Source organism: Hippopotamus amphibius, chromosome 13, assembly GCF_030028045.1.
Source record: "Hippopotamus amphibius kiboko isolate mHipAmp2 chromosome 13, mHipAmp2.hap2, whole genome shotgun sequence".
NCBI classification, from domain to species: domain Eukaryota; kingdom Metazoa; phylum Chordata; class Mammalia; order Artiodactyla; family Hippopotamidae; genus Hippopotamus; species Hippopotamus amphibius.
In genome coordinates, this window is record NC_080198.1 from 86,199,699 (window position 1) to 86,329,251 (window position 129,553).

Here is a 129,553-nt window from a genome sequence, read left to right on the forward strand (position 1 = left end):
AGAGGAGGGAAACGAATTTCACGAAGCGAGCCGTCCTGCGGCCCGCACGTGTGTTCCAGCTCCCACATCCACTCCATCCCGTTCTGGGGATCCCCTTCCAGACGTAACGCCGGCTCCTCCGTGCGGGAGCTCGGGTCCCCGAGGCGGGCTGATGGGGGTTCCCGTCGCGGAGCCCAGCCGTGAGGGCGCGGGGCGCGGCGCTCTCTGGCCCGTGCCGCTCCTCTGAGCCCACCCCGCGTCGCCTCGTTCCGGCCCGCGGACACCCCCGCTTGCCTCCTCTCCCTCTGGGCGCCCTCGGGACGTGCGCCCTCGCCTCCGGGTTGGCCGGCCGAGCCCACAGGTCGTGAGGTGGGAGGTGGCCTCCCTCGCGGGCCGTGGGAGGACCGCGCCCCCCACTCCCTCCGTGAGACGCGGACGCCGAGCGCGGGCGACGCCGCCGGAGGGCACCGTGGGCGGACCCCGCGAGGCTGCGCGGAGCCGCGGGCGACAACGGGCGCCGGCCCCGCGGAAGCCCGGCGTCCGCAGGCGGCCGGATTTGGGAACGACATTTTCACGGTCCCACGAGTTCTCGGTTACCCCGGCGGCTGGGGGGAGTTGAGTTTGTCTTAGGAGGAGGCAAGCAGAGGCGGAAGAACCCCTGGGACACAAACTGCCGTCTCCCTCGCCATCCCCCACCCCTTTCCGAGAAGGCCGTTAAACTGAAGATGCCCACAGCTTTAGTCCCCTGGTGACACTGGGGTGGGAAATCGAGGGTGTCGGAGTTCCGTCCCTGGAATCACATTATTCGTTTTTCCAGTCCTTCAGAGCCTCCGCTTCTCTCCCAGCATTCTCTTCCGTAGGCCCCCGCCACCTACTTCCTCTGGGATCCCACCAAAGTTGTAGCTGGGAGAGAGTCCAGGCCACACAAAGGGGGGAGACCCGGAGCCCGGGCGGGGGCTTAGGGCTGAGGAGGCGGAGAGGGCTCCGAAGGGCACGGCGCTCTTCTCTCTTCCCTGTAATTAACGACTCACTTGAGTGTCCGTAGCTGACTTGACTTGGCAGCAAAATCCCCCCCCCGGGGGGGAGGGGTCTCTGGTGTGGGTGTGGGTTAATCTCCTAGTCCCCCGGTCCGCACCCGCGGGGGGCTGGGCCGCGTTCATCCCGCGGGCTTCGAGAACCGTCTTTGCAGCCCCCCTCTCCTCCGTTCCAGCGCGGGGTGGGCGCCTCGCCCCCCACGTGCAGCGCGGGCGACGGCGCCCGGCACAGAAGGAAGTGTTGATGTAGAACAAGTCACAGTTCGCTCCCAAACGAAACCCCAACCAACCAAAGGCACCAAAAGGGGAAAAACCAACAGCAATCCAGCCAGCCCCTAGCAATTGTTGCAAGGTCGGAATTAAATCACATCAAAACGCCCCCTGAAACCCACATCCTGAAGGAGTGAACTGCGAGAGCTAACCTCCAAGTCGTTCGCTCGAGTTCACACGAACGACCTGCCTCTACATCCGAGGGAAGGGGGCGGCGGGCGGCGGTGTCTCTCCCGCTCCGCACCCACCACATCCCGGACCTTGCGCCCGAAGAGGCGGTTGCATATGCTAATAGCAGCCCCCGCACGAATTAGAAGAGACCTCTCCGTGACAGAAATGCCTTTGCCTGGAACTTCACCGAACCTGTAGGGGGGGGAGGAACATCTGCCCAGGCTTACTTCGCCCCTCCTGCATCCCCCAGCTTTTTCCCCTTGGAGAGACGGACCTCACGTGGAAATGTCAATCTTCCTCCCAGACAAAGCTTAAAAAACAAAACTAAACAAAAAAACAAAACTTGAGTGAATGTTTTCTAGTTAAGCCCCTTTGAAGTGCACCTCATCAGAAGATTTGCGACAATGCTATGGACAGTCAGCCAACACCCCGCACGCCACGCGGAGGGAAAACAGCCACGCAAATAGAGTGAGGCGCTGGGTGATTTCGTTAGAAACAACGTTTCCAATGGAGAGGTTTGCGGTAAAATACAAAACGCAGCCCCTACCCTCGGCGGTTCTAGTAAACAGCTCCCACTAGTTATTGTACCGAAAATTCACATTTTCTCGAGCTCCTAATCTACAGGACACCTGGAGCTGAGCTCCAAATGACTCAGGGAGTCCAGGTAATTAACATGAAGGAGTAAATGGGATTCGAATTAGTTGCAACAGTTTAACTGGGGGGGGGGGATGTAGGAGTCGTCACTTAATCCCTCTTTGGCTTCCAGAAAATACCCTCGGGCCATCCTATGTGCCCCCCCCCCCATCCCTACCCCTTGACAGTTTGATGAAAAGGAAAGTCTACTCTGGCTGCTTTGGTGAAACTGCATTTTCCAGTTCTTTCCCTGTCGGTCAAATTGGCGCATTTATGGGAGTACTTTTTACTTTGTTTTTCCGTATTTCTTTTAGAACAGAGAGTGTAAATGTCTGACATAGCTACACGTTCACATCTCTGAGACATTACACTCACACTGATGCATAACTTCAAGGGAAATTGCATAATGCTACCAACCAAAAATAAAATTGGGTTTTTCCCCATTTTTTTTTTTAGTATTGCCTTACACATTGTAGCAGATTATTCTTTTTTTGTTGTTGTTTTTCTCTAAGGCATAGTACTGTCAGCTATATACAGTGGATTTAATGTTTTACTCTTCCCAACTCCCATCACCAGCCCTTTAATTTTACCCCAACCCCCAGATAGAATATACCGTGACTACTGGCCATGCTCTATGTGACCAATTGAACCCTTTAAATGATAGTTTTAAAAATTGCTTCCTAGTGAATTCCCGTCTTTATCAAGTAATTATTAATAAGTGAGGTTTTGAGTGCTCAGTTAGAGCATTGTTAAGGTCTTTACTTACATGATGTCCAGCAGCATGCAGTTTCCCCCTTAGGAAAAGAAGAGGGATCTTTGCATGACTATTCCTATATAATTCAGCTAAAGTCTGATTCTGTAATGTTTTCCCTATTTTCAATTTAAGGGAGATGGAGACATTTCTTCCTGACCCTTGTTTACTGTTCTGAGGTTTTACAGATGGCTACTGTATTGGGTATAATAATTTTGCCTGGATTTTTAACTGAGGGGGTTTGAGAGCCAAGGAACAAAATGTAATGTGTTTTCAAACTTCAGCTTCGTTTATACTGTAACTTTCACAAAGCATCTCCTTAAAAGTCCTGTCCTTGTATAAAATGCATCAAAGAGACGGTGGAGGCTGGGGAATTTTTGAGGTTGTATTCGGATTTGCATCTTCAAGGGTCCCTTTGAGCCCGCAGTCCGAGGTGCCAGAGACTGCTCTGTCCTCCCTCCTTCTACTGGCTTCACTCTCCTGGGTCCTTTTGCCTTTTCTTCCCCACCTACTTGGGTGGTTTTTTCATTCTTTATGAGGTTCCCACACATTGTGGCATGCATCTTCGAAAATCCACGAGCAACCCAGCATAACTCTCTGTGAGCATCCCGTGGTGACGATATAATGAAAAAGATCTTGCTTAAAAAATAAGATCCAGTCTTCAGGTTTTTCTTCCTTCTCCTATTTTTGTAGGTAAGCCTGGAGATTTTATTTTTGCTAGCATGTGTTCCCTTGTCCTTTTACAATGTATTTAGGAAAGCCACAACTCTTTCTTGTTCTTCTTGCTTCCGTTCTGTCTTATTAGTCGAGCAATGTGTTATGTTTTCCCCTTTTCCTTCTCTGTGTCCCCGATTCCCGCCTCATCCCCTCTGTCAGAGCATCTATCAATGTGGTGTCGATCACAGCTGCGGCGGCTTCTCTTTCATCTTCTTCCCACTGCCAGAGCGAGGGGGAGAGGGAGGCGGAAAGGAGGTGGGGGAGAGACTGGCAGAGGAAGGAGGGGGGTGGGTGGGTGGGAAGGGAACAAGAGAAGAGACACTTAGATGATGAAGTTAAACCGTTGGGGCAGAGTTCTTGCCAATTTCACGCGGGCAAAGCGTGCTTCTCGTGGGTTACAAGAAGCGCCGGGTCCTTCCTTCCCTTGCCAAGTTGCCTGAATCTTTAGGCGCGCGGGCGCGCACACACACACACACACGCACACAAACATCCCCCCCCCCCCCCCCCCCGCCCAAAACCTAGGACTCGTCCTACAGGCTCTGGGGAAGAAAAAAAAAGTCCTCAATCACCTCCTCCTTCTCGCCATCCCCCTCCTCCCCCCACCCCCAAACGGGCAGCCAAGGAGAGCTGGAGGCGGGGGAGGGGAAGGGGAGGAGAAGAGACGCAAGTGGGTAGCTTTTCAGCGCCGGCGAGGCGCGGGAGGAGGAGAAGCGGCGGGGAGGCGCAGCCGCTCACCTGCGGGGCAGGGCGCGGAGGAGGGACCAGGCTGCGCGCTCTCCCGCCGAGAAGCCGCGACGCGCACGCAGCCCCGCAGCCCCGCAACGCGGCCCAGTTCGGGGCGTCCCCCTCCTCCGGGCCAGGCGAACCCGAAGGGTGCAGCTCTTTGCTTTGACAAGCCGTCCGGCGGAGGCGTGGAGAGCGGCTAGCAAAAGAGCGAGCGAGCCAGACTGAGGACACTCGAGCCGGGAACAAAGAGGGGTCGGGTTGTGGGTGTGTGTGTGTGTGTGTGTGCGCGTGTGTGCTCCAGCTCCCGGCAGAATCTTCTGGGTCCGAGGCCCCTGCTGTGACTCCCCGAGACCCAGCCGTGCCCTCCACTGCCGACTCCCTGCGCTCGCCGGCACAAACTTTATTCTTGGCAAACTTCTCTTTCTTTCCCTCCTCCTCCGCCCCCACCTTCTCCTTAGGCAGATTAAATGTGCCTGGAGAAGGAAAACCGAAGCGAAAGCAAAGGAAATAAGAAGATTTAAAACGGACATCTCCAACTCGGGTGGCTCTTTATTATTATTTTTTTTTAACCTCCAGGAAGTGGACATTTGGTTATCTTGATTCTCCTTGCACCGTTTCTACTGGGGCAAACGGAGCCGTTTTGCCCAGCTTTCTTTCCTCTGAAAACAAACTCCCAGATCTGCATCCGGGGAAGCTAAGGTGGAGAGATTTGCGTAGAGACGCGCCGACGGACCCTCCACTGCCCTTTGAAGAGTCGAACCTCCTCCCGAACCGGCGTCCTCCGCGCGCAGACCCCGGAGACGCTGGGGGCGTGCGGCGGCCGCCCGGGCAGCCTAGCCTAACGCGCGCCACGCCGCGCGGCGCAGACGCCCCCAGAGGCGCCGGCTGCGGCGGTCCGCGTAGCCCTGTGTCCTTCGGCCTCGGGGACGGGCGCCGGCGTCGGGCTTCGCGCAGTGGGAAGGCGCGGGCGGCCACCGGGGCTCGGGCGCCGCTGCAGCAGCTCCGGCTGCCGGCCGCCAGCCCGGCTTCCGCCAGCTCTCCTCCCTCACGCATCCTTCCAGTTCTCCTTTTCCTCCTCCCCTTTTTGTTGACTCCTCTTTTTTGCTGTCGCGTGGGCTGCTCCCTCAGCGGAGCGGAGATTACAGAGTGGTCGGGATGCCCCAACTCTCCGGGGCAGGCGGCGGCGGTGGGGGGGACCCGGAACTCTGCGCCACGGACGAGATGATCCCCTTCAAGGACGAGGGCGATCCCCAGAAGGAGAAGATTTTCGCCGAGATCAGTCACCCTGAAGAAGAAGGTGACTTAGCCGACATCAAGTCTTCCTTGGTTAACGAATCCGAAATCATCCCGGCCAGCAACGGACACGAGGTGAGCGGGCCGCTGCCCTGAGCTCCGAGAGGCGTGGCGGGTCCCGGGCAAGAGCGGAGAGCGGAGAAGGGAGGGAAGGCGCTGGATGGCCCCGGCTGCCGGGTCCCGGGCAGGTCTGCGGGGAGCGGGGTGGGGGCGGGTGGCTGGGCTCCTGGTCCGCGTTCTTCGTGTGTGTGTGTGTGTGTGTGTGTGTGTGTGTACGGAAACCTTCCAAGTGGATCAGTGTTGCTGTTCGGTGACTAAACTGTTGGTTTGCGGCCAGGAGAACCTGCCCTTAACCCATAACGTTTGGCCTTAGGACTTTTTTTAGTGGGGTTGAGAGGGTACGAGGCATTAAAGCGAGGATGTCTGAACAACAAACACGCCGAGAAGTTCTTCCGTAGGACGGAAAACAAAGTGCACCCGCTGTCTGTCTCGGTAGATGTCTCTGCAAAAGCGCAGCAAACCACCAAAGGTTTAGGTAAAGACGAGCAGAGCCCCAGGCAGAGAGGAAGGGGAGGCGGGCGTGGGCCGGGCACAGGCGGGGCCGTCCCAACCGCCGCCGAGCGGGGCTGGCGCGGAGCCTGCCGGCCGGCCCAGGGGGCGCGCGCCCGGGCGGCGGGGGCGGTGCGGGACCGGGTCCTCGCGGGCGCCGGGGCCGGCTGCCAGGAGCCGTGGGCGCGCCGAGCCGAGCTGCCCTAGGGGGGCCCTCGCAATACCGCCCGCAACGCAAGTTTTCTCCACCCATCGCCACTTAAAGAAAAAGAGCACGCTTATGTCTGGGGTTAGTTTGGGCCCGAATCAGGCCTTTAAATCTTTGCAGAAGAAGGGCGAGTCGCAGAGATGCAGCGGAAGCCAGGGCACCCACTCAGGGGAGGGTGGAAAGCACGTTATCAGATCTCCTGGCCCGCTGCGGGCGATAGCGTTGGTAACCCGAGTAGAGTAAATAGAGACACGTGGGTGCTGGTGAGAGAAAGCCGCGAGCGGGACCTCGCGGAAGGGCTATTTCAGGCCTTGCCCAGAACTTCAGAAGTTGGGGCGGGGGGGGGGGCGGATGGACCCTGATACCCGACACTCCACTGGCCACCCTTGTTCAGTCACTGGGAAACGCTTTGGAGGAAATCCGGTAGAAATGTCCTGACACTCAAATGATTTCACCAACGCTTTTTCCCTCCAAAGAAATTTGGAGGGTATATTCTTTTTCCTTAAATGGTATCCTTCTGCCCCCAAAAAGAAAGCGTGTGGTTTTGGGGGCGGGGACATTTTGGGTTTTAAACAGCAAGTTTAAGAACACCTCAGAGTTACCTTCTTCATCCCAATGGCAGGGGTGAGTACGCATTTTGGAAGGCCGTGGGTCTGAATTCTAAGGAGAACACGGGTATACTCTATTCCCTGAATCTTTCATCCCAATGGGCCACTTGCGGGGCAACCTGGGGGTGGCCAGGGCACACCTACCTCCACTTAAAAGATTTGTGATTGTGTGTATTGGGGAGAGGAGGTCACTGGGAGGATAGATGTCCGAGGGACCAAATAACATCCCAAACACTCGATGCCAAACTCATATTTGTAGGGCAGCCCTTTAAAATTACTACTGATTTTCTTTGTCCTTTTTCTATAAATAAACTTGCCACCCACTTTACATTTTCTACGTGTTTCTGCTTTGGGGAGAAGGGCGCTGCATTTGAAGCCCAGAACTCAGGTATTAGGGGTCTGTTAATCTTTGCCAGTGGTAAGTGGGCATGGGGCAGACCCAGGGAAGATAGTGAAGGGTGATACCACTGATTTGCACGTGGTTGAGTCTGGGTGGATGGTGGTTACCAGAACTGATATTAGCTGGGTTACCTTTTAGATGTCTATAGCCAGATTCTCAAGTTTTCCTCCCTTTAACCACAGAATAGTTCACTTTTTTCTCTCGTAAGCTTGCACTAGGCCAGGCATAGTAGCTTATGAGGAGTGGAGTTCCTGCTGGGATTGGTTTGGGACAATTGCCCAAGATCTCCATTTGTGGGTGGTGAGCTTGTTTTTGTTTAAAATGTCATTTTCCATTGCAAAATAATACTTCAGTCTGCTTTTAATCAGTTCTGATTGAAGTAAACAGTCGTTGAAGGAGCTATCAAAGTGATAAACCCCCTTAACTCAAATTCCTATCATATTAGGTGTCCAAGTAGCCTTGATGTGTTTTAGTAAAGGGTGATCAGACCAGCATACGGATTGTTCACAAGTTTCTTTCTGTTGTTACTATCATTTATAGTTGGTAGTCTTGGGTAGATAACTTTCAAAAACACATGTTGAAAAGAAAAAGATTTCCCAGCACTCAGCCCTAGCCTATCCTTTTAGATTAATAAAACAGTAGATTGAGTTGTACGTAATCCTCCTGAGTTACCAGTAGATACACGCGTATATCATTATCATCACAAACTCTAAGGTGATTTTCTTTCTTTTGGGGGTGGGGATTCATGCTCTTAGGTGGCCAGACAAGCACAAACCTCTCAGGAGTCCTACCACGACAAGGCCAGAGAACACCCTGATGACGGTAAGACGCTAGTTCTACTTCTCCCAACTTTATCATTTAACATGTGCAAATTGACTTTAGGCACGTTTCGCTATTTTTATTTGCATCCAAGAAACCCAGATATTATGTGATTAGACGGTGCCCACTGTTGTAACAAAGTGGGAGAGAAAACCCAGGAGACTTACTGTTTATCTCTGATGTATGTTTACATAATTTAAAAACTGTCTTTGAAGGATTTAGGGGCCTTTGCATTTCCATTGGCTTCCAGATTCTTTGTGGAAGAGAAATGCCTGTAATTAGTTTTTCTCTTTTCCTCATTTTACCTAAAGTTCGAATTGTTGTAGATCTTTACTGTTTTTTCTTGCGTTGTTGTAAAGAGTGACAGTCTACACCGATTTATTTTCCAACAAGAGTAGTTTCAAATGGGCTTTCATTTGTAAAATTGCTGTTTCTCGTTATAGTGAGAAGGCAGGCACTGTATGAGCAGAATAAATATGGCTCAGTAAAGAAGAATCTAACTTGTAAAAATATAAAACTTTATTCTTAAAATTAAGAACTGCGCATATGGAACATGACAGACTTTTTCCCCATTTCTAATGCTTGCTCAAAACTGTAAATGTTCTACATAATTTTTAAGATTTAAGGAGAATCCCTGTGACTTTAAAAGAATCTGTAGTCTGTAGGGTTCGCTTGTTGAACAGTCTACAATTCTGTTCTCCTTTAATTACTACAGTTGGCCTAACCGGAATCAAGTGTTCACACATAGGGTATGTCAGCCATGGGAAGAAGGGAAGAGAAATGTAATATCAGGCTTCCTTCTGAGATACAAAGCAGTTACACAAATTAAAAAGAAGAAATGTATACATTGAACACACACACATTTCTTTACCAGAGTGATGTAAGTGTAGCACATAACATTAAGTCTCCTGGAATTAATCCTTCCTAAATTTGGGTGGTTGCCCATATGTTATATACAACTTGCTCCCTCAGTAAAATCTAGGAATTTTCCAGAAATCTAGAAGCATAGGTAGAATTTTTGGGTTTACCTATAAGGTGGAGCATAACTTCCAATGTATAAATATATAGGTGTGTATATAGCTGAATGGCCTAGTATATTTATATTGCAGCTTTGTGTGTCTTCTTTCATGTGTCTGTATTTCTTAGTCCAGTTTGTTAGTATTAGAACAAATTAATTTAGATGGATAATGCTTATTTTTGTAAAAACACCAGTAAAAAACCAGTCAGTACTGAAAGTAAATTGAACCACATATTTTTAAAACATCTGGTTCACTGCTAAGCCATTTAAGAGAATAAATACTGCCAATCTAAAATAGAGCATAATAATCCAGTTACAATATTTTGTAAACAAATCTTTTGTGTAAGGTCTGATTTGTAGTAGAACTATTAACTTTTCAATGAAAAATACAGTGATATAAAAAGGAACCCAAAGCATCATTGATTGTTCTTTGCATTCTCTCAGGAAAGCATCCAGGTGGAGGCCTCTACAACAAGGGACCCTCTTACTCGAGTTATTCCGGGTATATAATGATGCCAAATATGAATAATGACCCATACATGTCAAACGGATCTCTTTCTCCACCCATCCCGAGAACGGTGAGTAACATGCTGATATTGCAAATTATTTTCAGAAGTGTAAATTAATTTGTATTTTGGCAAAATGTTTGGTTTTTTTTAAACACACTGGAAATGCTTTCATTATATATGACCAGTTGTTGCTAAACAAGACCTGCTATGAGGAATGGCTGCTTTAAAATATTGCTACTTTTGATGTTTTGCATTTGGAATTTTAGCGTTTGGCTTATTGGTTAAGATTAATAAAAAAAAACAGATCACGAGCTATCATGAAGTCAGTGAATTTAAATCAGCAAATTCATGATTTTATGAGTATTGAGCTTTCTACTCTGAAAGAAATTGATTTAATCTTTCAGTTACCTAAGTGCTGTATGGCTTTCTCTGCCCATAAACTGTGTGGAATCAGAACTCCTTTGGCTCATTTGGAGCTGAACATTGGGAATGTTACTTCAGCTTTTTAAAAGTGTCTCATTTTATTGTGTTAGGTAATGTTTCTTTAAAATCAGTTTGAGGGTGGGGAGGAATGAGTTATTTTACTTTATTATCAATTGTTAAGAAAGTATCACTTGAAGATAACTCTAATGAAAATTGTTCTTTTTTATCACGGGGTTCAGTTAACTTTAAAGTTCTAGAAATGCAGTGGCATTATATAACTGCCTTACACATTATGCATAACATGGAAACCTCATTTATATAGTAAGAAAACATCTAAAGGGTAACTTGTGTAGTACGTGAACGTGAAATGTGCTGGTGATGGAGTTCTCCCTGAGATTCGTCTCTTCGGAGGCAGTGATAGATTTTTACTGATCCGTCAATATATTTACCTTCTTTCTGGCCTCACTCTCCCTCTACAACCCAAACCCCAATGAAAAACATGTACATTTGGGTCTTGGGGATGAGAGTTTCAGTCTAACTGGCCCTCCTACGAGTCAAATCTAGGATTATAAAATGGGACCTATAATCTTTGCCTTATTAGCCCAGTGCTTTCACCACATGGAAAAAAAAATCAGTCACAGACATCTGGGGGCAAGTACTGTCGTTGATACCTCAGTGGACAGAATCTGGGAGCCACGAGATACTCCAAAGTAGGAGAGAGGAGTGGCTCCTCATCAGTTATCAACATCCTCATCAGTTATCAACAAACAAGAGTATTTGTGGTTTCCTTGATTATTTGTGGCCCTCAACTGTTGAAGTGATAGGTCTGTGAAATACAACCACTTTATGTGGGCACTGTGATTCTGAAGTTATAATTTTTTCCCACAAATTTCAAAAAGATATTTGACCTTTTAATTAGGGAATGAGAATTGGATTTTTCTAATTTTCATATAGCAGCTAAAGTGGAGATCTTGGAACTCTTGTGATGATTGTTATAGGAAATAGCAATTTCACATTTTATATTAAAAGGCTTTTCAAATATTTAATGATAGAAATGTGTTTGTGGTACATAAGAATCTTACCTAAAAAGTGAATGACCTGATAAAAGAAAATATAGTTTTTCACATTTACAGACCACCCAAATAATTGCTTCTGAGTTTTAAAATTTGTAGGAGGCTTTATATCTGTTGAATTAAATATGCACACATATCAGATATTTTAAAGTTGGGCTATTTTTCTTTTGTTGGTGTTTTGGAGGGGAGCGGGAGGAGACTGTTTTAGATAAGGAATAATTGAAGATTTCTGCTGAAGGCTTTTTAGAATAACAGTCTTTCAGACAAATCAAATTATAGTCTCTGACTTGGTAACAATAGAAAGTAGCCACTAAAATAATCTTATACTTTTAGGCTGTGTACACAGTTAATGCTTAATAAGTGTTTGTGGAATTTATGCTTTAGTTCAGCCACTTCTCCTTTCAAAACAATGATTTTTAAAAAGTCCGTATAATAAAAATCTATTGATATTTATAAGTTATTCCTAAGAATATTGAAAATTAAGCTTCTCTTCCTCTTTAAACCAGCATTTTCTGCCTTAGGTCTCTTTAGCCTTTTCTCCTGCCCTCTCAGTATGCTAATCATTTTAAATTGATAGAATGGAAAGTATTTATTGTTAGTGTATGTGTTAAAATTTTGAGGTCAGTGAATTGAACAGTCATTCATTGTTTAGGAAAGATTTGTGGCCAGAGTAATTGTTGGTAGGTGTAGAATAGAGGAAAGGGGTGTGGTCAGGAAACAGTTACCTTACCCTCTTTACCTGCTGCTTTACTTTATTCTGTTACATTTTAGAACACATTTGTTTTAGGCACCTTTTGCACAATTCCAGAAGCTTTTCAATTTTAACCACAAGGCAGTGTTCAATCTTTTTCTTTTAGAGTCCGACCAAAATGAGTTGCAATCTTTGGTTTTTAATAATTAACAGCTGTGTTTTTTTTTTCTTACATGGAGTGTATTTTATTATGCTTTTTAATGTCCTATCTGTCCTCCACAGTTTTTTTTTTGGGGGGGGGTACACCAAGTTCAATCGTCTGTTTTTATACACATATCCTCGTATTCCCTCCCTTCCTTGACTCTCCCCCCTCGAGTTAACAGCTGTTTTTAATGCATCTGAGATCTGAAACACTTTAACCGGAAGGCAGCCCCTCCTCTTCACCCCTAACCACACTTCTGCCTCTTGCTCTTCAACTCTGTTCTTAGCAGGACTGAGCGTTTGAGTGATAGGTTGGCATCTAGGGTGTCAGGAGCAGGGTGACCATTTGTGTTTGGGCTTATCATGGGAGCAGTCCCCTGTCAGCCCCGTTACTTGGATTTGCATTACAAACAACTGCTTGTTTACTGTATCTGCTGCCCTCAGGTGCTAGGATTAGCAGAACATCTGGGGGGTTGGGAGGGCCCTGACCACCCCTGCCCCACAGAATCTTCTGTTTATACGTAACTGCAGATAATTCAGAGAATACCAGCTCTGGTCAGCTGGCACGCACAGAAATGTTTCTGCTGGTAGCTCATTTTAACAATTCTATACGTGTTTGCTCTTTTTTAGACAAACACTGACATACGTCTGCTTGCAGTTTCTACCCATGACCTAAATACAGTATTATCTACACAGGAGAACCACCTTTGCCAATCAAGCTTTTTTTTTTTTTTCCATCTGAAGGGAAATTTTAATTGGCTAATTACATCCTTCCAGAACTGGAATTCTTAGAGGTGTGTCGGTACCAGAAATCTTGTGAATGGGTGTCCCGTAGAATTTTAAAGAAGAATTCTTGGTTCAGATACATTGAGCCTAGCAAGAAAGCACCTGTAATGATAACACATTTGGTGTCATCGTGAGTTCTTAAAGCGCAGTAAACCTTGGCTTGAGATGGTTGGCTTCTTCGAGTGTGAGAAGATGCAGAAGCCTTTTAAATATTTCAGAGCAAGGGCCCTGGAGAGTTTATTAAAAGCATACTCCCAAGACTTTCTTTCTCTGAGTCTTATTTATGACAATCCTTGGAGGCCAATGGTAACACGTTAAAAGGAAAAAATAGTTCATTGCCTCCTGCACTGGGTCCTGGCACTTGTATGCCTGAATACCGTGTGACAGTGAGCTTGGCTGGCTTTACATAGTGAAAGTTCCCATTGGCCTCATGCACTGTGGTTATTCATCTTAGGTGTCAAACTTCCATTTGTCCCTCATGCAACCCAAATGTTTAACACCTCTGAAGAGAAAACATCTCCTTTCTCTTCAGCTGCTCGGGGAGGGAAAAGCAACAGACTTAGCGCAGGAAGCGACAGCAAACGTTGCAGCTCGGGCCACACCAACCGCAGTAACACCTGGTCAGGATAGTGCTGCTGACTGCGTTGTTTATTTCTTTGTGATCTTTCTGAGGATGGATTTTTAGGTGGGAAGGGAAGATGTTTGTGTTCGAATTTCATCTTCCTTTCTTTTCTTATTTTTAGTAGACGTTGCTATTAAAATGTTTCAGGGGTTCTTTTTTCATTATTTTGAGCAACTCACTTCTGTTGTATGGTTTTTACCTGAAGGGAATCAACATTTTGATTTTTGATGAGCAGAATTGACCTATTATACCTTTGTCTTAACCTCTCCCTGCCCATGTTAGTATTTGCTTACAGTTAAAATTAGATTTTTGCCATTGTTCACATCTAGAATTAAGGAACTGGGTGAACATGTGTAATCAGTAAGCTTACACTTATTCAGCTGTCCATCACACTGCTGTGTAGCTTTAAAAATAATCACAGAAACAATATCTATAGGGAGATTATGGCTTATATTGTGAGCAGCATTTTTAAGTGTCTTTTTACTGCAAGGAGCTACTTCATTTGGCTTACTAATAAATTATTTAAAATTTTCTAATCTAAGTTGTGTACTTTTTGAGGCTAAGTATATTAAATTTTCCTCTTTACCTCAAGTGCAGGAGAAGTTAAGTTTTAGAAAGTGTCCTCTATGTCAGATTTGAATGTGATCAGGAGAATGTGTGGGGAAATTCCTCAGAGCCCCAAACTCTTGTTTGATTCATCTTTTATTTATTTACTTATTGTTTATTTTTTGCCACGTGGCACGGCATGTGGGATCTTACTTCCCTGACTAGGGATTGAACCTGCACCCCTTGCATTGGGAATGCAGAGTCGTTGAGTCCAGTGGTTAACACTGGACTGCCAGGGAAATCCCTGTTTGATTCATCTTAATTGTATTGCTACGAAGTTGGGGAAGGACCCCAGTCAGAAGAACTGGGACAATTGCCATTCCCCCTTCAGATAATTTAGGTATCTTATGACTGAATGGCATGCTAATTCAAGTGTCCTGGGAGCCATGCTACATGTGACCCTTCAGGAGCTAACAGTGCCCTTGCATGACTGGTACAACAGAAGTGATTCTTAATCAGAAAGGTTTTTGCGAAACAACCCTAGAAATTTCTTGTTCATTCATAAAGACATGAGAACAACCCAGTTTCACTAAAACAAGACCATTAAGCCCACCTGCAGAAAATCTTGCTCTTTGAAATACCCCCTCCTCTGCCCCCATACAGGTCCTGGACTTGCTCTCATCAACCCCATTATTTTGATCCATTTCTCTCTTGCAGACAGACTTGTGTAATTCTAACCGGACAGAGTAAGGGCCGCATAAATGGGTCTATCTGGACTTGAACTTGTTACCTCACAAGTATTCTTCCAAAATATCAGCTGAGAAATTTTTACAACTTTGAGTCTTGTTTTGTTTTTAATCCTGTTAGTTCTTTAGGCAGAACTGTTTTTGGTTTATGTGACTGACATTTTTTTTAAGCAATCAGATCATTCCATTCTTCTCTGACTCCCCTTGTTCCTTGTTTGTGTGTTATAGGCATAATTGGAATTTTATAAAACTGGTTTCCCTGTGATTTCAAGATAAACTTGAAGTTTAAAGAGAAAATATGCCATTACTGTCCATGAGCCAGCAGAAATAGCACTTATATTTTATTCCCAGGCAGAAGTAGAACTCAGCATTATATAGGTGCTGCTCTCCTAGAACTGAAGGTTTTCTAAAAAGAGGATATTCATTTAAAACTTTTATCTTTAAAGTTATTAATTAAGTGATTAAGCCAAACTGAGCTAGTCTGTAGAAAGCTAATACCGTAGCAATCAAGAGACTTAGCACTGATTTGTACTGTCCCAGCAGGTTCTTACTCATTCGAAATAGGCAGCCATTGGACTTTATTTAAATAATTTAAAAAATATATTTTAGATTGATGATCACTTTTTAAATATTAATTGTGACACCATGAAGTTCCTATAGGAACTGTAGACGCTAGTATAAACTTTTAAGTCACTTTAGACATGTAATTATCAGTCTCTAAGACTTGGAGGCACAAAGCCAGAAAATGACCTAGAGACCAACAACAAAGATGAGGAGGGAGAGGAAGTGAATGTACCAAAGCAGGGGAGTCGGCAGTTGAGCAGAGAATGGATAGGGTACAGGGATTGGTAACTCCAAGATTCTGATAATCTAGCCAGTCTAGCTGGGACTATTTGCAGATTATTATTGGAGGCTATTCAAAGAACTATAAAGTCTCTGTAAAACAGTACATTTACACACAATATCCATTCTAGCCAAACCTCTAAACTTGCTGAAGTTATCTACTTGCTCTGTGTAGATCAATGTAAAGTTTACTGAAGAATGTTACTCACATGCCTTCAGTTCGTATGGGGAAAACTGCAAGGGCAATTACAGAGCAAACAAGACTTTAGGTTACCTGTCCTTTTTCTCCCATCTGTAGGAGAAATATGACTGGCCGAGATGTTGCATCACAGAGGATCTAGAAGTGTATTTTATTTTTGCAGCCAACTGGGGACAAGTAGACTCTAAAAAAATCTTTTGATTAGTGACCATTGTTTCTAGCTACACCCACGAATTATATTATATGGAACTTGATGACAGTTCTGCAGAATCAAGTTTTGATCTTCAGCATAGTAATTTATTGTTGATGTTATGTGTACTTTAAAAAAGAAACCTGTTACTACTTTACTCAATATAGAGAAAGATTGAATGAGGGTTGGACAAAGGGAAGGTGCTATAATATAAAAAGAGGAGTGGATCTAGTGTAATTTTAATTTTAATATTGTCAGCTTCTGAATTAAACAGTTACCAAAACTGCTAAAAGCTGACAAAGATCTTTTATAAGTCCTTTTATTTGTATTTTTTAATCCTGAAATTTTTTTCAGTAGACTGTGAATGATGGCTGATCATCTGATCAGTTGATCAGGGACTGCTGATGAATTTTGAGATAGTTATATGTTATGAGTAACCTAGCACAGAATAGACCCTTCAGTAGATTTGCTGAATAAATAATGTACTAGAAATTGTTCATGTACTTTTTTGGGTATTTCCAAAGAGTCTGTTTAACCAAATACTATATGAAAAGCAAAATCTGGAAACGTCTACTAAATAAATTCTTAGTATTTTATTATTTTTACTTTTTCTCTGATTTGTTGCTTCAGTGGAAAAAAAGAGCATTAGACCATTGGTTTTAATGAGGAAGTCAGAGTCATTCCTTACAGAACGTTGTTTCCAAGTAACAGCTGAAAACAGTCAGCTGGAGAGCTCACTGCTAGAGTGAAAACGAATGGTAGTGGGTCCTCATTTGAGGACTAATCATAAGTACTTATCTTTTACTTAGGTCCTAGAGACCTGATTGAAGAAGAAGAGGTGTTAGAAATGCTTTTTTCAGAAGGGTGCTTGAGATGGAAATAAAGAAATAATTAAAAGAAAAAAAGACTGTCTTCAATTATGTTTCAGTATCATACAGTTAATGCTTGTCAATTAATTTTTATTCTTTCCCAGATAGAAAGGACATTTCTTTTTTCAGTAACACTTGAAGTATTTTGAGATATTAAAAATTTTGCATGTTCTTTCTAAATGCATGTGGTAACATCAGTGCTGACTTTTCTAGGCCAGTGTATGTTGTAAATTGATGATGTTCTTCTGCAATGTGGAGAGCAAAATTTTTGAGTCTTTTTTAGGTAGAGGTAGGGAGTCTCCTGTGAAGGCTGAGCCTGTGGAGGAGAGGAGTCCTGGGCAAGATGTCAAACGCTCTGGGGTCTAGTCCCACGTCCATCACAAAGCCTTGGAAATGTATTTAACCTCTATCAGAGTTTGTTTCCTTGTTTATTATGAAGCATGTCAATATCTGGCTTGCCTACCTTATGTGATTGGTGTGCACAAAGCCTGTGAAAGCACTCAGTTTTCTAGCTGTGGGAGCAAAGCACAAGTCTCAGATGGTGTAAGCCCTTGTTCCTACCTGGTAGGAATTCTGTTGCAGGAGGTGCTTGAGTTTATCCAAGGAGCTCTTGAGAAAGGGGAGAAATTTTTGGTTCTTACCATGTTACCATGCAGGCCTGGAAATTGGACACTTGGTAAAGGCCTTACATTAACCTTTAGAAAATATTTGCATAAATAAAAGTTTGGGGAATTGTCATTATGTCCTTTACAGAGTCAGCTTTCTTCTCTTGGGCTCTTTTTCTCTCCCAATTGTGAGGAGAGCACCTGATTTTCTTCTACTAGGGGAATGAGATGTGTGAGGGAACAGATTTCTAAACTTAAGATTTGTTAAAAAAATCTCATATCCTTCTGATATTTGATATGAAAAATTTTCGGATAACTCTTAACTCCTTGGATGGGGGTAATAACTGATTTTTATTTAGGAGACTTTTTCCCCTTAATACTTTAGGAGCTGGATTTCCCCTCCCTACCGCAAACTTTATATAAAGAGGAGATTTAAGAGCCTTGTGAATGTAGAGGACGACAGGCGAGTTGTTTTTTCTGACTTAAGTCTTCGAATTTTCTTCTGACTTAAGTCTTTTGAGCTTTCCTGGCACCTAAAAAATATCAGGTCCAAGGGGATACGTTGGCCAGGTAGTAAGGAGAAATCCATGTTTTTCTAGTCTTGGAAAATTCCAGCTTTCATCCTTTCAAGACTTTTCTTTTTCTCCCAGTAAAACTCAATGAATGTTAAATATTTTCAATGTGAAGTTAGCTTTCTTGGTAGAGAATTCTTCAATTTTCAACATTATATGGTATACCTTGTAATAATTTCGAACACATATCGTCTTGGCACACTAGTTCAGGTGACTTGGACCAAGGGGAAAAGGTATTGTGATCTTATCTCAGGTGTGTTAAACTCTGTCTTAGACTACAACGCTTAGATTTTTTTCAAGTCTGAAACAAAACCAGCAGTACCAAAGTGAAAAATGTTTACTGCTTACTACAATTAGGCTAACCAGTTAAGTATCTGGGAGGGTTAGGAAAAGAATCAAGTCTCCCAGACATTGCTTAAATTAGTTTTTACTCTTTTGGGGGCAGGGAGGTTACGTTAAAAGTTTAAAATTAAAACTCAAGAAATTCTTTTGAAAGGGAAAACGATTAACTTCTTTTTTAACTACTATCATGTACCAGGTACTGTGCTAGGCAGCTTACACGAATGAAAACTGGGGCTGGTGTAGTGATCTCCATGCTGAAGATGAGGGCCCATCCTCAGGGGCAGCGGTAACCTGCTGCAATTTAGTAAATGATGGTTACTACCCTTCCCTTCTTAAGGTCTGAAGATTTGTTTATTTTCATAAAAAATAACAATATTTGCCTTTCAGAACATAAAACACATATTAAATTAATCATAATATTGATTAAAATGTAAAGCAAAAATTATCATTTTAAAGATTTGTGGACAGTTTCTTTTCAGCAATGCTTAGCTATTTTTTATGAAAATAAAAAGAAAATATTTTCATTTAAAAAGCAATACACTAGAAAACTCAAATGAGCAAAAGGAATAACAAATATTAAATTCCTAGGATCCTGCTGTCAGAGATGATCACTCTTAAAACTTGCCATGCAGCCTTTTAGACCTCTTCCTATGCACATTTAGAAATACACATAAACATACATAAATATATGTTATACATTCGTGGCAATGGAAACATAATATACCATTTTGTACTTGCTTTTTTTCCCACCACCATACAGTGGATATCTTTTTTTACTCTTCTGTAACATCATTTTTAATGATGCCTAATTTATTTAATCAATGTTTTTGGTAAGACATTTAGGTAGTGTCACCTTTTCGTCTCTATTTTAAAAAGCAACCTTGTGATGGAATGCATATTTTCTAACTATGTCTTTGCATAAATTCTGTTTCTTTGGAATGAATTGCTAGAAGTAGAATTGTAGAGTCAAAGGCACTGCACCTTTTTAATTTGGGGTTAACCCAACATTGCAATTTAACCTTAAAAAACATTTAATTTGAAGTCAGTATTTAAAAGTATTACTTGATTACATTCACATTTGGTTATGGTTGGTGTTTTGAGGCTGATCACTTTCATGCCTTCTTCCAATCAAGAATCAGTCCAGCAATAGACAAGAAGTTGGACAGATGGGGAGCAGAATATCAGCTTCATTATTATTAAGGCTGGATTGGATGGAGAACGTGGCTTGAACTGTGACATAAATTTTGGACTTCCTTAGACTTCCCCAAATGGAATACACCGCTAAGTCACAGGCCTGCCTTACAGGGCAGGAAACTTACCTCCTGTAGAACTGGAGCCGAGAACAAACCCACGCTCGGGCAAGCTGGCCCCAAGAGAGAGAACAAAGGGTCAGTCCGTCCTTGCTCAGTTCTTTCTCCAAAGCACCAGAGATGAGTCGCTTTCCTTTGTGGAAAGTGAGTGAGGGGGTGGGAGAGACAAAGGCAGAAGCCACTGCCAAGAGAGCAGAAGTTCCTAGTTTATCAACCAGGCTAGGGAGGAGGGGAGAAGGAGAGCATGGTTATCTCCTTAGTCACAATCCCTGATCAGACTGTGGGCCAGGGACGTTAGTGGTGAAATACATGCATACACGTGGTGGAGTTGCAGCAGAGCACTGCTGTTGGAGTCTGAACATCTAGATCTCGGTGTCTGCTATTGACCGGCTGGCTATTTACTCTCTGAACCTTGATTTCTTCACCTGTTACATAGACTGCCACCTCTTCTACTTACAAAAGTATGCAGTACTCTGCATTAGTAGTAGTGTTTGTGGAAGGCAGACCAACTGCATCCAAATTTACTGGTATTCTAGGCTCCTCTGCAAATGTCCTGAACCAGAAGCAGCAGGCAGGTCATATAAGTGCACTTTTAAGCAGGTACTTTAGTGATTCTTACCTAAAGTAAGGTTTGGAAAAAACACTGATCAGGTAGACATTCAATAGTTTAACTGATATTTAGATATCCTACGTGACTCAAACAAGGTCTCACTCCTAGATCAGTCAGGCACTTTGGCCCCAAACTTGCTTTCTCTCCACTCGGCCCTGTTCAGCCCTGTCCCTCGTGGAGACCACTGGCACTCTGTTCACTTCTGGTCAGACCTCAGGGGGTTTCCCTCCTCTGCTGACTACACAATGAAACTCACATTCTTTAGCATTATTTTCAAAGCTTTCTGCAATCTGGAACTATCCACCTTGCAAGCCTTGCCTCCTTACCACCCTACCCTGCAGCCTACGATTCAGCTACATTTCCAGACCTGCATCCTAAACACTTTCCCAAATCCCTGTCTTCAGGTTGTTATAGCTTGGCTCCCTGAAATGCCCTGCTCCCTCTTCCCTGCCAGCACAGCCTTATTCATCCTTAAAGATCCAGGCTAAATGGTACCTACTCTGTGAAGTTGCTCCTGATTCTACCACCAGTTGAGACTAAGTGTTCTCTGCTGTGCATTCCCTCAGACCTTCTTCATAACTGTTACCACATCTTAAAAGCATTGGTTGTCTCCATGTCTGTTTGTCTCACCAGCTGTTAGTTCCTGTGGGATAAGGCGCTTGTCTTATTCATCTCTATTGCTTACCACCTGTTATGCTACCTGACATAGAGCAGGTTACTGCACAGATGTTTGTGGAATAAATAGAGCAGAAAATTTTAAAATTCATTAATATAGGGCAGTAATACCAGATATCAATCTATATTTAAATGGAGACACTTTAATAAAATATAAACTGATACAGAATCACAGACCTGAAATTGAGCTTAGGAATTATCTGAACATTAAGTATAGTCCATGGGCTAGACATCAGCTATAGTTTTGAGTACTTAGTAAGTGCCAGGACCTGTTCTGAGCACTTTATTTAATCCTTCATTTAATCCTCACAATAACCCAGTGATATCCCCAGTACTCCCATTTTACAGATGAGGAGACTGAGGCATAGATAAGGTTGAGAAACAGACAAAGAAGTGGTTAAAGACCACTGTAAAACCAGACCAAGAAATGCTTGGTCAGATAAAGTAGGTAATTTGCCAGGATCACACAGCTAGTAAGTAGTTGGTACCATGCTTGGACCCGGCCTTAACTCTCACTGCAGGGTGCTTTCTGCAACTTCAGTTTTCACTGCCATCACTGCCACTGGCACACAGAAGATGCTAGATGATTATTGAATCAGTGAATTTCTCATCAGGAAGATGTAAATGATCCTTAACCTATACGGGGTTTGTGAGCATACAATAAGATAGTATATGGGATTATAAATGTCTTTAACGTTATGTTTGGTAGTAATAGCTATGGTGCTAATAGAGAACAGAGTTCAAAGGTAACAAGTTAGATGCAGCGAAGGGAGGGGAAATTGGGGAAGATGCAAAAAAGATGGTGCAAGTTCTAGCCTGATGATGAGGGGGCAGTATTAGTGGAAATAGTTAATTTAGAAAGAGGAGCAAGTTTTAGGACAGACATACATAAGTTTGGCTTAAGAACTATCCTGTTTTCTTTTATGTTAAGAAAACAAAAAATTAACCTGTATCTTCAAGCAAACATTTTACGTTGTGGACATCATTTTGGTCCATAATTTATCTAAGTCAGCCACGCCTTACAATATCACTTCACTTACCTGTGAAGCTGCCTGGACCTTGATTAGAAGCCTCTGTGTGATTATGAAAAATATAACCACATATTGCCTGTAGGTGAGGAGAGGAATAATATTAACATACTAGCATGTAATATTTAATGAATTCACTTTACCTGCGTTTTTTGTTAAATACTCACTATAATACTATTAAGTGAATAATACTAGTCTCCCCATCTTTCCATTCAAGAAACTGAGGCACAAATTATATTGATTACTGTGGTCCCAAAGTTTAGTAAGTGGTAGAACTTGGATTCAAAGCCAGATAGCCCTGATTTAGGAGCTGCGACCCATTTTATAAACTAGTTCCTCCCTCTACAGAATAATCCTTAGTCAATGTCAGTAAATTACTTTGAGGATTAAAAGTGTCTGTTATGCATGTGTTTCATTAAATAATGTAAATGGTTCAGCTTTAGTGATGGCTTAAATAACAAGTTCTAAGAATACTTGAAAATTGTCTTCTGGTTCATTCAGCACATAACCATGTAATTGCTCAGTGTGCTCTTGAGAATTCCCAGGAAATATGTTTGTTTCTTGGGTGTATCAGTCTCATTTTGATAAATGTCTAATTTGTATGGGAATTTCTGTTGCTCGCTTCTAGAGTCCCAGTGTCCTGAAGTCTTAAGGAATAAATAGATTAATCTAATAGCTCTGTGGCCAAAGGTTTTGTGGTTCTTAGAATCACTTTGGTGAATGATGTTGCCTCCTTATTCCATAAGAACTGAGTATTTACAGACAAAAATCTGCTGCCAAAGAGTGTTCTTTGCACAATAAGCAATTAAAATGTAGTATGTGCTTCATTTCTAGGAGCTGTTTGTGGTGATTTTTGTGGTGTCATGATGTTAGGTTAAGTAAGAGAAATTAGTTTAGAATTAACTGAAATTGTAACCATTCCTGAGAAGTTGAAACAGTGGGTTTCCTTAAAGAAATGAAGAAACTTTTTTTGTTAAGAAGATAATTATTAAAACAATCCTCTCTTCTTTCTCTCAAAACGAGATGCCTTTTTGTTGTTGTTGTTATAAAGTAATATTTTTTTAAAAGAGTCAGGGGAAAACTCATTAAAGAACAGAAAAAAATAAAAGTACCTGTATTTCTATTACTTAGATATAATGGTTTCATTTATATATTTTTTTCTTAAGATGTTCTTTCTCCAACTGTACCTATAATACAAGTGTTTTTATAAGTTGGCTCATAGGTTATTATTTTATAATTTTTTTGATTAAAAAGATATTGTTGCCCATCTTTCCATGTGAATGAGTAAAGGTCTGTATCATCAGTTGTCATGGCTGGATACCATCCAGTTATAGGAATATTTCAGTTTATTGATTTTATCCTCAGTTATGTGTGTTTTTTTGTTTTGATTTCAGATTAAATGTTTTTACATATTTATGTTTATGTGAATCACTTGATCATATCTTTCTTGATTTATGAGAGCTTTTTATATATAAAGCATATTAACCATTTTGATTACCAGAAAATGCTTTACAGCATTAGCTTGGCTCATTTCTCATAATTTATTTCAGAAGAGAAGATGCTCTTTTGACTCTTGTAGGATGGTACAGTAACCAGAAAAAAACATTTCATTTCACTATCACAAGAAGATACCTGTTGTTGTAGCAGTCTCTGAATTAACCCTAAAGTTTAGAGTTAAACAAGTTTCCTGGTAGAATGAAGACAAACACCAAAGAATGTTTATTTCAGGAATGATTTTTCATGTCATAAGTATTCATTTCGATAAGTACCTTCAGGTACTTATTTTGAAAGGTGCTGTGCTGAGCCCCATTGTTAACACACGTGAATGACAGCGAAGACAGGGTCGCCGCCCTTAAGGAGCTTATGGTTTAGTAAGAGAGAGACACTCGTGCAGACCCCCATGGCCGAGCGCAGAGTGAGCAGGACCCAGAGGAACAGGAGTGGGCAGGTACCATCCTGGAGTGGTGCAGCCTATCATAGCAGTTCCTGAGGTCTGAGTTTTTATATGAGCCAGCCTTTCTTTACCAGCTTTCAGTTCAGTATGGACCATTTGAAGTATGCTAGAGAGTATTTCGTTGACTTGTTTTAAAATGGTTGTGTAGATAGTTGTTTGGGTTGGGCCAGGAAAGTTGTTTTAATAAACGCTTTTTAAAATTGAAAGGTTATGCATAGTAAGTAACCTAAGACTATTTAAGAAGAGAACTCAGAATAATTTATAGAGCATTTTGTTTTATTTATTTATTTTTAACGTAAAGTAAGTTAACACATCCATCACAAAGCATTTTAAATGGGCAAGTTTATCAACATCTCTGCCACGTTAATTAGTGGTTGGTAAGAATGAAGGCAAGGAGTTAGACCCTCCTCTGTTTTGTTGTTGGTGCTATGTCACTTTCATTAGCACCACCACCAGAAACCTTTACTTGTAAGACATTTGCTCTGTGTACTCTTTAACCACATTAAGAGCTTTGTCAGTGAAATATTACTCAGCCATAAAAAGGAATGAACTTGAACAATATGTAGTGAGGTGTATAGACCTAGAGACTGTCATTCAGAGCGAAGTAAGACAGAAAGAGAAAAACAAATACCGTATGCGAACTCATATATATGAAATCTGAAGAAATGGTACTGATAAACCCAGTGACAGGGCAAGAGTGGAGATGCAGACGTAGAGAATGAACTTGAGGACACGGAGCTGGGGTGGGGGGCGAAGGGGAAGCTGGGATGAAGTGAGAGAGTAGCACAGACATAGATATACTACCAAATGTAAAATAGATAGCTAGTGGGAAGTTGCTGTATAACAAAGGAAGATAAACTCGATGATGGGTGATGCCTTAGAGGGCTGGGACAGGGAGGGTGGGAGGGAGTCCCTGGAGGGAGGGGCTATGGGGATATATGTATAAATACAGCTGATTCACTTTGGTGTACCTCAAAAACTGGTACAAGAGGAAAGCAAATATATTCCAGTAAAGAGCTTAAAAAAAAAAAAGAGTTATTGTCAGACTTAACCACAGTTACAATTGGGCAAACAGAATCTCAGGAAGATAGACAAATTTCCATTTGCTTATGTCATGTAGGGCTAAGAACACATGCCCTGGATCTTCAAAGCCTGAGCCCAAATCCAGGATCAGCCATTTGCTAGCGGTCCAATGAGAAAATTACTTTTACCTTTCTGTTTCTGTTTCTTTACTTATAGTTTAAAAATTTTCCTGATAGTTGAAAAACAGCAGGAAAAGACGGCTTTGAAAATGACGTTGCTTAGTTACCACATATAGGAAATATTTGGTCAAAATCCATGGCAGGGAGTCACTACCTGCTTGGAATAGGTATCACGCTAGATCTGTGAATTACAGGCCTGAGGATGTTTGCTTTCATGTCTTCTATACCATTTATTTATTGAATAATTCTAAGCTAAACCCAAATTTAAATAATGTAAGATCATACTAACTAGATTTTCGAGGGGTTCTCATATATCTAATTGGGGAAATTAGAAATTAAATTTTTTAAAAAAGAAATGTTCCTCTCAAGATGGAAAGAGCAAGAGAAATGTGACATTTAGCCTATAATTGAGAAAACAGTTCATAATTCAGGGACATCAGAGGTGTTGGTTGGTTGGTTGTCTAAATAGTTTCTGAATGAATTCAATAATGTGTATGAGATGTGAGTTTGAAAATAGTTGACTGCCTGTGGAAAAATAAATTTTTTTCCTTAGGATCAGAAAAATAAATTTTAAAAGGCTTTTAATTTTTTCTTTTAAGTTCTGTTGCGAATTTCATGGTGGGGAAAAAATACTGACAAGAAGTTAGGTGAGTCATTCATTGGCCACTTGTCTTTGAAGAAGTTCTTAACTTCTTCGAGCCTTGGTTTTCTGGTCTGCCTTGGTTTTCTTGCCTCGAAGTGGTAGCAAGTAGTGGTTGCGTGGATTGTGGGAGGCACAGTCACGTGGCTGTGCTTTCTTTATGTAAAAGCCCCTGGGCTTCTGGGTGTCAGACCTCTGAGTTGCATCAGATTTGCATTTCCCTTGAGTTGTTTTATCAGTACCGAAAGTGTCAGAATTGACCTCAGCGCTTTGGCAAAGGAATTGACGGTATGAGAAGCAAAAAAAATTGACCTGGTACTGCTTTTGCCTGGCTCTGGGAGGGCATCTCGTCGTCCATTAGTAACTTCTGTGGGTACCCCAAGTGCAGACTAACCATACAAGTGAGATCTTGACATCTAATTTGAATAGTTCCATGCAGTTGACTTGCTGACCATTAAAGCAAGAGAATCAACCCGTACCTGTTTTTGCTTTTCCTCCTTTTTTCACACCTGATATATTCCTAGAATTCCTTGCCCACAATTGTCATCCAGATGCTGCATTTTCGCAAGCAAGCATTTTGTTGTTCTAAAGTCACAGGGTAGCCCCTGTGGACAAGGATTAAGTCACACAGTAGTTTGACTCAGGGAGATCATGTCTGGGAGGGTTTTCTCCTCTGCCTTTTTTTTTTTTTTTTTAAGTTGGGGAGAAGGAATTTATTCACTTATTTAGATTTATTCAATGATTACTTATTTTTAAATAGCTTTATTGAGATGTAATTCACGTGCATATGGTTCACCCATTTATTTTTTTATTTTTTTAAATAAATTATTTATTTATTTTATTTATTGGCTGCATTGGGTCTTCCTTGCTGCACACGGGCTTTCTCTAGTTGCTGCGAGCGGGGGCTACTCTTCATTGTGGTGCGCAGGCTCCTCATTGTAGTGACTTCTCTTGTTGTGGAGCACGGGCCCTAGGCACATGAGCTTCAGTAGTTGCGGCACATGGGCTCAGTAGTTGTGGCTCACGGGTTCTAGAGCACAGGCTCAGTAGTTGTGGTGCACAGGCTTAGTTGCTCCGTGGCACGTGGAATCTTCCCAGGGCAGGGCTCGGACCCATGTCCCCTGCATTGGCAGGTGGATTCTTTACCACTGCGCCACCTAGGAAGTCCCACGGTTCACCCATTTAAAGGGTACAGTGTAATGGTTTTTAATGGTGTTCTCAGATGTGTGTAATCATCACCACAGTCTCAGAAAGTAACCCCATACCCTTCAGCTGTCACCCGCCATCTCCCCATTTCCTCACACCCTCCCCCTAGGTCTGAACAACCACAAGTCTATTTTTTAGTCTCAATGGATTTCCCTGTTTGGGACGTTTTGTAAGAGTGGAATCATAATAGGTGGTTCTTCGTGAGTTGCTTCTTTGACTTAGCATAGTATTTTCATGTTGTAGCATGTTATCACTGCTTCATTCCCTTTTCTCTCTGGCTCTTCATGGCTAACTCTCACCTTCCAGAGGTTGGATACTCTCCTTGATGCAGGTATGAGCGTCAGTGCAGTGAGAAAATGAGTTGAGTTCATCTGCTTTTGTAGGGGAAGTTAAAGTCAGTTGATACTTCAGATGCATACAGCAGTGATGAGAGTATTTTTGATTGCAGATCCCCCCCATTAAAACATTTGGCCATTGTGTAATTATTACATTTATCTAATAACTCAGATTAGAGTATGTACACTTAGGGCACTGCTTATGGTCATTCATGGAGGCTGCAAATTCTTTTTTTTTTTTTTTAATTGGCTGCGTTGGGTCTTCGTTGCTGCACATGGGCTTTCTCTAGTTGCTGCGAGCGGGGGCTACTCTTCATTGTGGTGCGCAGGCTCCTCATTGTAGTGGCTTCTCTTGTTGTGGAGCACGGGCCCTAGGCGCATGGGCTTCAGTAGTTGCAGCAGATGGGCTCAGTAGTTGTGGCTCACGGGCTTAGTTGCTCCGTGGCATGTGGAATCTTCCCAGGGCGGGGCTTGAACCCATGTCCATTGCATTGGCAGGCAGATTCTTTACCACCTAGCAAGTCCCTGCAAATTCTTATTTCAAATGAAATAAATAATTTCTAATTATTTTAGTTAGCTTCTTGTCAGATCTCATCAGATTTTAGCTCTAAGGCAGGCTTTTAAAGAGTTGTTAGAAGTAGGATACCTGTTAGTTTTGTCGTTTTCTTGAGTTTACTTGCGCTTTCATTATTAGCATTATCTTCAATCCCTTTGCCCTCTTATCCATCTGACGTACAGAGTAAATGGGGACATTTGCCCTATGACAATCTGTATATTAAAAATATTTTGTAAAGCTTAAATGTTTTAATATAAAAACAAGTATTGGCATTGTAATGTTTTCTTCCTGCACCCCAATGGATGACGCTGTGTACTCTTCCTGTACTATATTGCATCCCACTGCTCTCGATTGATGGGGAGAGTAAAGGAGAGCTATATTCCTATTTGATCCAATAAGGTATTTCTGACAAGCTGGCTGCTGTGTTTCCTGTGAAGGTTTTTTATGAGACCAGCAGATTCTGCAGCACTCGTGAAAATACTCCTGTTTTTGGCTGGTTAGATAGTTTCTTTCTGTGTAGATTACTTGCAGGTGGCTCAGAATCACTGGGGTTTGCTGCACACTGAGCTGTCAGCTGAGGCTGTGTGTGACCCTGCTGTGGCCCAGCTAAGTTACATCATTTGAGGTTGTGCTTCAGGCCGACCTTGCGGTATCTCCTGTTCACCCTTCTTGTGGCCCTGCCCTTCAGCAGCTGTGTGGGAATTCTGCTGCCTTCCTTCCCCTAGATTAGATGTCTGTGCTGGGGTGTTTGCTATTTTAAACCAAAAATGTACAGCGTGTGCAAGTGATGAAACCGCTTGAAAAAACAGCCTTCCGCTATCTGAGACAGTTCTCAGTCCTTCACGAGCACGTTGGAAGTTGGGCACCATCCAAATCTTGACATATTCTCGTGGCTCTCGGTGGCAGAGCGCTCTGCTCGTCCCCAGAGGGACCTGCCCAACAAGAAGCTGGTCATTTGACTTGAACAAGGCAGGAGGTCAGTTTGAAATCATCTCTAAGACTTTCTTCAAAACGAGTTTGTGACCAGCTTTGTTCTTCACTGAAGGAACATCCAAAGAAAATGGGCTTAAGTTGTTGAAAGAATTTAGTTTGGAAGAATTACTTCAGAGGGAGGGATTAATAAACATTAGAATGGTTTATCAAAGGAGAAGCATGGAATCTGATTATTTAAAGGTTTTAAGAATAAATGTTTGTATGAAGCGATTTAAATGCCTCAGCTAGAGGTATCCCAGACCGTGGGCTGTGCCTCTTCCACCCGTGCCTCCCCCACCTCGCTTCCCCACTCTTCACCTCTGGGGCAGTTGTATTTTCTTTTCAGTCAGCAGCATGCAAACCCTCCAGGTCCTCCAAGAGATTATAGTCCTTCCTGAAGGGAAAAATAAATAGGCCAGCATATAGATCATGCTATATAACGAGTCTCCTGTGTGTTATTACAGTGTTGTCACCTCAGTTCTCAATTATGGCAATTTTTGCTGAGGGGCAGTCTTAGGAGTGTGTGAGCCTACAGCTCCTGAGATTCCCTGTGCTTTCAGTGTTTCTCTTAGCCGCTGTGGTGTCGCTCTCAAGGCTGGTGGCTGAGCAAAGGGTGCTGTATCACCTCACATCCTGTTCAGGTGATTAAAATTCTAAAATTCTAAATTCAGCTTTCTCTGAAGAGAGCTCTGAAGAATATTGGACTCACTAGAAAGAGTCTAGGAAAAGTGGGATGCTTGGTTTTGAGTCGGGGCCTGGGTTCAGTTAGCCTATCATGACTGTCTCTCAGGTATGAATGAGAAGTAGGGGATGCTTCCAGTGGCTATTTTGCTTGTTACTTTGCTGGAGAAGGCTAATGATAGAATCATAAAAGAAATGGTTTTTGCCTGATAATGTGAAATTAGATTGGGACCTTGGGGTATGGAAAGTGTGATAAGCTTATTAGGAATGCAACATAGAGAAAATGACTGGAACTTATTTCTGGCAATTTCTGAAAATGGTAAAATTCAGGAAAGACAGCATTTTTCCAAGAGAAAAAGATCTAGACTTTAAAATGTTATTATTCATATTTTCTTGCTGAATTTTGTTGTTGCAATTCTAAGTTCATGTAGTTTGCACTCCTTTTTCCAAAACAAGACAAGACAAAACAAAAAATAAACTCCAAATAAAACAAGCATCAAAACTTTAACCCAGTAAACTAAGGTAGACTTTTCCAGTTCAACAGTTTCAGACAAATTTTTCAGAGAAAATTTACAGTTTGGAGAGGTTACAACCAGGCCTGTTGATTCAAAATCCTGCCAAACACACAAAGGCAGCTTTTGTTCACCAATTACTCGGTGTTTCAGAACTAAGAGATTTTGTACAGAATGAAAGGACACAGTTATTTGATAGTCATTTCTTCGATGTCAGTAAGTTTTAGAACCTCGTAGACTTGGAAAAGTAAAAGACTTGTGGTTCATTGACTAATAGTTACATAAACAATATTAAATCTTTTTGAAACCGGTGCTTTAATGAGATGCATTCAATTTTGTAAGTTCTTAAAAAGTTCTGCTTTTCCACTCTCTCTATCCTAAAGTCTTGTCCTGTATTACATTTGGAGCTTCTTTATAGAGCTACATATATTAATTGGGGCAGATGTTTTCAAAAGTAGACATTTAAGTATTGGAATTGGAATATGAGAGGGTTTTCTGGTGGCTCGGGAGTGGAGATTACCGGACGTACATAGTACTGTATGTAACCCTGGAGGTACAGTATTATGATTTATGGTTGACCTGCTTGTTTTCTGTGTTGATTTTAAATGCAGTAATGGATTATTTACACAGTGTGGTTAATAAAAGGTCCAAAATGCCTTAATTTTTAAAAAAGCAGAAATACCTTCCCTTTTATTTGCCATTTTAGGAAAAAGTAGAATACTGGTATTGATATGTTTTGGTTATTGTATCCTTAAGAATTTTTCTGCTGTTTGGTGGCTTCATGTTTTGATTCAAATGTCAAGGTGTAATCATGGCAGACTGTTGTATGTCTGTGTATCTGGAGCCAGAATTGAAAACCTCCTCTGACTTTTCTGTTTTTCTTTTCTTATTAGTAAGGAATTATGCATTTACAATTTCTCAGGTGAACCTGTGATTTATTACAGATGCAGATTTCAGCTTTTCTTAATAGAAAAGGGAGTGGGGAGAGGGCAGTTCTTGAGCTGCAAGGTTCACCTTGCATCAGGTGTCTGCAAAGTCTTCAGACCCAATGCATGTTAGAGTCTCTTTCCCAATTGGAATCACTTACCCCATCGTTTTCATTTTACCCTTTTAGACTTGAAAAAGTGTGTATTTAGCCATCAGTTCATTTTGTGTGGTCTGAGTTATAAAAATGCCCCTGCTGGTTTTTCCATATGAAAAACATGTTTTTCATTTGTGGAAACTTATATAATTTTTTTTTGGCTGGGCTTTCTTTTGTGCTGCTTTAAATTAAAAGCAAATGTACTTCCCTCCCCTTCACTCTTGATTCCCCACCCCCGTCTTTGCATGTTCCAATTACAGAGTTGTGAAAATAAGTCATCTTTCGGCTTTTGTTACTTTAAAACAGCTATCGGTGATGTCAGAGTCAATACTAAAAGCATTAAGAATGCTGGCAGAATGTAATGCAGCTGCAATCCAACATGATGCTGGAAATGGGGTTGAGAGCATAAAGGCTTTCCATATTCCCAGGGCGCACAACTGCTTGCGGCCTTGGCTTTGATCTCTTCAAAGGCTGCTGCCTCCTCCTAGATGGAGAGACTTGGCTGCCACTCGATTGCATTGAAAAAAGGCAGAGGTCTCTATTCAGGCAGAAATCAATCACTGTGCAGAAACAATTATGTGTAATTCAACCATCATGAAAACAGGACGAGATTACGGGTTTGTTACCTGAGTGACTGTGTGGAGACAGGGAGCAGAGAACACTGGAGTCCTGCTGACATGCCACATCTCGATGACAATTATAGACATATGAATGATGTGGCGGGCGGGGGAGGCACGATGACAAATGCTGGTCACGCTGTCCAGCAGAGCAGAAAATGAGGTTACAATTGGGAGATAATGTTTGCATATGTAACCATATTTCAGCAAGCTGAACAACTTCAGGGAACAGACCCTCAGAAACTCTTGTGCACATTTATATGTATGTATACTAGCATGTGAATGTGATATTAGCTGAATTAAGGCAAAAGTAATCCTAATAATTTGAGAATTAGACTGTAAGAGAGAAAGTGAACTTTGGGTTATTACATTTGCTAATTTGGAGTTTATACTGCTGATACCAAACTCTGAAAACACAAAGTTTCTAACCTAATATATGTGAGTCTGTCTTTAAACATCTTCTGGTTCAAGGGTGACATTTTTGTTTTAAATTTGTTAATCTGCCTCAAAAACGCCTTATGTTTTTTCATCTTAATTTAAGCCCTTTGAGAAAATGATTTTGTCAGTTGTTCTTTCGTCTCTTGTTTTCACATGTTATTTTCTAAAGCAACCTCCTGAAATGCGTTGAAGTTTCCTTTCATTGTGAATAAAAGCAGGGCCTTTTTTCTAGGTAGGAAATAACTTTTTGCTTTAAGTAGAAGTATATTTAATCTCAGAGCTCTGGCACGCAAAGCTGTCGAGGCATTTATTTTTATTTTAACTTGCTCTTGTCACCTAACAAAGGCGTAGGAGTAACCTCACACTTTGCCAGCTAGCCCAGCTAAAGGAGGGGAGGGCGGTGGGAGGCAAAATAAGATGAAAACCTAGATGGCTGATTATAAAATGGTACTGCTGCTGCTCAGCTTGCTACCCAGGCCTGGGTTTACCTTTTATGCTGCTCCAGCTTAGACATCAGAGGCGTGAGAGCTGCTTTGAGTTACAGATCTTCAAACAATAAGTCAAAACAAAAAATCAATCCCCTCCGGTCCCTGGGTGCAGTTATCGAAAGATAAAAGAGAAAAATAAAGTTATGCTAAAGCAGATAGAGGAAAGGAGCAGATATGCCAAGGAAACTCGGAGGACAAGTGCAGAGTTGAAGTGGGCCTCGTGTGAGCCAACATCAATGAATTTTTATCTTATCAAAAAGTTTTAGGGTTGCCAGTTCTTTTCAGACTGGATCCAGTCTGCTCCGGGGCTGCCTGGAGCATTGGCTTTAATAAAGTTGCTCCCCTCCCCCCCCTTTTAAATATAACCACATAAGAATTAGATTGCATTTCACTCAAGGTATAAAACTTGCCACAGAATTTAACAGCAAATTAGGGGTTTCAATAATCCCTTGATATTTTGAATATAAATTGAGGAGAGTTTTTTTTTTTTTAATGTTTGTTGAAAGCCATAGATTTACATGAAAAGTAAGGCAAATCTCTACTGTGTGTATTCTTCCCTCAAGCCAATTTACTAAGGAGAGCTGGAAAGCCCCCATGAATTCTTTCTGAGGTAAGAAATCTTTGTTTTTCCTGTTTCTTGTGGGTCATGTCAGATATTTTTGGAGATTAACGTTAACTATCTATCTGAAGCAGTTTGGCCAGCATTTTGATTTATGAGCCAGTATGTATTTTTGTATGTATTTTTATGAACCCAAGTTCAAGTTTAAAAGGCATATATTTTTAGAAATTCTTATAGAAAAGTGAACCTAGTTGCTCACTAATTTTACAGCTGGAAACATTTCTGAAATTATCCAAGATAGAGTTCCTTCATTAGCTTCCCTAAAGGTCTTTCATAAAACAGCAGCACAGATTATGTTTTTACCTCCCCTTGGCTTCTCTTTATTTTCTTCACTGATAGAGTAGTGTACCTGAGCTTCTGCCCAGGGAGTTGCCCGCATCCATCTTGTGAACAACCGTGGAGCCTGATCTGCCCCTTGCTGGGTAATAAGTCTCCAGATTTTAAGAGACAAAAAAGATAGTTTGGCTTTATAGGACTGAGTGCTCTGCTATTTAAAGAAACTTGTTATATATATATATAAATTGTAGTTAATCACTTGAGTAAAATCATCATAGCTTTCATTTGCATAGTTCAGATAACTCACTGTTTTGAAAATTAAATAAACTCAAATAGAAAACAACCACACACTGCGGGTTGCAACTTTTATTTCCTAGTATAGAGTTAATAAGCAGAAAAATGGCAGAGCCATTTCCACGCATCTAAGGCTTACATTTTTTTTGAACTATTTAATGAATGTACTTTATCATAAACGTTGAAGCTTGCAAGTAGGTACTGTAGGCCTTGAGACAAGAAGTGGAGTGAAGATTCTGTCTAGTTTCTTGTAATGAAGCTATGGTCAAGAATTGCAGTCAGTATTTTTAGGCCTTTGTCCTCTGACTCTCCTTCAGGCTGTGTTTGGCTTGCATTTCTACTCCATCTCTCTCTTCCATTTCCTATCCTTAATCCCATTTTGTCATCCTTCCAGGCTACTTAGTGGATGTTGTTATAAGTGTCCTCACATTTACATGCAAGGAAGGAAAGAAGTCAGAGGAGGAAAACGGGGCAGGGTTGTACATGCAGCACATAGGTACCATGCCCTAGCAAGCTCTGCTCTGGCGCAGGTGGAAGAACCTTTACATTCCTGAAATCCCAGCCCTAAATTCTGAGCTCAGAGCTTTTACTCTCACGCAGGCAGCAGCAGCTCCAAGGGGTTGAGGGGTGGGGTTTGGGGATGGGCTAGCCTCCATAATCTCCAGCAATATCCTCAACCGCCCCAAATAAGCACCTATGCCAGGTAAAAGCATTCTTCAAGATAGAACCTGTAATCCCTTCTTCCAACTAGATTGCTGTCCCTAAGCCCCTTTTACATAGAAATGTACATGCTAGGTGAATTGTCAGGCATATTCCCCTGTGTGTGTGTGTGTATGTGTGTGTGTATACATATGTACATGTACATATAATGCAGGGTTTCAAGCTGATGAATTAGATTGCCTGTACTTGAGTCCCAGCTCCATCACTAAATGGCTGTGGAACCTTAAGCAAGCTACTTTAAGTATTTTAATCCTCCATTTCCTTATCAGTATATTGGGAGTAATAGTAGTAGCTACTGTGGGGACTCTGTGTAAAGGTGTAATGCAAAGCATAGGTGACATTTAGGTACTAATGTTAGCTGCTCCTGGGTTCATGTTAGAAAAGAACACATCTGTTCTGCACTCAATTAAAACATTATTTGCATTTTGCTATGAATTTTTTGAGATGTATCTGTTTATACATTTTTGATATTTGAATTTCTTCATGACCAGAGTAGAGCCCAGGCTGCGGAAAGAAAGGTTGAGTCCAGCATGCCTTATCTAAGCCTGAATGTCTATTGAAGATGCAGTAAGGGGTGTTGTTGTAATGATCCTCAGGGCTCCATAATCATGGGAGAAAATACATGGTTAATAATTTGTTCAATTCCTGGGTTTCGTAATTTGAAATTGAGGGAAACAACCATAATTCACATTTTTTTCTAGGCTTTTTAATATACTAAAGAAAATAGCTTCTCTTTCAAAGGAAAACATTTTAATTACACGAATGTATGTTTGCATATTATATTTGTTAGTTGGATATATTTCATAGGGCAATATTAAGTTCTTCTATGGAGTCTATCCCTTTGTAATTCACTAGCGTTTGGAATGGTGAGAAGGAGAGCCATGTTCAAATATTTTGAGTTGCAAATAAAAAATGGGTTAAGGATCTAAAGATTTGGTGGGTGAGACAAACAACATTCAGGTTACTGGATTATTATAAATCCTCCAAGATAAAAGCAGACTCTGGGCAGCACTGGAACGAGTATCTGTCCTCCCCGCGTTCAGACTGCTCCTCTTGCCTGCCAGCACACGCGGCCTCTCACCATCGTGCTGACAGCCGTTGGTGCTGCTGTACCTTCCTCTTCTCAGGCCTTTGAGGGCAGTTTTATCACATGTGAACTCCAGAGTTTAAAATCTGAGTTGCAGTGTGAAGATAACCATGTGATTTTTAAAATGTTACTTGGACTTTGTTTTAATAGGAAATCTCCAATTTTGGTGATTTGTGTTGTTTTTGTAAAAACTGTTGAAGGTAACTTATTTAACAGTTTTATTCCTTTTAAATTCAAAATTCTGTACTGTTTGAAGAATAATTATTTAGGAAAGGGGCACCAAAGTATGTTTTAATTGATGTTAATTAACATCAATTTTAAAATATTTAAAATAAAACCTAAATTTTTGACACGCCAAAAGAAACTTAGTCTGAGTAAGTAGCTTTATCTTTAATAGAAAGGACAAGACAATCTCTCAGATTTTTTTCCAACTTTTTTGAGGTATAATTGACAAATAAAAATTGTATATACTAAAGATTTACAAAAATGGCATTTTGATGAACTTCGCAGAATTTTAAAGGAACACTCGGAGCTCTTAATTGTAGCTATTTAATTTTCAGTGATTACATACCTATATAGTAACTTCATGGACGTTACTGGCCAGTGTCTCCCATTTTACTCTTGGCTATTTGGAGTTAGAAGATTCTTTCAAAATCTTATAAGCATAACAGGGTTGAACAATCACAAACATTTATGCTTCTGGAAGAAAAATGCAAATCTTATTGGAGGGCACATGACCCTAAATGGTTTTATTTGACTCTTCAGGCACACTAAGAATTAAATAGCATGCTTTGTAAAACGTAAATCTTGCCTCTAGCTCTGCATTATGAGACTCCTAAAAGGCAAACTTCTGGCATTTGATCCTGTGTGTTACTTTTCAGATTTGAGTGGGTTTTCCAAACCTGGAATGTTACTATGCCAGCATAAGCATCTAAAGTTTAAAAAAAAAAGGAAATTAAGGAGATGTATATTATTTCATTAGAAGTGTTTGAACTGGCAGTTTAGCACACACATATTTCTATCAAGATTAATGCTTTGATTTTGGAATATTTGGTTGAATAACCAGTACAACCGAAGTATTAAAGGTTTGGGGGAATATATATAGTAGAAGGACAAAGCAGACATGATAGAAAGATAAAAATTGTATAAAATGCTCAACCAACACCACATAGAAATTTTAAAGGTTGAGTTTCTTCGTAGAATTCAAACACATAGTGTTTGCTTGTGTCTTAGAAAAGATGAACTATGTCTTATAAAGTTTTTAATATAATCTTCTGGAAATTATTTTGCACTTAAGTTCAGAGGTTTTTTCTTGTCTGCCATGCTTTGTTTTGCTTTTCTACCTGAATTCTAACCTTCGAAATATTTGCTTTTCATGCCACATCACCTTCCTATGAGCAGTTACATTGCTTCCAGGTAAAATGAGACCAGTTTTTCTTCAGTTGGCCTGTTTGTCTAATAACTTTGTAACAGATTTTCTTTATGAATGGGTAAGGAAGAAGTCAACCTAAGGAATTTTAAAAGGATGTACTTAATCACCCATACTGTTTGATGTACATTTGGGTGGGGGGTGGAGGGGAGTGATGAAGCCAAAAAGAAGAGTCCTTGGAGCCAGCCCATGGGGTGAGTGGGAGGAGGGTAGAAGGGACTGCAGGGTCCAAGTGGGGTTAGCCCCTGAAGGATGCAGAGGGGATAATTACCTACACTGAAGGGCTGGAGAAGGCCTACAAGTCTCTGCTTGCCTAAAAATCTCTCCCCTGCTGGTGGTCCATTGAAGTGTCACTCAGCTGGCCTCCTTGCTCCCAATTCCCACTGTTAGAGGTTCTCTACAGACAAAGCAGGGGCGTTGCTGCCCAGGGCCCCTGTTCAATGCCCTTAACACTGACGCTGGGGATGGGAAGCACCTTAGAGGTGGGCTGGCCGTCTAACATGCTGGCTGGTAGACACAGCATTACGCCTCTGCCTAGGTGAGGCCAGCCCTCTGCAAGAGTAACTCCCTCATCTCTCACTATCCCACCATCTCCCACCCCCGGGGGAGAGGTACTTGCCTTTTAGGGCCATCACTGAAAATAAATGGAATCACTCTTCCATGTGTATTTGAGACTGCTGTCATTTGCCTTCTTCTCACTCTTTACCCCTGTTTCAGGCTAAATATTCTTAGTTCTTCCAGGCCTCTGTTTTCAGAAATGTTGCTTTTGTGGTCCTCCTCCTCATTACATACTTTGTTTTGGTTCAATAAAGCCTTGAGGTTTGAACTCCTCAGTACTTCAGATTGGGTCTGACCACTGCAGCATAGGGCTGCTATGTGAGGTCCCTCATTCTAGACATTAGAGTTCAGTTAATGTAACCATAGCTTTTAAAGTCTTAATCACTTCTTGACATGTGGGCTCAAAGTTAATTTGGGGCAACCAAAGTTCCTGTCTTCCTCCAACATGTTGGTGTATGGACACATCAACTTGTAAAATTTCATATTCGTCCATATTAAAGCCCCCCCTTCTCAATGTTAGTCATTTTTAGCCATTTGCGGTCATTTTGGATCCAGTGATAGTGTTTTTTATTCTTGCCATTTTCTTCTTCTATTAGAATTTGAAAGGTAAGCATCTCCATTCTCTTTAAAGTCATTGATTAAAATGCATGTAGAGGCAGGGCTAAGAACAGACTGATTGAGCCATTCATCAGTATCCTTTGGGTGTTTTGGAAGGATCTTGCTTAGACCTTGTAATCAGGTAAGAATCCTAGTTTTGCCTTTGACTTGCAGTATGATCTTAAACAGTTAACTTCTCAAGGTGTTTATTTCCTCATATGTAAAATGATGATACCACCTACTTCGTAGGGCAGTTGTAAAGACTGGGGATCATGTATGTCAGTCATCAAACACAGTGCTTGGTACATAGTAGTTGTCAACAAGGATTCTCTTTTTTTCCTGGGCTTTGGAATCTTAGAGATAAAGTTTAATACTTCCTCCATATGTCTTGAATTAACTGAATCACTATCTCCCCATCAGCTTCACAGGTCTTCTCTTTTCTAGGATTGAGTGCCGCTTTTGACTGTTCCTTCTGTGCTCTACATTACTGAACATTTGAACTTTAAAGAACTAAGGTTGCTTTGGATGAGTAGTTGACCTTTTACCTAGTCCTGTTTCATTACACGGGATTAATTAATCAGTTGATAATTTGGAAGAATGGTGACATGTAGGAGGAGGCATAGTGGGTAAGAGGCTGGGGTGTGATAGCAGTCTTCAGATAGTTGAAGGACAGCTAACATGGAAGAGGAAGTAGACTTACCTTGTGTAATCACAAAGGACAAAATTCTACAGGTCCACAGTCCTTTATTCATAAATTTGAAATTGAAAAATACCTGAAAATTGAGTGTTTTGGTAAATTTGGTGGCAAAATCTGACTCTGATTAATGTGACGTTATTTATAATCTTTATTCCACTAAATGTGAATATTCGCGTGCCTCACTGCAAAAATAAAAACGTGTTTGATTGTAGAGTACTGCCCTGGACCCCACTGAGGACAGTGCATGATATGTGTGCTGTATTACTTTTCTAAAATCTGAAAAATTAAGTTATAAAACATATGATCCCAAGGGTTTTAAGTAAGAGATTGTGGGCCTGTACCAGCGGGTAAACAGAAATCTCAGGAAGTCAAATACCAGCCTAGTTTAGGGAGGACTTTCTCATATACTTGGCGGTAAAGTGGGATTATTTTCCAACATGATGACATCTCTAACACAGATCATTCATGGTGGGGGTGGAGAGGTGCTCTGCAACCATCTCTTAAGGATGCTGTCAAGGGAGTTTATTGAGTAGGAAACTGGACCTATAAAATCTCTTCCAACCCTATATGCCAGAGCGCAGGCACCTACTGATGGAGAAGCCCCTAATTTAGCTTTACATTCATTACTTATGTCTCATGATTACATAGAATGCTGTAGTCATTGTAACGTTTAAATTCTAAATAAAAGTTGTAAGGTAAACTTGTGTTTCATGAGGTGGATCTGACCCATAGGTTCTCAAAGTGTGGTCCAGGGATCAGCAGCATCAGCACCACCTGAGAATTTCTTAGAAAAGCAAATTCATTCCCATCCCAGATCTGCTGAGAACTCTGTAAGGTCCTGAAACCTGTGTTTTATTAAGCCCTCCAGGTGATTCTGATGCATGCTAATTCAGTAAGCAGTACTGAGTACTTGCCATGAAGAAAACACCTGGAGGGGCCCATGGTACCTGCAGTCTAGGCCCAGGTTATTCTGTGCCACGTAACTATTTTGAAAGGGCTATAAAACTCAAAATACAGAAGGGGAGAGTACGGGGAGGAGTTATGGAATTCTAACTGGGACAATGAGAAAAGGCTCATTGGGGAGAGTGTGCTTTAAGATTTTGGGGTACAGATGGGATAGTATTCCTGGCTCAGGGGAAAGAACAGTTCTCTCCCCACTGGGAAGTCAGTTGTCTCTAGGATGTCAGTGGGGATATAGCAATAACAAGGGAAGACTAAGGCAATATATCAGCCAGGCTGCTGGATTACATTTTCCACATAATTTTGGATGTGAAATCAATTCTCTCTGGACCCAAGTTCCTTACCTATTTATCCTCGTTAAATTTCATTTTGCTCAGCTAGGCACATCAGTCGAGTCCTATAATGCTTTAGATTCCTGAATCTCTCAGCCACATTGCCTAATTAGATCCTCATCCGAGTCATCAATAAAAACTTTGAACTTGGGTCTGAAATCTCTCTCCAGGTTGACCTAAATCCCAACAACGTATCAGTGCACTTCTTGGTCTACAAAGAAATAACCTTGATTTCTTGTGTGGTTTGTTAAAAAAAAAAAGTCTTTGTTTTATCATCATACCCTACACAACGCACCACTAAATTTTTTACTGGTAACTTTTTACATTTTAAGCTTTTTATGATAAGATATGCTTTACACTGTATGGTAGGCTGCCCAAGGGCAGAATTTTGTCTGATTTTTAACCTGTCAGAAACTTTAAATTTTTGTTTTATGTTCCCAAAGGCCCATGCCTCACGGAAGCCATACTGGTGACTGGTAGCACGCATTGGCTTATGACAGAATACTACCTAAAAGAGAGGCTCACAAGTTGGTCTTCTACAGCCTCCTCTTAGGCCACTTAGGCAGTTTGAGGAGACTGACTTTGATGCTATTGCTCAAGAGTTGACAGTGTTTCCAAATGTTTTTCTTTGACCAGAATTATGTCTAATGATATATGGAAGTGTGTTCTTGTGATGGCCTCTTGCATAATCATGTAGGCATTGCCTAGGTACTTTTGAGTGGTTTAAGTTAGAAAAAACTGTGTCTATATAGCATCCCTCACCACCATGTAATAGTTTGACGCTGTTTAAGACCACAAAAAAATATGTATACCTTATTCATTTTCTTTTTTTTTGTTGGTTAAGGATAAGCCTAAGCTCCGTGAAGCGACTTGGGAAGGCAGGGACGAGAACATGTTATTTTCACTTCATAGCAAGTTAACTAGAAAGCCTTTTGATGAACTGTAAACAGTTAATAATGTAATCATAGGCTGATGACACTGCATCATAGGACTGTCGACATAAGAGAGCCTTCTTGTGCCTTTAAGGATCTCATCAACATCATCCTGGTGGATAGTTATCTGTCAAGCTCTTAATGGCTTCATTTAAAGAGAATCGTATAAGCAGTCTTAATAATCGGTTCTTCTCACCTGTGTTACAGGCTATCATTCCTCTTTTTTTAACCTAAATTCCAGCTGCTGCTCTAAAAGTTCTTGAATGAAGGGAGAGATTTGAAGGACTATTTTAACTCATCCTGAAACTCAAAGGGAAGTGAATGAAGTACATTTTTAAAAGTGATCTTGGGACTAATGATGTTATAGAAAAAAGAAATGAAAAGTGGAATCACTACCGACTACCTCAGTGACTATTCACTCTGTGAATGCCACTGCTACCCATAACATGGTTTAAGAGGACAATGTTTCTCTCCTAATTTGATACCATTTACTATTGGTACTTCAAACAGGCTAAAAATACACAATGTGATTCCTAGGGTTATACCCTAGTAAGTACCCAATATTGATATCACGTTGTTTTTTTTTTTTTTTTTTTTTTTGACTGCGTTGGGTCTTTGTTGCTGCTTGCAGGCTTTGTCTCTAGTTGTGGCGAGCGGGGGCTCCTCTTTGTTGAGGTCCGTGGGCTTCTCATTGCGGTGGCTTCTCTTGTTGCGGAGCATGGGCTCTAGACATGCAGCCTTCAGTAGTTGCAGCACACGGAGCACACAGGCCCTAGAGCACAGGCTCAGTAGTTGTGGTGCAAGGGCTTAATTACTCTACAACATGTGGGATCTTCCTGGACCAGGGATCGAACCTATGTCCCTTGCATTGGCAGGCGGATTCTTAACCACTGTGCCACCTGGGAAGTCCTGATATCACATTTTTATACCTAGGATTTGCAACTAGCTTTTACTAACATGAGATAAACTAAGTGTATTTCTGACTTTATTAAACAATTTGAATGCCAAGATATGACCTGAATTAACTGGGTACATTTTGTTTTGGATAGACTTAACGAAGAATGAGAACAACCGAAGATAGTATTGTTGTTTGTTTTTAAGTGGACTACCCAGGGCAGGGTTTTTGTTCTGTATCTGGGATTTTCTCAAAATCTGAAAAGTGTTATTTTACTTGGATTGTTCTCTCTCCTTCTGCCTCTCCATTATTCATGAATGACCATGTTTTTGAGAACAAAGCATTCAAAATTCATGCAATCTATACATGGTTTGAGCTTCTAACTTACTCCTTACCAAAAAAAAAAAAAAATTATGACTCTGAAGCTTAGAGAAACTATGATTCAGAGATATTTTTCCTCCAAAATTATAATTTTCTTTGAAATTCTAGTGCTCTTGTAATGCTGGAGGCAAGGGGAGCATTCTAATTGACCACTGGTTCTTGGGAATGGAAAGGGTTTGTGTTTTTCTGTCTCTTTCTAGTGAGGTGGTTGGAACTGACCAGAGTTCCATATAATCAGAAAGACTGTGAAGTGGCCCAAATCCTGCAAGGTGTTCAGGGAAACATGGTTTTCTGAATTTCTTTCTTGCCTTGTGAGCAGCACGTTTGGTTATGTCAGGAATGGGAGAAAGAACAGAAGCAGAAGATCTGATTCAGCATGGGGAGTGGTGGGCAGAGGGAGTGGTGAAGATGGTGCCCAGTGGATGCTCTCTGAGGTTTTACCTGGCCGTCTTTTCTGAAGTGAAAGTGGTGCCTATGATTTAATAGTGTGGGAAGTATTCATTTATTTTATCTGTGATATTTATTTGATTGCTACAAACATCCATTAATAATAGGCATTTTTATGAGTTCTTTTCCCCTTTTATTTTTAATCTGTCTTAAGGCAACAACAAAGGAAATCAAATGAGCTAATACACAGCCTTACTACCCTAATAAATCTTTTCATTATTCATGATCTTTTCTATTTTCTAGTCCTTTCCCATATACATATGTATTTTTGACATTTTTGTAATCTTATCTGTTTAGATATTTATATCCTTTCAATAAGAATTGGTGTTGTATCTTAACTATATACTTATTTTCTAGTTGAGTGTATTTCACAGTTTAGAAAAGGACAGTTTAAAGTCAACTTTAAAATAAAATACATCCTTAGAAAACAAATTTATGGTTACTAAAGGGGACGAATTAGGAATATGGAATTAACAAATATAAACTACTATACATAAAATAGATAAGCAATAAGGATTTACTTTATAGCACAGAGAATTATACCCAATAACTTGTAATAACCCATAATGGAATATAATCTAAAAAAACTGAGCCTTTATGCTGTACACCTAAAACTAACACCATATTGTAAATCAACTATACTTCAATTTTAAAAAATAAAATAAGTAATGGCTTTCCAAAGAGCAAAAAAAAAAGTCCTAACTCCTTACTTTGTCATCAATTTATCCTTAAAGAAAAATACATCCTCTTTTTTTTTTCTTGAGATTTTAATCCCAACTTGCTTTTCTACCAGTGACTGATTTCTTGTCAAGCTTTATGAATAAAGTTTTTTTTTAATGACAACTAAATAATTTTGCTTATATTGTAAAAATTGACATTTAGGAACTCTTGTTCCAGTTTTCTTCATCTTTTTTTGTTGTTTTTCTTGAATGTCTAACTTGTCTTTGGAGGGCAGTATTGAAGGTCCTTGTGAAGGTCCTGACTGCTGAACTCCCTCCATTAGTAAGAGGCCCTTTTGTGGGAACTCCACAACAGGTGAATATTGTCACTTTTATACTGGGGTCTGCACGTATATTTCTTTTGGAGAGTAATCCTCCCTCTTGAGAATCTACATAATGCATTTGCTGTTTTTTTCCCAAGCAGTCATATATTATGAAAATATACTCTGCATGTGTTACGTTAGCAAACCTCCAGTGGCTGGAAAGATAAAGAAATAGGACTTGAGGATTGAAATGTCTAGCACAAGACCCTACAGAGAAGATTCAGGGCCATGTCAAAAGCCCCAGAAAAGGGGACACGAGGACAAGAGACCTAGTCCTTGACCTCATTCTCTTTGCCTGGCCCCAAACATTTGAAACCTTAAATTCCTCTTTCCCCCAGTTCAGCCTTTACTATCTTGACAAGTTATACTCCCTACATCCATAAGTTCTCTGTGACTCCCTTTTTTCCACTATGTATTTACATTCCTAAAATCCCTGATTCCTTACAGTGGCAGAATGCTACGATACATTTTCTGCTTAATTAAATGAGAAGCGGCTACATACATGCTCTGTAAGTGAGACGTACTGTTAGACAAGTTCAGGAGACTGCTCGTAGTCCCTGAGGTAGTTTGATGGATGGTTTTCAATTGCATGGAGAAAAGAGAGAACATAAAATTTAGGACAACACAGTGGTAAGTATAAATAATTACTTACGTCAGTGAACCCCTGTGCTTGCTTCTTTTTACCCCGACGCCTTCCAGCTCTCTTCAGCCTCTCCCTGGAGGTTCGGGAGATTTGGCTTCAGCAATTTATATAGCAGTCTTCACGTGGTCAGCATTTCCTTAGGTACACAACTTTATAAATGAAATAAGTAACTTTTAGATGTCTTTCATTCCTTTACTTTTTGCAATTTAAGGGACTTATAATTGGAGCATTAAGTCCTTAGTGGAAAAAGAGCATTTCAGAACATAATTAAGAGCATTGGACTCTGAAATAGGACCATTTCTTGAAACAAACAACAAGAAACTACCCCATTCCAGTAGAGTTGTCTCATGTCCATCTAAGAACTTAAATATTAAGAACTGGAGATTATGGGTAGTTTTGTGGGTTTTGGTGGTAAAAAATATGATTAGTGTTCACACTGTTATGATCAGTAACTTTTTGAACTTAGAGTACAGCATAATAGTACAACATAATACATTTAGGATTACCTCATACGAGTATAATAGTGGATTTAATCAGCCTTTATGGATTACATTAAATTGAAGTCTCAGGCAAGCCTTGACCTTTCTTCTCTGGTGGTAAGACTACATTCACACTACTGTGCTTAAACCATCTTTTGGGGGTTAGTTGTTTCCATAGTCTGATTACTAAACTGTCTTTCAAACTCATGTGCTTTAAAAATTTATTTTAAAAAAGATTCTAAGGTGGTGTAAGGCAGCAAACAAATGATTTTTCTGGGAGACCTCAAAGTTGCAAAACCCCACTAATACCATATAAGCTATCAATAATATGTACATATTTGCTGGACTTTCACAGATTTTTCTAGTATATCAAGTACGTTTTTAAAACACTAAACACTTCATCTGTAACAGTAGGAAATTTAAAAATGATAATGGGATATATTTAAAACAGCTGGAATCCTACCACTGTAAGTAATATTGATATGATAATGACTGAATTATATTGAATTAGTAAGTGCAATGAATACCAGTAAGCTCAGTGCTCTAGTCCAGCGAAAAGTAATTGCTAATTTATAATGGAAAAGATGTTAGTAATTTAAAATTCTGAGTTGGAAGGAGATAAATTCTATGATTAGCCTTTCAGCAGAGAATTCATTTCAGATTTAACGAGTCAAAAATAATGTTTCCCACAGCTTGGTACAAGTATTACTACATTAAAGCATATGAAACAAGTCTGGTGATACCTAGAAGGTAATGTTAGAAAACCTAAGCTTTAATCCTAGGTCCAAGATGAACTTTGGACAGATTGCTTGCAGATAAAAGAGTGCGGAAATCCAAAAGCACTCTGAAATCTGAAAGTGTTTTCATAAGTTAATTGGTCACCAAAGCTGACCAAAGAGACTTTTTATAGCCTATATCTACCCCTGCTTAGTGTTACTGTTATTGAATTTTGCTGAAGGAATCATCTCTCTGATTAAGGGTTGCTGCCCCTGACTTTGCTGGGGGTACTACATATTATACAGTCTACATTTTGTATTACTTTTACATACATATGAAAATTCTGAAAAGTGAAAAACACGTCTCCTTGGGTTTCATGTAACACATACGTTGTGGACCAGAACCTTAGTTATTTCATGTAAATTAGATTAATAATACTGTACTATTTTGCAAGAGAAAAGTTTTTGATGTCATATAGATCTGATTTGAATCTGCCTTTGCCTTTTACTGTGAGACCAGGGACAGGTTGTCTAACCTCTGAAAGAATAATTCTTATGTTATAGCATTATTTGTTTTGAAAGTTTCTAAAATACCATGTTTGATAGGTGATAAGTCAAAATACTCAGTAAGTAGTAGCTTTGATTATTCAGATTTTAAATTGGCAACAAGCGTCTTAAAAATTAATGTGGTCTTCTAATTCTAGCATCATGGTGAATGAGATACTCTAACCAACTATTCTGCTAAAATGAGCCAAAATTATAGAGATATATTTTACTTACACACACTCATGTATGCACAAATATATGCACATTCGTAGTGTATACACACAAACATGTAATCACATACCCAATGTATAAAAAACTTATTTTCAAAATACACATTTTGAATGCATCTTGTCAGCTAACTAGAAAGTAATGGGTACTCAGAGACCAATCAACAAGTAAAAGTAGGAACCCAGTAATATAAATGGCCCACAGAAGCTGGCTTTTGTTGAATGTAGTGAATCAAGCTTTAGTTTACATCTTGCAGAGTACACGGGAAAAAAAGTAGAGTCTAATAAGAGAAAAACACCAACCCTAGCAGAAAGCTGAATCCCAAAGACTATATCTTCATTGTAAAGGTGAACTGGCAATAAACCCAAATAAACCCACCTTCCCAGGAAAATGCAAGGGAAATTTCTTGTCTCAAATATTGGCACTGGGTAGAAGATTAAAAAAACGCTCTCATGAGAATTGTAACCACAGCTGGCTTTCGCCGAAGTTTGCAACCCAAGTTCACATCATCCAGGTGGACTAAAGACCTCAAACTGAAAATTTTCTTTAAAAGAATCCTAGTTTGGCAGTGCTTCCCAGCACATGGCAGAAGCAAAGACAAGTTCCCTCTGGAAGCCCTACCTTTCAAATAGATCTCAAAGAATTGCCATAGATAAACTTACAAGAAATAGGCACTTACAGTAAAGGAAAAAAGAAAGAAAATCACAACACACAAGAAAACATGGCCCCATAGTCAACAGATTCAGTTGAGTCAGACGTCAGAGTCTTTAAATCAGTGTTGTCGTATGTATTATCCAGTGTGGTAGTCATGTATATATGTGGCTCTTGAACACTTAACTAGTACAGCTGAGAAACTGAACTTTTAATTTAATTTAGGTAGCCATATAGCTAGTGACTACTGTATCGGACAATACAGCTTTAGAAAACAGAATTATTATGCACTTAGTTTACTATGTTTAAGAAATAGAAAAGGGAATTGAAAAATATGAGTCAAGATCAAGAGACTATAGAAATATAATTACAGTTTTTTTTAATTAATTAATTTTATTGGCTTTGTTGGGTCTTTTTTGTTGTGCGTGGGCTTTCTTTAGTTGCCGCGAGTGGGGGCTACTCGTTGTTGTGGTGCGCGGGCTCCTCATTGCCGTGGCTTCTCTTGTTGTGGAGCTCAGGCTCTAGGTGTGTGGGCTTCAGTAGTTGCAGCACATGGGCTGAATAGTTGTGGCTCATGGGCTCTAAAGCGCAGGCTCAATAGTTGTGGCGCACAGACTTAGTTGCTCTGCGGCATGTGGGATCTTCCTGCAGCAGGGATCGAACCCGTGTCCCCTGCATTGGCAGGTGGATTCTTAACCACTGTGCCACCTAGGAAGCCCCCATAATGACAGTTTTAAAAGAGAAACAGAATTTTTAGAAAGGAAAAAATTGAGTGCTTTAAGCTAAAAACTAAAATGGTTTGGGCTTAACAGCAGATTGGACTTAGCTGAAGGGAAAATTAATGAAATGGAAGAGAGATCTGAAATAATATGTATGGAGAGACCAAAAAAAAAAAAAAAAAAAAAGGAAAATTATTGAAGTAAAGGTAAAAGGTATTATATGCAGAGACCAACCCAGAATAAGCTGATAGAACTATGATAATATCAGACAAAGGAAGATAAAATTCTGAACTGTCATGCTTATAATAATATAACTTCAAAATCTATAAAGGAAAAATTGACAGAAACATGAGGAAATATGGACAATAAGGGATTTCAGCATATCTCAATAACTGACAAATCACCAGATGTTCTTCCTCCTCCTCAAAATAATTAAGCTATAAAATATTTGAACAACACATGCTTGATCAAATGGATTGTGTGGATTACTGTATCTAGCTGCTTTGGGTTGTAAAATAATAGGCCAGGAATCAAGTGTTACCAAACTTCAAAGGATTAATTATTATACAGCTGTATTCTCTCATCATAAAGCTATTAATTTAGAAGAAAACTAGAAAAACTTTCTTTTATTGATAAGGATAACTCTTCTAAAATGCCCCAAAAGTCAAAATATTTAGGACTGAATGGTAATTAAAAATTGACATATCAACCAGTGGTATGCAGCCAAAGAGATAATCAGAGGGAAATTTATAGCTTTAAATGCTCATAATAGCAAAACAAGAAGGTTTAAAGATGCAGTGAATATGTGATGAATCAAAGAGAATTATTGAGGCATGAGAAGTGATTACAGCACAGCGCAGGCCCAGGGACTATCCTCCTTTGCTGCTAGCAGTCACTCATTACTCTATGTGAGAAATCAGTCTTTCAAAATCCCAGCCAGAAAATGTTGTCCAAGTTATTGGGAACAGCTGGTCCAGAGGGTAAGAAAAGGAAAGTGGTTACTCTGTAATACTCAAAATACGAGGGCATGCTTGGCTTGTGATTTGGTATCTCTATTCTTTGCTCAGAGCAAAAATAAAACCAACTTCCTTAGTTGAGTGGATCAGTATCAGCATGTTTGGTTTAGTAGATAGGTTCTCAAAGTGTAGTCTCTGAACCGTTGGGTCCCTGAGACTCTTTTGAGGGGGTCCGTGAAATCAAAACTCTTTTCATGATAATATATAATATTTCCTTTTTTAGTTTGTTTGTTCTGCTGTGTTAATATTAGCACTAGCTGTATGAAAGTTACAATGAGTAAAACTGGTGGCAACAGCACAAATCAAGGCAGTAGCAGCAACTCTATTAATAGTGATTATATTCTTTACTATCCTGAATTCAATTTAAAAATGCTGATGTCCCTTGATAAAACAGTAAAAGTTATTAATTTTATTAAACCTAAACCCTTGAGTCTTTTTTTTTTTAATTGTGATGAATGAGAAGTAAACATAAAGTACTTTTGCTGTGTAGTGAAGTGCCATGGCTGTCTCAAGAAAACACCTGTGTGATTTGGCTTTTACTTTACAGAATGATTGATGATCAAATATGATTATTTAGACTTGGCTATTTGGTAGACCTTTTATCAGAACTAAGCCTGTCACTTTAAGGAAAACAATTAATATTTGTTACCAGTGATAAAATTCAGACTTTCAAGCAAAAATTAGAATTTCAAAAGTGTTGTATCTCTCTCCATAAGCTTGAAGCCTGAATCCTTAAAGACTCTTCTAATAAGATCATTGGGGATATTGACAAATGTGATTTTGATATTGTATAATGAAATGTGTCAGTATTTGGAAGATCTGCAATAACTCAGTAAACCAACATACTCAAAATGATCAGTACTTATTACAAAATCATACGTAGTTGAAAGATGCATTCAATGTCCAGGATAGAGGAATGGATTTTCATGTGACAGGGTAGAAGAAGTTCACTGGTATGGTTTCAAGTTTCATTTTGCAGCTAAGCTTTAATGTAGTATAATATCTACATATGCTACATGTAAAAGGAGAATATTCAAAATTATTTAAAAAGGCTATTAAAATGATTCTCTTTTCCAACGACATATCTGTGTGAGGCCAGATTTTCTACATACATTTTAACCAAAACAACATATCACCACAGATTTTATGCTGAAGCAGTTATGAAAATGCACCTGTTTTCTATTAAGCCAGATGTTAAGGGGATTTTCAAAAATGTAAAACAATACCATTTTCCATAAAAATGTCATTTATAGTCACATATAATGAACTTATTACTCTTGTTCTTATAAATAAGTACTTTTAAATGTTCTCAGTTTTAATTTCTATATGGTAAATATTGATATGTATAATCCACATAAATAAAAGCCCTTTGGGGTCCTCAGTAATTTTTAAGAATAAAGGGCTCCTGAAACCAAAAAGTTTGAGAACTGTTAGTTTAGTAAGTGAGACTTTTAAGCTTTTTCATGGGAAAGATTGTAGACTGCCAAAGGCACAGATACATACATGAGGGTTTTTTTGCTTTGTTTTTTGTAATAAAGGCTATTAGTGATGAACCACACCATTCAAAATAATCCCAAATAGGCCATATTGGCAAGACCTAAGACATTTTATTGAGTGTTTTGAGCTACTTTTTTTGCATTTTTTTTAAATGTGGGTAATTCTCACTGTCATTTTGACAGTCATGACTGTAATATTATTAAATGACATTTTGAACCCCATAAATCTGAACCCTATTGTATATTTAAAGTAGACTCAGAAATTTCTTAAGTGGAAATTTATGAGAATCTTTCATGTCCTTTTTTAATTAAAATAAAATTTCAGTGTATTCATTCAAAGATCAAGAATAGAAATAATCTTTCTAAATGAAAGTGAAAAAAGAAAATGTCCTCATTTAACAGGAAAAAAACAAATGATTTAGAACCCAGAGACTTGCTCTTTTCTTCAGCACGTGATTTTCAGTAACCTGGTGTTTGAGCTTTCATCTGGAATGTGGGAGTTGGCCTTCACCTCTACAGACAGGGCTGTGATCACAACCTTTCCTCTTGGCCTTTAGACCTCAGAATTCCACAAGCACAGTTAGGAGAGATGGGAGTGAGAAAGAGAGAACAATCATCTTACCACGTATCCATATGATATTCTAGAAAGTGAAAAAAACATTAGGACCAGGAAGCCCACCTTCTCTGCAGAATTTGCATCTATAATCTATGTAGCTGATCTCAAATGAGAAGGCAAAGAAATTGAATAAAATCCTCCTTTTTAAATTTTATTTCTGTGTTTCTTTCTTTGGTGTAAGTTACTTGAATGTATTTGATCACAAACCACATGCTGTGAAATACAGCTCCCTCACAAGGGAGCATAGCTGTCATATATATACACACACCAAAAATACCTGTTTGGAAAAAAATAGTTACAAGGTTTTTGCTTCGACCAACAAGAAGCTCTAGAAGAGATTTGACCATAACAACAAATGTATGTAAAACAAAACCCAGAGAACAGGTTGAGTGGATGTTGTGTTATACTGTCTCATTAAAGAAAATGAGTCAAGATTGATCTAGTTAACTCACACAGATTCAGCACATTTAGCCACTAAACCAGGCGGCAGTGGCCATCTCCTGCCACAGCTGTTTGTTTAAATTGCTTACATGAGTCATTCTGAGAAGAGACTCTGCCTTTAAAAAAATAAGTAAACAAACTATTTGAAATCTTTGTCTTCTACCTGATAATCATCTAAGAGAAGCACAGCAATTATGTACTTGGGAGAGTCCCTGGCCTGAGGCCTTTCCAAACCTGAAATGGCCTAGGAGAAATTTAGAAGAAATGTCTTTGTATTTGTTGTTCATTGGAGACAGAGTATTTTATCAAGTCTGTCACCTTCCTTACTAGTTCAGCTATACCATTGTAGCTGGTAGTTCATGTTTAGCCTGAACTTTACAGTCAAGCTGTTATCAGAACCATTATATGAAGTATATGGAAATTGACTGCCAGCAAATTGATCTCTAGTATTTTTATGTCACTGTTTAGCAAATGCAGAAATGTGGGTTTGTAAAAAGATGACTAGAGATGAAAGCATGAATTCTTTGCCAACTTCTAAATTAACAGTGAGTACTAATAAGCTCATCTTTTAAAAAAAACAATGCAGTGGAAATAAAAATAATCACTCTTACAGTATGCTTGGAGGGAGCCTGTCCTGTGGTGTCAGACCTGGATTTGACTCCTACCTTTACTGTGTACCAGCTGTGGGATCTTAGGGAACTCATTCTGTCTTTCCAAGACTCATCACTCCCGCCTCCTAAAATGGGGATAATTATAGTAATCTTACAGGGTTATCATTGGGATTAAATATTTGTTTAGCACAGTACTTGGTGCAGAGTAAATGCTCCAAAGGGTAGTAATAGTAATTGTGGCTGTTATCCTTGTTAATATTAAGTTGTATTTCCCAGGTACTCATTAAGTCCTGTTATCTTCCAGGGCCTTGGTTCTCATCTCTAAAATGTGGGGTTGGTAGATGAGCTCTAAGTAACTGTTCCAGCTGGACATTCTGAGTCTGGTTCAGGAGGTTGGCGCACTGCCCAGTGGAGGGTCCTTCACCGTCCCTTGCTCCCCTCCCCCATCTTCCTTCCCTCCCCCGCCAGCAGCCCTGGCCAGTTAGCTCCCAGCAGGAGGTTGCTAGATCAAAGCCCTGGGAAAGGTCAGGCATTCCTGGCACTGTGACACTCAGCTGGCTGTAATGGCTGCCCTTCCCTAGCCTAGTACTGCAGAAGCTCCAGCCCCCTACATGGAGAGGCCTTTCTGGAAGCCACTTTCTGAGCACCAGGGCTCATCTGATCTGGGGAGAAACATAAGGGAGAATTCTATTCTTTTTTTTTTTTTTAAGCTCTTTATTGGAGTATAAATGCTTTACACTGTTGTGCCAGTTTCTGCTGTACAACAAAGTGAATCAGCTGTATTTACATATATATCCCCATATCCCCTCCCTCCTGCGACTTCTTCCCACCCTCCCTATCCCACCCCTCTAAGTCATCACCAGTCATTGAAGGGGGAATTCTTATATGGAGGTCACCATCAAAAATCTTTAATTATTATGCTTTTGTTTTTTGGGGGGATATATAAAGGTGAGACTAGGGCAGCGGAAGTCAAGTCTTGTCAAAGATGTTCAAAGTGGTAAATTATAACATAAACAGTACTGCCATTAAAAATGGTGTCATAAAACATAATCAGGAAAGGACTATATTCACAATATATTGAGAAAAAAACTAGATTACAAAACAACATCACAGTTTTGTTTTTTAGGTTAATGTGTGTGTGTGAAACTACTAGAGAAAATAGGATTAGAAGGAACTTTATCTCTGTGTTAAAGTGTTTTTTTCTGGGTGGCAATATCAGGTAGTTTTTGTTAACTTATTTGGAGTTTCTAAATGTTTTACATGAGCCGAGAATTCTAGTAAGGAGAAACAAAAGCTGAGGTTTATTTTTAAAGAAAGACACCAAATTGTCTTTCAGACGAAAAGGTTAACCTTTCAGAGAAAAGAGGATGTGTGAGTGTGAATTATGTGCAGCAGTGCCTGGAAGCGACGTGTTGCCACCCTGGGAGGCTTGTGGGCTTGAAGCCATGGAAGGAATCAGTTCCTTTCCTTGGGCACACCGTGAGCTCAGCACTGTTCTCAGCACTCTGGATCTGTTAACTTCATGGAGAAGAATCTGTTATCTGTACCTTGGTAAACTGAGGCACAGGGAAGTTAATGCAGCCAGGCTCGCACAGACATGAGCAGGAAAGCCGAGACCCAAACCCAGAGTCTGAGCTTCATCCATGCTGTCCTGGATAGTCCTGAGCTCTGACAGTGCTCCTGGCAAGCTGTTTCCAAGGTGCGTTTTGTACGTGTAGCCATGGCGAGGTGAACTGAGGTGCTGTGGCCAGATGCAGTTGTAAGTGGACACAAAGGGCTGTTTGAACCCTGATGATTCTCTGTCCTGTGAGCTGAGTCCAGCGCATGGTTCCCCACCCTCCCCCACCCTGATCTCGTCACCGTTTTGATCCTAGACCTAATCCCACACAACAGCCTCGGTTATTAAGGTCTACTGTTTATTTTACCTGAGACTCAGAATCTTACCTGGGTTGAGCATATCAGTGAGTCAGTAGCTTCACTCAGAATTAAAACCACCATTTCTTTTCCTTCTGTCATAGTCAGTGGCTTCAGTTCTCCCTGCAAAAATAACTCTTCCATAACTGCTTCTCATAGAGGGAGAGGGAGCAAGGTAACAAGGAAAGGGTACCCTGGCCTAAGGACTTCAGACCACAGGTGTACCTAAGCCATCTCTGTGTGTGTGTTACAGGCAGACCGTGTAACTTCTCTGGGCCTCAGTTTCCTCACTGGAAAAATTCAAGGGCAGAATTAAATGAATTTCAAAGTCTCTCACTGCTCTGATTCTCTGAAAAAGTTTTGGTGCAATCTTTCAGTATTTTCTGTTACATATTGTGTTTTTCTAGTATATTCCAGAAGCAGAAAGAGGTTGGAGCCTTGTGTATTTCTACAACAGCCACAAAACTTTTTTCCTTTCTTCAACCTTTTAAGTTTGATAAGTACCTTAGCTGTGTCCTGTTGTTTTGATGGCAGTTTTCTTACTGTAGCATCAGTTACTAATTTATTTTTGATGGAGAGCTGAGAGTTATCAATTTTGGGGTTATTAGTAAAATTGTTTGTGGAAAGACCATTATCTCTCAAAGTGAATCACTTTATTTTTTTTAAAATTTATTTACCATTTTTTGGGGGGTACACCAAGTTCAATCATCTGTTTTTATACACATATCCCCGTATTCCCTCCCTCCCTCGACTCCCCCCCCAACTCCCCCTCCACCCTCCCTCGACTCCCCCCCACCCTCCCTGTCCCAGTCCTCTAAGGCATCTTCCATCCTCAAGTTGGACTCCCTTTGTTATACAACAACTTCCCACTGGCTGTCTGTTTTACAGTTGGTAGTATATATATGTCTGTGCTACTCTCTCGCTTCGTCTCAGCTTCCTCTTCACCCCCCGCCCCCCCCAAACCTTGAGTTCTCCAGTCCATTCTCTGCATCTGCGTCCTTGTTCTTGTCACTGAGTTTATCAGTACTATTTTTAGATTCCGTGTATGTGAGTTAGCATACAATATTTGTCTTTCTCTTTCTGACTTACTTCACTCTATGATAGACTCTAGGTCTATCCACCCCATTACATATAGCTCCATCTCATTCCTTTTTATAGCTGAGTAATATTCCATTGTATATATATATATGCCACATCTTCTTTATCCATTCATTTGCTGATGGACATTTAGGTTGCTTCCATGTCCTGGCTATTGTAAAGAGTGCTGCAATAAACATTATGGTACGTGTTTCTTTTGGGATTATGGTTTTCTTTGGGTATATGCCCAGGAGTGGGATTACTGGATCATATGGTAGTTCTATTTGTAGTTTTTTAAGGAACCTCCAAACTGTTTTCCATAGTGGCTGTACCAACTTACAGTCCCACCAACAGTGCAGGAGAGTTCCCTTTTCTCCACACCCTCTCCCACATTTGTTGTTTCCAGATTTTGTGATGATGGCCATTCTGATTGGTGTGAGGTGATACCTCATTGTGGCTTAGACTTGCATTTCTCTGATGATTAGTGATGTTGAGCATGTTTTCATGTGTGTGTTGGCCATCTGTATGTCTTCTTTGGAGAAATGTCTATTTAGGTCTTCCACCCATTTGTGGATTGGGTTATTTGCTTTTTTGGTATTAAGCTGCATGAGCTGCTTGTATATTTTGGAGGTTAATCCTTTGTCCGTTGTTTCACAGGCAACTATTTTCTCCCATTCTGAGGGTTGCCTTCTAGTCTTGTTTATGGTTTCTTTCGCTGCAAAGTGAATCACTTTCAAATAACATTTAAATAGAAATTTTCTCGAGGTTATAAAGTAGAGGAATGACCTGGGCTCACCATAGCCACTGAGGGAGGAGGTAGCTTCTCAGTGTTACATCAGATTATATTTAACTTCTCTTCATGGGGTCTTTGTACTGTTTCTACTTACTCCTGTTCTCACCCTCAGGTTGACACATACGTTAAGCTGTGCCTGTTGGTCTGATTTATTTGGACAGCTCATTTTCAGTATATAAGGTTGGGTATCTGCACGGGCAATAATTTTCTGTCTTCAGTAGAGGAATAATATCAGTTATACCAGTGTATATATATATAAAGGGAAGGGGACCTTTTGTTGACAGTTTGTAATCTAAAATGGATAATAAATGAATTGCTTTAAATGCAGCCTCTTGGTTGTAGGTTGTCCATAGAAGACCAGAGGGAACCCAGTTCAGATGTGTTTCTCCCCGCTCCCTTTCTCCCCAGGCAGGCAGCCCCCACCCTCACTCACCATGCCCAGGACTGCTGCCTGGGGTAAAACAGTCCCGCACAGCTGAGGGGCGGTGTTCACAGAGGAAGCCGACAGTTCCGCTGTTCGGGACAAACGGTGTGTCACGTGTGGCGTGCGTCTCTGCCAGTGGTCTTAACTGCCCTCTCTAGAAACCCTTTTCCAGAGCACAGGGTGTTTTCCTTGCCCTCTAGCCGCTGCTCACTCCTAGTCAGTGTCTCTCCCTAAACAGTCAGTCTCACATCTTCAGCTCACGGAGTTTGTGTGCTCACATGCACCGAAACTGTCTCCACATTTCCTAGAGAGCACTTGTTTCCATGTTAATTTGGCCTATTTCCCCAACTGTGTATCTTTTCACCTCTGTGCTTTTGCTGTTTTCCTCATTTTGACCTTTCCCCTTTAACACAGGACCCTTGGAATGGTAGGGGTAACGAGAACTTGCTTTCTGCAGAAACCGTGTTCTGGAACCGGCCCAGTTTATATTTCGTATCCTGCTGTGTCAACAACAACAGAGATGATGTTGGTGATACCACTGTTTGTGTGGCTTTTTTCACGTCTGTCATTTAGGCAAGCTTGGTCCTCCTCCCTGCTTGTCCTTATATATTCCTTTACTTGACTCTGAAAGTATTTTTAGGTTAGTTCTTTTACCTAATGGGTTAACTATAAAGAAGAAAGAAAATCTCTGAAGGACAATTCTACTTTATGTTTCTTGTTTTGTTGGAATGCTAAATGCTCTGGGCAAGTTTGAATACTTACAACTGTTGGCTTGAATATGCTGAATTTCTACAATGAAAAAATGGATTTTTAAAAACTTAATAGGTTAATAAGTTTTGAGTATTTAAAACTGACTTTAAAACTTGCCTTTTAAGACAAAAAGAGAAAGAAACCCAGATTGCTTTAGACCATTTTGTTGCCTTTTATTTTTTGTCTTCACGTAGTGGTTTTTAAAAGTGCTTAGTGTCCAGAGCTAAATCTTTTACAGCTGAAAGTAGAACAAACCAACTTTCAACTTGAATCTTAAAATGGTTATTCTAAGCAGTGGTGGCAAAGAGCGGCCAAAGGGCAGACATAGGCGCCGGCTGCCTCCCCCTCGCTGCCGCCCTCTCCTCTCTCCGCACACATCCCGGCTGTGCACCCACGGCCCCAGCCTCCCCAGGCAGCAGTTGCTGTTTTGTATCTGCCCTTCCTCCCATTTTAAAGAGTGCCAGGGAAATCTTGTTGAATTCTTCGAAGAGCAGATTTGTAGATGTCTTATGTTTTGGTATTTTGACAACATGAGGTGCAGACTTGCTTGTGATCTACAGCAAAAACAGGATGTTTTAGGTGAGCCTGACTGTACAGGTGGTAGGCTTGTGGCAGGGTGGGTGCTCCCTGACTTGGGTCCCCATTTCCCCCTCCACACCCACAACAATTGTCTCTCTTTGTGTGAAGGTTAGTTTCAGGACTTGTCAAGGGATAAGTTGCTCAGTAGGTGCTCCCCAGGTCCCCCATTATGCTCGGGGGCCGGGTGGACCCCTCCCACCTGCCTGCTTTATGCCTTCATCAGAAAGTTTCTGTCCCATGTGCTCTCTGATTTCCAAATGAAAGGTTCTGGGTTGGTGGATTTACAGGCTTCATGTATTTCTTCCTCTGGTTATGGATGACCTCAAACAAAGAGTATGGTTTCCATCAGTGTCATTAATTAAACACATGGCATATTTTTCACTTCAGTGACATCTTACCTTCACAGAGCAGTCTCCAGCTTACAGCTCGTGGACTTGTGGCAGCTCCAGGCTTCCAATCCTGGGCTCCTGCCTCTTCTAGCGTTGTTTCCACTCCACTGAGATGGTTTCTGACAGTGATTTTTTTGACTTTGGCTAATGATGTACTTTTGGGATCTCTGGGGGATGTCTTAGGGACAGATAACGCTTTACTGTGTGGAGTTAGACCTTGGCTTGATATTCTGCCTTTCCTGAGAGGGCTGTTTCTGTAAAAGGGTTCGGGTTTAAGATGAGGCACGCGTACTAATCATGTTCCTGTTAAGCCATTTGTACTACATATGAATCACGTTCGGTTACTGTGCAGCAGATGTTGATTTATGTTTACATTTTATCATTTAACAAACATGTATGTATGTCACTGTTATGAGCCAGGAACTGATCCAGAAACTGAACTAATAGTAAGTAGCTCACTTGATCTTTAACAACCCTATGAACTAGGTGCTGTTACCATGGATCAGAAGATACAGCGCCAATAGTCCACCTTAAGCATAAAACCTAAATCCATCTCCCGCTCCTTCCTGTGCTAACACCTTTCTTGCTCATCTTGTCTTTCTGTAGCTCATTCTTTCTTAACTCTTCCTATTATTAAGTGGTGGAGATAAAAGTCAGAATCAGGGCTGGGAATTTATATAATAGCCGTAAAAGGGAAAGAATCTCTTTGTAGCCATTTCTTGTTTTTCCCGCCTGTCCTCCCCTCAGGCAGGAGTTTGTGGGGACTCTGTAGCATGGCCTGGTTGCTTAAAGGTGACTTAAACAACAGTACCGTCCATCAGCTGGATCCCCAGGTACACTCAGCAGGTGGTGCTTTCAAAATATAGCTACAGGCCAGTGTGCTGGGAATCAAGATAAAAATACAGCTCTCGTGAAGTCATCAAAGCTTTAGCTACATTCAGGAAAAAACAATGGGAATGGAAAGAAAGTAGAAAGTTGAGTCTGCACGGGTATATCTCATAGATGGTCATCTTTCATCTGTCTTTATAGGAGGCTACTCAGATCACCATCATGAATGATCTTTTCTTCTTCCTTTGTGACTCGTGTTCTTTGGTGTATCCTATGGAAATATCGGGTAAGAGGGAGTTAAGATGTTGATTAACCCTGTATTCTGCTTAAGAAGAACTTAGAGGAAATTTGCCCATTTTTTAGGAAATTCAGCATATAGAAAGAAAATCCATCTTTCTTCCAATTTAATAAATGCTCAGTACAGATAGGTTTCAGAGACCTTATGGTTGTAGGACCCATCCAAGTTTTCAGATAATATGAAGGACTGCCATGTACTATTGAACAGCTGCTAAGGGCTGTGAATTCTCTATACATTTTCCTTAATCCTTTTCATAACACTAACATTTAGTGTTAACATTAATACTGATGTTGGATGTTAACATTTCCATTATACAGTGGAGGAAACAGAGAGGTGTATTTAGACAAGGATGAACAACGGTACATTGTCAAGGTTTGAACCCAGATCTGTCAGCCTCGCACCATACTGGGAGGGCTGCATAGAGTGTCCATGCAAGGGAAGGGCCATAGATCAGCTGGGATGACTTCCTGAGAGAAGTGGAGAAGGGAGCATTCTTAGGAGAGTGAAGAAATAAAGAACGCTGATGTGTCTGTCTCCTTATTGAAAAATAACCTTCCTTTAAAAAGATTTTTTTTTTATTAAATGCCAGTAGCACAAGTGTCAGTCTCAAAGACAGTTATAATCATCCTGTTAGCAGCCTTCTAAGCAATATGCAATCAGCTGTATCACCAGGGGCAGATGGAAGCTATTACATTGTAGAGACAGTAAATACCCGTACTGTATGATGCTTGTGAGAAATTCTGACTTCAGAGAAGTGAGTATAAAATACTGAAACGTGTTAATTTTAGAAAGTGAAAACATGCCCCGTAAGGAAATGATTATAATACTTAGTGACCCCTATTGCTGTACTCAAAATAGCAGACCGAAAAATTTAGCAAATTACATGCTGTTTGGAGGATGTTAATTTTCCACCCAGAAAACTGTTCAGCCAACATTACCACCTGCCTTTCTTCCCCATCTCCGCTCCACACTGGAGGCTACTTGCCCTAGCTGAATATAAACAGTTGAGGGGAAAAGCAGTTCTGATACAAATTCTCATTATTTTCCCTTTCACACCCCTCCCCCAGTAGACTTTAAAAGTGATAATTGCTTGAAATACCGGGAGAAAGTAATTTGTATTGGTAAAGCTCCGGTGAACTTCAAACAAATCTGTGTTTTGTAACGGTGACTTGTTTTTAATTATGGAGCTGGGCAGATGGCTATTTCTGTGGACCTGCTGTTCCTGCCCTCCACTCCCACCCCCAGGAGCTTGGGACTTGATGGAAAATAACTTGTCTGGATTTTTAAGAATTTGTGTTTATACAGTGGGAGGCCATAGTTTAGAGCTTCAGGGAATGTCTTTAGTATCCAGGACTGTGAATGTTTTGTCTTCTGTTTTCCACATTAAAATTTACATTGGACAGGAGTAGTAATATCTAATGCTGATTAGCCACCATTCCAAGCACTTCACATACATTTATTTTTGTTCAACATTGACATAATACTTACCACGATCCAGGCACTGTTCTAAGGGACATGCAGATATTCACGCATGTGCTCCTCATGCAGTCCTTCAGGAGTGCTCCTGCTCTTGTTCCCACTTTCCACATGAAGAAACTGGGCACATGGAGATGGAGTGACTTGCCAAAGGTCACCCAAGCTATTAAGGGGCAAAAGTGACCTTCAAACCCAGGCAGTCTGGCTCCAGAGTCCACGCTTCAACCTCTTACTACTGGAAGACAGCTTGTTCCTCGTCTTTCTCAGAGGTGTTTCTAGATGACAGCCTCCAGCAGGGGAACAGCATTTAGCTTTCCTCTGTTAATCATTGAAACAAATTGAGCGTTGACGAAGTGCTCAGGCTAAAAAACACTAAGGAGGAATAGTTGATGGCCATACAGGGAGTGGATTTCTGTTCTTTCTTCCAATTTAATTAGTTCTTCCACACAGGTGCTAACTCAAATATGCCTAAAGATTGCACACCCATGGCGAATAAGTAGCTTCTAGCAGATTTAACAAATTATCCTTTGTCTGCCAAGCTCCTTTGTTTTCAAAACTATATCCCTAGGTAGAAATGTAAGTTTTTACACATGAAAGTTTGCATGCTAAACTGGGGCCAGGAGGGACCTGTTGAATTTCACACTTGGTCTGGATCCAGTCCTGTGTTCCTGGTTCACAGATACAGAATGAAAGACACACATAAGTCACCCTAATTGTTAGTGAGGTCTTTGCTCCAGCTCCTTTTAATGTAATTAAGAGGGCTAACAGGGTAGGAGTGCAAGGGAGGAGAGAGAAACTTGCAGCTCAACAGGAAGGACTTGTTTGCTTGTTTTCTGTTTATTTTTAAACCTAATATTTAACAGTTAATCCTAACCTCATGCAAGTGTACCTTATAAATAAATTGAGAAGGTAGTGATTTGTACAGGTTTCATGGCTGATCCTGTTTACCTCATGGGAAGGAGCTGGTAAGATGAGGTGGGAGGCTGTTCCAGCAACTTAAGTGTTTCTCCTGACCATGTGACTGCTCTTATTTTGGTGGAACTGTTCCCAATGCCAAGGCCATGAGACATCTCCCATGTTGTAATACGAGTTATTGTACACGTTCAGAAGACAAATATAAATTTTTATGCGTGTTGCTGCTTTAATTTGGGTAGGAAAAATCAAGCCCAGTAAAGCATTAGTGCAGCACCTCTTAACCAGATAAGGTTGCAGGGAGAAGAGGGTGTACTACGAGTGAGTCAAATCTAGAAGAAGTCGAAAGTAAGTAAGAGGTGGTATGACAAACTGATCGCAGATAAGATGATAACCTGAGTCCTTTTCATTACTAGCATGATGTTATGGCTTGTTACACAACTGTCATCTCTTGCAAAGCACCTGAAGGTTGATGTGGAAAATCTGAGCCATTTGGAGAGGAAACCTCAGAGTTGAAGCACACTATTATAAAACCATGTATCAAGGTTGAGGTCCCTGCAGCTGTACACTTTCCAGAGTGATTGAATAGATGACTCCATCTCTCTCTCTCAAATTCAGTGCAGTTGAGTTTCACTTCATAGCTCTCTCTGTCTCACTCCATCCCTGCCCAGGAAGCCGTCCCTTTCTAGCCAGGCTAGCTCTGTGGATGTCTGGCTCTGAGTCATCAGAGTTGTGCCTTCTGAGGGTATCCTGGCTCCTGTTTATAAGACCTTCATCTGGTAACTGTCTGCACGAGTTTATGTGCCTGTATTAGGTTTTCTATATCTTGTTCTTTCTCTTATCAATAACAGGTGAAATGGCAGTAGGAGGCAGGATGAGGGGGAGGAGAGGAGTGAATGTGGACTACTGGAGTCCATGATAGTCAAAGGACATAACACCCCAATTTTTTTACTTTCAGTGTTCTTAGTGTGTTTGTGTGAAGACCATCATTTACTTGACAGAAACACAGGGGAAATTTTTGTGAAAAACCTAAAAATTTGCACATAGGCTGACTTCAGTGGCTATCCAAAATAAAATTATAGTATATAAATTTTTTATACAAGAAAGCTCAAGTAACACTAAAATTTCACTATGTTATAAAATAAAATTCTTCGATTATAAGGCTGACGCATAATATTCTTGGTGGAAGTTTTGGAGCACACAGAAAAGCAGCGGAGACCAGATCACCTCTAGCCTCACAAGTTGACGTTGTGGTTAACATTTCAGTGCGTGTATTTCCAGTCTTTTTTCTGTTCATGGATACTATATGAGATTCACTTTTCCCAGAACAAAACTAAATCTGTGTGACATTTTCAAAACCCCCTTTTCCCTCTCTGTGCCCATAAGCTCCATCATGTTTGCCTGCAGAGGTCACTGACCTCAGCCCCTCTTCCAGGCGTGAGTCTGTACCTTCATGCGGAATGAAAATGACGAGGGGCGTGATGAGGGCAGGGAGAGTGGACTGTTTAAAAGCCCAGTCCGCCCTTCCACCAAGACCAGTGGACCTTTTTATCATAAGAGGCATGTGAGGTGTGGGTTTTTTTATATTTTTCAATCAGGCTCAAGTTGGACTCTGGCTGACGCACTGTCTGTGTCTAGCCTGCTTTCTGATTTCTATTGTCCCGCTGTTATTACTCATTTTTCAACCTGTCTCCCTCCTCAGTCAGATGGGTTTCCTCTCTCTGAGCACTCAACAAAAGTTGAAAGGGAATATAAATATGTAAACTGCCATTCATCATCAAGTGTTTTTTGATGATCATGTGAGGTTGCTTTTTCTTATGTTTTTTTTTTACCAGTGTGAGTGCGTTTGGAAAATACTTTCTATTTCTGCAACTGATCTTTGAAACTCACCCACAATAGAGGTAGCATTATGGAGGTACAGGATGGCCGGGGCCAGAACTTGGATCACGGGCCTTGCTTGGAGTCTGGTGTCAGCTCTACCACTCTGTAGCCCAGTGACCTCACAGAAGTCATTTTGTTAATTTTGTTTCATGAAAGAAAAGCAATATGAATACCGTAACTGGTACGTGCGTGTGGGGTCATGTATAACAGGGGAAATGGCAGTGAGAGGCGGCCAAGTTGGGGAGGGGCAAGTGAAAGTGGTCTCTTGGATTTCATGACAGCCAAAGGCTGTAACACCTGATTTTTTTCCCCTCAGTGGACCTAAAATGTTCTCAGGATGTGTGTACGATAACAAAGCCTGTTATCATTTCTCACCCACCTGCCTACCCCAGCCTAGTTCACAAAGGCAGCCTCTCCATCCTCTGAGGCTTCTGTCTGGAAACCTGGAAGGCTCTTTTTGCTGGCCATCCCCCTCACCACCACACCTGGTCTGCTGTCACGCTCAGCTCATTGTGCCCTGGCGCCTCCACGGCACGCACGTTTGTGACCGTTTCTCTGTCACTGCCATCCCTCCATCCTGTTACCTCCTGCTGGACTCACTCCTCTCCCCACTGGCCCAGCTTTGCTTTGACACTCCATGTTATAGGTACTTGTATATGTATCTTACCTCCTTGAGCAGGTACCAAGTTCTTTGCGAACAGAGGTGAGATTTTTTTTATTTTTGGCCCCTTTGCCATCCCTCCTTGTCTGGCCCTGCACCTTAACATGGTAGGGGCTCAAGTTAAAGTTTATTCAGTTGGGCAGAAGTGAACTGAATTGATTGGACTGTTTAATCTCTCAGCCAGATTTGGGCTCACCTTTGAGCATTTTTGGTTGATCTGGTAGTGGTGTGCTGCCTGCCATAGGGGGAGTGTTAGATCTGGAGTGGGAGAATCTGGAGCCTGGCTGCAGACAACCACATCCCCAGCTTCCCCGGACGTCACTTTCCGAACTGGCCGACTGAGGGTAGTCAGATTTGTGAGCCCTTAGGCTCCTTCCAGCTCTCGAATCCCACTTTAATAAACTGCTTTGCTCTTGATCACTTTGAAGTGGCACAGTGCCCCCTCTCGTATGAGATAAAATGAATATTTCATCTCAAGCCCAGGAGTCATTCTGTGCATATCCTGTGACGGGAGGCTAATGAGAGCCCTGACAGAAACTCCGTGTTGAAAGAGATGGGATCATGTCCGTTGTTCTGTCTTAAGAATTTGGCCAAATCCTCCGTAGAGAAGTAAGATAGAAGACTTAAAATTTTCATACAAAATGGTAAAAATCATGATTTGAACGTGACTGAAGTTAATGTTGAAGCCACTTGGGAAAATGAAGATATTTGAAGTGAAAACAGTATTTGAACATTAGAGCACGGCCTTTAAACTTTTTATTGCACCCGCAGCGGTCCTCCTGAGGGGTGGACACTGCACGGCAGTGGACCCTTCATACACGTGTACCTTTAGAAGCTCACTGCCTTTTTAAGACGAGGTTAAAATATCAGCCATACTACTTAAAACTCCAGATCACAAATACAGACTTCCCAGGTTTCTGCTGCCAGTACCCTTGGCCTGCTGACCAGGCCAGCAGAAAGCCTTTTTTCTGCTTGCTTCCTCCCTTCCAAGCGTGCCCAGATTCCGAATCTACAAGGTATGCTCCTTTCAGCTCCCATGAAGCAGGCCCGTCTGTCCACCTGGCAGCTGAGAGCAAGCTGAGAAGTCAGTGCCAGTTCCCAGGAGACTTGCAAACACCCTCATCATCCTCTGGCAGGTTGGAGAATACCTGGAAAATTCTCCAGTTCCCTTCTGTCCTTTTGCGGCAATGCCCACAGTCAGACTGGACCAAGTCCAGAAAGAACTCCTGGAAGGGCAGGGGCACAGCAGGGCCAGCAGTAGCCCTCCTGCCAGCATGTGAGCAAGGCCCAGGAATGTGTCTGTGAGGGCCGGGGAGGCTGGCTTCTAAATGTGTCCTCAGTGTGATTATATAGGTGTCATCCGTGTCCCTGAACACACACAGTGTGTCATGCTTTTGCTGTGGGCTGTGCTTTGGTTATATATAATCCCAAGTTTAGCCTTCTGAGATTGCCCTGTCATCACTGCATGTAAAATTACAAGGTTCAGAGATATAATTCACATATACAGTAAAATGTCACTTGGATTTGCCTTACATATATAGTAAAATTAGCCTTCATTCAGTCCAAATCAGTTATTGTGCCTTTAGTTTATTTTTAAAAATTGAGGTATAATTCACATAACATAAAATTTACCGTTTAAATTGTACAGTTCAGTGGTTTTTAGTTGCACAGCTTAGTGGTTTTTAGTCTATTCTCTTAAGTTGTGGAACTATTACCACTGTCTAATTCCAAAGCATTTCTGTCACTTTAAAAAGAAGTCCTTACCTATTAGCCGTCATTCCCAATTATTTTTCCCTCTCCTCAGCCCCTGGCAGCCACTCTTCTTTCTGTCTCTGAATTTGCCTGTTCTGGACATTTCATAGAAATGGCCTTTTGTGTCTGGTTTATTTTACTTCATATAGTTTTTAAGGTTCATCTATATTCTAGCGTATATCAGAACTCCATTCTTTTTTATAGCTGCATAGTATTCCATTGTATGGATATACCACAATTTGTTTATCCATTCATCAGTTGATAGATAATTGGATGGTTCCACATTTTGACTACTATGAATAATGCTGCTATGAACATTTGTGTACAAGTATTTATATGAACACATGCATTCAGTTCTCTTGGGTACATTCCTAGAAGTGGAATTGCTAGGTCATATGGTAATTCTATGTTTAACTTTTTGGGAAACTGAAAAACTATTTTCCTATTTCTTTGAAATATTTTTAAAGGCCTAAATACCACCTAGTTAAAACAATTTAAGAGAAGTAGGAGTTAAGTCAACAGTTTTGGTTAGAGAAAACATAACTGAATTAGTATTATGGTTATAATCTAAGTTGGAAATTTTCAGATTGTGTTAAATACAAGAAAACATATTAGTTACAGTGATTTATGTTATCTCCATATTAAGCTGGCTTAAACAGGGTTGGTGGAGAAAATGAATTCCCATGGGTTTTTTAATAGACATATTCAAACTCTGGTGAAATAAAATTTAATTATTTTCAAGAGTTAGCAGTAGTAATCACAGTTGAGAAGGTATCCTGAGTGTTGTTAATTAATTGAAAGACTTGAGAGCCTGAAGAAATGACCATTATTAACATAAACTGGAAGTTAAAGGGAAGGTGAAAAACAGAGGCACATAGGTTCCTTAAAATGATGATTCTTTGTTTCATGGGCAGGAATTTTCTAAATAGAATGATAGCTTATATTCTTTCTTGACATTTCATTCATCAGCGTGGCTTGCGAGTTGCAGGGCTTGTGGATAATGTATTGATTGATTATACTATTCATTAATATGTTGCAGAACCATTTATAAAGCATAAATACAGATGATGATAGCATGGGGGGGGGGTGGTCTGTGGTGGTTTCTTATTTGGCTACATATTTACAGCTTGACATTTCTCACGCCTGCCTCTGAGGCCCCGTGACCTGTTCCAGATCAACTTTTCCAACCTAGTAAGAGAGGCTTTCGGCCACTGGATGATCAGAAAATGGGCTGCATCATGGTTAGGTGAAAGAAAATAGTATTTAGTCCAGCCTTTCTTACTTATTTTGTGGTGTTGGACTTTCCTGAGCTTTCTTGTCCTTGTCTGAAAAATGGGGATATTAATAATCCTTTTCTTCCAGGGCAATGCCAAGATCCAAATGAGACAAAGAACATGAAGACACTTTGTAAACGAATGTAAATTGGTAGTTTTGTCATAGTTCAGTTCTGGCTTTCCCCCTCAAGCCGTCAGCCTTTCCTTGGAGTGGCTTATTCGTAGCTAGACCAAACTGCCAGTGCTGCATCCTCTTTGCAGTAAAGTACTTAGAGGAAACATAGAATCTAGGCTCCTGAAGTACAGCAGGACTCTTCTTCAACGATTGTTATTTTGTGGGACCATAACTCTGTGGCCACGCAATTCATGGTGCTTACTAGTACTCACTCTGTCCGTGCAGGCTCTGGGCTGGCCTTTTTGTGCAAGTGCACCTAACTCGGGGGGCTGCCACCTCCCCGCCCTTCTGACAGGGCATTGCCACTTCTTAGTCACAGACTAGTCTAATCGGGTTTGTCTTTGGAGGTTAATGTAGTGGTGGAGATTCAAGGTAGACTTGGGGTGCAGGAGCACACAGCGGTTCCTGTCTTTGCTGCAGAAAGGGAGAAGCCCTCTATGGAATTTTGGGGGGATGACTCATCTCATGTGGACGTTTCTGTCCCTTGTCATGGTTAGCACAGCCTTACAGGTCCTGGCTTTGGGAGAAACCGGGTTTCATGACAGTTAAAATGCCCCTGCCCTGTCTTACATCTGCTCTGTGAACTTCATGGCTGTTTCCTCAGATTCCGAATACAGGCCGCCAACAGGCCAGTGCCCCGGCAGCAGTGTGACACTGAGCCATCTTCACACTGATTTTTTAAACGCTCAGGTAAATAAGTCATCTCCGATCATATGCAGTTCTTTCTTTTGTCTTCCTGACATTCTTCTTCCTTCCTCCTAGTTACTACTAGAAGAATCAGAACTACAGGATATTAAAGTATTGGAATTCAAAGCTTGGGATCACAGGGTCGTTGGTGCTGGAGAGGGCACTGAAGATACCCGGGCCCACACTTTTATCTTCTGTTGATGGCAGGAATCCAACCCTCAGACTCAACAGCTTGACGTTGTTGCACCTCAGTCTTGCCTACCCACTCTCCACATACATTGACCTCTCTCTCACTGCCTCCTGCGTTTGTGGGTCATCTTTGGTCTTTCTTGCCTCCCCTTCCCCCCAGGATATATGTTTCCTCTTTCTGTATTATCAAGTCAGTCACTACCTCCAGACAGCATTAAAATATTGGTATTCAGATGGAGCAGGTGACACATATTAAAGAGGTAAATCGAAATACCTTCATGCATTTAGATGGCCCATATTGTAGCATATTTGCATCAGAAAAACATACTAACACAAAGAAGTTATCTTAATAGGGAGTAGGGATTTCTTTGAGGCTGCAAATCACTAGTGAAACAGTGATTGAGAGGATTCTTTGAGGCCATTATTAACTGTTTCAGCAAATTTTTAAGTTAGCTTTATCTGGTATTCACCAAACTCATGCATGCGGACTCAGGTAATAACTTTCTCCGTGAAGAAAATGAGATTAATGACTTTTTTCCCGAAGTGTAATTAATATTGTATTAACATCGTGTCTTACCATTTCCAAAGTGTTTTTCCGTGCATGATCTCATTTGATCCTTATACACTTAGCCAGGGAAAATATTAGCCTCATTTAATGAGCAATCTGAAACACAAAAAGGGTATGTCATTTGCTTAAGTTCACACAACAAATAGCAGGTAGGACCAGGAATAGTATCCAGGTCTTTTGACCTCAAATCCAATGTGCTATTATTATCTGACCAAGAAATGACCGCTACCCCCAGCCTTCACGTAGAAACTCGGGCAAAAGCTTTGTTAAAGCAGAGAGTAGAGTGTCTTAAGAATATTCCTTAATTAGCCCTTAAATTATTGTTGCTTTTTTGTACTTCTCCCTAAAATTCATAATTCTTTCAGATATCCCCAAGTTGATTTTCATATTTTCTATGGGGAATTTATATCCTGTTTCTTGAGTGAAAGTGCTATAAAGACAGCAGCCTCTCATCTCCCTCTTTTTTAATATTTAGTCCAGTACCAGATTCTGTGCAGCTGGTCTGGACAATTGCTCTTTGATATACCACCCTCATGTTGGAAGCTGCATTCTTTGATGCACATATGACACAGTTTCAGTTATTTGCCTTTTTGTGTGAAGTTCATTTGTTACGAATAACTTTCAAAAGTAATAACATTAAGCATTTTCTACTTTTTTGTGCTACGTGAACTGTTTCCATGTGGGGAGGGAAGAAAATGCCTGCAAATCTACAAGTCTCTTCTCATTGCCACGCAGTGGAATTCCTGTCTACTGACTCAAACTGAGTGCTGTTGAGACCCAGAGGCAGGGAACAAGGCACAGTAATTGATGAACAACCGCCACACATTTTCCCAGTGCTAGCAGGGCCTGGGGACATGGATCAGGTCATCCTAAATCATATCAAATGATAATCTTTGAAATTTCTTATTCTGGAATGGTTTCGGACGAAGATCGAGAATATGTTCCTGTTGCTTGTCAAAGAGAAATGAGGAAAGAAAAGTTTGTTACACCCAGTAATTTAGGAAGGGATTCAGTGTTTGCCAGTGGTGTGCTGTTTCATGTTTAACAACCAGCTTGGGGGGGGGGAAGTGGCACTGACTTTTCATATCTGCAGATTTTCATGGTATAAATAATCCCACCATGGCCAATTTCAAGATGCCAAGATAATATTAACAGGTTCTCAAAATTCCTGAAAATTTAGCAGTTGGCTCTAGAGAGCCAATATAAGCCAGCTCCAACACACTGCCGTAAATAAAGAGTAACCTAGGCTGCTCTTGGGAAGGGTGTATAGATCAGGCATTCAGTATCTGCCTTGAGTTCATCAGCAAGTTTTCCCAAAAAGGATGCAAAATAAAATTCAAAAAGGCAATTTCCTATTCACAATAAATGCTACAAAATAGAGTTTATCTTTGATTTGATTTGTTTTTTAATTTTTTTACAATTAAATTCTTGGATACCAATCACAATTATCTTTTATATTCATGGAAGTATCCTTTTTCACCAACAGAGAATAGCTATTGTCATTTTTGCTACTGTACTTTTCCACTGGCTATAGGATATTTCTCTTTTATAATATATAAATAGAACTGAGTTTTTAAAGGGTCTTTACATTTTGCTTCCTCTTTTTATACCATTGAGACATATTTTCAAGGAAAGTTTGCTATTCTAGTTTGACTTATTTGTGGGCTTTCAGATGAATCAAAATGTGGCAAATTACATAAAATCCTGTTTGTGTAATCTACTTAATTTGTCACCCAGGTTTTATGCCTCAGTTTCAACTTATTTCAAGATTTTGTTTTCAAATCCAAAACAAAAGTTTCTTTTTCCTTGACTCATGTAAGTATATCCTATAAGTAGTGATGTCTGCAGCGTCAGTTTCACTCAAGATAAACTCTAGTGTGTTTTTGCTTTTTCCAGACAATATACTCTGATGTGAGATGGGAAAGATGGTTGCCCATCAAGGAATGAGTTAATTATTAACTTGTAATGAATCTGAAAATGTGTGTTAGGTGTTTTTAAAAATAATCTGTGCTGACAAGTTGAAGTTACATATAACTGCTGCACAACACACCTTTTATTCAAAAGGCCCACTGACCTATAAAAGGTAGATATCATTTAGTAATTCCTTTCATGCTATAATATGAAATGTATAGTTTTATACTACTTGTCATATAATTACTCGGTTTTAAACTTACTGACTTGGCCCTCAGTATGGAATGTTGGAATCCGATGTTTGATTTCCGGCTCTACCAGTAAACTTTTTTGATTTTCAGCTTTCCTTATCCATAAGTTTCCTTTTTCATAAAAGGAACTTTTGTCAATAAATATGCCTTTTGTTGTTGTTGCTTATTTGTTTTAAGTCACATTGCAGTACAGTAGGGAGAGGTGCATTCTTACCTATAGATTTTCAAACCATACAGCAGAGCTATCTGTTAGAAATATAATGTGAGTCCACAACTGCAAGTCATATGTATAATTTTTAATTTTCTAGTAGCCCCATCAGAAAAGATAAAGAGAAACAGGTAAAATTAATTTTAGTAATAACTTTAACACAATATAACCAAAATGTTATTTCAACATGTAATCAATATGAAAAATTACTGAGATATTCTACATTCTTTTCTCCACATTAAGTGTGTGAAATCCAGTGTGCATTTTACATTTATAGCACATTTACATTTGGACTAGCCACATTTCAAGCCCTCAAAAGCTGGTGACCAATGCTGGTGACCAGTGGCTACCATACTGGACAGCATAGCTCTGTAGAATAGCTTTAATACTTATCTTACAGTGTAAACATCACATATATACATTGATAGAAAATGGTTTGCTTTTCCTAATAAGCTTTAGCTCTCGATTAGTTTTATTGTTAGTAGCTGAACCCAAAATAATTTGTATTTTTTTCTTTGATTTCTGAAAGACTCCTCAGCAAATTCTATAGAAAAATAAGGATCCTCACAGACTTAAATGTTACTCTTCTCACTTTTCAAAACACCCAGTTTTACACAGTGAATAGTTTACACATATGGCACTAATTAAAATCAGAGACAGCTTGATGGGACAGAGTTGGCACATAAGCCTTCTCATTACTGTTCTGTGAATGCTTCACACCTGATCTTAAAACAATTTTATTTAACTAAGTAAATTTTATTTAAACTAAAATAAGGTAAATGCTTTTCATAGTTACGTTAAGTGTGAAGGATCCCTTTTCAATATGAAAATACTAGGTTTACACCTGTCGGCCTTTGCCCCTGTGGAATTTTGTACCATCCATTCGCAGCCTGAACATAAAAACAACTCATCCACTCTCTTGGGTAGCTGTGGGACTCCCCTGCCCTCGACCCCATGCAGGCTGCCCCCTTCCCCTCTGTGGGGAAATCTTCCAGCCCTCTGAAACTGAATGAGAGATTTTGCTGTGGTGGCCATGGGAAGACTTACCTTCCCTTTGAATGTGCTGTCCCTGGGCAGTCGTAGGTGGAGAGAGTCTTTTTAACCAGCCTGTGCTCAGACCAGCACCAGCAAACCTGATGGAGTCTATTCAGGGTTGATGGCTCGTGAGGTCCAGAGGAGAACTTCTGGGGATCCATTCACCCCAAAGCAGTACACTCCCTCTCTGGTTCTGGAGCTCCTGGAGTTGCCTCCTTCTGCCCTTCCCTGTTACCTCTCGTCGTTGTACAGCGTTGTCACTGGGCTGCAGAGGAGCCGATACCCTGCCGCTTCTGCTCTGCGCTCTCTGGGGTAGACAGAAGGCCCTAGGCCTGACTTCTTGCCCACCGTTACTGACTTGTTTGCCTTCCGTTATTTCCCAATGACCCACACAAATACTACTTTCAACAAGCAGATTGACGTCCAGCTTGTTAATAATAACACATTTTTATGCAGTGATTGCTAAAGCACTTCTCTCTCAGAACAGGGCCGCAGTTTTCAACCTACGGCCCGTGGGCCGCTCGGCACGCTGTGCTCCCCTGTGCACACCGAAAACTCCCCCACCCCAGTGCACTGATGTGTGACTGTATTTGTCAATAAAAACATTTATACGCAGCTTTCTTCAGATCACGCTGTCTGTGATCCAGAAGACGTTACAAACCACCGGAACCTTGCTCTGCCCCATGTCCTTGTGCTGTAAAACTTCACGTACACATGCACGCCATAGAAGCCCACGCTCCTGCAGCTGGCAGCCCAGGCAGGCCCCTCCTCCTCATCCTGCCTTCTTAGAATCTAGTGATCCTTCCTTTCACCTGTGCCCCATCCCTTTATTCAACTTTGAATTAGCTACGGTCTGGCCTCTCTTGTCCTAATGTCTTATCACTAGCACAGTAAATCTCAAACCTGTTTGTTTTGCTCTTTGGTTTGTTTGTTTATCTTGAATGATTCCAGTTCTTTCTCTTAATTTTCAAAGAATCTTTAACATGAAAAATAAATGCAGCGCTCAGAGGATTAAGGGGTGTGGTGAAGATATTGTGAAATCAATCAAATGATAGGATGTTGCAACTTTACATAAGCCATTTAATTATGTCATTTTCCCTTTTACTCTGATCTTTTCTAAGCTTAACCCCAGTCCTTCTATTTATAGACTACAGGTACTGAAAAGTGTGGTCCCCTTTAGACTCCCAGAATGAGTTATCTCCCCTTGTGGCCATTCTTTTCAGCAGTTCACAGTGAACAGTTCATCTGTTTGGGATAGAACAGACCTGTATTTAATCCAGGTTCAAGATTTACAGGCTAATCTGTGTGACCTTGGGCAAGACTTAACCTTTCTGAGCCTCTTTGTTTCCTTATTTGAAAATGGGGAAATAAATTTGATCACAAATGTAAAGACATCATTCGTAGTTCCTAGAATATAGTAAATATTCAGTGAATGTCCCTTCTCTTGTCTTTCTCACTCAAGCATCTGGGTTTTAACCTGCACTTTTGATTTATTTCCCTTCTACCGTGTTTATTTCATACAGCATTTAGTGCATTATTAGTGATTAATAAATGGTAAGACAATCATATGACTCTTTAGGGTCAGGTAGTTAAGCCAGAAGCTTCAGGTTAGACAGACCCTTGTAATAAAAGAGTGGCACATAAATGTAAAATAATGATTTTTCTAAAAATTTTCTTAAAAGGCAGACAGTTGGCCGAAATCTGATGCGTTGGTTGTTAACATTTTCTTCAGAATAAACCTGTTTGGAGCCGTAACTCTGTTTAGTGGTTGCCCTTTTCCATTCTTTAGGCCAGGACCCTGCAGTGACCGAGGAACTTCCCTTGCACGTAGTCCTCCCTGACGTTGGAAGGAGGGGCTGGGGGGGGGGGGGGAATCCTCTCTCGTCCCTTCCCCTCTGAGCCGACACTGCTCTCAGCTCTGACGTGTGGGAATAACAAGCTGTTGACGATGTAGTCCCTGGATTAAAAAAAGCAAAAAGGAGAGGAGAAAAACACAGAACTAAACCTCAGAACTTTATAGTATAACCAGAATCACTGTAACACCAGAGAATAACGTTTGTAATGGTGCTTCATTTCTATCTGCCTTAAGATCAATGGATGATAACATTTTGTAAACACAGAAAAAAATGAGAAAGTGAAGTGGGTTGTCTGTGTCTTAGCAGATAGCATCAGGTTTTGTAGCATCCTGAGCTGATCAGAGCTGCCTCCACTTCTGCTGTCTTCCTCCCACGGTTAGCTTTAGGAAAGAGTGGTTATGGGGTAGGCCTGACGTAGTCACAGGGCCCTTGGAAAGCACGTTTCTCCAGAAGAAACCTGGAGAAGAGGAAATCAGAGACTCAAAGCAAGAAGCATTTGATGCACAGTGTAAGGGCTGCTTGTGAGGGAATGGGAGTGGCCCCACCTGACCAGCAGCAGGGAAATGGGGACCACCACAAGCAAATGAATTCTACTAACAGCGAGAGTGAGCACGCAGAGCGTCCAGACAGGAACGCAGCCTGGCCAACACCTGTGGTACCCCGAGCTAAGAACTTGGTCACACCATGCCAGGATCCTGCCCCGCCGAAACTGGGGGATAATACATTGTGATGTGTTAAGCCGCTAATAAGTTTGTGATAATATTTTGGGCAGCAGTGGAAAATATGAGGATCAGTCCCTGTTTTTAATTCAAGGGTATGAATTCTTTCTTGAACAGAGCTGACGTAGTGTTGAAAGCCTCATTCAGATCTTTAGTCATGAGAAGTAGATATTGAATGCCTCCACTGTACCAGAACCTGTGCTAGACCCTGGCGGTAAGTTACCAAGACCAGACCTCTATCTAATGAGAGGAAACAAATGCACAAACAAGTAGTAACAACGCAGTGTGGCAAATGCATGGCAAGATGTCCTAGGGCTGCCAGCACAGAGCCAGTGATGACTGGGTGTACCTGAGGAGGTTGAAAAAGCCTTCTTAGCACCAAAGGGTGCAAATCCGTATTCCCAGCTATTCTGTATCAAGAACTCCTTTGAAGAAAATAATTCAAATTGAATGAATGAACACAAGTCTGGGGTCCTGTATTGAGTTAAAAGATTGAAGGAATGTAAACATTTTTAAATGTCATTTAAAAGGATGTGGTACATATTATTTTTGATTGTTTGCTTTTCAAATTTCTCTTGATTTATACATTTATACTACTAGCAAATAGGAAGGAAAAAATAACTTAGTATATCATGAAAGCATTCTACCTTTGAAACCCATTAATCAAATTCTCTCTGAATTCAGCTTAACAAAAATAATGCTTTTCATCTTATCATCTTGGATCACCCACAATCAACAACTGTTTCTGTACCATTTCTTTACTGTGGGCGGCAGTTCTCAGTTCCCCTGATCGGTAGCCTCAGGGGCCCCTGAGATAGGGTGTCCTTGAGGGCAAAACTACCCTCATGATAACGACAGCACATTATTTGTCTTTTCCACTGTGTTGGCATTTGCATCAGTGGCACCAAATGGTACTAATAGTCATTGAATTCTGTACCTCAGCACCCTCCCAGGGGAAAAAAATGCCACTTAAGAATATCCTTGTTGAAGCAGTAAAAATTTTTTAATTATATTAAATCTTGACCCTTTGACGACATAACTGAAACTGTGGTTCTTTGGACTTTGGTATTGGTAGATACTTTCTCACCAATGAGGAAGGTGAGTCTCTCTTCAGTGAAAACAGTTGATAGCATTTGTTGCCAGTGGTAAAATTTGAGCTTTGAAGCAAAGATTAGAATTTTAGAGACCTTGTACCCACTGCTGTAGGCTTGATAACTTCCCAAATCCGTAAAGCTTCTCTGATGAGATGAGTGATGACATTAATGAATGTGATTTTTATATTGCATAAAAAACTATGTCAACTCAGTGAACACTATTTTCCAAATGACCAATGCAAAATCATGCATGGGCGAATTCAAAGTATAAGGCAGAGCAATCAATTTTAGTGTAAGAGGAGGAAAAATATATTGATGAGGTTTTTGATTCTACATTGCAGCTAGCCTCTAAAACTACCGCTTGTTGAGTTTTGGTTTAGTATCAAAGAAGATCCACAATTATCTGAAAAAATTATTAAAATAATTCTTCCCTTTTCAGCAACATATCTGTGTGAGGTCAGACTTTCTTCCTATACTTCAGCCAAAATAACATATCAAAATGGAGATTTGCATGTAAAAGCAGATATGAGAATCCCACTGTCTTCTATTAACCCAGTTACAGAAAGGAGAACTTGGCGGGTAATTTCATCTGAATGAAAGCACAGTTCTAAATTCTAAAACGTACTGTGTCTCAGAGGTGAGTGATTTGAACTTTGGGGAGCAGAGTAATTCGTTTATTGGCCCTCTTTTCGCTTTCCTCTTTCCTTTATCCATTCCACAAATATTTGTTGAGTGTATGTTATATGCCGGAACTTGATAGATGTTTTATTTGCATTGTTCGTTATTCCTCACCTTCATCTCCTGAGGTTTTATTCCACCCATTTTACATATGGGAAAACCGAGATGCTGAAAGATGAAGTGAATTACCTAAGCATAGCAACTAAATGGTATTTGAATGTTTGGGATTTGAACTCTGCCTCCAGTTCCTATGTACTTGAATATTAAATTACATTATTCCTCTCCTCATCCACCTGGCAACCAGAGAATGCCAGCGCTGTCTGTTTTGAGTCCTTGGGATACAAGCTGTGGACTTCAGAGTCACCAACTTGTTTTCAAATCCTGTCTCTGCTACTTAGCATCCATCCTGTGTGATCTTGTATAAAACTACTTACCCTCTCAGAACCTTGGTTTCCTTCTCTATATAACATAAATGGTAAACCTAATTTAGGGGTGACTTTAGGATTAAATGAGGAAACATATAGAAATCATCACCTTATAGAGAAGTGGGAACATGGAGAGTGTGCCACACCTTTTCATTTTAGCAGCAGTTCCAGCACTCTGTTTGGAGTCCTGCTGGTGACATCAGTCTTCTCCAAGGGGCCCTTTGTCCTGTCCAGACCCTTCATCACAGTTGAGCCCAGGGCAGGCTACACTCAGCCAGCAGGGTGGTTTGGAGCAGCGGTGGAAAGAGGAGCTGAGGAGTGAACAGTGTGGGGCAGGACGAGCAGAGACATAGGTGCCCAGCCGTGCCAGCACACGTTCTCTCTCCTCTGATTATTACTTAGTTGTGTCCAGAAGGACTCAGCCTTCTCATCTGTAAATGTAGAGCTGATACCGTCCACCTCTGTAGATGAATGCCAGAGATATAAAGGCATAGCCATGATGACGGGCACTTACTGGGTGTCCAGTGCACCTGAATTCCCTTCCCTGCAACATGTTCCTTACCCTCTTAGGGAAAAAATTCCAGGTGTCCAGTAGAGACCATCCCTTTGCCTCCAGAGTTGGGCACATGGAATTTTTGTCCTTTGCGAACCTTAGAGTTTTACCATTTCCTGCTCAGGAAGTCTGCAAAGTCTGGGGCCTCATCAGATACCTGAAAAAAGCTGCAGCATGACAACCGGTAGTGGTCGTAGATTTGACAGCCACATCAGATCTGAATCAGGTGTTTAGCTTTGGTGGATCTTAGGAAAGATTTCCAGTACCAAGTGTTACTTTTGAGTTCTAGTGAATGCAAGAATCGTTGTATCCTTTCTGGGTAAGTTAAATCTGCTCCTCTTTGTGGGAAGGCTTGAGAGGCTCAGATTCTCAGAAGAGGAGGGGACAGCATGATATGAAATTAAATGGTTTCTAGTTCATGAACATCAGACTTCTTAAGAGTTAAATAAAAAGTAAAATGCCACCATAACGATTCATGCCAGGTGAAACTCCTCATCTCAGTAAGTTGGTGGAGTGTTAAAATTCCCCTGGATTCGTTTATTACCAGGAGGACTACTGATAAAAATGCACAGCCAATTGAAATGGAACTCAAGACCTTTATGCACAGCCAGATCCTGCACTGTGGGTTTAGTGGAAATCTGGAGATGTGCAGAAAGGGGACAGGCCAGCAGGCCAGCAAGTTTCTCCCCCAATTACTCCACTTACCAGCAGGCCCACGGCCTTAGCCAGGAGGGAGGTGAACCACTTCTTGGTCCTTCCCAGAACCACATCCTCAGAGGCTGACAACATTCACAACAGCTTGAGTTACTGCCAGTGGTGAGTGGGTCATTTCTGGGAATGTTGCTTTGGGGGTGGCTCTCAGGATCCCTAAGTGGCACCCACTTCGTGTCCACAGGAGGTGTGGGTTTTATTGGCTTTCATGCCAAAGAAGTCCTTACCTGCAGGGGCCAGCCTGGGTGGCAGCCGAGCTAGCTTCCTTGGAATGTTTTGCAGGCCTGGAGAGAAAGGCGGCAGTTGAGTCTCTGCAGCTCTGACCGCTTCTACTAAGGTACCTCTTTGTCTGATGTGATGCCTGTGCCGGGGACGGAGACCACAACGGGCATTTCATGGATGTCACATACTGTCAGCTATGGCCCAGATGGTCAATTCAGTGCCCAAGATTTTATGAACTAGGCTCTTCAGGGAGGCCACGTGGTGTACTGGTAATGAACGTGGCCTCTAGAGCCAGACTTTCTGCATTTGAATCTGGCTTTGCCACTTACTAGCTCTGGGTCCTCAGGAAAGTTCCTTACCTTCTCTGTGCCTCAGTCACATCTGGAAAAGGAGGAGGATGATAGTACCTGCCTGAAAGGTAATTATAAAGTGTTTAGTATATAGGAAGTACTTGGTTTGTTGCTGTAATTATTCTGTGCTTCGTGGGTAGGGGGGCCTGAGGGTGGTTTTTCCAGTTTGGGGAAAGAGTGTGGCCTTCCTCCTGAATGTCCACATGTGGGTGCTGAGTTGAGTGTAGGCAGGAGAGCTATGTTCTCAAATCCACCCTTGATATTTTCTGCCCCTTTTCCAATACCTGCTCTTTTCATCTTTTTCCTTTGCTCACCTGGCTGATCACACCTGCCTGAGATGTGTAGCTGGAATCGGAAGATCAAGGTCTGTGGCCTGGCTCAGCCACTTGCTGACACGTGAGCGTAGACAGGTTACTGAACCTCTCTGTGAGCAGGTGTGGAGAATTTGGGGCGACTTAAGCCTGCCAGGTATCTAGTAAAGGTGGAGTAATTGTGCATGCTGTTTCCTGAGATGATCAAGGAAAGGGCCCATGTTGGGAATACCTGGTGGTTCTCTGGAAGCTAAGATTTACCTGACTATACCTGTGAATGAAAAAGAGTCGAAATGATTTTTGCCCTTCCTCCCTCCCTTACAGGGATATGTGTGCTGGGCAAAGTACTAGAGGGGGAGTCAGGAGGCTGGGGCTCCATTAGGTGTGGTACGAGGTGCCTGGTTCCCAGCACAGAGGCGTAGGAGCCAAAATGATGGAATTTCTCTGCTGCGTGGTTCCCTGTATGGAGTGCCCCAGGAGCTTCCGTTCCCATTTTCCTCACAGTGAACCCTTTATCACTGGAATTGTGTAGTGAGCAGGGCTGTCTTATGTGCTGGCAGTAGTCATGGCTTGATCACCCATTCCCTGGTGACCTCTATTTGTCAGCTTCCTGTCTTAGAAAATAAGGATCTTAGACTAAATGAACTTTTGGCTTCTTACAGCTTTAATGTGATTTGGAGGCATGTAATTAGGTATACACTGTCTCTTCTACCACCTAGTTCCTCTTCTTGATAGTACTTGATGCCATCTTTTCAGATTTTGCTTGGGGTTTTTTGTTTGCTTTGTTTATATATATATATTTTGTCTCCAGTACCCACATCCCCATTTCCAGGCCCCTAGAAAGGAAGCTGCATGAGAACAGGGACCTTGTCTCTGTTGGCCATCAGCACGAGAATAATTCTTGGCACATTTTAGGTATCTAATGAATATACACATATGCCCACCTATACCCCTGTAACCAGGCATTATAATGTAGTTACATAAGTTTGTCTGTAGACGCTAAGTAGCCGATTAGTTATTTCTCTCCTTACACACTTCCCTCCCCAATATACAGCACATGGTTATTTGGAGATCAGAAGACAAGAATTAAGATATGGTTATATCGAGAGTTTGGGATTGACATGTAGACACTGCTGTATTTAAAATAGATAACCAGCGAGGACCTACTGTATAGCACAGGGAACTCTCCTCAATATTATGTAACAATGTAAATGGGAAAATAATTTGAAAAAGAATAGATACATGTATATGTATAACTGAATGACTTTGCTGTACACCTGAAACTAACACAACATTGTTAATCAACTATACTCCAATATAAAATAAAAAGTTCACACACACACACACACAAAAAACCCTTAGGGGAGAAAAAAGGAATGGTGATTATTGTCTGTCTGAAAACTTACACAAAGTAGCAGTGCCTGGGCTCTCGCCTTGTGTGTGCATGTAGTATCAAAGGACAGTAACTCCTGGTATGAGAGGAAGCCCACAGCTTAGGGCAGAGGACACTTGACTGTGAGGGCGGTGTGCCAAGCACCTGTGGTGTCGGGTGGGTCCTTCTGTATACATAGTGGAGGTGGTTGGTAGGAGGCAAAATATAAACCTTAGACCTGTGCTCACTCACATTATTGAGATTTCATATTGCTTTTATTATTTGGCCACAAAAATGGACATAATCCTTGTTGGCTTTAACACACCTACGAGTGCTGCTATTCGCTACCCATCTTGCAAAATATAAGACAAGGCCAGAGCTTAAATTAAAATCCTCAGCTTCTTATCTCCTTCTCACAGGAAAGCAAATCTGTGTTGAAAACCGTAAAATTAAGAGGAGAGCAAGGATAGCATAATTTAACAAAAATTCACGGCGCCAGATTCTGAGCTATATGACTGGAGGGATAGGTCAGATGTTAAGAAGATGCTGCCTGCTAATGCATGTTCCTTAAGGTGGTGCTCTGGAAATAAGAAAGGCATGCAAAATAAATATATTTTTTCCCAGAAGATTTCTGCAATGCTTATTCTTTTTAACTACCTCTAGAAAATATTTTTTTAGATTGTTTGGCAGTTATGCTTCTTATGAGACTTCTGAAATGAAACTCAGAGCACTTATTCTAAACTATAGTTGAACTATATTCATATTGGCATTTGGGCGTTGAGATTTTTGCTTCCATATTTACAAGGGTTTATAATAATAATATTCTCACACCCACCCACCCACCCCCATTTCCTCCAGCATTCTAAATTCCTTATGTTTAAGAAGCTCATTCTGTGTATTTGGCAACTGCATCATTAACACTTAAAAAGCATTGAAACATTTTTTTTAACCTTTTACACATTTATATGCATAGATGTATGTGCAGAGGTGTATAGAGAAAAGGCATGTGGCTTTGATAATGGTGCTCTATTTAATAAACGCTCAGGGCTGTATGAACTATGCAAGTCCTGCCATTAGAGAGAAGCTGATAATTATAAAATAGAGGAAAGTCTAGTATGGATATTATATCATTGTCTATAAAAAAGTGTGATTTTTCCCCCCTTGCTTTTTTTTTTTTTTTTCCTTTTCATCAGTTTCTTTTGGGTGGAGGTTGTAATGATAGGGTACAGAGAATTACTATTGCTAACTGTAAAGAGAATTAAGTGTTACTAAGGTAATTATTCCTAATTTTCCTGAGGATGGTTTTTCCTGTTGGAGCCACGTACTTTTTATACCTAATTTGTGAAAAACATGAAATAATCATCATGTGTCATAGGTGCAGCCACCATACGTGTGTATGGGCCTGTAGCCATTCAGATACGTCCCTACATTTTAAGCAGTTTACACTGTGCAGTTTTCAGGCATTTACTCAGATTTTTTTTTAACACAGGTGTTTGTTTCTGGAGAAAGTGATTTCATGTGCATTTTAGTCTGTAGTATAGTAACAATCTCACTGTTTCAAACTAGCTATGGTGAAGGCATGTCTGAACTAGTGAATGAGAAAATATTTAGAATTCATTGTAGTCTAGTCCTCTTAAATTCACAAGTTACCTATGACTGTAGTGTTTCTAAATATAGATCTTCCTGAGACTGCCTTAATTAGGAGATGAGTTTAAAATCAGAAACATATTTTGTGTGTATATAATTGTGTTGACTTTACTTTCTTGGCGGGGGGGGTGGGGGGAAGTAGAGTTTCTTTTAAAACAACCTCCTAATTAGGTTAAACTGCCTGAATCTTGTTTATATTACTGATTCGCTTAGTAAGCACTTTCGGGGGTGTGGGGTTGGATTCAACTTTCAATAAACAAAAGAATTCCAGATTTCAAATTGATGAAGTCCATATAAATAACCTGACTGTTTAAAAAGTGTTATTGTTATATAGTTTTAGAATTCCAAGTTAAATAATAAAATTTATTTTTAAACAAATATAAAACACATAAAATGTAAAATATAAATGTTAACAATTTAGAGTGTTCTTACAAGCCATATTTCACGTTATGCAGTTAAACTCAAGACTGGAAATTCTCTTTTATCAATTAAGACTTCTAGAAACTAAAGAACCTGAAGATGAACTGAGCAGCTCTAAAGCATAATGAAAGTTGGTCATGTTTGATTGACAAAACTATAAAACATGAGAAAATGGTATAATGTGGTTCTTAAAGATGTACAACTCTAGAATTATGAATTTTATAAACTAAGGTGATACAGCAAGTTTGTATACACTGGGTTGTTTAGAAAGTTGCCCTTTTGGGTTGACAATATTGATTCATTTATCTATTCATTGAACAATATTTATTGAATGCCTTTTTATGCCAAACATATGTAATGAATAAAGAGTTTATAAAACATGCATAATGTTTGCTCCAGTAACCCTTTGTTGACTTTAATCTGAGGAGATAAGCTAAAAGGGGAGTGTAGATATGTATGTACAGAAATTGACGTCCTGTGGAATAACAGTGACCAACCTAAATCTCCAAAGGGGCCTTGGTAAATAACTGATCCTTTCTTGGTGGGATAGTCATGTGCTTGAGGAATACTTAACATGAGAAAATCCTGAAGATCTACCTGAGTAAAGCAGAGGATTTCAGGTGTCCAGGGCTGGAGATGATTCTCGGATCACACTGCCGCCCCGTTACTGCTGTTGGGTGACTTTGGCCGGGGGAGGAGACAGGAGCTGGGTGGCCATGTTAACGGTCGTCCTTGTGGTTACTTTGCAGTCAAACAAAGTGCCCGTGGTGCAGCCGTCCCACGCAGTCCACCCTCTCACCCCCCTCATCACTTACAGCGACGAGCACTTTTCTCCAGGATCACACCCGTCACACATCCCATCAGATGTCAGCTCCAAACAAGGTGAGAGCCCTGCCTCCCCAGGCCTCGTTGGATAAGCAAGGAGCCTCGTGTCGTTAGTCCGAGTGACCTCACAGGTGCCTCTGCCCGTGTTACTGGGTGGGTCATCATACATTGGTAGGAGGCAAGATAGCAATTTTTTTTTATAAGCATACAAGAATTCGTTGTTGGCTTCTTTTCTTTTTCAGGATTTAAAAAAAAAAACACAGAGGAAAAATATTGAAGGGCATTTTCAAAGTGACAGCCTGAAGATCTATGATCACAGTATAAACCAATGTTATGAAAATAGATGACAAATTCAATCCTCAGTACTCCTGCCATATTTGTTTATTTCAGCATGTACGAGGTGTTGATGATAGTGTTAAAAAAAAGAAAGAAAAGGGACAAAGTAGGAGATTTTTTTCTTCAAATGTTATCTTTTTGAGCCTTTTGTGATTTCTTTTGGTTTCAGTTATATCTCTGTTGTATTTTCTCCTCTTTTTGTTGTTTCCCAGCACCAGCTTAGATATAAATATAATTAAAATACAAAACCATCTCTGTCTAAAGTCAAAGCAACATGAATCTTACTTTGCTTCTCTGAGTTCTGCTTCTGTATCATTTACAGAGAAACACACATCATAAGAGGTCTGAAAAATCAAAACGGCCCGTTTCTAACCTAATGGGTGTGGGTGTGGGTTTGTTGTCAGACACATAGCTCAAGTTCTCCAAGCCTCCTGGTTCCATCAGCTTAGAGCATACTTTGAAGGGGAGTTTGTTCACAGGGTAGCCCTTATTTTTTCCATGTAGGTACACACTTGGACCTCAACAGGATCTTTAGACATTCCAAATAAAAGGTCCTGTAAAAGCACGTGAAGGCAGAGAATGTAAAGGGGTCCAGGGTGCCATCTCCAGCACTTCGTCCTTTGTCCAGCCCTATCTGTGATCGGTAGTGAACAACAGAATTTAGTAAGTATGTGAAGAAGAGTGCAGTTCAGAGGCTAGGTGTTTTCCCCACTGCTGTGAACACTTGTAGGTTAGATACGTATCATGTTCATTTCCCACCTTTATTAAAAAGATGACTATTTGAGGATTTAGTTACTGTTGGACTTTGCTTGCATGGAGCCCCAGTACTTTTACTTGGAGAAGGCAGGAATCATTGAGATGGATGTTTCTGGGTTTGTCTCCATTTTGTTCCTCATTTCCAGTCCTTCCTCTCCTCTCCTCCCTTTTGTTAAGGACCTCCAAAGCATAGGAAGCATCAGAGACAGGTCTGTGACTATGTAGTGAGAAAGGGACCTAAGATAGGCATCTTAGGCTGTTTGAGAGGGAAGCTCAAGCGTATAACCTTGGTTGTGGCGAGTCTGAGGCGTCTTTGGGATATCTGGAGGGAAGTGTGAGGTCAGCAGTGTAAGCGTGTGGGTCATAGTCCCAGAGCAGGGGAGCACTTAGAGATACACATCTGAGGATGACAGCTAAAGATAGATATAAAAGCCCCAAAAAGGCTGTTCGCAAAAACAGTCCAACAGCATGTTTTATTTAGTTTTAAACTATTTATTTACTTAACAGTTGCATAGTACTTACTATATCCCAGTCCCTGTTTTGAGCACTTTGAAATGAACTTATTTAAAAGAATAACATTATAAAATGTTTTAAAAGAGTAACACATGATGGTTCAGTAGTTTTTCTCTCAAGAATTCGGGGGAGTTCACTTTTTAAAAACAGAGTTTTCTAACTACCAGTTAGGGAAACAGAAGAGAAAGTGTAACTGTATCTTACTGCCACCCTACCTTGTTTTACCTTACTAGTTGTAATTTATATCATTACTCCTCAAACTTTTTTTTTTTAAACAAACTTTTCAGAACTAGAGAAGGGACTAATACGCGTGAACAGAAATTGTCTGCTTGCCGTTTCTTTGAAGTATTTTGTCCTAAAAATTTGTGTGATTTTTGCATTCTACTCCATACAGTTTGCATTTGTTTTAATTTAAAAATCCTGTTTTTAATTACTTTTTTTGTCCTGGACTTCATGTACCTCATTACCATGTTGTTAGGGGGGTATAAAAACCTTGGTTTAAAAGGAACTAATTTTTTAAAAAGAACCAATTTATGTGATTTTTTTGAGTTTATATCATTCCATTTGGGTACATTCATCACCAAAAAAATAAGTATAAGGGAAAAAAAAGTCTAAGGCTTACTGGGTCTCTTTTCTCTCCTTCTGCCTGCCTTTTGGTTATATCATGTACAGCTAGTTGTAGCATGGTGGTACTGAGTAGCTGATTTCAAAGTTCCTTGGGTGGCTAGCTAGATTTATCCCCCAAAATCAAAAAAATAAAAAAGGAATATCGTGTTCATACTCTAACCCTAGATGGAATTTATCCAATAAATAGAAACTGTTTGCAGCAGAACCCATTCTCATTTTCAGGAAAATAACTTTAGGTTAATTTCCTATTAGGAAGCACATTAGGTTTTACGTTTCAGTATGTATTTCTGGATAGGGTAGGGGGCCTGGGTAGGTAGGTGTGGTTGTAGGAAAAGTAAAGGAAGCTAATACCCATTATTTTGTTCCACTCATTGTCTGATAAAAATGTTAAAAGGAAAGCGCTTTTAAGAAATACAAGGTGTATGTACCTCTGTATATGTTTGTGTCCTTATAAATAACAACAAGCAGTCAACATAGCACCTTAATACTATATATCAAGCACTTTTCTGTATTATATATGAATGCCTTTTTTCCTCACAACACTTAATTCATTTTTATTCTGATTTTTACAGAGCAATAATTAAATAACTTCCTCAAGGACACATAGCTAGTGAGTGGCGGAATTACTGTATCCATACAGTCTGACACCAAAATCATTTTAGCTATATTTATAAAAGCTATTTATAAAAGTTTAAAAAATTCTAAGAATACACTGTATATATACAGGAAGTGTTCAGTAAATACTCTTTAAATGAATGATGTGAAATGTGTCTTCAGTAAGACAGGAGTTGGTAGAGAGGCACACCCTTCTAGGAATCTTCGGAAACAGGATCTTAAAACAACAATAAGCTATTTAGAAGACACATCCACTTTCTTCTGCTCATGTAGTGACCTAAGCCTCATCACATATACACACGCAAGATGGTTTATTAGTATTGGCCCAGCATGGGGAATGGGTCTATTTATTTCACTTGTTCATTTGTTTAGGCACTCAGAAGTATATTCAGAGCCTCCTATGGAAACAGCCATGGTTTGATACACAGATGGGGAAAACATGGTCTCTTTTTTCCAAGCAGTATATAAGCTCACACAGGAAACCATTTGTACAAACTCACTATAAAACAAAATGAAGACTATCTTAAGTACCATGTTAAAAGTACAAATAAAATGTTGTAGATTCAAAGAAGAAAGATTTCTCAAAGCAGCAAAAGTTAGAAAATATTTCATGAGAGAGAGAGATCTGAAATACAAGTAGAATTTTAATAGGAACAGTCAAATTAAATACCCAGCATAGGAACTAGCATGTAGCAGGTACTAAGTAAATGGTAGTTCCCTCCTTTCTTCTTAAGCAGTAAAACCAAATTCAGCTAGTTTGTATTTTTTGTTTTGTTGAACTACTCCTACACAGAATCACTAATGCAGTGTTCCCAGTGTGCTTAGAATATGGACTAGAGTGGAGAGCGAGGTTTCAAGCCTGTCTGCTTAGAAGCAGGTTACTTCTCTACATCCCACAGATAAGATCCCAGGACAAATCATATTTTTTAGGTACCTGAACAGTCACTCCACCTCTCTAACAAAGTAGACAGTTCAGACAATTCAGTCTCTAATTACGATTTTCAAGTTCAAAGTTCCACGAAGTTTTTCCAAAGTTCTTCTGAGTTGGTCTGGTTTTTCTTTTCAAAACTGGGCAGCACCCCCTGCAGAACCTGAGGTTTGGAGAGGTATCAGAATCTCAGGGTGAGGGAGGCAGCAAGTTGAAGAAACTTCCCTGTGATTCTTATATCTCAGAAATCAGCACCGAAGGCAACCCTGCTGCCCCCTACCTCACCAGACCCCTCCAGAAAATCCCAGAGTATAAAATTTGGGGTCCACTGTGACCGAAAGAGGCACTATTTCTAGCTTTAAAAAAAAAGGGGAGATTTTATGGTAACTCTGCTAAGGTGAACTACCAGCTTCCAAAAAGTAGTTGCCAGTGGCTCTGCTTCAGTGGGAGGGAGTGGATCCCCAGAACTGCCTTAGGTCCCATTGTATGCAGTGCTTTTGGTGAATTGATGATTTAAAGGAACTATAAAAATACTCGTTAAATTTGAAAGTGAAAAGAGATCAAAAAAGGAGATTTTAGACTTCTTTCAAAAACAGCAAAACCTGAAATAATCTCATGTAAACTCTCTGTTGAGAGAGATTAAAGACCTTTCTCCTTCCTACCTACTTTCTCTAAGAGTTGAGAAATAGTTTGTCCTAACTTCAAAGTCAAATAACATCAACTTTGAAGGCAACACTTCTTAAGCCATTCCCATAGGCTCAAGGCCTTCAGTATCTTTTAAGATCCAAATGAAATTCATAAACATTTTGAATAGTAAAAAACCAGAATACTTAAAGAGCATCTTCTGTATACTCACCTAGTTTTACATACTGGCCAATATAATTAACAGCCACTGAACACATATTCTGAGTGTTAAACCTGGGTATGTGTGTTTATACATGTTAATGGTCTTTTAAAGCCAGATGAGCTGTGTAAAGAAACTCATGTGGCTTTTTTCCATTCGGAATCACTTTCCCCCAAATCTAAATCTAAGTTTTTATTTTGCATTTTTATGTATGCATCTTACCCCCTTCTTTTCTGTACCCAATGTAAGATATAAACAAAGAGCTGTCATTTGGGACTAGGATTAGGTATAATCTTTAGGTGGTTTTTACAGTTATAGGGCAGTGTACTCCAGGGAGTGTGAGTTCAGGAAACAATTTGGTGGCACTCTCATTTTCTGTGGAATACAACTAATTCGGAACAGCTTGACCTCGGAGCCCAGAGGACTCAACTTGATGAAGAGCTTAGTTGGAGCTGAAATGGCTGAGACCAAATGAATCATATCAAGTGTGACCATTATGGGGCTGAAGATGATTTCTAATTAATCTTTGATCCTCTGAGGTATCACATTTCCCAAATCTATGTGTCCATAAGGGAGCCAATGAAAATCTGAAAGTAGCAATTTACCTAATCCTTGAACACCATGGCAGGCCTGCTACTTATGAAGGGCTGTCATTTTCAATCCTACACAAAAACAATTGTCTACCATTTGCCTAACCAGAGTGGTATAATGAGGGCAAACTAAATACTTTTCAAGTCTTATTTTGATGCCTGTTTTACTAGCAGCATATTTACTCTTTCAGGAGCTCCTCAAGATACACTACCTCAAGACATATTTTCTCAGATGTGGAATTCTTGAGAAAAGCTAACAAACTGACTTCTGTTGAATGGATCTGAAAAATAAATAGTGTTTCATTCCAGAACTTAACGTATTAATGACATAATGCATTTTCTTGCCTTTCTGCTTCTCTTGAAGTCAAATGTCCTATGAATCTGAAAACTCTATCTCTCTGTTGTTCTTTTTAATAGGCATGTCCAGACATCCTCCAGCTCCCGAGATCCCTACTTTTTATCCCCTGTCTCCGGGTGGTGTTGGACAGATTACCCCACCTCTTGGCTGGTAAGACCCTTCCTGCAACCTTCAGCCAGGCATTTGAACACATGTCCTTGTACTTCCCATTCATGGAAATTAGCTTTATAAATGATAACACTTGTGGAGTTGAAGAAACTTCACATCAACAAGCAAGGTGCAAACTTTATTTCATTTCAATTTAAAAGATTAAAAAACATACAGACTTTGAAATGGACTGAATTCGTTTGCTAATGTGTGTAGAAAATGACTGTGTAGCATTTGCTTTGAAGCTTATAGTTTTATGGATTCAATTTGTGGCTTTGGGCATTTGCGATGCCTGTACAAAGTATTCAGTGTGTTTTTTTTTTTCTAGTTCTTTGTGAACAACTTATATTTTTGAGACATAACCTTAGATATATTGAATATTGATCTTTGCTTATAACTGGGCAAGTGAGATAAATGACATAACTAGAGAGAAATTTGACATATGCAAAAGCATCTTTTGAATTTCAATAAGATAAGCACCAGTTTGAGTTCAGAGGCATGAAAAACTGACGTTTGGACTTTCTTTTTTCAGAATCCAAGTGCCCTCTATTTTGTTATTTCTGAGAAATCCATAACATTGCTTTCAAATTCTTTCAGTTATAAAGGTAAAGGAAAAGAAGTGTATTTAGGGAATAAAGCATCATTTCAGATAATGCAGTCTATCTTTATCATTTTGTTAGCACACAGCTTTCCCTGCTCCCACTCCCGTCCCACTGCTCACCCCATGGACAAGTGCTGCAACCTCAGCAGATATTTCCTCTCTTTTCTTTATCTGGCTCTCTGTCCCCACGGCCCTCGTGTCAAGGCCTCAGTTTCCCTACTTGACATCCTTATTTTATCTCTTCTTCATAAGGAGGGCTCCTCCTGCCGTGGAAATTCCAGCTTTCTCTCTTCTCTTTAGCATTAAATCTTTCAGTCAATAACTCTGTCTGAATTTAATAGATTATGCAAACACTTTCAAACCTACATCAATTATTCTCTCTGAACTTAGCTACTTAGGGGCAGTAACCCTGGGCTGAGTTGCATCAGTGGCATCTGGAAATCAAGACTGTGTAAATGCAAAGTGAGAGATGTAGGTCAAACAGAGGGAGAGATGGAATTCTCAGAGCAGAGAGAAAATAACTCCAACAAATTGATCTTTTTCTTGCCTGTAGCATGGGTATGTGGGGGGAGGGAAGCGCAGGGCTTTTAAAAATTTGTTCATTTTTATATAAATATAAACTTTTATTTCCTTCTTTCTTCCCTTCCCTGAAAGTCTCAAAGATTCTGATAAAGAATCCACTAACCTAAAAGGAATATTTCACCATTCTCAGGTTCTGTTATATTCAGTAAACACTGTTTACCTGCTGACTTCGTTCAAAGCATTAGTGGGGCTGGGAGAGGGGAAGAGGCAGAAGACAGGTCATTCACAGACTGTGGTGGGAGATTTCCTTCAAGGCACACGGTGCTTTGGTTGGGTGGAGGGTGAGGAAGGGAAGCAGCTGGGTGACTGAAACCATGCCCTGGTAACACTCCCCCCGAATTCTGGTTGAATTCCTCCCCTCATCAAACTCTTATTGCTGGTTGGTAATTCGTGTTTTGTCATTGATGGGTTCCTTTCTTCTGTGACCTCAGGCAAGGTCAGCCTGTATATCCCATCACGGGAGGCTTCAGGCAACCCTACCCATCCTCACTGTCAGTCGACACTTCCATGTCCAGGTAGGTGGAGGTGGAACCTGGCGCTCCAGGACAGGCCGCTCTTCCTGCGCTTGCATCTCGTGCGCCTCTGCTTGCCTCTCGGTCCCGGCCAGGCGGGTGCACAGCTCAGCCCGCATCTGTCTGCGCAGGGTGCCTGGCTCCCACACTAGGCGTCCTGGAGAGTCCTGGGCAGGAGCCAAATGCTGCACCCCAGTAGCACCAACCACCCCCGTCAGGGAGATGGACTCAGCCACCCCAGGAAACTGTGCCTCCAAAAGATTTCACTGCCGCCCGACTGTGGGATGGGAAACGTCTCCAGAGGGGACATTATAAGAAGAGCTTGTTCGATTCAAAATATGATGGGGGTGGGGTCGGGGGAGAATAAAGACTGGTTTGATCTGAGTTTTCTAATTTGCTTTCTGTGAGGAAAGTTGTATCAGTTTCATGTGCCAGTGTTTGAAAATGCCCAGATAGTCTAGAGCCTTCAGGACCAAGGCTGTCGGAAGAGAAGGAACGGTGCTTGTGGGCTGTCAGGCCATACGGGGTGTGTGTCCTAGTGTGTGAATCAGGCCCTGTGTGGACATGTTGGTGCAAGCGAAGCTCTGTGAGGTCTGCTGTGCCACACTGCTCTGTGTAATGCTTTTGCCTCTGGAAAGGATGGCTTCTGTGCCCTGTGCTTGATGTACACACACATTTGTGGTGTATCATCTGTGTGTTCACCGTGGCTTTTTCAAGGGAGCTAGCATTAACATGCTGGAAGTCAAACTGTTGGGTTAGTAACTGGTCGTAAATCTTTACTTTATATAGGTATGAAATTTGCAGTTTTCTGTGGTGAATTTCAGCTTTTTAAGAAACATTTTTTCAGTAAATTGTAAATCTAGCTGGTTGGGAGGGGGTGAAATTAATATCCTTCCCCCAAAATATATTTATACTTTTTTAAAAAGATATTTTAAGAATTGTGTGATGACAGGATTTTCTCGCAGGCAAATAACCAGCATCATGTATTTTTGCAAATGGTACATTTAGCACAGCATTATGATTTGACCAAATATTTGTATTTTTCCCATGCCTCCTTAATTTTTAAAAATTTGTTTCTGAAATATTACGTATCCAAGCAGAGTCCCTTCTTTCCTTCCCAGAAGAGGGAATTAACTGTATAGGCAGTGATGAAAAGACCTGAGAAAGTTGTTTTTGTTGAATTAAATGTTCACTTTAAAGCAGTTCAAAAAGCAAAAATTTCTAAAGCATATCCAAATTTATCCAAAGAGCTTGTTGAAAGTACTGTCTCTGTTTTATTTTTCTTGCGTGGCCGTTTCCCTCCTTTGTGTTGGATGGTGGTGGATATTTTAAGTTTTTTTAATGCTCTACAAGCATACTCTGGGAAAAAGCCTTTATTTTAGCATGTGTAGTTTTTACCTTGAAGCAGAACTGTGTCCTTCCCTTTAATTAAATCCTTCCCCTTAATTTTGTTACCAGTTTTCCATTAGGCTAGATCTCTCAAACACTACTTTGTTTATGTGTAGAAAATTATTTGGGGTGATGTTGATGGCAACCTTACTAAATTGGGGACTGAACAAATCTTTCTGTCCCTTATCTTCTCAGTTGTTCTCTCCTAATATTAGGAGAAAGCCAACAGGAGGCTTTCACATTCTCCTAATGTGAAGGTTTGCTTAGGAATGTAGACAGATTTTAAAATGTGATGCCTTTAGATTGTAAAATCATTTAAAAAGCTAAATCTTAATAAAGTGTAATATTTCCAGTAATTGTTCTTACTGAAATTCTCCTCTGAAAACTGCTTTGCAAGAAAAGTGACTCACTTTTTTTTTATCCTATGGCCTAGAGCCCTCCCAGGAAAAATGCCAGATTCTACTATTAGCTTGATAAAAAGTCTGTTAGGCAGTACATAATTATAAACATTTTCCACCTGAATACAGAAAGGAAAGCAATGAATCATCGGCCCGCTCTAACTTATGTGTGTGAAGATGTGTTTTCACTCCCAGCCAATAGCAGTCAGTGGGTTGTTTTGAAATTCTTATCTAGCTTTTGCTCCAGCAGTACATTTTGTTTTCTTGTCTTTCCTTCTTTTAGGTTTTCTCATCATATGATTCCTGGTCCTCCTGGCCCCCACACAACTGGCATCCCTCATCCAGCTATCGTAACACCTCAGGTCAAACAGGAACACCCCCACACTGACAGTGACCTAATGCACGTGTAAGTGTGCCTGTCTTCACCTGTGAATGCCTCATGGTACTAAGGACTTAAACGACACAATTTCTCCTTCACTGTTGTTGAATCTTCCGCTTCTCCGTGATGATGAAAGTCAGTGTAGCTCCGCCTTGCAAGCTCTGGCCCTGAGGACAGTGAGAGCTTGGTTCTCACTGCTCTGATTTTGGTTCTGAGATTGAAAAGCAGCACAGACCTCAGAAGATCGAGGGAAACTCACCAAAGGGGAGTGATCTTCAGAGCACAGTGACTGAATGATTTGAGCTGTTTAGCCATTTACTGCAAGGCTGTAGTTGGGTTCTGATTCTTGGGGAGCACGGGAGTGAAGCAGATTTCCTTTTGGAAATGCAGCTACCCTGCATCGAGACTTCAAAAGCATAGAATTCAAGTGAAAGGGGCAAACCAAACCCAGGATTTCCTATCGGGCCAGGGTCATCTCAGGCTGTTACAGCAGGGCTGAATTCTCTGAAGAGACTAGTAATTGAATTTCTTGATCTAGGATTTGTGCTGGGATGGGAGGGTGGGGTGGCAGGGAGCATGGGATGGTCCATAAAACCCCTGCAAATACAGGCAAAACCAGCGTGCATTTGTTTGGGGGGAGAGTCTAAGGCTTCATTAGCTTCTCAGAGGGGCTGTTGACCCAAAAAAGTTGAGAACCTCGTTTCTGGAGGAGGACTGACCACCTGCACTATATGTTCACCTTTTCCTGAGGTGACCGAGGAGCATCTAGCATCTAGATGGAGCATCTTCACAAGCCATTTCCATGCTGTGTTAAACACTTCTATAGTTGTAGGTACACTTCTCAAGCCAAAGGATCCTTAGTCAGCAGAGTCGATGAGGTGCTCTTCCAAGTTGATGGTGTTCTGGGGGCTTATAGAGAGCCCAGGGGATGGCCCCAGCCTGAGCTGAACTTGTGACATAAGCAGATGCTCTGCTTCTCTCCTCCCATCTCTTCCTTACTCATCTAACCCCTTCCCCACCCTCACCTTTTAGGAAGCCTCAGCACGAACAGAGGAAGGAGCAGGAGCCAAAAAGACCTCACATCAAGAAGCCGCTGAATGCTTTTATGTTATACATGAAAGAAATGAGAGCGAACGTCGTCGCTGAGTGTACTCTGAAGGAAAGTGCAGCCATCAACCAGATCCTAGGCAGAAGGGTAAGTGGTGGGATGGTGTGTACATGTTTATGGTAACCATGGAACTGCTTCATTAACATCTGCCCAAATGCACTTACATGGCAGGTGGTCATAGAACCATTGTATAGTCCCAGCCACTGGGGGAGTAGCAAAGAGAGCATGGCAGTCTTTAGGAGGAGTAGGTGATCTAACGCATTGTGAACAGCTTGCAGTGTACCTGGCGCATAGAAAACTGCCTGTAAATGATAACTGTTTTTCCTGTTATCATTCTTTAAACAAACATATCTTGAGTGTCTTTTATGTGCCGGGCACTGTGGTAAGCATTCAGTAATTACTGCTGAATAAAATAGATGTAGTTCTTGCCCTCAGAGAGCTTGACAATTTGTGACAGGATACAGATATTAGACAAATAGTTACCCGGTATATATATATATATGTATTTAAAATTGTGATAAATACTGTGACTAGGAAGAGCAAAGATCTGAGAAAGAACAACAGAGGGGCTAGGGAAGGGCCCCCTGAGAAAGTAGTTGAGACCTCAGAGATGAGCGGGGGTTACGCACCTGGTGAGTGGGGTGAGGTGAAGCAGTGTGTGTGGATTCTGAAGCAGGAGAGCACTTAGCCCACTCAGGGAGCTACAGAAGGGCCTGCAGGACCAGCCGCACTTCTGGATGCACCCTGGCAAGCAGAGGTGTCTGTCCCTTACAAGACGTAAGCAGATCATTCTACCTTGAGGTTTTCAAGAGAAGAATTTGTACGGGCCTGAGCAGTCTTTATTCTAGAAAAGCTGGCGTACATGGGCCAGGTTTCTCGATTGCCCCTCTTTTTCGTTGTTGCTTCTCTCGCCCATGCTAAGATATTTTTCTGAGCATCTGCCCTGTACCAGGAACTGGACTTACAACTAGGACAGACACGGTTAGATTTCTTTGTCCCTCTACCAGCCCAAAGGCTAGTCAGTCCTTCCCAGTACTTTTCTCAGGATTGAAATGGGTTTAGTTGGGTATCTGACGGGTGGTGGAGAAATTTGAATCTTTCTAAATCAAACTGCATTTTTACTGTAATTACATTGTAATTTTAGAAATGCTTCATCTTAACTTGTTGATGCACTTCATATATGTATGGTAGCTTCTTAGAATATGACTTTGTGTATTTGTCTTGGCAACCTCTCAAGAAATTCGTGATTTGCAAATGAACATGCAGAAGGAGGGTCTTGACAACCTTTGTGAGACTTAGAGATCATGTTTTAGCTGTTGTTGATAATTTTTATCATGTTTGTTATAAACCTAATACATTTCAGCATTCATAACAAAACATTCAGGAGATTTCCAGTCCACGTGAGGAAAGCACATGGAGGAAAGCAGGCGTTCTTGTATTATCGATTCCTGTTGAATAGCATAAAAATGCAGCTATTTCCAATCTGCAAGACACCAGGGTTTCAGGGGTGGGATGCGGTGGTAGATTATAGCTCTTTTGGTGCCCTGTGTACAAAACTCTATCTCCCTGTGGATTCTTAAACACTTAATAACAATAATTACAATGATTTCCAAAGCCAGATCGTAGCAGATGAGTGATTCCCTTCATTTTTTGAAGAACTCGGCCTTGAAAGCTTAAAGGCTGGTGACCATTTCCCCTGACCCTTTAAAAGAAGAAATCAGAGGAAAACAAGGGTTCTTATTTCAGCTTGTGTAAAACTCTTAGATATTTTTATTTTCTTTTCTGAGTTAAAGGTCCATGGTCCTCCAGTGGGAATTATTTTCCTGCTCAAGAGAGTTAAGGGTATGATATGGATGTATGCTTCCTATTTTTAATGCACATTTCCAACAGTTGCTACTTTCTCAGCTCCCTTAACAATCCCCAGATCAGAGCATGTGTCCTAAAGGATGGTTCTCATTTAGGGTCTCTCTCTGTCTTTAATTTGGACACCTGTTTCTATTTATAGGTCTCTGAGATCGTTGATTAAGATCAGGTTGTCTATCCTTTCATAACTGCCCTCTGGCAGGGTAGTCCTTGCTAGTTCTTTAAAGTTCCCAGCTTTAAAATCATGAAGTTTTACACTGGGATAATTAGAATTCTTAATAATGGAACTGAAATTCATCTTGGAACATTTTATCTCTTGATTTTTATTCATCTTTACTGTATCTCTAGCATAGAAATGTTCATTCGTTTGAATGAAGCAAAGTTTTCTTCATGTTATAAATAATAATGTAAATATTACTTTAAAATAAGCTTTTTTTCAGACCTTCCAGGCTATTAAAGGAAGTCCATTTATTGCACATTTCTTGTCAGAATTCTTAAATCCTGGAACTGAGTATATGTTTCTTCAAATTAAATGGGCATTTTCCCAACAACTTGGTGAATCTTTCAGTAAGCAAAAGAAATGGAAAAGCATTTTTAGTCCATTGTGTTTCAGAAATTCCTGTAAAGAAAGATCATCTTTTTAGTCTACATCAGTCCTTATTTTTGTTTTCAATGCAGAACTTTAATACCATAGTTTTACCTACTGTTTTACTCTGGTAAATGATGTTTCGTTTGTGAATTAGAAATATCAAGGAACTAAAAGCAATTGAAAACACAAGTAAACCTTTTGGTTTGCGGTCTGCTTTTTCTCCTTGAATTTTGCTCAGTTTTGTTAGCTGGTATCTTGTCAACCTGAGTTTCCTGCTGTAACAGGAAAATTCCTGCTTGTTCAACTGGTTGTTTGGGTAGAAGACCCCAACCTCCCCAACTTATTTTGGGAGATAAGTTCTATTTACAATTCTAGATTTTCTCAGTAAGTTATAAAGCTGCCATAAATTACATAAAATTGTACTTTAAATTACTTAACCATTTTTATACTGTAAAAATATATTTATAGATAAATATATTTATTTAAAAATACATCTTTATACTGACATATTGCAGTAGTATGAGACAGAGTATTTATCAAATGAAAAAACAAATTTACAAAGTAAGACTTCTATCCTTTTTTCCCTCTTAGTCTCTTTTTTTTTTTTTTTGTTCCTTTTTGATAACGCTTTACCTCTTGCCAATCATATAAGCACCAGAACTATCTAAACTCTAATGATCAGTCTTTTTTAAAAAAGTGTAGGCTGATTTTTTCCACTGTGCCCAGTTTGGCCTTTTCTCCTTGTGAAGGTCTCTAGGTCAGTACCTCAAATTTAGAAAAGCTGTCAGTTGACAGAGGCAGTGTGACTTTTCGTGCCTAAAAATCCATTGCTCCACAGACATGCCTTCTTAGGCTCGACCTAACTACTAATTGTGATCACTCTGCTAGTACAAAGAATTGTGTCTCAGGTAACTTTTTCCACATTTGTTTTTTTTGTTTTTTGCTTCCCCCCCCATTTTTCCCAAAAGGAAAGCATATTACTAAATTTGCCTTTAGGCTCAGGCCAAATCTTGCTGTGTGTCATGCTTCTTGACTTTACACTCTGCACTTTTTAAGCAATTAAAAATTAAATCATCTGCCCTATCCAACACAGAGGCCCTGGCCTTCACGGGGCTTTTCGAAGGAAATGGAATTTGTTGCCCGGCCTGTGGACCCCACTGCCTCTGGATTGGAGGCCGGAGGGAAGGATGGGATGAGGCCAGAGGTGCTTTAGTGCTCTCCTTGAGACCAGATTCTCCTTCTTTTAACAGGCAAGAGCATCAGGTGTTTGTTTCCTTGAGGAGAGCACCCAGCCGTGCTCTAGGGAGCTGTGTCCTAACCACTGGACTGCTGTCTTCGAGGACAGCATTTTCTCGCTCACCAGCTTCTCCCCCTCGCTCCTTCCTTTCTCCAATCCAGTCACACCTTTCTTTTCTTTTTGTTTTATCATTTTAAAAAACAAGAACAGGGTAATTAAATTCAATATGTAGGGTAGATGTGAATGAGAAAGAATCGCCCAGCCTTTAAGGGGAAAGAAGCGAAATGGGAAGCAACACACCCTAGAGCTGGGAGCGCTGGAGTGGGCGCCCAGCTGACACAGCGACGCGCGTGCGCACGTGTCTGTAGGTGCCGGTGGTGTGGGCGCGGGTTCGCGCCTCCTGCAGCCACCGCCTCTGTGCCGTCACCTCCAGCCAGTGGGTCCCCAAAAGTGCAGCCAGTTCTCCTGGGAGGTTCTGACGGCAGATCCTGGCATTTGGGAAATCGGGGGACGTACTTGGAAACTGCTCACTGGGGGCCTGGGGTAAGTTGTGTGCAAACACACACAAAGCAAAGTGCCCATACAGGCTGCTTAAAATCCCAAACAGTGCCTTGCCTACATAAACTATTTTGCTCTGTATGATATATAAATATATGTTAACTCAAGGGAAATGGAAAATTTGCAGGGTATCAGCTGCTACATATTCCAAATTAGATCCTATAGTCTCAAAGTCTAGATGTTAAAATAAACATAGGTCATCCTCCTTGTTTTCCATTAGAAGGAAACTAAAAAACATAGCCATAAAGTGTGTATGTTTGATTGTACAGTGTTATCTCTGTTCTCCCTATGGACAATTAGTGTTTAAGTGTGAGGGGAGGGTGAAGAGACTGAGACAGACTGGCTTTTGATGATTTGCTTTATGGACAGGATCATATGATGAAGGTTTCAGATTCCTCATATGACGGAGTGGGAGAGTGTGCATAGGAGGTGATGATATATCTTTGTGGAAAGGACGTGTGAAAATAACTTCATTTTGCATAAATAACTGGTACTTGGTCTCAGATGTCAGAATATGCCACAAACTATGAAAGAGGGCTAAGTTGGGTGTTGAGGTTCACCAGTGAGTGTTCTCTTTAATTTGTACTGGAGAAGAGAAAGGCTTGGTGACAGCCCATTTCACTTTGAATACTTTGATAGGTTTCGTGTAACATGAGAACAGGATAGAGAAACCAAAGTTTGAGTCTCACTCCAGCCACCAAATTCTAGATCGATTTCTGCAAACATGGTCTTCTGCCATTTAAAAGTAAATCAAAGTTTAAATGCTTAATATTTTCATTCTTCAGTATTTGAAATATGAAATATATAATACTGTTGCTATTTTGCTTTTACCTGATTTTTTCCTCCTTCCCCTTTCTTTTTCAGTGGCATGCTCTCTCTCGTGAAGAGCAGGCTAAATATTATGAATTAGCGCGGAAGGAGAGACAGCTACATATGCAGCTCTATCCAGGCTGGTCTGCAAGAGACAATTACGTAAGCACTTTATGCCCACCAACGGCTCTCCCCTCTCACTCATTCTCTCTCTCTTTTGCTCTCATGAGGGAAATGTGTTGTAGAGTGTATCTAATGCTTGCACTGTTTTCTATTTTTGAAAGTTAATGAACTTTATAATAAAGATTTCATGTATATATATTCCATTTTGAAAGCTTTGCACTGTCATATTTTTTTTGGCTATATGCTAATGAAATTTCTAAGTTTTTTTTTCAATAAAAAAACTTATCATTAAAATGTTGGTGAAAAAGATTTTTTTAAAAAGCAAATGATACCATCATGTAAAGGCAACATTGGTAATAACTAGTTACACTGCCTTCCAGTATTTTTTCTGTGCATATCTTTTTATTTTTCACTTGGAGATGTGTGGGTGGGTGTGTATATACATACACTTTTGTATCATGCTGCTTGCTCTGCTATATAATAAGCAATGTTCTGTTATGGCATAGTGTTTCTGTACATCATTTTTAACAGGCGTACAATATTTCATTGAGTGAATGTCACAATTTACCATTTTCCCCTGTTGTTTAGACATTTGCTATTTTTTTTATAATTGGAAATAGTCCTGCAATGAACTGTGCATAACAGCATAACAGTTTTTTCTGTATTCAGGACTTATTTCTATAGGATAGATTCACAGTAGTGAAACTGTTGACTACAGATTACAAATATTTTAAAGGCTCTTGATATATATTGTCAAATTTCTTTCCAGAAGGGATTACGTTATTTTACACTTCAAGTATTCAAGTGACTGTTTTGCACAGACTAATTAAAACTGGGTAAAAAAATTTTTTTTGTTTGGTTCACATTAATGTACCCTGTTGTCTATTATATATTTTATTCAGATGGAGTAGGTATTATATTTTTAAGTTATACTAATTTTATTGGCAAAAAACACATTTATATTGCCAATATTTTTTTACTTTAGAGTTTGAACATATTATTCATGTAGTCTTAATACAGCAAAAACTACTTCTGAGAAGGACTATTATGTGATATTGTATCATATTTTATAGAGGGGAACGATTTTGATTACTTAAGCTCTTAATTTAAAAATCTGACGATAATTTTCATGTTTCCTGTGAGGCTAGCATTCAGAGTGCTGGCTAGGACAGTCTTCATATTAAATGGAACTGTTCTTCTTAAAAAGGGCAAGGGTGAAGCCGTGAATCAATATGTAAATTAATGTGTGGCCATTGCTGTAGATGGTCTTGTGGGGCCGCACATTTGAGGTCATACATCCCATATAATGAGGCACTGAGACTTTGGAACACATTTGTTTCCTATAACATGCTCCAAAGAAAAAGTCACTACTGGTCAGGATTTGGAGCTTAAACATTGGATACAACTCTGACGCAGGAAGTGTGAGTCCTGCTGTTTGTGACTTGGGAGCAGCAGCTTCATCAGCTCTCCTGAATTGTTGTCTTGGTTGTTTTAATAACTATTTGGGTTGGCCAAAAAGTTCGTTCGGGTTTTTATCCTAAGACGTTATGGAAAAACCTGAACGAACTTTTTGGCCGACCCAGTACTATCTGCTGATTGTCAAGAACTGCCTTAAATGCTTTTTGTGTTATCTTCTAATCCTTATAATAATCTTTTGGCATAAGCAGTATTATTGCATTTTACAGATGAGGAAAATTAGAGGGTCAGGAGGTTAGGTAATTTGTCCAGGGCCATATAGTGGCTGAGCTGCAAGGGACACCTAAGTCCCCCAGACTTCACATTCTGTGCCATTTCCCTCCTCTTGCAGGTGCACCAGCTCAGTATTCCAGGGCCTGTTTAGGAAGACTGCTTTAATTGAAGAGTACTGGGCTTCCATTCTCTGGGCTATAATTAGTATTTTCTGGATAGAGCCTTTGCAATGTCCTTTAAGGGGGAAGATCAGTCCCCCACCTAAAGTGTTTCAAGTGTCCTCATCTAACCCTGTCCTGGGTCGCTTTTGGATGTGGTTGGCCTTATAGGGGAGAGTGGCTGTCCTTCTTTGACCCCTGGGAGAGCTTTGCTGTGAATTTGCATAGATTTAGTATTGCATGTTGAATGTCTTTTTTTTTTTTAATTGAACTATACTTGATTTACAGTGTTAACTTCTGCTGTACAGCAAAGTGATTCAGTTGTACGTATATATATTCTTTTTCATGTTCTTTTCCATTATGGTTTATCACAGGATATTGAATATAGTTCCCTGTGCTATACAGTAGGACCTTGTGTTTATCCATCCTATGTATAATAGTTTATGTCTGCTAATTCCAAACTCCCAATCCTTCCCTTCCCCATCCCCCTCACCCCCTTGGCAACCAAAGGTCTGTTATCTATGTCTGTGAGTCTGTTTCTGTTTCATAGATATGTTCATTTGTGTTGTAATTTATTTTATTTTTTTTAAACTTATTTATTTTTGTTTTATATTGGAGTATAGTTGATTTACAGTGTTGTGTTTCAGGTATACAACAAAGTAATTCAGTTATACATATATCTATTCTTTTTCAGATTCTTCTCCCATATAGGTTATTACAGAGTATTGAGTAGAGTTCCCTGTGCTATACAGTAGGTCCTTATTGATTATCTATTTTATGTATAGTAATGTGTATATGTTAATCCCAACCTCCTAATTTATTTATGTTGTATTTTAGATTCCACATATAAGTGATATCATGTTTTTGAGCGAAGTTTGTTTCTGGTCCTTAAGGAGTGAGTTTCCACTTTTAAAAAGAGTTAAACATGTTCTCTCCCTTTTGTTCTCTCCCCTTTTCTCCATGTGGAAAGACGGGAAGAAAGTAGTTCTAAAGAAAACCAGTGTTATGTGAATTTACCTTTAAAGATTTTCCTCTGCACAACTCTTAAAGGACATTGTTTACGTAACTTGATTTTAGGATCTCTTTGAATGAAGGGAAAGCCCAGCTTTGTTACTTAAAATTTTTGTAATTATCAAAATAAGCCTGTTAATTATTAAGGCAAACAGAAGTCAATCAAGGGGTATCACTTAAGCTAAAGATATTATAGTGCATTCTTAAAATAAGAGTATAGGAATACAGTCTAAATAAGATACATGCTCTGCATCTTAGCTAGCATTTCATTATCAGAATACTGTCCTGATGCTCACTGAGGTCATATTAAATATATTCCTCAGTGATTTAATATGAAGATATCCTACTCTGTGGCATCACAGATTTTATAACTTCAGTTTGTTTTTATAACTTTCATTTTTTATAACTGGTTTTCATAAATCAGCAGTGCACATATTTTCTTAAGTATGTTATATTTATCTTAGTAGAGCTTTTCAGTGTAGTTCTTAAAACCCCAGTACTATATATGATTTTAATGAAAATTTTTTGTGTTTACTACACATGAATTTTGTTTTCGTGTAAGTTGACATGAATACATCCAAACTCCTTATGTCCTTTTGTCTACCATAAATGTAAGTTCTCTTGAAGCACTGGTGTATACTGAGAATATAGTACAGGTTGTTTCACAAAAGCAACATCAGTCCAACACATCAGGCCACAGTCACATGTTCTAGGCATGTGCTGGGTGGCAGAGATGTGCTAAGACTCGGGCAGTGCTCATGTGGTGAGGGGCCCAGGGCTGCAGCCCAATCCTGACACCTGTGAGGAGTTAGGTTGTGTGGTGAGCTCTGCCTGGGGCTGACGCAGGGGTGGAGATGGAGGGGGGCAGAGAAGGGTCCTGGACGAGATGACACCTGAGATGAGTCTTAACAGGGCAAAAGGGCGCTAGGAGGAGAAGGTGAGGAAGAAGGCTCCAGACACATGAAACAACCTTGTTGCACCTTCTGAAAACCAGTCATTGCATTTGAAAGGGAGAGAGCGGATGCCTGTGAGAAGCACTTCCTCTGCCAGCTCCCCTCTTCCGGGAGCCCCGCAACCATCTTAAAGAAGACGCCATTATTTTTGATATGCCACTTCCCCAGGTCACTGATATCTGTTGTTTGCCTTAGTGTTTGTGAGGATAGTTTCAGTCAACTTTCCAAAGATATAAAGCCTCAATGATTGGGTCATGTGATGTGAAGAAAAACTATCTTGAGGTGCATAAAAATATATACTTTTATGTATTCACACAGTATACTCAATATAATCTTACAGTTTTATTTTTTGTGAATGTGACTATTACAACAGACGTAAGGTAGACTTACTGGATGTGATACGTGCTCTGTTACACTTATTTGAAAAGACCGTCCTGACCCAGGTTGGTCATTTCCTATTCATGTAAATCAAATTTATACTGTCTGTGCCCTACTATAATTATTTCTTAAGGGGAAACTAATTATGAAGAAAAATAGAAAATTAAACCACAATAAATGAGACCTAAAATTGTAGATTTGTGATTAAGGTGATTTTGAAATGTATTTTAAATCGCAAGCATATTCATGTTATTGTGTCTGTTGTAGGAAGCACGGTCCTTAACAGCCAGAAATAAGTCTTTAAAATTACCTTTTAAGTTTTCTCAGGTTCTATCTTACCCTTCTACTGCTGTCCTCAGTTACATCCTGTCTGCGCCATGGGGGCTGAGGGGCCTCAGTTAGCATTGTGGATTTTTAATTAGATGGTAGAATTCACAGTGAGGAAGATTTCTCATCAACGCTACCAGAAGCGGCTTCCGAGTGTGGTGGTTAGCAATAAAAGGAGTGCCTCCTGCAGCGGGCTTTCCTTGGGCGTGGGGGGGTGGAGGCAGGGAGGGGGGGCGGGCGCGCGGGGATGTGGCCACAGCCTAGGACATCATCACCCTGTGTGTCTGTGTGAGGCCACTGCCAACATCAGTACAGTACTGAAAGCATTAAATATGAAGCTCTAGAGACAAAGGTCACAGATAAGAATTTCTTTCTCTTGCTCTTTGTTTCTAGGTACAGATGGTAAAGAGAGAGGTAATGAAGCATCTTAATCTCTCGGTTGACCGCCTGCCGGTCCTTTTGTATCACGTTCATCCCTGTGTTCACAGTACAGTCTATAACATGAATACGTGCCTGTCTTCTTCCAGGGTAAGAAAAAGAAGAGGAAGAGAGAGAAACTACAGGAATCTACATCAGGTAGGCACCATGTGACTTTCCAGCCAATTCTCATGCTTCTGACAAACACCTTTTAAAGTTTTTAGTCTGCATCTTTCTACACACTGCTTTATGCTTCAGCTGTAACATGTGATTCTTGAACTCTGCTTTTCTTCCTGAGATTGTCTTAAAATGTTTGAAAGACCTTTCTTTTACATGTTGACTGGCTATGCAGAGGTACATCTAAAAAGCGTTCCCAAACCCTGTCACCTGGAATCCTGGCTGTTAACTGTGGTTGTTTTTTAGGTCTTGTTTTTGCTTTTGTTGCCTGTGTTCTCTTTGCTTTAACACTTCTGTTCTTCTGTTTGCATAACTCCTTACAATGCAGTGTTTTATGACGACGCTATAATATGCTACCTTATATCCCCCTGAGAATCTTTTCTGTGGTTTGGGGTTATTGAAAAGTATAAAACATGATGATAGGGTTTATCTTTCCTGTACATTAATTCAAGGCATCAATCAGTGAGGTCCTATTTATTTCCCCCTTCTTTCATTAAAGATAAGGCCTCTACTTGTACTGCACAAATAAAAATGGCTGGTATAAGAACCATAAAAAATAAAGCAAACAGGTCCACATTATATTGTAGCTACTACGTATTTGGAATGTACAAAAACCTCTTCAATAAAAATTTGTTAAAGACACAATTTTCTGCAGGTACAGGTCCAAGAATGACAGCTGCCTACATCTGAAACATGGTAAGAACGACTCTCTGGCCCTACTGCTGACATTAGTTATAAACAGAGGCACTTGCTTGTGAATCTCCTTGCTCATACTGAAGCCGTTCAGCATTGCTCCTTTAAAGAGGAAAAGCCACCAAAATCAAATCAGTGCTTTAAAACATCTGATGGTTTTTATACCGGCTATGGATTCGCAATAGAGCATGTGTCTCTCTCTTCTCTTCTTCCCCCTTTTGCCCCTTTAATCTTTCTCCATTTCCTTTCCCCTAACTCTTGTCAGCCATTCCTTACTGACCAGTGGAAAATCTGCCTGCTTAAAAAACAAACAAGTAACAAAAACCAGCAAAATGCCATCTCACTCCACAAACTCAGGGCTGCATTGGAGGAGCTCAGGCCTATACTGGCCCAGGACTTGGAAGATTTTGCTCTGTAGAGATTTTTTCTCAGTTGAGATGATATATAGAAGCTTAAAAGTAATATATTTGTTTTCAGTGAGAAAGAGAGATGCTTCATTTTTTTCTATTTAAAAATATGGCATGGGGACTTATTAACTGTATTCTATTAAGTTCTTTATTGGTAACCATTGCTAGATCTCGCTCTCATCTTTATAATCTTTATTTCATTTTTCTTTATTGTAGTTATTTGATTTTTGACCACGTGACCACCAGCCCTGGTGGGAACCTGGCTTTGTGAATTGCCTCAGTCTTTGCGGGCTTTGAATTCACAGTGTGTCTACACTGTCACAGTTCTTCTCAGAGGCGCTTCCTTTGATTCTATTCTCTCTAGGAACCTGTATCCCAGTCCTGTGAGCTCTGTGTTTTGGGTCTGTCTCGAGTCTTTCCTCTCATACTCAGCAGTTTCACAGCCCAGCTCAGGTGCTCGAACTTTCCATCCGGATTAATATAATAGCCTTTGGATAATTTTCCTGCTTCCAGACTTCCTTTCTGCCAATTCATCCTCTGTGTTGCTCCCAGAGGGATTTGCTAAAACACAAACGGATTGTGTCACTTCCCGAGTTAAAAACGGTCAGCGCTTCCCACTGTCTGAAGGACGCAGAGCAGACCGCAGAGCAGACCGCAGAGCTAGTGTGGATCTGCATCTGCCCTGTACTCGGGGCTCCGCGCTCTGCCTCAGCTCACCTCCAGCCGTGTGTCCTGTGCTCAGTTCCCACAAAGTTATTTGCCGTCCCCCAGACAGATGGAGGCTGCTGCACGTGCTGTCCCTGTGCTCGGAAAGCCCGTTTCCTCTGCCTGAGGCTGGTGTTTCTTGGAAGAAGAGCAGTAGCCTGCGGGTCATTTCATTCTTGACTAGAACCAGATGACCACTTAATCTTTTAGAACTTAATTTTGGTGCTCCAGTTTCAACGGACTTTCCCAGGGGAGTCTGCAGAGATTTTGGTACCAGATAGATAGGAGTTTTGTATCAGCTGTTTGCCAAGGCAATCTACTTGAGCTTCTTAATCTTCATTTTCTCCCACTGTAAAATGCGAACAGTAACCCCCACCCCCTAGGGCTCTTAGTTTATTGTACATTTGCCTCCCTGCCTCCCTCCACCCCACATCAAGGCCTAACTCAGTTGCCTTCTCCCCTGTGAAACTTTCGTCGTCTTTATTTGGATTCCCCAGGTTCTTCAAAATGTCATCATTGTTGCTTTATGATATCAAAAGTCTTCTAAACTAGTACTGAGTGGCAGGCTTTTCTCCAGGTGAAAAGAAGATCAGCCCTTCATACAGGTGACCAAACAAGGTATCAGAAAAATGTCAGTGATGATGTTCATATTTAATTCAACTTAATGGCTGTTGATTGAGGACCTCTTCTGAGCTGGCCTCCCAGCTTGGTTATTAGGAGCACAGGCCCTGCCCTCAGGTGCTCATGGCATCATAGTTTAGAAGTAATTCTAGTAGCAAGCACATGCTTTTGTACTTGCTTTTTTTTACATTTTTTAGAAGAATATTGGCCTTTTAATTACTCAGTGCTTAGGTATGACAGCAGTCCTTTTTATGCTCTGCCTCTAAATGGAAAACCCTTATAAGCACCACGTGCTAAGGACCGACATTCACTGATTTACTCTGTCTTCTGTTTGCACCAAAATCTTTACTGCTGTTTCTATTACACATCATGCAAAAATGTATTTCTATACTTCAGACTTTGATATTTGGTTTTGTGTCCTTAATGATTAACATTATATAGTATTTTAGATTAGAAGATTAGGCTGAATGCATTTTTGTCCTAGAATGTATCCCAAATGTTACAGCAGTCATTGCGCTTTCTTGTCACTTGTTTTTCTAAAGGTCAAGGTGTCCCTTCTGCCCTGCCCCAGAAAAACACAACAAAGTCCCCACCTCCCTCCAAGAAAAAGATTCTCACCAGCAGCCAGTGAGGCTCCCGTCAGCTGGGCTGCACTTAATCAGAGTCTCCAGTGTTCCTCTCCCCTCTCGTCGCTGGATCAGTCATGCAGCCTTTGAAGTTCTGTCCTCCCCACTATCCTATTTTAGAGAGTGTCACTGGCAGTCATTTGATAAGAATTACTAAGCAGAGAGAAGGTCAGATCTGCATTCATAAAGATTTCAGCAAATTAGGAATGATACTATCCCTACTGTTTCCCCATCCCTTTCTCTGTTTTAGGAATTCAGAAACTTCTATTTGTGTACTGGTTGACTTGTTTAGTCATCATTCAGCATTTTTTATTGAGCACTTTATAAATGCCAGTTAGCTCCATAATACCTGGAAATACAGCATCAAATGAGGCTCAGAAGATCCCTGCTCTGTACTGCTTACATCGTGGAGAGAGAGTTGATTTAAAACAAAACAGGAAAATTAAGTGCTATGATAAAAATAAAACAGGGAGTGACTTGAGGGTTGGCTTTGGGTTGAAGATCATGAAAGGCCCTTCTGAGGAGAGGACACTCAGGAATAACCAGTTGTTTTCCCTGCAGAGTGTTCTGTGTATTGTTCTGAATGAAAGACCAGGGCAACAGAGCATCCTGTTGTAGAAAGAGCTTAGACTAGGAGTGAGGCCACGCAGGCTCTCACTTTAGCCCTCCCTGTGCTGTATGACCTGGGGTAGTAAGTTTAAGCCAGGAGACTCTGGTTCCTCTTTGGCAGAAGCGAAAGGGACACTTTGCTGGCCTATAGGCTCCCGGCTGCATCAAGTCCCAACTTCCTGGTCTGCTTTGAGCTTCCGCGGGCTGCACTGCCTCCCAGTGTTAGTAAAGGGACTCGGGTCTCTTTTTTTTGTTTACTAATTTGTCGTCCTCATTCTAGGTCTGCAGTGGCTCTATGTAACTATTAAGGCACCTGTGTGATCTTGAAAACGACTTGTCCACAGTGTACTTGCTCTTCAATTCCTATATAGATCACCTCCTGCCTACCCTCCTCCTCCACAGAATGAGTGTTCAGAAGCACTGCCTCTAGCTTGGGGCTTTGGTTCTCCACTGATGCCATCATGTGGCTCCTTGTTTGCCAGACTTTGGTCCCACTAGTGCTGGCTCCACCTTAGGAAAAAGCCAAAGACAGATTAAATGTTTGGTTAGACTCAGTCCTGCAAATGGTATCTGTGAAAGCTCACAGGATGTGTTTTCCATGCTAAAGGCAAGTTCTGAAGTCACAGCCCTCCCTCAGGAAGGTAAAACTAACAGCAAGCAGTGCCCAGACAGGGAATATGCCACGACTCTAACATGAAATGATTTTTGAGAGGGTTTCTCTCTGCACAGTGAAACTTACCACTATCCTGCTGTCCTTAAAGGAAATTCCTATTAAATTAGATCACTGAGCTTAGATATCCAATGCTCAAATGCCAGGGAACTCTCATTACTCTGAACTAGTGTGGGACAGTGGACTGTAAGGAAAAGACCCCTCTGTGAACAGAAAAACCCTCTGGAAACTTGTGTTTCTACTCCTTGAAAGACACGTTTCATTTAATGCTTTCGTTTTGTTGGCGGGAAATGCCACTGCAGTTGTTTTGTACACCCAGCTGTGTCCCCATCTCCCTGTTTCTACTTTTGTGTATTATATAGGAATATTCACTTTGGTGAAATGTAGTTGAAACGAAATTAGCATTGATCCAGTCTCAACACCTTGCAACAAACTTTAAGATTATTAGAAATAGGATCCTTAAAATATATTCCTCCAAATTGGAGGTGATCCCCAAGCTGTGCGATCTTTCAAGAAATCCAAATTCTTCCTTAGCTTTTGTAAACTAACTTGCCTCTTGTGGGAGCTGGGAGCCCAGGCCTCAGACAGTGAGACTACACACATTCTCCCATGAAGGCCAATATCAGAAAATGCCAATCGTTTATCTGCTGTGCAAACATCCAATGAGGTCTACTCCTGCAAGTCAAGAACTGCTTTAGGCAGTGGGGTTACTTGCTGAATGGACCCCGTCCTTTCCCAGACATACAAATGGATAATTATAAAATAATACGTTTTACGCTACCAAGGAAGTGCATACAGTGCAATGTGTAAAAATAAAGAGAACAAGAAGTACGTAAATCAGAACAAGATCAAGGAAGGCTTCCTGGAGTGGGTAGCACTTACACTGTCCAGTCATGGGTGAATTGTTGGGTTTGACAGAACAATGATCGAGTTGCTTTGAGTTTCCAGTATTTTGGTGCACGTTTGATTTGGAATATGTAACAGCAAGTGTCTGTCAGGAGTCAGAGATTATCATCAGATACTGAACTTCTTTCCTCCTGACTTAAGATTCATAAAGACTTAAAGAAGCAAAGAATTAGAATTTTTGAAAAGCTGGAGAGAATTATTCTGAGTTTACTAACTTAAAAACATAACTTTACAGATTAGTTTCCTAGTATTTACTTTAGCAAAACATAATAAAAAGTCCACTATCTTAAAATTATTTAGGTTGAAAAGATATTCTTATGATATTTCAGTATGTTTCCTTTGATTATATGACTTCAAAGAGCTAGTTTAAAAGTAGAAACGAGCTATCTTTTTTTAAAAAACAAAAAACCTCTGGCTAAACACACCCAGAGATGCATGTCAGCTCGCACGTACAGACCTACTTCTGTACACTATGACTGTAGCTTGGGCATAATCTCTATCTTGTACACTTGCTGAACTGAGAAATTAAAATATATTTTTTACTAAAGACTTTAGCCTTTTAATTTCCCTGGAGCCAGGAGGTGTGTGGGAGAAGTAATTTCTAGTACAGTATAGAATGTAGTAGTTAATTGTGCACTGCTTGGATTTACCTCTTTAAAAAATTTGTTTCTAGCTTTCCATTTTGTTAGACTGGAGTCATCTTCAGGATTAGTGAGAGGACCGTGACCCAGAAGGCCTTCTGGGAGCCTTGTCTGAAGCCCGAGACAGCCCTGTCTTTTTAAAAAAGAGTCAGGGAGAGGTCTAAATATTTTCAGTGGTCTCCTTGAGGAAAAACATTTGTCTCATGTAGATTTTGAAGGTCACCCTGGTGAGCCTGACACTTTTGCCTGACCTTTACCCTGAACGTGTTCCCCAAGTATAGGTGTAGTCACCCACATTAAGTGTCAGTGTTCCCAGGTTGGTATGTCTAGTTGGAAAGCAAAGCCAAGTGCTTACAAAGTAGTAAAGTTGGAAGCAGCTAGAGAAACGGTAAGGCTTGTCCAGAGTCTCAAAGTAAAAATTAAGGCTTTGATAATGAGAAAGTGAAAAAACAGCATCCTGTTTCCCATCCTTCATCTTTTTGTCACACGCTCAGGCACCAAGTGTGTCAAGCACTCAGGGAGCCCTTAGCCTAGAACTGCCACTGACCACACAGGAGATGGCGGAGTTAGGCGCTCTCGGGAAGGGAGCCTCACATCTGGAGGTGGCAGACCAGCGCGGCCACCTGCACCCTGCTCAGGCGCTGTGCCCACGCTCCTCCTGAGCGTCCTGGGAGTGGAGACCCAGCCCAGTGCAGGACCTCGCCTGCCAGTTGGCCAAGCGGTTGGATCCTGATGGAGACGACTGTGGGCGTGTCATCTGTCTTGTCAGGATTGCAGGTGTGCTTTCTAGGACATGCAGGTCTCTGTTCCTATCTGGGGTGGCGGGGTGGCCTACCCATATCTTCCCTCCTGTTATGCTTGTCCACAAATCCCTGCTAAACTTGTCGTGAGTTAGTGGGGAAATTGTAGAGAATTCACATGGCAGTGACACTTGACTGCAGTGTTCTTACTAGGGACTCCTTAGTAAGAACGTTCAGTAGGAAAATTCAGACATTGATAGAAAAGGCAGCCTTGGTCACACTGTCTTAAACAGAGATGGGTGCCTCACGGCACTGGGTGGCTAGACTAAGTTGTGTACGGACCGCAGGGTTTCAGGTTCTCACCATTCTCCAGAACGCCTTATGCTCGCTCACGTGACGGGAGCCTTTGATCACGAGGGGCAGAAACAAGCCCTGCTAGGTTAGGGACATGTGTTTAAGGATACAGGAGCATCGTGTGGAAGCCAAAGACAGCAGTGCAGGTGTGCCAAGGAGAGTACTAGAAGGTAGTCTTGGAACACTGTCCAGATGCTTTTCCTGTCTCTCACATCTGCCCCTTCCCCCAGAATCACATCCTCCCTTCTGCAGATTGGCCTCCTCAGTTCTTTGATCCACATGTCCAGAACCCCCCAGGCTCACGTGTTCTTACAGTACCAGGCTCCAAAAGAGAGAATTCTTTGAAATTCCAAAGAAGTGGGGACTTCCCTGGTGGTCCAGTGGGTAGGACTCTGAGCTTCCACCGCAGAGGGCACGGGTTCAATCCCTGGTGGGGAGCTAAGATCCCATGTGCCGAGTGGCCAAAAAATAAATAGAAAATCAAATTCCAGAGAAGGGACTCTGGCTAGCCGAGCTTGGGTCAAACGTCTACCCCCATTTGTAATCAGCTGTAGCCACAGGAGACGGTCACACAGTACAGGACGGCTGTCGGGCTCACTACTCCAACCGGGGGGCTATTGGCATTGGAATAATCAAGAGGGAGGCAGGCTGCAACCAGCAGACGTCTACCATGGCTCACTAATAAGCTGGTCGCTGGGCCTGTTAGATTAGCAGACAGGGTGATTTTATCTGGGCAGTTGTGCATGAGTAAAGGAGCTGGGGAGGATCATACCTTAAAATCTCTGTTGTATCCTTCCCATCAATTCTTTTCCCGTCTTTAATGGTCAGAAGTGCTAGAATTGTGTTTAAGTTGCCTTGGGAAACAAACAGGAAAGTGGGACCCTTGGCTAGCAAGAGTGATCACATGCCATTAAAAAATAAGAGTAGGGCTTCCCTGGTGGTGCAGTGGTTAAGAATCTGCTTGCCAATGCAGGGGACACGGGTTCAATCCCTGATCCAGGATGATCCCACATGCCGCAGAGCAGCTAAGCCCGTGCGCCACAACTATTGAGCCTGTGCTTTAGAGCCTGTGAGCCACAACTATTGAGCCGCAACTACTGAAGCCCACGTGCTCCACAACAAGAGAAGCCACAGCAATGAGGAGCCTGTGCACCTCAACGAAGAGTAGCCCCTGCTCACAGCAACTAGAGAAAGCCCACGTGCGGCAATGAAGACCCAACACAGCCAATAAATAAATAAATAAATTTATAAAAAAGAAAGTAGACGGAGAGAAGAATGAGGCTCATTACAACTCTTCTGAGATGTATAACATGTAGTGTTGTTCATGAAAGCCCCACGAAATTAAATAAGATCCGTGCACTCAAGAATAGTTTATAGAATAAAAAATTTATTTTGGACAAATGTAGTTTAATAGAACGTTTTCTCACTGAGCCATCTGGAACTTGAGGGAATTATCCTTCTGGAAAATGGAGTTTCCCAGAGAACTCTAGGTTTACCTCTTTAAGTATCAAAACATGTAATTTTTAGTTTTAACTCTTGTGGGTGCACCTTTCTTCAACAGAGTACATGAAAGTTAAATATTTCTTAATACCCTATGCCACCACTCTACGTGCAGTGTACCATATGGTATATGGTAACAAGGCATTGATGCTGTTTGACACTACTAAATGACCCCAAATAATGGAGGAGTTTTAAAAATCTGCTCTTTTTAATTTATTGTGTCTTCTTGTTCTGTCTAGGACTGTACCTCTCCCCTAAAGTAGTAAATATGTTCCTTCTGATCTATTTTGTAGATATGGGAACCAGAAAACAAAGTTTACTTGAATAATATATACATTAAAAGTAAATGGGGTCTGAGTTGACATGCAGCTAGTTGGTGCTCTTACTAGGAAGGATAAATGTGCTTTTTTTTTCTTTTCTTTTCTTTTCCATGAAGCTCTTGATACTACAGTGAGAGTTTGAGGCCTTTTCACTTCCTTTTCCTGAGCTGTGTCCTTTGGGTCTGAAACTGCCAGCTAACAGATCCAGAGGAGTGGGGTGATCCTGCCTAGAACCATCTGTGAGCCTTAGCAGAGTCATAGAATGCAGGGGGGGATGAAAGCATTTCAAACAATATTGCCCACTTTTTTTTTTTAAGTTCTAAGTCAAATCTAACCTGAAGTTTTCCAAATTTTTAGATACATTCTCTGTAAATGTAACAACAAACTTTTTGCTGCCCTCTTGGGATTACTTTTCCCAGCTATCATTGTATTTCTGTAGATATTCTATTTTATAAGATATTTTATAATATTTCATAAGAGATTTGCAGAATTGTCTATTGGTCTTAATTTTCCACCAAAAGTTCTGTAAATAGTATGAACCTTGCCTTTACCTCCTAAGCATGCTGTGTGACAATGGAACAACAGAAATGGAACTAACATTTCTGGACCACATATTCTGGCCTGGGTGCTCTAATAGAAGCCTCTACATCCCATTCTTGAGGCAGCGCTGCACGGGGAGGGATCTCTGCCCTGTTTGAGGGATGAGAAAATGTCAGTAACTTTCCCAGGTCCACATGGCTGGTGTGCAGCAGTGTCAGGTTCCGAGCTGGGTCTGTCCCTCTCTGTAACTCAAGTCTCCACCCACTGCAGTAATCAACATTCATTGTGCCCTTTCAGGTGCCAGGTACTTGCCACGCCTGTCACATGTATTATCTGCTTCCATCCCCTCAACACACGTTATGGAGTATAGCAGCTTACTATTTCCACTTCACAGACGAGGAGACTGGGGTTTGGTATGTTCAGATAACTTGCTCAGGATAACTCGAGGGGTGTGATGGAGGCCAGGGTTCACCCAGCTCAGGTCTAACTCCTCAGAGCTCGTGCTTGGAACCCACAACGCATTGTCGCCTCTCCAGGCTCGTACTACACGCAAGTATGACAGTGGAAAGGGAAAGAAAAAGTGTGCGCTAATTCTGTGGCCAAAGTTAGCGTCGTTAGTGCAGGAGAACTTGCAGAGAGAAGGGTGAATTGGATAAAGAATTTGGAGGTGGGCAGATGAGTGTCCAGAGTTACTGTCCTCCTGAGCACTTCAGTATACAGAATTAAAATGCATTCTGAGGCTCTCTCATTCCAAGCTTTCCTGGAAAATGTTTCTGTAGTGTTTCCAGCGGAGGTGAGCGTCTGGTGTGTGTGACCTGCACTGGGAGGCCCAGCCAACCAACTTGATGTACGTCCTCACGGGGAGACACGGGGCTGATCAGGAAGAGAAACCAATAGCTGCAGATAGAGCAACTTATTAGTAGTTACAGGCCTGCCTCAGAGTCATCTCAGCATCGCCAGAGTCTGCTTTCACTGATCACAGTTCACTGTGAATAACCGCAAGGGAAGAAACTGCACAGATTCAGGACCCATGCCTCAGTCTGTATAACCTGGATCCAAGCCCAGGGCCAGTGACCCCTTGAGGCACTGACCTCTCCCTCCCTCCTCCCCGTTCTGGGAATCATCTTGAGTCAGAGCTTGTGGCTGGCGACTAGGGGACTGACTAGCTTGATGCTGGGACTTCAGGACTAACTCAGCAGCAGAAGGAGGAGCACTAACCTTCCTCACCACACATTATCACTTTTTCTCAAACACTGGGTGATATTTACTTTTAAAGACCTAAAGTTGGCTTTTATAGGTTATCCTTTCAATCTTAGTGATTCAGATTTCAAAATTAATTTCTTAGGCCCTTTGTTCTTTCATTGTGCTTTCAAACAGAGCATAGCATCTTGGGGTGGGCAGTGGTCTAGATGTAGACCACCTCCACCTCCACAGTGAGAACAGCGCTTTGGCTAGTGATGGGTGTGGAAGGCAGGCAGGTGAGAAGAAGAAAACAAATGATAATTTAGCTCCGAGGTATGGCGGAAAGAACTTAGGTTTAGGGCTCAAAAGCTAATCCTGCCACCTGTAGGCTGGGTGACCTTAGACAAGGCCTTTCACCTCACAGAGCCTGGTGAATGGGCTGAAGTCAGCGGAGCTGTTGTGATTGTGTGACATCATGTCCCAGCGCCTGGGCACAGCTGTGCTCAGTGCACACTGTCCTTCCTTCCTCCTCACCAGCTCCTGTGACCCATGTGGAACCAGGAGGCCCAGGGCATCTCTAGGGGCCCCTCACACCAGCCACTAACAACCAAATGCCTCCGTTCCCTCTAGGAGGATAGGGCCAGACCAGCTCCATCACACTCTCTTCCGGCTCTGGAAGTCTGCTCTCTGCAGACACACATGACTTTGTGCAGCGCAAGGGTTCGCGCCCTGAATTGGCAGGCTTTGGTCCGTTCGCCCCAAGGTGAGGCAGAAGAACTTAAGCAGTGGGCACGAGGTGTGCGGTGTGCTGCTGGGAGGCAGTCTCTGCAAAGTCCCTGCCTCTGTTCACCTCTCACAGACTCATCTCCGATACTCTCTCCTCAAACATCACATCATAGCTAAGAGATAGTTTAAAGCTTCCCCTTCCTTGCTAGTAATATTTGGGAGGAGGAGGAAAGATCTCTTATTCCAACCACCTTTTTGGCTTCCTCACCATTTCTGGACAAGGAAGTGATGTTACGTAACAGCGGGGGGGGGGGGGGGGATCTTGGCATGTTGTACCCGCTCTGCTGTCCCCACTTGGCCTGCTCGGCTCCGGCTGACCTGGTGGCCCTGGTGGCAGAGAGACCGCCCTCCCCCCACCCACCCCCAACCACCTCAGCCTCACTAATGGGCTTTTTCTTCAGCCCCTCCTGCTGGGGAGCAGCCTGGGGGAGGGGGCTGGGCCTCAGAACCCAAGGATGTGGGCTGGCACAGCGCCGGGCTTCCATAGAGGCTTGTCTGCACTTAAGAAGAAGGAATTTCCCTTTCCCTTTCTTCACATCTTTTGAGCCAAGGCCTCAGAGTCAGTGCCGGTCATCTCCCAGATGCAGGTCCCTCTTGAAATCTTAAGATTTCCCTTTACCACTTGGGCTCTTAATAAGCAGCTCTCGTCTGTTTGGGTTCCTGGTTCCATTTGGTCAGCGGGATATGTTGTCAAGTTTGGTCCAGGAGAGCTTCCTGGGTTTCAGCTGGATGGTGGGGGGAGGGTGTTTTCTTGTACTTCCTTCGAATCCACTCAACAACCCACCCACACGGTGACTCCTGGCGGCAGGAGCCCAAGCCTGCCATATGTAAGATGGGACTCGGAGCTCCCTTTGAAGCGGGCGCAGTAATTGCAGCTTTGATTGCCCCGACGCCGCTGCCAGGCTGGGCTGCACTGGGGCTCGCCTGGCCAGCCCAGCCTCAGCCCCCAGTGAAGCCTTAGATGTGGGACGTCTCCAGTCTCCCGAGCCTCATGCCTGTGGTTTCTTGAAAAGAGTCTTGATTTGACGTGTTTTATATCTGTAAAGCAACACTGGAAGGCCTCCACTTCTCCCATTTGGGAGTAAGACGGGTCTGCCCTGGCGACCCTATATTTTAAAGGAGCAACCAGGTTCGACTAAGGTGCCTTATTTGATAGTGAGACAGTTTCCTTGCCCATTTATTTAAATACTAGTTACACTACGAGGAGAGCATTCCAGGTGGGGAAGAGCCGCTTTTTGGTTGGCAGTTGTACAGAGCACCTCTGAAACCAACTTTTCAGGAGGATTTATAAGAGGATACTAAGATAATGAAATAACAATGAGGAAATGGGAGACTATAGAAAGAACTGGCTTTATTAGGAGATGTTGACATTCTTTCCAGGGAAGCATGTATTCTCCTTGTAATAAATTGCCACTCTGGCCAGCCAGGATTGGTTTAGTAAGTATGTTGTTGTGCTCAGCTCAAGAAGAGAGGAGGAGAAGGCACCTGGGGTGCCTTGAGGATGGGAGGGCGACTTGATGAGCGGGAAGTGCAGGAGAGCGGGGGCTGCAGCAGGGCCACACAGGCTGTCTACCCTCTGCCTTCAGAGTCAGCCTGAGGCTGGGGTGGGGACAGGTCCCAGCAGAGGGACGTTTGCCTCTGTGAGCAAGCAGGTGCTCCTGGCTGCTAAGGCCAGTCTGTTCTGAACCACAGCACTGGTCTCCAGCTGCTGTGCATTCCTCACCAGCAAGAGCAAGCTGGACCAGGCCTTTGGGAGTCCATGATGCCCAAGCACAGTGCGAACAGGAGTCTGTGGGCAGTGCCTTCACCCCCACCTGGGCTCTGCTCCTGTCTCCTTGGAAAGCCAGGACCCTTTGCAGCTCTTCTGTCCTTCTGTGGGAAGCATCTGTACTCTGCTTAAATTTTGAAAACCACAAAGCTGTACTGTGGTTTTCCTGTTAAATGGGGGAAGGTTCATTTTGCAGGAGAATAGGAATTGAAGTCGTCGCTGAAGCCCTTCTCATTCTGTTGAAGGCAACATTCTGTGGCTGATTTCCTCCCATTTTGTTTTTGCTTGTTTTGTTTGTTCACTAGCCACCCAGATAAACAGTTTCTTCACAGTTCTGATAAGTCATTTTGAGGGACAGCACTGGTTGTCATTGCCGCACTAATGACAGTGCGAACACGTAGCTGGTAAAAGCCCTAACAGCAGGGCTCAGTCTGCGCCCCGTGCTCTCTGAGCCCCTCAAAGGCACTGGCTGAGCCCATCCCCATGCCAGCCCACGGGCAGCTCCCTTCAGGCTCCCGGGCTACAGATCCTGCTTCTCTGAACAGCACTGTGTAGACTGTAACTCGCCATCCAGAGTTTAGTTTTCATTATTAAACTATTCCAAAGCTTCCTTTTATTTCTCCTCTAAAATTTCTTTCCACTCAAATAAAAAGCATAAAGGAATTCACTCCACTTTTTAGAATTAATTTTTTTTAAAGGAAACGTCTAATAACAAGGCCACCGCGAGCACAAAAAGTTGAGATTTGTCTGAGCTGCCAGCGAGCCAGGTAGAGTAGGTGCTTCTCTGCGGCTGGACGAGGCCATCTCCCCAGGTTCAAAGCAGGGGAGTGGATGCTCTCCAGAGAGAAGGCGCTGACCTTGGGGATGTTTTCAGTTTCCTTCTGTCTTTGTCTCATCTTGTTGCAGTGTTTTATTTTTATCACTTTTAAAATCTCAGATTATTAAAGCTTCTGGGATTTAGGGATTCTCTTTCTGAAATGCTCTTATCAGCAATATCTTTAAATACTTGTTGAGTGTACATTCCAAGGCTAACTAGAGATCCTAGTTATTACGAAGGAAGAAAATCTTGAGAATTAAGAAGTCTCAGATTGGAGAAGTGTACGCACCCCAGACTGAACATGAGCGGACAGAGAACATCCGGGTCACATGGGGGCTTGTAGGAGTGTGCGGGGCATTGACTAACTTGATTGTGGTTCAGTCTCGTGTAAAATCCTGTGGTGGCTCCCCACAGGGGACTAGAAAGACCAAACACTTTAGAATGACAAGTCTTTCTCTGATCTGGCCATTACCTGCCATTACAGTTCATGTCTGGCCATTCCCTCCTGATGTTTTTCCAACAGATTTTTTTTAACCATGATCTAAAGTATTACGTGTATTTCACATCATAACCCTGTGCATTTATATACATGTACACGGAACCAAGGTAACTATTTCAGTAAAGTGCACTTACTATCTAACGTAGTCTGAGGATTTAGGGCTGCCATCATAGGGCAGCCTGCTTTAGCCATCACCAGACCAACAGAGTGGAGTCATTAAATGCAGAGATCTTCACTCATAGGCTGTAAGCAGTAGAGGCTACACTCTGTAAAGGTCTGCAGCACATTCACATTGACAGCATTTTATTTGTTCCTTCTTGAGGTGGAAAACGAAGCTCATTCCCAACGTGCAAAGCCAAGGCAGCGACCCCGGGACCTCTCCTGGAGATGGAAGCTTGTTGAACACCCAGACTGTCTCCACAGCTCGCCCAGTCGACCCCAAAGGAGAAACGACACCAACTTCACCCTGAGGTCACTGCCAACCCCCTTCATCTGCTGCGAGAGCCAAGTTCCACAGTAAAGCATACAAGGTTTATGAAAGGAAAAATTAAAAAGCACATGAGAATGCTAGCAGGCCCTGGGTCAGCTGAGCAGCTTTCCTCCCCCCGTCTCCGCCGTGCACTTCCCAGAGCATCCTGCATCCGTACCTGCAACCTTCTGGCAAGGACAGTGGCTCGGCTGCCTCTGCCTGCCCTGGGCAGCGGGAGCGGCCGCAGCACAGCCGTCAGCATCCCGGGGGACCTTGTGGAAGAGTCCCCTCCCTGTTTCTGGCTTCATGTTTGTATCTCTTCTCCTCAAGCTTTTATTTAACAGTGCAAAAAGATCAATCTTGTTTGCTTTTTTTTTTAAACTTGAATTTTTTTAATTTACACTTTTAGTTTTAATTTTCTTGTATATTTTGCTAGCTATGAGCTTTTTAAGTAAAATTGAAAGATCTGGAGAAGTTTGAAATAAAAACAAAATGAAAAGCCGCCCTCTTTTGAGCGATATCTTGTCCGCTAAGTGGCTTCTCCGTGAACTACCTGTAACAGTAGTGGCCTCTGTCTTTGTAAGGTGTCCAGTAGAGCTAAATAAACGTAACAGCCAGTCCACTCTGTGGGTAGCAGTTGGCAGTCCTCTTTCATTTTATTTTTCTTATGATCTTTTTTTTAAATGGTAAACCTTAACAGATACTTTCAGCAGACCAGTTTGCAGTGAATTTTCATTTCTTTCCTTCTCACCCCCTTGTTGTAAAAAGCCCAGCACTTGAATTGTTATTACTTTAAATGTTCTGTATTTGTATCTGTTTTTATTAGCCAATTAGTGGAATTTTAAGCCAGTTGTTAAAATGAGCATTGATGTACCCTTTTTTTTTTTTAAACAGCAAGGCATAGCCTTTGCCCAAAACTGTCATCTAACGTTTGTCATTCCAGTTTGAGTTAACGTGCTGAGCATTTTTTTAAAAGAAGCTTTGTAATAAAACATTTAAAAACAAGTCTTTTTTTTTTTTTTTTTGAGTGATGTTCCTGATGACCTGCAGTTGGTAACGGTGAGCTAATAAATCCACAGGCCAGGCCGGAGCTGGTGTGTCTGTGTGACGGGGCACTGCCAGCGAGGCCTCCTCCGGGACAGGCCCCCACCCTGCCCCATCTCCAGGCTGTGAAGTCCTTAGAGGTCCTCGTGCGGCCTGGACCCCTGCCTCCTCCTCTCCCGGGGACAGATGTAAATCAGGGCCACAGGATTCAGATGGGAGTGACTCTTCCTTCCTGAGCACCCAGACATCTTCACGGGCTCCAGCTGTCAGCTCTCAGCAAGCACCTCTGCAGGTGTGCTGGTGCAGTCCATGGTCAGAGCCCATTGGTTCTCAAACGGGGCTCCCCCAAGCAAGGTGTCCCTGTGCTTTAACTCCCGCTCATCTCCCCAAAGTCAACAGTTTCCCAATTTTGAGTTTGAACTCCATAACTCCCTTAAGTGTTTCTTATGCTAATATATAGGTTGATATTGGATTTAGTAAAACCTACATGTTTTAAGTGTAAAACATCAATATTTCATGGTCTTCCACAAAGCTTCCACAATCCATCGAGCTAGTTTGAGAACCACTGACACCACTGGTCTAACTTCAATCTCTCGCTGAAATTCTAGTTCTATTCCTTTTTTTTCAACCTTCAACACAGCTGGAGAACAGCTGGCTATCATACTTGTAATAACCCTCCACATACTGTACTTGAAGATTGCCATTAAATCACCCCTCAGATTTCTCTTCTCCAGGCTAAGTAATCCCAATTCCTCGAACCTTTCATCATTGGTCCTTTAATCATTTTCATTACTATCCTCTGGAACCTCTCCAATTCCTCTTCATTTAGTCCTAAACTTGAACCAGGGAAAAATGTCTATTTTGTTCAGGGGACCTACTTGTTAAAGGTTTCGTATTCATTGGAAATTATCTGTTTTCTTAATATACATGAACCAAGTAGTTATAACTGTTTAAAGCTGCCACTGTGCTCTCTCCAAGAGTTAACTAGAATATCCAAGAAAGTGTTATAGGAAGTGATATTTAAGGTGTTACTGGGCGGGGGGGGGGGGGGGGGGGAAGGTTGTAGCAACACATTGGTTCTTCTGAGTCTTAGAAAGAAACTGATTAGTAATAAAAGTCTGTCCATCAAGTGAACAGAGCAAGGACAGTAAGTGGGACTCCAGCCTTGGCCAAACCCTACTCAAGTCTCCTCTCCCTGGGTTCCTCCTCTTTTACATTTTGTTGTTGTTGTTGTCTTTAATTATTTATTTATTGGCTGCATTGGGTCTTCATTGCTGCGTGCAGGCTTTCTCTAGTTGTGGCCAGCAGGGGCTACTCTTCGTTGCGGTGCACAGGCTTCTCAGTGCAGTGACTTCTCTTGTTGTGGAGCATGGGCTCTAGGTGTGTGGGCTTCAGTAGTTGTGGCACGTGGGCTCAACAGTTGTGGCTCACAGGCTCTAGAGCACAGGCTCAGTAGTTGTGGTGCACGACCTTAGTTGCTCCGTGGCATGTGGGATCTTCCCAGAGCAGGGGTCGAATCCATGTCCCCTGCACTGGCAGGCGGATTCTTAACCACTGCACCACCAGGGAAGTCCCCCTCATCTACGTTTTAATGACACAAAAAATGAGTAAACGATATTGAAAGAAATGGGTTGCTTGATCCAGCTGTTCCTTCCACAGCTTGGTCCCTCCTAGTTTTCTATTTATATTCCCTCCAGAATGACTTTTCCCAGGTCACTTGGATGCTGTGGCACAGTGCTCATTCCCGGCCCATTCTTCCCAAGTCCTGCTTTCTGCGGGTAGCAGTTCTGGGGAAAGGAGAGTCCAGAGTCCAGAGGCACACACAGACCAAGGGATGCTTTCCAGGGCCGACTGGGCAGAGGGACGCCCCCTCCGGCTGCTGCTTCTGTTTGATCTTGCAGTGATTCGGCTTCCTTCCCCGCAGCGAGCTTGGAGCTAGATGGCGTTCCAAGAGGAGGAGGATGGGCCAGCCTTCCTGCTGGAGCCCAGCCTTTCTCTGAGGTCACAGCTGATGTGTTGGTCCTCACGAAAAGGTGCAGAGGTGCTTTCCTCGTGGCTTTCGTTTGTTTGGTTGCTAGGGTTGCTGGCAACTACCTGTTTAGCTGGAAGGAGACTTTGAACAGTTTCACGACTACAGCTGTCCTAAATATGATAATTTTTTTCCTCTATACTTTGGTCTAAGGTTGCAACAATATGGAAACCTCTGATCGGGGGCCCATGAGCAGTAACAAAATGTCTGTGTGGCTTTCCTTTGAAAGGAGAAAAGTCACGAGGGAGTAATGCATGGTTCTGACGGAAAAGAGAAACTTAAATTCCACGTGGATAGTAGTTGTACAAATTACTACATATGCCACGGGATGTCATCTTTCATACACAGACATTTTAAGAGCTGCACTGTGAAACCTAACTTCTAGGGAACATACATATATATGCACACAAAAATTGAACTGCTTTTTAGTAGAAGCTGAATAGTCTGAAGTTAAGCATCTTAATACCAATAGAAGAATGTGATTCTAAATGCTGCTTATATATGTATTATGGGAAAAAATATGATTGGTTTTGTTGGCTATCACTTAGTGGATACAATTTTAGAAGCTGCAAACTTCCAAAACTTCTGCAACTCTCTAATGGGGAAACCTACATTGTCTTACTCTGCAGCTAGCAGTGGTTTTGAGGGAGATGGGAGAAAGGGTGTGCTGAGACAGCTATTTGAAATAAACATTACTGGCGTGAATCAACCTAAATTAGAACTTGCCTAGTTGCAGAAAAATGCTCGTGTTGTTTACCGCCAGCAGTGTTGTGGACACAGTAAACTGGGCTTCAACAGAAAAGGCTGATGCACTCATTCGTTACCTATTTACTACGCACCTGCCTGTGGGCTCTGCTGAAATAACTGTCCGCTAGGAAAATGTTTTTGCTGTCTGTAAGCTTGTTCACCACCTGCATTTGTTATAATATATAGGCATCCTTCTCCCTGAATAGTAATTTAAACGTTAAAGGTCAGGTTCTTATAATGGAAGGAGCTACGCAGTGGGAAAAGCCCAGGTTTGGAGTCACACAGAGCTGGTCAGTGTCTGCTGCCCCCGATGCCAGGAGCTGTGCACTTCATCCTTCTGCCCACACCACCTCCAGGCTGAAGATCTCACGGACCTCTACAAACGGATGGCGAGTGGAAAATGAGAGACGCCCCACACATGCAAAATAACTAGCAAATGAACTTCCCTTTGAATCGTTTTATAATTTGTCATTAAACAGGTTTTTCTCCCCCAATGTAAAAAAAAAATACTTCGGAACTTCCTTGGTAGTGCAGTGGTTAAGAATCCGCCTGCCAATGCAGGGGACAAGGGTTTGATCCCTGGTCCGGGAAGATCCCACATGCTGCGGAGCAACTAAGCCCGTGCGCCACAACTACTGAGTCTGCACTCTACAGCCCGAGAGCCACAACTACTGAGCCCACATGGTGCAACTACTGAAGCCCACTCACCTAGAGCCGGTACTCCCCAACAAGAGAAGCCACCGCAATAAGAAACACGTGCCCGACAATGAAAGAGTAGCTCCCACTCATTGCAACTAGAGAAAGCCTGCGTGCAGCAATGAAGACTCAATGCAGCCAATAAATAAATAAATCTATTAAAAAAATACTTTGTTTTTGTAATGTCTGTAGCCATAGAACGTATGAGCATATTTCTTCTGCCTATGGAAGCAGTTGGTAATCAGGCCTAACCACTTTGTTTTGGACCAAAGATCCAAGAAAATACACTAAAGAGGGCGGAGTCTGGATTTTATTGGGTCATTTATACTGATGTGTTTGTTAAATATTTTTCTTTATCTATAATATCTTGAGATGTTACCAGCTAAGTTAAATTTTGATCTCCATTAAATACACTGAGAAACTGTTAGGAAATGTATTATTTGCGGGATGGAATGAGAACACTGCCTGCAGACAGACTTAATCACACAACTGTTTCTCTCTGCAGTCACAGTGGGGTTAGCAGATTAGTCATTCTCTTCTCTGTCCGTAACTTAATTGTCTCAGAATTTGAAATCAGTAGAATCACTGAATATATTCTACTCAGTAATAATACTTTCTCCCATCAGGAAGAAGGTACAAGACAACCAAAGTAAAATGGAGCCCCACAAATCGGCCTGTTGTTCTTACAGGTCCTATCAAGGCTGCTCATTTGGAGAAAGGCAACCCACAGTTTTAAAATCTAGTGCGCCCTCCATGCCCGGCTCTGGCCACCATGCAGCACATAAAGCAAGGCCTGTGTGGTGCTTGCTGGGGGCTTAAAAAGCCCAGAGGTGCCTGCTGAGTGGCTTCATCTGTTCCCCACATGCCCGCATCTGGCACAGGCTGTGCCTGCTCCAATTCCAAGGTTCCAATTAGCTGGGACTCTTCTTCCTCAGTGCCCGGTCTCAGAGAAGTCCAACCCATCCAGGCACCCCTTACAAAAACTGGCCCATTTTCCAGAATACCTAAATAGACATTTCTCCAAAGAAGACATACAGATGGCCAAGAGGCACATGAAACGATGCTCAACATCATTAATTATTAGAGAAATGCAAATCAGAACCACAATGAGGTATCACCTCACACCGATCTGAATGGCTATCGTCAAAAAGTATACAAATAACAAATGCTGGAGAGGGTGTGGAAAAAAGGAAACCCTTCTAACACTGTTGGTGGGAATGTAAGTTGGTGCAGCCACAATGGAAAACAGTATGGAGGGTCTTCAGAAAACTAAAAATAGAACTACCATGTGATCTAGCAATCCCACTCCTGGGCATATATCCAGAGAAAATTGTAATTCAAAAAGATACATGCACCACAATGTTCACTGCAGCACTATTCACAATACCCAAGACCTGGAGGCAACCTAAATATCCAGACAGAGGAATGGATAAAGATGTGGTACATATACACAATGGAATACTACTCAGCCATAAAAAAGAATGAAATAATGCCATTTGCAAGCAACATGGATGCAATTAGAGATTATCATACTAAGTGAAGTAAGTCAGAAAGAGAAAGACAAATATATAACATCACTTACATGTGAAATCTAAAATATGACACAAATGAACTTCCCTGCAAAACAGAAACAGAATCACGGACATAGACTGATGGTTGCCAAGGGGGAGGGAAGAGGGGGAGGGATGGAGTGGGAAGCTGGGGTTAGCAGATGTAAGCTTTTATATGTAGAATGGCTAAACAACAAGGTCCTACTGTGTAGCACAGAGAACTGTATTCAATATCTTGTGATAAACCATAATGGAAAAGAACATTAAAAAAAGAATGTGTGTATATATATATATGTATAACCGAATCACTTTGTTGTACAGTAGAAATTAACACATTGTAAGTCAACTATAATGAAAAAAAAGTGATAAAAAAAAAAAAAAAACCTGGCCCATTTTCATGAGCTTTTAACCTGAATGTAACACTCGATGTTGTGGCCACCACAACGTTAGGAGAACTGTCTCTATTCCCCTCTCCAGTCCTTTCCCCTAGAGCAATAGGGATGGGGAATTTTAAGTGGTGATGACAGACCCTGGAGCACAGAGTCCCAAGGAGGCTGTGATGCACTGGTGGGGTGGGGTGGGGGGGTGGCGGTGGGGCTGCAGATTGCAAGAACCATGAAGGAGCTGTGCTGTCCCCACAGATCCCCCAGCACTGGCGATTAGCTGTGATTTTAATAAAACGACGCTATAGTTCTCTCTCCTAGCAAGAGTCAACCCCTAACACGTGCTAGCCTTCACTAGAAAGGAAGGACAAGAGAGAAAATCAAGACATGAGCATCAGTGTCCTCACACCAGCCTCTGACTTAAGAGCACCGTGCCAGCTATTGGCAGAATGCCCCACGAGACGCAGTGCTGAAAGGGCAGCACGTTCTCGTCAGCATCCCCATGCGTGGCTGGTTCTCAGCCTAGGAGGTGCGTGCATTCGCTCAAGCTCTGCCAGCTGTGCAGGCCTCGGGATGGGCCGCTTCCCTCCCTCATGCATCACCTTTTCATGGCACGCCAGTTAAGCAAGAGTGTCCGTTAAGCAAGCAGACAGCGTCTCCTCTGGACTCAGCGGGCCCATCACGGCTGCAGGACCAAGCAGGGCGGCTCGCGCTTCTGCTCTGCCCGCCTGGTCCCGCCGTGACCCCACGTGGTGTGGGGCAGGCTGCCTCTGTCTCCTCGCGCTTCCCTGGAACTTCCACACTGAGGCGGAAGAGCTCCGGAAACCTCCCTCCCCAGAAGTAGGTGGCAAAACCTGCACACAGGCTCCAGAGCCAGGCTTTCAGGGCTCCGTCCTCCAAATGCCCCAACCAGAAAACTTTGTTCAAACTTTGTTCAAACACGCCTTCCTCCCCAGGCCTGGTCTGGGAGGTTTCTTAGTCTCCTGTCTGCTAAACCCAGTAGAGCCAAGTGACCGTTTACGAGGAGTTCTTACACTAGGTTTTCCCTTCTCACACACGCTCGCTCGCCTGAGAGCAGGCTGCATGTTTCTGGTGGAAACCAGGCCCGGTAGACGCCCGGCCGCCGCCGCAGCCCTTGCCCGCCAGGCCTGCCTCCTTGCCGTGCCCTGCCCGCGTCACCAGAGCACCAGGTGCCCTGCCCGCGTCACCAGAGCACCAGGTTTACCACTGCTCCTGCGCATACGCCACCCCTTCCCTGGCTCGTGTGTGTGTCAGGAGAAGCTCGGGGCCCTCTCCCCTAGGCACCTGCTTTTGTTCTGGGGTCTTAAGTCCGCCACAGTCCGCTGCCCACACATAAAGTGTAACTTACCCGGTGACAGCCGCCTCGCCTGCCCGCGGGACCGCTTCCTGCGTGCTTCTCCTTCCGGGTCAGCCCTGGCAGCGCCCCTCCCAAGGCTTGGGAAGCCCATCCGGAGCAGCTGCGGGCTGGAGTGTGGAGCACGTGCGCTTATCTTTTTACCCAGGTGGGCCCACAGCTTCACTTCTAAGACTGTTTTATGAGACCTGTGGGCCCGTTCCCAATTGTCAGCCCTGCTCCCCCGCCAGGTGTAACATGTTCTATAAGCCTGTAGGTTCTGGGGAACCGTGGCTTCCTTCCAAGCGGGGCACAGAGGAGGGGGGGGGGGGGAGCCTGTTAAGCCAGGCAATGAGCTCAGCACCTGACCTCCATCATCTCACTTGGTCCTCAGACCCTGTGGGATGGGTCCCATCGTTCCCCGCATTTGTCCAGAAGACAAGTAACCCCCCACCCTCCACCCCAAGGTTAGGCTACATAGGTAAAGAGAGTGGACCTGAGCACTAGAACCTAAGTGGGTTTAATTCCCAAGCCCATGGCATTAATCATTTATACTGATTAATTCTGCAACCACTACAGTTGGTCATTTTAAATTAAATGTTGAATAGAATTAATGATGGGATTTTAATCAATGATGGGATTTTTTCTGTCTTTCAGGAGTTAACATTTGTTCTGCCATAGAAATAAAAACTGGTTATGAAATAGAGAGTGATTTTAAAAATAGAATTTACACAACCAAATGGGTTGAAAGTGCAGCCATGCTTCCATTGTTCAAAGCATTTTTTGATTACTATTTATGTACCATCAATGCCTGTTTACAGGACAATTAGTTCCACAAAATTATAGCCACACCTTGTATTTCTGGTAAGACTTAGTTACTTAGGTAGAAATGTTAAAGGGATTAAAATCAAGGTGGGACAAGACAAAAGCTTGTTTCAAATGCGTGAAAAGTATAAGTTGACAACTATGAAAGTGTAATGAGTGTATGTGGTACAGGCAGTGACTCACATATTAGTTCTCCCTCCTCTAACAATCAATGGCTGAGTCTCAAATAAGCTTTTAAAAGCTGATGTTAAAGAGTCAGGAAACTTACCCTGGAACACAACCCAGCAGGCAATCATTTTGTACCACCAGAGTTTACACTGTAGCTCCTCGGTTTCGAGATTTGTCCCACCTTACCCTCAGGCTGCATCAGTTAACAGTCCCCCAACTGGAAAGAGACCTCATAACTGCTGTGAAGAGAAGTTAGCCAACCACTGTCTCCTGAGAAATCACTAACAGTGAAACTTACAAACATTAAAGGGCCACAATTTTTATTTTACAAAGACATCTTCAGAAGCGTTACAACTATTCTTCAGAGAACGCCATCTGGCTAAACATAATTGATGTCCAGGTGATGGCTATGCTCAGAGGCTCAGTCTTTTTCAACAAGCTATTTCATTAATTGTACAGCTTTCTTTTTAATCTCAAATTTTCATTTTTATTATAGGAATAAAAATATCACTAAAAAGGGAGTACAGGAGAGGGGGGGGAAGAGTGTCCTCGTGATCTAAAATCTAGTAGTTACTTTCAAGATGTGACCAAATATCCCTGATTGCCAACTGCAAGAAAGTTCAGGGAGGAGAGGAGAAATAGCAGCGGGGAAGTCAAGCCAACAGCCACACCCGGACTTGCCCTCCCTGCTGAATAAGTGCAGCCAAACACAGTGGAGGCCAACCCAAGCCCCTACGGTTCCTGCTGAGGCTCAGTTTGCAACACATACCATGGTAAACATCAGCAGCTGGTTCTGATTTGAAAGCAAAGGACCTGACTGACCACCAAGACCATTCTCCCCACATAGCCCTCAGCGGGCAGCAGCTGTGCTCACCCAAGAACACAGAGACCAGAGCACAGGGCTGGGAAAACCACTCTCTGCTCCTGTGTGTAAGAAGATGTTCAAAATTCCCTCCTGGACCCAAACATGACGCGTGGAAGAGGATTTTTTGAAAATGATAAGAGAATGTTTAGAGGCCAGGTGTTCGGACTTTCTGGCAGGCTAAGAGTGCGCTGCAAAGCCTCAGCCACAGAAAGACGGCTGCAACCCCCACCTTCACCCCGGCAGGCTGATGGCCACACCACCGAGTTCTCTCTTTCCTGGAATTCAGTGGTCAAGAAAGAGCCCTGCCATTTCCAGGACGAGGGCCCACATCCTGCGGGCACTCCAGTCAGAGAAGGAGAAGGAAAGGAAGCCCCTCCTAAGCCCAGGGCTCCTGTCAAAGGTCAGGAGCCAGCCTGAGAGTGAGCAGGGGGCTGTCAGACCACAGGGTAACCTTAAGTAATGGAAATGGTGATGGTATCACAGGTGCTTCCTTTTTTTCGTTAGGAAATGTTTTATAAAAATAACCTACAAGTTTCCTAAACCAGGTTCTATGTGTGGTAGAAATGTATGTACATGTGTATTTTTCCATTATGCTATAGTTAGATTCAAGTAAAAGAAAATTAGTAAGCTCCCCTTTGTCCATCATGAAAGGAAGGGCGAAAAATCTTTCAACCATTAGCACTGTGACCCAGGATACCGAACAAGGATGCCCATTTTGGGGACAG

At 41.6% G+C, this 129,553-nt stretch overlaps 1 protein-coding gene across 3 annotated transcripts; it reads left to right on the forward strand.

Annotated features, from left to right (window-relative positions):
• The first annotated feature begins 5,374 nt into the window (after positions 1 to 5,374).
• Positions 5,375 to 120,124, forward strand: LEF1 (lymphoid enhancer binding factor 1). Of its 3 annotated transcripts, none has more exons than XM_057706690.1 (12): positions 5,375 to 5,649; positions 8,095 to 8,161; positions 9,621 to 9,754; positions 83,266 to 83,398; positions 88,968 to 89,058; positions 90,670 to 90,753; positions 92,821 to 92,943; positions 93,949 to 94,111; positions 99,136 to 99,243; positions 104,248 to 104,296; positions 104,970 to 105,010; positions 119,021 to 120,124. In XM_057706690.1, the coding sequence occupies exons 1-11, from the start codon at positions 5,437 to 5,439 to the stop codon at positions 105,002 to 105,004; spliced, it is 1,200 nt and encodes a 399-aa protein (XP_057562673.1). In that variant the 5' UTR covers positions 5,375 to 5,436; the 3' UTR covers positions 105,005 to 105,010; positions 119,021 to 120,124. The 3 variants fall into 3 exon arrangements, with proteins under 3 accessions (XP_057562673.1, XP_057562674.1, XP_057562675.1); XM_057706691.1 differs by having other exon boundaries at positions 104,976 to 105,010; XM_057706692.1 differs by lacking the exon at positions 104,970 to 105,010.
• The last annotated feature ends 9,429 nt before the right edge of the window (positions 120,125 to 129,553 follow it).

Coding starts and splice junctions, on each gene's coding strand:
- LEF1 (XM_057706692.1), top strand. CDS start 5,437: ATGCCCCAACTCTCCGGGGCAGGCGGCGGCGGTGGGGGGGACCCGGAA. Junction 8,162..9,620: donor CAGAGAACACCCTGATGACG/GTAAGACGCTAG, acceptor GCATTCTCTCAG/GAAAGCATCCAGGTGGAGGC. Junction 9,755..83,265: donor CTCCACCCATCCCGAGAACG/GTGAGTAACATG, acceptor GTTACTTTGCAG/TCAAACAAAGTGCCCGTGGT.